At 44.4% G+C, this 144179-nt stretch overlaps 3 protein-coding genes across 7 annotated transcripts; 1 reads left to right on the plus strand and 2 right to left on the minus strand.

Moving 5' to 3' along the window:
- Window positions 1-16773: 16773 nt before the first annotated feature.
- sept12 (septin 12) lies at window positions 16774-69008 on the plus strand. Of its 4 annotated transcripts, XM_027002770.2 has the most exons (11): window positions 16774-17059; window positions 28668-29969; window positions 53025-53282; window positions 59286-59414; window positions 63141-63222; window positions 63676-63813; window positions 64384-64501; window positions 65544-65639; window positions 65809-65905; window positions 66076-66127; window positions 67540-69008. In XM_027002770.2, the coding sequence occupies exons 1-11, from the start codon at window positions 17005-17007 to the stop codon at window positions 67697-67699; spliced, it is 2487 nt and encodes an 828-aa protein (XP_026858571.2). In that variant the 5' UTR covers window positions 16774-17004; the 3' UTR covers window positions 67700-69008. The 4 variants fall into 4 exon arrangements, with proteins under 4 accessions (XP_026858571.2, XP_026858573.1, XP_026858574.1 ...); XM_027002772.2 differs by lacking the exons at window positions 16774-17059; window positions 28668-29969 and adding an exon at window positions 44239-44403; XM_027002773.2 differs by lacking the exons at window positions 16774-17059; window positions 28668-29969 and adding an exon at window positions 46925-47014.
- Window positions 69009-69719: 711 nt separating this feature from the next.
- fbxl16 (F-box and leucine-rich repeat protein 16) lies at window positions 69720-93698 on the minus strand. Of its 2 annotated transcripts, none has more exons than XM_027002774.2 (7): window positions 93676-93698; window positions 92710-92771; window positions 82783-83449; window positions 77976-78484; window positions 77059-77143; window positions 74795-74858; window positions 69720-74352 (listed from the first exon to the last, which is right to left on the minus strand). In XM_027002774.2, exons 3-7 carry the CDS (start codon window positions 83431-83433, stop codon window positions 74204-74206), a joined length of 1458 nt encoding a protein of 485 aa, XP_026858575.1. In that variant the 5' UTR covers window positions 83434-83449; window positions 92710-92771; window positions 93676-93698; the 3' UTR covers window positions 69720-74203. The 2 variants fall into 2 exon arrangements, with proteins under 2 accessions (XP_026858575.1, XP_035385880.1); XM_035529987.1 differs by lacking the exon at window positions 93676-93698 and adding an exon at window positions 92902-93050.
- Window positions 93699-110978: 17280 nt separating this feature from the next.
- gsg1l (gsg1-like) lies at window positions 110979-126373 on the minus strand. Its single transcript, XM_027002717.2, has 5 exons — window positions 125817-126373; window positions 121149-121196; window positions 118447-118599; window positions 116401-116512; window positions 110979-112145 (listed from the first exon to the last, which is right to left on the minus strand). Exons 1-5 carry the CDS (start codon window positions 126103-126105, stop codon window positions 111833-111835), a joined length of 915 nt encoding a protein of 304 aa, XP_026858518.1. The 5' UTR covers window positions 126106-126373; the 3' UTR covers window positions 110979-111832.
- Between the last annotated feature and the right edge of the window lie 17806 nt (window positions 126374-144179).

Below are 144179 nucleotides of genomic sequence, written 5' to 3' on the forward strand. Positions count from 1 at the left end.
AGTTTCAGCGAGTCCTTCATCAGCTGAGGAACCAACTTGGAGATTCAGACAGCTGAAAGTGTATATATATATATATATATATATATATATATATATATATATATATATATATATATATATATATATATATATATATATAATACTTTTAGTGGTAAAGAAAAACGGTAAAGAAAACCTCCACAATCATGTGTAGAAAGAAGTGGGAGGGGGACATTTCATTCTTAAAAGGGTTAAACTCCAAAAGCATTCACTCCTCTCAGGTGAAAAGAGAAAAGGTAAACTGCAGATCTAGAAGGAGAGCTGCTCCACTATGCTTCGCCAAGGTCAAACCTGGAGTCTCTAGCTCAATAATCTGTTGGCTGAGATATAATCAGAGAGAGACAAGTAGTTGTTAGGGGTCCCAGTGCACGGAGAGAATGAGTCAATCCATCTAGTGACAGTACAATTCCACAAGCCCCGATCAAGCCTCTTTGCCAAGCCCAGATGACCGGCACCTCCTCGTGATTGGCCATTGAGCAAGATAGGTCACCAGAGAGGTCACAGAGTGCAATAAACGCATGCGGAGAAATAAGTGCAATAAAGTATTTTTGAGATGAAATTTCTCGTAAAGTTGCAAAGAGAAATTTTCTGTAGCTTCTCATTTGTGATCATATCTGAACTGAAAGGAAAATATTATTTGCCCCAGTGCACCTGTGATGAAAAGGAAGAACACATTGTTTTGTTTGCTCATCCTCTCTGACCTACAGAGGGCAGAGCAAGACACCTTAAACCAAAATGCGAGTCACAAAACACTGATCCTAATCATTGAGTTGGAGACTGCAATATTTCAACAGTTCCTTCCTCTAAATGCGCTGTTTATTTAAAACACATCATGTGGAGTTTTCCTGGAAGTGACAAAGAGTGTGGGAAGCAGAATGCACAAAATATGCTTTCCAGCACTGTGAAGAGGACAATCCCCTGACCCTGACCCCCCCTCAAACCCCCTTCACATCTCCCAGAGCGCAGCGGTGAATGCTGGTAAAGACTTCTCCCTCCTGCCGCCCCCCAGTACTGCAGTTTCCTCTAGCAGCCCTGTGCTTGGTGTGGTGTGATCAAGGTGACTCTTTTCTACATATTCAGTGTCACAAGGCCGCCATTAAGGCCCCCCTCCCCCCGCCTGGCTCCCAACACGCGTACAATGACCCTGAGCGCCATGGTCACTGCGCAAGGCCAGAACCGCTTTGTTGACTTGGTGCTTTAGAAGTACTTAAATCACGCGGGGCTTGCGATGCCGGCCTCTTGCAGGATACAATTAGCCATGGAGACGCTGCCGTGGAGGCCCCCCGGAAAAAAGCAGACAGCGCCCTTCAGAACGCGAGGGGATGGGATGGGGGTGCCTATCAGGTGTGCCTGTAGGGCTCTGATAAGGGCAGTAAAGTCGGTGTGGCAAAGAGTGCTCCATTCATCCTGGGTAGGCTCCGAGCGAGCCTTTATCACTACCTTTACCGTCCCTCCGCTCTGTCAATATTCTCCCTTCACCGCCACTGTTTGACCACATAAAACAAATGATTGGCATCAAAGCCGAACGACAGTCAGGATGGAGTGAGTCAAAGGGTCCGGGTGCCGCCGCGGTGCAGAAACGGCAATGGATCTTCGTCGGGGAAGGAAGGAGGGAGATGCGAGAAAAGGAAGTGAGAGGAAAGCGAGAGAGAGAGAGAGAGAGAGAGAGAGAGAGAGATTCTTACCAGCGGAATACTGATGAGTTAGCGTGTGCTGTAGCCGTGATGTCACTGCAGACTGAAGCTCCCGCAGAAGGCTAGAAATGACAGCAGAAAGCTGACGGCCAACCCTGCCTGCCGGCTTAACTGTCTGCTGCAGCCTAGCTCTCCTGGCACATTAGCATATCAACAAAGAGGAGTTAACAAGAACTCAGGAGCTGCATGAAATGTCTCAACATCTGGGCCAAAACAGTGGAAGGGAAGCAGGGCTTTGCTCATTTCAGTGCATCCAAAAACCCAAGGGAAACGTCTGTGGTTTTGAAGACGACAGTGGATCTCATTGAGAAACACAAATGCCTCAGCGAGTTGAAAATGACTCTCTTTCGATGCACTCATTTGGTATTCCTCGGCATGTGCAGATTTTGAGGTGGCTGACAGGTGAAAGGTGAGAACAGATCACAGCATTTTAACCATGTGAAAAGATGAAGAGAGAAAAGCAAAACACAGACACGTTTATTCAACTCGATCATGCAAGGTGAGAAATTAACAACATTCAAATTGGTGGGCAAAAGAAAAACATTTTATTTCTGCAGATCCTCAACCCCCCACCCCACCCCCACCCCATCACTCCTCTTCTACCACCCACCCCCAAGTGCTCCTCTTCAACACTATCGCTCACACTGAAAGCCTCACAATGAAAGCTAAGAAATGTCACAGCCCTAATGGCCTTGGTAGAAACACATTAAATGAGAATGTGTTTTGCACGCTCCCAGCTCCGTTAGCGCACCTCTGTCGCTCCTCCGCTCGCAGGCCGCCTTCCCGTTTCATATCCGACCCTATCTGGGGGAGCCGCCTGCCCTGGAAACGACCTGGCCAGCAACCTCCGCCGGACCGTCTGCTTCGCCTTCGATGCCTTACTGCCCACCTGCAAGCACTGCGAGTCACCAAGCAACACCGCAGCTAGTCTCTCTCGTTTGCTATGAGTGGTAGTGGTAGTGCTGATGGCAGGGGGGGACAGTTGGTGTGAATGTCCACGGGATGGGCGCTTACCCCAGTGGCAGAACTCCAATCCTGGGGTGAGGAGTTCCAGGAGTGGAGGAACTCCTGCTGTAATGCCAGCCTCTCTGAGTCTTTACTCCTCCAGTGGACGGGCCAGAGCCGCATCTCCCGAAAACAAATCAGACATACAGATGAATCTCCAACTGAGATAACTGGGAGCGTGCGGACAGAACGAATGACATCTATTATGTATGACAGACTCGCAAGCTTGGCCCAAGTTCACCCCATTTCCACTGGATGGCAGTATCAGTTCAATGAATGGTGAACAGATGGCTCCATAATCAATCCTACCCTTATGTCCCACTTAGTGCAGCCTAATTTCTGTGTACGTAGTCCTCCTGCTACGTCGGACATTCGACGGAGAGTGCAAAGTCTTACTGGCTCTGATAAGCTGATTATGTCTCCTGGCATTTGTGGCTACTTCCATCTGAGCTTCAAATGTTCACACGTCTTCTACAGTCTTGGCTGGAAAGAAATACATACATATCGGTTATTAGACAGCAGGATTAGGATAAACACAGTCAGTCATTGGAAGTCAAATGCAGAACATTAAATAAATAAATGCATGTGTTTTGTTGAATACAATTAAGAGGCAAAGCCTAAATGACTGTTGGCAGTTTAAGGAAACAATATTTTAGTGCTGTTTCAATAGATTGAAAAAAGTATTATTGGGAAAATCCTACATGTACATATATACGTGTCTGTACTATCGCTCCGTGCCATTGCTTTTGGTGGTAGTCATAATCATGTCCAAGTCTCTTCCCAGCCGGAGCCAGAGCCAAACAGCTTTGCGCTCATTATTTTTCGACTTACTAAATCAATCCATCGGTTTACGTGAGTGTCTTGCTGCACTTTAAACTTGCTTTCAACTTGCATGCAAAACCCATCACATGACCAGACTGAGATATTAGAGCCCAGTCAAGGGTTAAAGACAGTATCACAGAGCACAGCCAGGAAGGTAGGGGAGGGGGAGTGTGACAGTCACACAGACTTACCCGTCACACGGAGTTACCCGTCACACGGAGTTACCCGTCACACGGAGTTACCCGTCACACATTTACAGGGTTGCTTCCATTCCCCCGCGCTTTTGCGGCTATTCTGAAGCGGCCTGACCTATATCCTGCCTTCAGCCGGCAGCGGCCTCTCGGCTGGCGAAGTGCTCGGAAATGTCTGGTGACAGGCCCAAAACAAGCACACAACTCATGTCCTGCATCGCTACAGTGGAGTATTTTGGGTACTCGAGGCACACTCGGTGTTCCTTCTCCTATCTTGCACAGGTCTGATCACTGGGGAACACACAAAAACACACATACTAGTAAATCACTGCATTTTTGAGCTGCACTCAAAGCCCAAACTGTGCAATCACGGGATATGAAAGAAACGAGCCATTCATCCATGGGGACAACACTTTACACTCACATTTTGGACCAAAGCTGTGCGCTATGTGCGCTGCACATAGGACAAAAACCCACTGCTCTCTGGTGATACGAGGCAGAATTCACAGGTGCTCTCATGACTCAGTGAGCTGTGGAATAAAAAAAAAAAAAAAACAACCCCTCTACATCATCCAGCTTGCTTCAAGCCCAGACAGATCCCCCCCTAACACTCAAGCAGCAGAAACAGCAGGGTGCGGTGTGAGTCAAAGAGAAATGCTAACGGTTTAGCAGGGGACAGGAGCGCCTCTCGGAGAAGCCAAGCGCTGGATCATGCAGCACAACAGCCAGCCTGTGTGATTTCAACAGAACAGCATGAAAACACGCTCAGGCAGCCTCTAAACCTGATGCCCCAGTTGACAGCAAAACAAACCGTATCTTAATCCACCCCCACCACCCACCCTCCACCACACTCCTCCATTCCCGACTGATGAAAAATTCCACTTTAACACCGCACGCACGTCGCTCCTACTGCGACCAGATGTGGAGCTGCAAAAAAAAAAAAAAGCTGCCGTCTAAAAGCACTAGAAATATCTGCCTCGTCCACCTGACTAATCTGGAAAGAGGCAGTACCAACCAATCTTACCTCATACTGCACAAATAAACATATACAAGTAAATGCCATCACAAAAGGCAGGATGGCAGCAGAGGGCGTCATGTTGTGACTAACCGTGTATTACAGTAGCAGGGCATCCGCCTGTACCAAGGCCAACTGCAGACCCACCAACAGCACGTCCCTTGTGACCTGAGAAAAGGAACAGCTTAGCTTGCCGTCCCATCCATAAGCCTATTTTATATGTTCCCTTTTTTCGCAATGATCCCATGCGGGGTAAACTGTCAAGACAAAACAATTAGCCTGACGCCGCAGCGCAGCTACGGCCGGGGGCCTTCAAACAGCTGATCACAATGCTCTGGGTGGCGAGGCAATTCTCAGGGGTCACTGCCTCTCTGAGTTCCAGACAGGCCCGACCCGCTTCAAGCGGTTGATCCAAACTCCCTCGCTTGAGGAACTCGCAGGCCATTTCAAAGGCGGCATTTAAATGCCGCGAACGCAGGCGCGGCTCGGGAAAAAAAACGAACGGGTGGTCATCAATCACTCTGGCTGGGAGGTGCAGGGGAGTCTGCATAGGAGCGGCACTTCCACCTCCGTCGCCAGCCCATTCTGCATCTCTGTGCCTGGCTGGTGGCGGCAGGTGGGCAGGGATTAGGCACACGGACGCTCGGAAATAAACTCTGCCATCCTGCAAAGTGGTGGCGTGAAAAGCAGCCTGCCCAAGGGAAACGTTTAGCGCGAGCGCATGCAGATCTCCCCTCTGGCTCTTTGAACATCTCCCAAAATGCCATTTAGTCAGGGGATGTTATGAAACTCGTCCCCCTTTCATGTCACAGCTGCAATAAACAGACAATATTTTTGTAAATATTCCATCTCCAAGCATTAAATGTGGGAAAAACTCAGGGAGGTGTAGATAGTTCTGAAGAAGATAACTATGTGGTTAAGTTCATTTAGTAAATTGGCAGATGGGCTTATTCAAAGCAGCTCACTAAAACATACAAGCAGAAAAAAACAATGCGATAGAAAAAGAAGTGGAGAGGATTCATAGCCTAACCCAACCTTTATTCTGGCTGCCACAGAGGACATCATGTAAGATAACAGGGGGATTTAGGCCAGTGGAGCGGCTGAGTTTGGGATGCCACTGGTTCCCAGCGGCATATGCACACAGCTGACTTGCGGCTCATCCTCCAGATCACTTCGAGGAGTGTTCCTCCTGTCTTCACTTAGGACAGGCGCTTCCGATCCCATAGAGAAAAGCTGGAGATGGTTTTGCAACCCCTTGAGCATGTCATCGGTCTTCTAGTCATAACGTACTAAGAGTGCTAGTGGACAGGTTCAGATAAAAGATAAAACCCATTATAGCACAACTCTCACACTGAACACAGACATTTTTTTTCTGGGGGGTTGTGCGTATTTTTGTGTGTGTGTGTTTGGCACATCAAAGTGAGCCAGCCCTGTTATCTGGGATTCTAACCCACGATGCATCACATAACTGTTATGCAGCGATACAAATGACATCTTAAACAGATGCTTCAGCTTAGTGTTAGCAAAATCAACACACATTTCAATTTCAATCTTTCAAATTACCAAACACTCCCATCGGCATGGCCCTGCCTCTCAGGTATGGCACAAGGGGACTCTGACTGCAGGTTCAAAAATCAGGCCTGTGGATGGACAGACTGCGCTTCCAAAGAACACAGACGTGAAACGGGCACGCTCCATAGGGTACTCCTCATGGGTAGCCCCAAGCGCCTAGAGTTCCTCCAACCCAACAAGCTCAACTATCAAACCCTGCGTACTGCAACAGGGAAAACCCAACAGTGTAGTGGATTCAGTTTCAGTAATGGGTCATCATTAGATCCTAGGGGAAGGAGTCAGAGGTTCAGTTTTGTGCTTTCACTGCTGAGAATGTCAGCCAGTAAAGGTAAAGCAAAGAGGTGAAGGTGAAGGTAATTGATGTGGGTTGTTCCAGCGCAAGGGTAAAAATAAGAATTGATCATTTCAATCTACTTTGACCTTCTGGAAAACAAGCAAAGTCAAATTAGCAAAATTGCTGGGCACCTATTTAGATTCCGTAGTGCGTATGTGTGTCGTATTGTTGTATTGACCTCTTTGACAGCTGTTGCTTATATGCTGATTATTTGCCTTTGTAAGATGCAAGGCAAGGCAAAAGTGAACTATAAAATTTACTATAAAATTTGTTGGTATCATTACATTATTTCCAGATGTCTAATAGAAACTGACTGACTGTCTTAATAATTTTGAATTCAGCTGTCATACATTTGTGAAGGCATTATTTAAGTGGACAGGATTCAGTGGAATGTAGCTGCTTGTTGATGCACACTATGATCAACATACAGCTAAATCCAAACAATGTTTGAATGTGGAATTGACAGTGCAGAACAAATATGACTGCGTGTTTACCTACGGTGCTGGCTGAAAACAGTGGCATAAACAGCCTCCTGCGCTACTGAAGAGCTCTTCACTCCGCACCTGCAGAGGAACACGACTGTTTGGCCTGCATGCATGTCTTGTACAAATTCACTACAAATTCGCTGCATTTTCACAAGGTCTGCTGCAAGCTTTTCTCAAACAGGAATCTTTAGTGACACTCATATAATGTTTCCAGTTGACACTTAAATGTGAAAATCTTACATGGCTGTTTCCTAAACTACATATTTGGGTTTAAAATTACTTAGTGAGTAGGGCTGTTCATGAAGCAAGACCGTTCCAACAGCAGTCACAGGATGTACCCAAAAAATTCTTCGGTTAAAAAAAACCCAAAAAAACCTGCTCTTGTAAGATGACATAAATGGACCGGTTTTATCTACACCAACAGTTTATGGTTTACTCTGGCATGGAACTCTGCATGCTTACCTGTTACGGTGCAAGGGTAGCCATTCCTGTCTTTTCTTGTGATGTAGAAAAAACAAAACAAAACATGGGGTGAAAGAACAAGCTCAGCACGCCTTCTTATCTACCGCCTCCTGAAAGCAACACCTCAGCAGTGCTCTGCCCAAACCAGCGAATCCCTGGCACACATCGCTGGAATGCCAGTCTCACTCAGATACCTGTTCATTTATAGAACTCACAGTGGGGGGAGTTGTAATAAGGCTGCCGAGGTTAAGAGCGTCTGAATAAAGCGACCCCGGTCCAGCAGGTCCGGACGGCAGGGTTCCCCCTCCGCAGGGAACCCCTGGTTTTGGAGCTGTGGTTGCAGGTGACACACAAAAGACTCATCACCGGCAGCAAAGTTTCTGTGGAGGCGAGAGAGAAATCCAATTATGCTCCTTGCGGTGGCCACCTCGACGCCTTCCGGCCAGTCAGCTGGATGATGAGCAATGACAGTGACTCCAACAGCCTGAACCACCTCTGCAGGAGAGAGCCATGAACAAGCACACAGCCTACACTAATCGACCAAACTTACCTTCAATTAACGCATGACAAAAACCCTCTTGTGAGACCCCACAGACCCGTCCCCTATTAGAGCGGGCCGGTGGGTTCCAGACAGCAGTGTTGAAGCCACTATTTAGAAACCCTGGGGCAGGTATTTGACAGCGTTATGTGCCCTCTCTGTTGCGTCTCACACAATTGCGTAACCAGGGGAACTGCCACTAAGGCTGGCGTGCATACATCCCACACTTTGTGTGCATGGATGGGGTCATGAGATCAGTGCAGAGGCCTCATCTGATATGCAGTCTCAGGAGGCCTGACACTGACCCACTTCTAAAATATAATGTTGTTCGGTTCACTGTTTCAGTATCAGACTGGAGGGTTGAGCAGCAATAACTCACTCTCTCTCTCACACACACACACACGTCTCTCCTGTGATACAAAAATAATATTTATACACAGAATCCAGAAATTCATACTGCAGGTTTTGCTTCTCACCATCTTGCTGTTACCAAGATCTAAGCAGACAGCCCAGAAATGCATAATTTATGAGTGATGAGGAACACGCCATGACTAATTCACCGCTTGCAAGATTGAAATATCTCGTTGTCCCTGTCAGTCTTCGCTAAATAATGTTGCTCTTCCTCAATGAGCACTGAGACGGCAGCCCTTTATTAACAGTACAGTTTGTTACACAGTGCATACACTCGCCGGGCAAAAATAGCTCGCTTTCGGATTTGGTTAGTAAGCTTTCACAGCTCATGAACATTACTAAAACAAAATGTCCAGCAGGTTGCCTGGCAACAGAGGCTAAATGATTCAAAATTTTGAATACTTAGAGAAAGAGTTGAGTAGGTGGAGTTAAAAAAATAAATCTCCTAGTGATTGTTTCAGTCAATGGCAAGGAGATATACAAATAGGTGTTTTTATACAAAAAACTTCTTTTTGCAAATTAAACTTGTTATTATGGTTCTTTTTAAGGACCTGTGAAAACATTACTGGTTTCTGACAAATTCCTGTGACTCTTGGAAGAGGTCAATTTGCTGCAGTAGCAGAGCTAAACAGATTTAGTGCCTCACAGGAACTTTCCTTTGGAAGTAGACTTTATTCGCTACTTGCTAAGGCCTTTCCTATAATCCTGCTTATCATAACCCCATAACTATCACATTCTGCATATGCTGTTATAACATACTCTGACCTTTCAAACTGAACAGCACTCAGGGGGCATTTGTCTCCTGTCATGTCACACTATAAAGGTAGGAGGCACCCCCTTTGCCCCCGAGAGATGGCGGCCAGTACCTTGCCAGCCGGAGCCTCTTCTTAGTGAACTGGCACTGCCCGTATTCAAGGTCACAGGGGGTCATGCCCCAGCACTCGTTCTCCAGAAGCTTCTCCTGTTCACTATGCTTGCTGACTGTGTACAAGTGCCCCGTTTTATATTGCGGGTGACAAACATGAACACACACATTCATGTGACATGCTGCAGTGTGTAAGAGGTTATCCTGAAACTTTGAACATTTCAGGGCTGTATAGGCATTGGACGTTTTTGATTTGTTTTGTTTTGTTTTCTACCGTTAGAAGCATTGGTGTGTTCTAAATAGCCTACTACATACTACTACATACTACCACATACTACTACATTCTACTCATTGGGCCCTAAATCAATATGCTGTATGCAGTATGCAACCAAACTCTTTTTGGTAGGCGAAAGATACCCAGATAATGTACTACTTCCACCAAATATTAACGTACACGAACGTGGTGTACTGCATCCCGTCATGCAACGGCGGCGGAAAATCTTTCCCAAGTGGGCGGAATCTTCAGATGTTCACGGGACCTCGTAGTATGGTTTGCATGTGTGGTATACTGGATACTATACTGCATACTACTACTGGGACCAGTATCCAGTATCCAGTACATACTGAATGCAGTATGCAGTAGGCTATTTTGAACAGAGCCATGTATGTGCGATATACTTTCAGAAACCTGCCGTCTTTCCTTGTGAATGTGAATCAAAAATTCATGAGAAATAGGTCCTCTGTGCTGTTTACTTGGAAAAATCAATACAAATAATCAAGGGAAAAATCGTGAGAAATGATGTTCCGCAGACTGCCTACTGACATGTCCTTTCTCCTCAAAATACAAATCTCACTTCCCGAGCTCTATGGGATAAAGAGTCATTAATAATCAGACACATCAAAACGGCAAAGTTCCACTGAGCTTCCAATGAAGCTCGATTTGAAATAGGTGGTTGAGCAGGTGTTTAAAGCTATAAACACATTTAAGCTGATTATTAGTCAGACCTAATTAACTAATAAATGCAAAGATATGCTGTCTTTATAAATAACAGACACATGATGTAAATAGCTACTCATGCAAAAGTTTTCAAACCACGTGCCTCACTGTTCTTTATGTAAACGATATGATTATTGACATAGATGTTTAACCTGACATATGAAGTACAAGTCTTAGTTTACCAAATATTGTTTGGTATTTGGTAAACTCTGGACACCCATTTCCCACTGAATTGTCTCACGAATTTCTGATCAACTGACCTCTAGAGGCGATGCTGTTTTCTTTCAATAGAACAAGAACTCTGATAAGCAAGCAACCAGTCTCTATGGTCCCAATTTAGGCTGGTGTGTGCTTTTTAGCAACTATACTCAAGCGTTACGGCTAAATTGTCACAGCATCACGAGAAATCAGCTTCATCGTCGCAGAATAGGGCAGGAGGAAAATATTTTTTCTCACAAGTAACATTTTTAGTCACATTATTATTACTGTGTGTACATATTGAGGATGGTTTCTGACTCGATGCCCACCACCCTGGTCAGTTTCCTTGATCGGCTGTCGGTGTTTTCTGCAACCTTTGGTGGTGAGCCGGCGGACTGATGTGTATTCTTCGGATTGCAATCCCACTGACATGACATGGCATTTAATTAAAATGGGCGGTGTTGTGTGGCTGGCAAGGCGGCTGCCTCTTCTCCTCTGGTCTTGTTTACATTGGGACATTGTCACACTGCATCATAACAGGCTTATAGGCAAATGGTGAGCAAATATTTTAATACGCTGTCACAAATGTGCATCTATTATTAAACCTGCAAGAAGTTACTTGTTTTTGTAAATGTAGCTAATATTACCATCACACTCTCTCTCATACACAGACATTCTGATAGAACGTATTGCTAACAATAGAGAGAGAGAGAGTTTCTCACACACACACACACACACACACACACACACACACCACATATATACATACAAACAATACCTTATGCTAAACGTTCTTAAAATTAATGCAAAAAGCAGTAGTTGACCCAAAAGCTGGCTACACTTAAGCATCAAAACAGAAACGTCATGCTTAAACAACTAGCAATATAACCAGGATACTACAATAACCAAAGCAGCCTAGCAAATACCAGCTATGCAAATATCAGCTATTATTATTATTATTATTATTGTTAATAATAATAATAATAATAATAATAATAATAACTATTATTATTATTATTATTGCAGGTCTACCTGTGAAGTGGTTGTTGTGCATGTTCTGTGTGACTCACTTCTCTCACCTGTTGCCTATGTTATTTTTGTTTAAGGCACCATGACAATTTGCCTAGCTGGCTAACAAAATGGAGGCTCATTGAGTACAGAGAAAAAAGAATCACAATGAGTCACAATGACAGGATGTAGAAAACAGCTCTTCAGCTAAAACATTGGTGGTTAGGCATGTATCAGGGTTTGGTCCAACAATTCATCTAATTTTGGTCATGCGTTAGCTGCCTGTATGGACTAACGATTGCATGTTTCCTTGCTATTAATTTGTGTAATTTGTGTATTTATTTACCAGTGCTGTTGTCAAAGTTGTTTGTTTTGGACTTGCAGATTATTGCACCCACAGAAGTATTTTCTTTTAAAGCCACTTCACATTCTTATCACATTGCAGATTAAGTCACACTGCACTACAAAATGCATTGCTTTGTATTTACCAACAGGTAGGTTTTGTTTTCCTTTTGGCTGTAGCTGAAGGATATTCCTCAGCTTCCTCTCCTGTATACACCTCACTCTCTTTCTCTCTCCCTCCAGAGAAATCCCCCCACCCCACCCCACCCCACCCCCGCATGCTCTCTACTCAAGCCTTGCGTGCTACTCATCTATCAACCTGTCTGCCTGTGCACTGGACCCGGTTAGAGTGAAATACCTTTCCTCTCTCTCTCTCCATCTCTCTCTCTCTCTCTTTCTCCCTCTGTCGTTTCTCACTCTCTCACTCACTTTGTCTCCCTGTTGCACACGCACACACGAACATGTACATACACACCAAAACAAATAGTACAACAGATATCAGTAGGTGGCAGCAAGGAGCTACACCATGTTCACTCCTCCTCACACTGGGGTGTCCTCCAATAATGTTGCTTTATTCATACTACATGTGCATAGATAAGATTTTCCATTCTAGAGTATGTAGACATGATCAGCTTGAGCATTCCACATTTTTATGAAGTTGTTTTAATGTCAGATTTTACTAGCAACATTTCTATTGGCCTGATCTTTGAAGATTAGTAATTGTCTTTTTTGTAATGTTACTGTCAAAATGACTAGAAACAACACCTGCCACACAGACTGAGCAAGTCACAATGTCAGATTTCACGTTGAATAAGACAGATGTGAAAAAGTAATGGAAACTTACATTGCAGTGAACTGTGCGAGAACCCAGCATCAGCTTTTCAGTATGCTAGCACTGCACTGTCCTCAGGGGAGAGGAGCTCAGTAGAGCTGACAGTTGCTTTGTACAACACTCCTCGTTGTTTTGTACAACACTGACTCGACTTCTCACATCTGTCATGGTTGGCTTCGGGCCGCAACGTGCTAAGTGCCTCTTGGCCGTGGTGTGTTAGCCAATCGCACCTTCACGTGTTCAATGGCTTGTGGCCTTGATTTTCTCCGGTCGGAGAAATGGTTCGGCTCAACTCATTTTAGCTCAACGCAACGCTTCTGTCTTGTTAGAGTATGACAAAATGTAGCCACTAAACTGTGGGCAATGGATGGTTAATAGTTGCTTTTTAAAATTATGTATTCTCAACTTTTAAAATATCTTGCTTATACAACATTTAGAAATACTGCATATCAGAGACATTTCTTTTCCTAGTTCATATCAGACGTATGTGGATATTTGATACAAAACCCATACATAATGTTCTGGTAAACAACCCCGTCACACCTAATCGGAGCCGTAATAAATGTGGGTATGGATGAGTTCCCCCTGTTTGCACCTGGCTAGCAGTAGCTGAATGTGGGCTTAAAAGAAATCCCACATCTGCACAGCGACGCCATGGCTCTGGTGCTCTCTCGCTCGCTGGATTTGTCAAGGTTCACCGTGCGTGTGCAATGCAGGAGATGGTGATGATAATTAGGAGATCAGTAGTGTGGGCTCTGACGGGGGGGGGGGGGGGTAGCTAAAGGACCAGAGGGCAGCTTTCAGCTCTTCACCACTCCCTCTGCTTCTCTACACCAGAGACCAGGTTTGATGACTTGCCGCATGTCACCTCTGCCTCGGAAGAAGCTCTCAAGAGAACTGATCAGTTAGAAGCAGCAGGTTACACCACAAAAGCCTAAACACGAACAGAGATGTTAACATTTGTGCAACACCTCTCTTATAACTAAGAAGTGTTTCACAGGCCCCTCTGTATGTCAGGTGGAGCTGCGTCTCAGCAGAGGATGTAATTGGATCTTGGGAAAATCCGGCGGTTTTGCCGTACTTCACCTGAATCCGTACTGGCCCGAGGCGGCCGGGAGCCGGAGAATGATTTGGAAAGAGTGCGTGCAGGATGGCACATTGCCACTATGGGAATAAACCTCTCTCTCTGACTCTATCTCTCTCCCGCGCACACTTTCCCTCTCACACACACACACACACACACACACACACACACAGACACAAACTCCTATGTTCTTTGATCAGGTTCCATTTGCCGCTCTGGTCAGCGGCACGCTACCAGGGAGCGTGACAAATATTAATCTCCCATTCCAGTCAGACTCCAGCTCCCGTAGCACTGCTGAATAATTCAACAGCGCCAATACAATGATGGCAACAGAATCATGGGGCAGAAAAGGTTGCTCCTGGCGATAGCCTAGGGAGTGAGAAGAAAGTGTATTTCCTTGCACACTGACTTTGGCACCGGTGACAGCATGCTCATCAAGCAAGGCGTGCTTGGTGTACGCAACTGCCAAGATGTTTTCAACCTTATCTCTCCTCCAGTTTAAACAGCCCACTCTGTGCTCCTTAAAGCCCGATTATGGAGCAGGCTACATGGTCAGACTGTGACGTGCTCATACCTGGGTGAGAACGCTCTATCTGCGACCCAAGGCAGGAGAGGCCACAGGTCAGGGGTCAACTATTGTCTGGCTCATGAGCCAGCATGGCTCTCCATTTAATTGCCCACTTTAGTGATTGGCTGGGGGGCTGGGGGGCAGCGGGGGATGATGAGCCCAGATCAGTGAGACATACCTAGCCTTTTCCTGAAGTTGTCACGCCATACTTCCAGCTTCCAGATACCTTCACAACAATCTGTCATTTCACGTCCTCTACTTCTGTCTGCATGACCTGAAGGGGAAAGCTGTCATTCTGTGGTTCATATCGCTGCCTGGAATTTATCAATGTAAAATAGCTGCTCAGTTGTCTGTTTACATGTCTAAGTAATGAAAATTTCATATAAAATATACTTGGGTGGCAAGTGCTAAGAATTATTATTATTATTACATTAGCATTTTTTCATATTATATAGGTTTATAGGCCTCAGCTGTTAATAAATTCAACTTTAATTATTTGTAAGCTTTTCAATTGCTTCAGATGAATGTGGGAGTAGGCAATATTAAGGGACCCTGATTTTGACCTGTGAGATGATGCTCATTTGCTTGATTTGGGAAATGAAGGCTGAGCTGTATTAAAGTCCCATCCAAACAATTGTAGATTTGTTTAAGTCAGATGCAGCACACAGGAAATTGAGTGTTTTAGTCTGTAGCAGCTGTGTTTGCATCAATGACATTAACTGATTGTAATGGGTGCATGCTACTTCACACTAAGTGTGACATCCTAGATGTTTTGCTGTATACTGCAATGACTTCCAAGGTGTAGCCTGACAGCATGGTGTGATATATTGGATCAAATTGCCCATATTTATTCATACATCAACATGAACAAGGCATTAATACATCATACAAATAAAGAACTATCAAAATCTGTAAGGGTACAGTAAACTGGTCATTCTCTATAATTTTGCCCTTTCTAATCTATCTCCACTCCAGCCCCCTACAGTGGTCAGTCTCCACTGAGGAGTGTTCACTAGTGCTAATGTCAAAATCGATGTCCAAATCCAGGCCTTGTGAACAGGAGGAACTGAGCTTTTTGACTTCCACAATTAGTGAAAGTTACATGAACAGAATACAGTTTCACAATCTTGACGAGACCACACTGACAGCTTTCAGAAGGGGCCTGAAAGCTTGTGTCTCTTCAAGAATGAAAACCATGACACTAATTCCCACCAGAGCACTCTGCTGTGGCTAATGGGAGCCGCTTAGGATTGCAGCCAGCCGCTCGGCATGAACAGAGGTGGAGTGTGGGAATCCGGTCACAAGGCCACTCTGTGTCTCCGTTTGCTTTTAATTGCGCCATGTTTATTTCATTGGGGATGTTTGGAAGCATACAGCAGAGATAGCATGAGGGAGGGAGAGGGAGAGGGAGAGAGAGGAAGAGAGAGAGAGAGAGAGAGAGAGAGAGAGAGATTGAGAGGAATAGATAGTAACTGATCAAAGGAGTTTGTCTTTTGTTTTTAGAGGAAACATATGTTTATAGTGGACAAAGCTTGTGTACTGCTTTGCATGAGCGGTTTGTCTTGACCTAAGAAGATGATGTGTTGCACTGTACAGGACTATACGTCTATTAAAACAAGTAACAAGGTAATTATTTGGGTAATTAATAATTAAAAAAGCAATAACTGATAAGTGTATGTAACAGGTCAACACTGCTCACACTGACCCTTCACACCTAAATTCATATATGTCAACACTCTCTTTTGGCGTAGCAATCAAAATTTGAGGTCGTGCCATACTCTAAGAAACATTTTACGGACTACTACCGCGTTGTTAAGAACTGGGTCCATATACAGTGGGCTGAAATGCGTCATTTATAGTGCTGATCTGCGCTTGGGTGTTTGCCATTTAACCATTTAAGAACTGACTGTGATTTAGATGATAGCTAAAACTTTATACTTAATTTATTTCTGTTGTAACATGATTAGAGTTTAAGTATTGCTACGCGACTGCAGAAGGCTAGTTTACTGTTTACTAGTTTACTGTATCCCGTGATAATCCACACAGAAGCTCTGCTCCATGTCTGATCGGGCTTCAGGAAGCACAACAAAATAAATGACGCGGTTTGGACTCGGAGGAACACAAGCCACAAGACTTGTTGCGTTCGGGGATCATGTATCTTCGGCCCTGCTGTTAGGGGACGGAACCAGCCAAGAGGAGGGCACGTTGGGCTACTTCAGGTGTAGCTGCGGGCTGAGGTAAAGCCTCGCTATCCGGGGGGAGGGCTGTGGTAGGGAGCGAACACGGGGGGTGGAGGCTTATCGGACGCTTTGCTGGAACAGCGTGTAGATTGATAGGGAGCCGTGCGCGCGCAGATGTGAGGTAAATTCTGTGAAGATCGCAATTTTTATTTGTTGCATCAAAATTCGAGGTTTTGGTGGTGGGATAAACCTTGGTCGAGTCAGTCATTAAAGGAACCGACTTTTAGTTCTTCGACTGTATTTTTTTTTTTTTTTTTGCGAGTGCCTCGGAGGCCGGAACTTTTTGTGGACGTAAAGTCAAGATGTCAGATATTTCTGTGAATGACCATCTTGAGGGGATATTGTCAGATTTTGAGGGTGAGTGTCTGTTTCGCGTTATATATCTTAATTATGAAACTGTTAAACACAATTCTGAGAGAATCAATGACTTAAATACTTCCAAATGTAACAATTCATTCTGTTAGTTACCTGGTCTAAAATACTTACAAGACGAGTAATAAAGAACCTGGTACAAAACTCGACTTGCATTTAAAACGTATATATGTAATAGAAAGGAAATGAAAACCTTAACAATCATCAGTAGTGTAAATACAGTGCAAACACTTATTTTACCTCAGTGATTGTCTTCACTTACCTCTCAGAAGTGCGCTCAACGTGCTTACGCGGGCACAACTTCGTCGTCAAAAGTTTGGCAGTTTATTTTCTTTTATTAGACTAATTGCTGTTAATTGTAGGCAGCAGACATTACTTTTTTGTAATGTGATTGGTTGGCTTATGACGACGGTAATATGTTATAATGACTGTTTTTTTTTTTTTAGATGCGTCACACACTGAAAGCGCTTACAATTAATTTCTTATTTTCAGGGCTACAGAAGCTTTTGAGTGACATTCTGTTAGGTAGCTAACATTTTTCACTACTGATAACATCTGTTATCTTTGGAGCTTTTAAATGAATGCACGTTTCTTTTTGTTGCTTTTCATGAAGCACTGATGTTAACTTTCCAAAAGTGTGAAAGCAAATGAAGTTTCTGTAGCTCCGTGTAGCTTCGCGGCTCCAAAAACCCCACATTCCACTAGAATGGGACCGTCATTTGCTGCCGAGCTCATAAACTCGCCTTCTTCTTTGCACAGTAAAGCCTTCCTGGCCCCCTCCGCCAATGCGTCCTCTATTGGATTTGACACACATTTCTCTGGAAGAAATTCGTCATGGACAGACACACAGCAGGATCCACAGAACAATGGCCTCTCTCTCTCTCTCTCTCTCTCTCTCTCTCTCTCTCTCTCTCTCTCTCACTCTCTCACTCACAGCATCTTAGTGTTTGGACAGGTGCTGATCTGAGGAGGGAAACAAATTACTTTAGCCCTCTTAATAAGGGACTGTTTTTATTACATTTAAGTGCTTGTTGTGGCAGTTAAACAGCACTGCAGTGCCCAGGGTCCATTAGCTTGGCTTGAGAGGAATATAGTGGTGTTGCTATTAGCTGGTCTAGCTTGAATTCACTCCAACTTTCACAATTATTCATTTTAATATGCATCCCTTCTGTTCGGTATAGCTTGTTTTATGCATTTTAGCTTATTCACTTCAACCCATAAGGCATCCAAATTGGTCTTAGAGGAAAGTCGCAGCCAAATCAAAAGAGGTTTACCCATTTAAGCAACTCTGCAGAACAAACAAATATATCAGATCAGCTCTCATACCCCCTAGAGTTTTAATAACATTAAGGAATGCCACTAGCACCACTGGAGACATGGCGTCTGTGATACCGCAGGCTGATAGTTACAGTCTGCATTAATCCTCGCTCCTCTGCTGAGCAGATGTGCTTAACCTCAAGATACTTTGCATGCAAATAATTAAGGGGGGAAAAAAAATCCCTAGAATTTTCTCACAATCTTGTACCTCTGTTACACTGCTGATGCCAAGAAGCATGACAAGTGCAAATTAGATTTTGTCAAAGGGTGCACTTTAGCAGCCCAGGCTCCGGTGTGTGTGTGTGTGTGTTGAGAGGCAAAGTGTGCTGCTTCGGTATTTCTCAGTCAGGCTCGTACTCTAGGCATGGCAAAAGATGCCACTACAGAGGCATTCTTTTGGGTGTCACCTTGAACAGGGTCTACTGGGGTCACATCTGCACAAGCTTGGGGTGGGGGTTGTGGCCCCTGTGCATTAGCAAGGTCTGACAGTGTTCCAGTTCACACTGGGCAGACTGCCCACCTCCTGTACGCTGGCCTGGAAGGCCTCGGGACGTGAGATGAGTTGGCCACTCTCTTCACATGGACGTTAGAGGGTCCATGCTGTCCAAATGTGACTGCCCACATCGAGAGGTAAACCACCGTCCTACTGAAAGCTGTGGAGATTCATAGACGTGGCTTACTTGTGGACAGAGATGGCTGTAAAGTGCTAAATAGTATGCTCACACACCCCCAGTCCTAATACCCTGCAGTTGGAAAAGGCTGTGACTTTTTTGTTTGTTTGTTTGTGTGTGCATGTGTGTGTGTGTGTGTTTTTATGCATGTGTGTGACCAGCTAGTTTATGACTACACTATTGCGGAGGTAATTACAGTAACTTTGCCTCTCTTCACCACTGTAGAATAGACATGTTGATTTCTAGCCTCTTCCCAGCAATCTACTGTGTGGTCTCCATAAAAAAAGGTCACTGGGGAAAACGTGATTGGATAAAAGCTTTTTGGATGTGATTCAATGAAAGTGATTTATGAACACTTCCTCCTTTTCCGAATCAGTCGTTTGGTTATCTTACCTTGGACATATAGCACATCCATCCTAAATTGAAGTTGTCTGCCGTGGCCTTTAGCTGTAATCTGCTCAATACTTAAAATGAGTGCTAACCTCTGAACTCCTTACTCCTCTGATCCAGCTTAGAGTCTTACTGTACATGTAAACAGAGCTGTCGCACTGTAAACAGAGCTGTTATATTGCAACATTAAAAACCTTACAGGAATTTGGTGGTGGTTTCCAGCCTACAGCTTCGACATGTCACCGTACAATCGCCTGACATTATCCTACTAATGAACGCTGAGAGGTTTCACCTGAGGAATGTGCTTTCTTGTTCTTGCCTTTTTCATTTTGCATTTTCTTTTTCCTTTCCATGGAATCAGTGATTTTTTTTATGTGTAAAATGTATTTCGGCACCAAAGCGCCATTGTTATTTCCATATAAACAATGGAGGGGTGAAGGGTGGCATAATGGAAATATACCAGTGGACTCGAAATCTGTAAAAGTGAAAGTTTTTGCAGTCATGGCAGGGCAAGGGGGTTGGGGGCAGTGAATGCAAGATCTCGTTTGCTTTACCATGGAGCTGCAAACAGCTCGGAATTCAGCTTCCAGATGTGCCGGAACGGAGGTGGTCTCCTTAGGTAGATGGCTCCGACGTTTGCCGAGGGGTCATCAGAAAATACCTGCAAGGAATGCGTATGGGATTGGGGGGTGGGCGGGAGTGGAGGGCTGTGTGGCAGGCTCAGACCTGCCCCTCCATGCCTGGCCGACACTCCAATCTCCCAAAACCTTCACACCTCGGGCTCTTCCCATGCTGCGAGTCACTGCTGCTCACTTACGTAAACGTACCGCATGGTGGCGGCTATGAATGTTGCTTGCCCAAAAGGTGTTTCCTGGGGAATGAAAATTCATTTTCTAAACTCTTGCTCGAGTTTCCCTGTAGGCTCCCTGCCCCAGCTTGCCCGGGGGGCTATCATTAACTATGCAGAGGGGCACTCCCCTGCAAACATCTTAGCCAGATCCCTGAAACAGCACGTATCATATTGTAGTACCTGTATGATTTTCCATCCAATGCTAGGGAATTTCTTTGATTTTCTCTTTGTACCACCCCTCATTGCAGCTTTGTGTGATACCAAGCCATTGCACATAACACTTCGCTATGCCGGTTTGCCAACATATTAACATTTAAAACATCAAAAAGGATGTTTTGAGGATTTGCTGCAAATCCTCAAACGGCTGAACACACAGCGGGGATTGGCCGTGTTTGCGGGCAAAGTGATGGGAATTTGCTTTTCCGCAGAGTTTAACCCAGTGTAGCGCAGCCTCACCACTGGGATGGAGCACACTTCAAATGGCATGTCATGATTCTTCAGCGTTTGCTATTGCTGGTTTTAAGGTGGTTAAAAAAGAGCCCCATAATGACCATAACATTAACAGATTTGTGCCACAGGAAGGTGACCATTAACACCCATTTTTCACAATGCCTTGGCAGACAGCAGTTGGTCCATGTACACAAGAGGGCCTTCAGTCGGCCAGGCCAGGCCCTGCTGGGAAGCAAGAAGTAAGTGGGGACCTCTTGGCCATCCGCCTTTTTATCAGATCCAAGGAACGTTGTCTCTCTTCATGTGTACGTGGAGAGGATTAAGCTCCTGCAAAACTGCAAGAAAGTGCGCAGGGCAGAGCGAAGCCTGCACGCTCGGCCGCCCGCATAATTATTTCCTGAGTGTTTGACAGGGTGCCAGTAATTACCTGATACCAGCTCCTCTTTAACTCAGTCAAAGGGGAATGCAAGTTTACACTTGCATGTGCTGTTTTGCAAAGAGGGCTGTTAGGCTTTGTGCCATTCAGATCTCTCTCTCTCTCTCTCGCTCTCTCTGTCATGCTCTCTCTTTCTCTCTCTCTCTCACTCACTCTAAGAGCAGTTATTTAAAGTAGTATGCACTTCTCCATCACATTGAGTACTGTTGCCTGGTCAGCTACTCTCTCTGGCTTCTCTGTTGCATCAAACGGCCCTCTAATGGTGCCCTTCTCATGATAGATCTCCTCCGTATCCCAGAATAAAATAACAGCATATAAAGCTGCTCTGTCTGCCACACAAAAGCATCTCACTGCTGGAATCCGATTAGCCCCGAAACTCTCGCGGTCGAGTCGAAACAAAGGACCTGCGGTCCCCTTGCCGTACAGGAGGAGGCTGGGAAATTGGACGTGATTTAGTGCTTGAGACGTCTCTGGCTCTAATTGCCAGCGTTCTCCATGGGGAGAAGTACCACCTCAGCTCTGGCAAGCAGTGATAAAAATCGGCCCTGCTCCTTGAGATGGTGAGATAAGGCCTCACTGACAGCAGAACATTTACACAGCGCAGGGCAAACGCACCCCAAAGACCCGGAGAACTCCCCGACCACAGTCGCGCCTGCTGCCTCTACCAGCCAGCCCTCCGCCGTTCTTGTTTCGATGCCCCGCAGCCGAAGTGTGAGAGAGACGCTGAGTGGTACGAGAACACCAGACTGCAGCCATCAGAGCGTCCCCCTCTGCTCTCATGTCATGCATAGCACCGCAGCCCACGCTAAATATTTGCAACTGCCTCTTCGGCCCGCGTCGTTCCACGGAGCCCACAGGGCAGCTCCTTTTTCCTCCGGAGGAATTCTGGATGGTGGTGGAAGGCCGCTGTAACCCAAGCCCTTGGCCCCCTGACACGACGCCGGTGAATCGGCTTCTTTGTGCCGCAGGAAGACCTGCTGGCTCACGCGAAGAGGCGAAGGTGGAAAGCAGTGTTTGCCGCAGGCTTTGTGTCGCGGGCTGCGGGAAAAAAGGGATTACACAGCGCCATTACGATTTGCATGCTCCAGGTGTAGTTCATACCCACAGGGGCCTTTTCCAATGACAGCTTGTACCTGACATTTCCTTTGCAGCATTTTAGCCAACCTTTGTGGCTGCGTTTACCCCCAAGGCAGCCCTGCTTTGTTTGCTGCATGTACATGCCGTTCTTTGTGTTGCTCGGATTGCGTAAATGTGCTGCATATTACTCAAAATGAATAATTCTATCAACATTTGGGCTGGTAGTTCCTTTTATTGAATGCTTCGTTCAGATGCTTACTGCCCCAGTGAGGAACAGCCAAAACAGTTCCACCACTAGCCCAGGATCAGCTCTGAGTTTACTATTAAGAGCACAGAATACATACTGTTAATACTCCAGAGTCTTTCCTGCTGTAAGTAAATAGTGGTCTAAACACTTGTTCTGCTTACATGGTTTACAGTGAGTCTGGGGAGGCAAGCGCTTGCAAGACATAACCTGGCCAGAGGAATGAATCATATCTTTACACGGTGATGTCATGACAGCTTCAAAGCAAAAATCAAACAGAACCCGCCTGTAATTATGGCCTGGCCTTTAACAATGTGTCTAACAGGGGGCTATTCAGAGAGGCATCCAGGCAGTCTATATACACAACTCTATGCTTTCATGCTTTTAGTGCCTCTATAAAACCAATCTAGGAAACGACGGTTAGAGTTGGCTGAGTGTTGTCGCTGTACTGGCTAACTAGAAGGACTTTGTTGTACACAGAAATACAGTTAAAACGCAATTTTTGCAACACCAGTTATGTAAGATAGATTTTTTTGCTCTTGTATATTTGATGTGTATATACAGTCAACAGGGTCAGAAGGCACTTGTCATGCTGTCAATAATACAGAGAATTTAAGAGTGTTGACAGTTCTGTAACCATATAAAAATTTGGTGTAGCTGCAAATTCGTAAAGCAAATTCAAAGAAGTACATCTCATTGATGATATAGAAGTAATGACACATATATATATATATATATATATATATTGTTAGGTGGTGATCAAAATCAGACACTTGTGGAAATTAAGTAGTAGGTGTCTTTATTCTTAATCCAGTTGGATTCCAAGTAGTTCTAATCCAAGAGTAGAAGAATCCAGAATTATTAGCAAATGAAAATGTAATGGGAGAATACAAATCATAAAGAATCAACAGTTAGAATCAAAAAACCAGAAGAACATACACAAACAATTTGGGCAGAATATCCAAAAAAAGGGGGCAGGCAAAAATACAATATCAAGGTACGGTACACAATAATCCAGTCAATGCTCGGTATGCTTTCAGAAAATTTATGGCAATACTTTGCAGTGAGTGGTAGTTCTCAACAGTCTTATATACACTTATACTAATGATGTACAGGTGAGTTCAATACTCTGTTGATGCTGATCTGATTAAGTGTCTCTAATTGGTGGAGTTATTGCTATGGAGAAGAACGGGTTGCTGGGTGTTGTAGTCTGGCGTTATGACAGTACCCTCCCCCAAAGAGTCCGGAATGGCCGAGGCACGTGTACAGCCGCGACGACCTCTTGTCGGTGCTGTGGAGTCTGGCCTATTATGAGTTCCCACCATCAGAACGTGGCAGGGACGCCCGCAAGAATGAAAGTCCACTTCCCAGTCCACCAGGTATTGTATTGAACCTCCCCTCCTCCTGGAATCCAGAATGCGGCACACTGCGTATATTGGCGTGCCATCATAGTCTATGGGTTGCGAAGGGGTATTGTCTGGGGAGACCTCATCCAAAGGACCTGAAACAACAGGCTTGAGCAGAGAGACATGGAAGGACCTTGAAACACGTAAATGTGCAGGTAAGTTCAATCGATAGGTCACCTCATTAACCCATTTATGGACCTCGAAGGGACCTATATACTTGGGACGCAGCTTGCTGCAGGAGCCCAGCTTGCAGAAATCTCGAGTGGAAAGCCAAACTTGGTCACCTGGTTGATAGTTAGGGGTTGCCCCTCTTTGTCTGTCAGCCGTTTCTTTATAACGTTGTATTGCCTGTTCATTGTGTTGGTGAGTCTGCTCCCATACCTTCTCGCTATGTTGCATCCAATTGTCCACCGCTGGGATATCAGCAGTGACAGAAGTCCATGGAGCCATAGGAGGTTGATAGCCTAGAATACACTCAAACGGGGTTAATCCTGTAGACGAGCTAGTGAGCGAATTCTGTGCCATCTCCGCCGAAGGTAACCAGTCCGAAGGATTATTCATACAAAAACTTCTCAGAAATTTACTAAGTTCCTGATTCGGATGTTCACACTGTCCATTAGATTGCGGATGATACCCAGAAGTGAGGCTAACGGTTACCCCAATGGGTTCCAGAAACTTGAGATGTGAATTGTGGACCCCTATCTCATAATATATCCTCGGGGATGCCAAATATGCAGAATACGTGGGTGAATAATGTTTCAGCAGTCTGGAAGGCAGTGGGTAGGCACAGGAAGGCAATGAAGCTTACACCTCTTGAAAATTTATCCACGACAGTAAGTACTGTAGTATTTCCTTCGGAACATGGAAGATCCGTGACGAAATCCAGTGTGATGTGCGACCAACGTCTTTCAGGCACAGGAAGCAGCAGGAGTTTTCCTGCAGGGGGAGTTTTGGGTGTCTTGCTCTGACTGCAGACGGAACAAGTGGACACATGGCGGTGAACTTCGCTGGTCATATGCACCCACCAGTACCAGTTAGCCAGGAGCTGACGTGTAAGTGTCTCCCCAGGGTGACCTCTAGCGAGGGAGGAATGGGCCCTGGCTAACAAACGTTCTCGACAAGATTCAGGTACGTAGCATTTGTCACTCGGACATTCTATTGGGGTGACCATTCCTCGTGTGACCTGTTCTATTTCTTCGTCAATCTCCCATCTGATGGACATCAGGTGAGCCCAGGTAGGTAATATGGTTTCCTTTTCATCTGTTCTCTCCTCATTTTCCTCTTGATGGACACAGGAAAGTACATTTGTTTTAGTATTGCGATTTCCTGGACGATACATAATTTTGAAGTTAAATATAGAAAAGAACAAGGACCAACAGGCTTGACGGGGGTTCAGTTGTCTTGCCGTATGCATATACTCTAGATTACAATGATCTGTGATTACTAAAAAAGGATGATTAGCCAATGTCTCTAGCCAATGCCTCTAGCCAATGTCTTCATTCCTCCAAGGCCAACTTGATGGTCAACAATTCACACTCTCCAATGCCATAATTTTGTTCTGCTCGTGATAATTTCCTTGAAAAATACACCATGGGATGCAGTTTCTCCCTGTCTTTGAGAAAGAACACCTCCAATACCAATGTTATAAGCGTCAGCTTCTACCATAAAGGGGATGGTAGGGTCCAGGTGTCTCAGGATGGGAGCTGTCGTGAAAGCCTCCTTTAATCTGTTGAATGCACTCTCAGCCGTTCGAGTCCAGTTAAGGTGTTTAGAAGATCCTTTGAGGAGAGCTGTGAGGGGAGCCGCTATACTACTGAAATTTCTGATGAAATGTCGATAAAAATTTGCGAAACCTAGGAAACTTTGGAGCCTTTTGATGGTAGTCGGTACTGGCCAATGCAGGATAGCTTCTATTTTCTTGTCATCCATAGTCACTCCCCCATGACTTACTGCATACCCCAGAAATGTGGTAGTGGTTGTATGAAATTCACATTTCCCCCTTTTCACATACAGACCATTATCCAGGAGAATTTTCAATACAGATCTAACATGTTGAATGTGTGTCTGAAGATCGGGTGTGTAAATAAGGATGTCATCTATATATACGATAACATACCTCCTTATGACTGCTCGAAGAACATCGTTAATGAAAGCCTGGAACACAGATGGTGCGATGCTGAGACCGAATGGCATCACCTTGTATTCATAGTGTTCCTTGGTGGTGACAAAGACGGTCTTCCACTCATCTCCCTTCTTGATCCTTATAACGTTATAAGCGCTAAGAAGGTCTAATTTCGTGAAAAATTTTCCCTCTCTTAGTTGTTCCAGGGCGACGGGGATGAGCGGTAATGGGTAAGCATATTTTTTGGAGATCTGGTTTAGATTACGGTAATCAATGCAATGCATGGACAAAGACCACCGTCCTTCTTTACAAAAAAGAAGCCTGATGCCAGAGGGGAGGTGGAGGACTAGATGAAGCCTTGTTTAAGTGCCTCTTCTATATACTGATCCATAGCGCTCTCTTCCTCATGAGAGAGGGGGCATGTATGTGCATTGGGCAAGGTGGCACTCTCCAGGAGTTCTCTAGTGCAATTGTAGTAACAGTGAGGGGGTAACTGGGTTGCTTTCTGTTTGCTAAATACACTGGCTAAGTCCTGGTATTCTTTAGGAAGGAAAAAATGTTGGTCGTCAGCAGTACTCTATAGTCATGGAACAGAGTGTAAGTGTGGGTAAGGACAAACAGGTCTTGTGACAATAATCTGACCACTATCTCCCTCTGAGGCCAGGCTATACTTGGGTTATGCTGCTCCAGCCAAGGAAGGCCTAGAATGCCGGTAGGACCGGGAATGAGATGAGTTCTAAGTGGAGTGCACTGGTGGTGAGTTTTATCAGTGTGGCACGGAGAGATATGGTCCCAGCTCCTACGGGTGATCCGTCCAAAGTGGCCAATTGAAGGGGCTTGGGTAATGGTTCTAGCAGGATGTGTAAGTCCTCTATCACATGAGCATGAAGGAAGTTGTCCTCTGTCCCGCAATCAACTGGGGCTGTGAAAATAGAAGAGGGAGTTTAAGAGCCAATATAAACTGGTAACATAAAAGATTTTGTAACCGAGTTTATGCAAGGTCCCTACCTGGACTTGTCTAGTGGAAATTTTGCTCACTCTCTGTTTTCGGGACACGTTGCGATGTGGTTTGAGATGACAATCCCTTATTATACGGCTTACTGATCCACAGTACAGACATAGACATTCTTGGAACCGATGCCTCCGTTCCTGCTCAGATAAGCAGGATGAATCACATTGCATGTACTCCACTATGGGTTCTCATCTGAATTCATATCGTGGACTGGGGTGGGGGTATGTGGAGTGAGAATTACCGGCTATCCGTGGTCTCCGTTCCTGAAGATAATTATCCAGGCTTATAGCTAAAGCCATAAGTTGATCTAACTTGAGCTCATCATCCCGGCAAGCCAGCTCATGCAATACATCAGAATTCAGGCCATTTCTAAACTGCACAATCAATGCAGCCTCGTTCAATCCACTACCCGCAACTATGGTGCGGAACTCGCGAGCATAATCTGCTACCGTTCGGTTGCCTTATCATATGAGTAATTCTCCACTTGCTCTCCCTTTGTGGGGGTGGCCGAAGACTGCTCTAAACAGAACGATAAACTCCTCATATGTGGAGGTTTATATACTCTCCCAAACAGTGGTAGCGCAATGTAGTGCTTTATCTGAAAGACACGAGGTAAGTAATGTAATTTTCTCTTGGTTAGAACATTGGGGGGGGGGGGGGGGGGGGGGGGGAGACCACTACTATTGAAGTATATGGAATATTGTAATATAAAACCTCAAAACTTCTCAGGGGATCCGTCATATTTCTCAGGTTTACTTACTGGAAAGGTGGGTTGAGAACTAGTAACCAGGGTAGCTGAAACAGGTGTAGATTGAACTGGGTCAAAGGAACCATCATCTGTAGCTTGGACGTAAGCTCTCTAAGACTTAGTTCGGACATTTGTGTTTGTTGGTCCACCTGTTTCGCGATCGTGTCCATAGATCACGTAACACCCTCTAGCACCTGCTGGTGCTGATTGAGTAGTTGACCTTGACTGGTAAGGGCTTCCTTAATTGCTTCAGAATCTGCCATCTGCATATGGATGAAGTATTTTGTTAGGTGGTGATCGAAATCAGTCGCTTGCAGAAATGAAATAGTAGGTGTCTTTATTCTTAATCCAAGAGTAGAAGAATCCAGAATTATGAGCAAATAAGAAAGTAATGGGAGAATCCAAATCAAAAAGAATCAACAGTCGGAGTCAAAAAAACAAAAGAACATACACAAACAATCCAGGCAGAATATCCAAAAAAGGGGGCAGGCAAAAATACAATATCGGAAAAACAAAATCAAGGTCTGGTACGCAATAATCCAATCAAGAAATGACGCTCTGTATGCTTTCAGAAAACTTATAGCATTACTTGGCAGTGAGTGGTAGTTCACAACAGTCTTATATACACTGATATTAATGATGTACAGGTGAGTTCATTACTCTAGTGATGCTGATCTGATTAAGCGTCTGATTGGTGGAGTTGTTGCCATGGAGAACGGGTTGCTGGGTGTTGTAGTCTGCTAGGGAATCTGGCATTATGACATATATATATATAAAACGGTTTACATAGTCACTCTGTTTTTCATGTCCTCATTATACTGGACCTACTTATTCATTTATCTCTGATAGTTTTGTTTTTCTTCTCCATAGCGTTGAAGAGGTCCTTTGATATCGACGATGTGGATGAAATGCCCACGTTCTCGCCAGGCACCTCTGTCACATCTCCCATCGGGCCGAGCTCTGTCCTCAGCAAGCCTGGTGAGGTGCGGACTCCGAGCCACCACGTGGCCCCCACCTACCGCTCACGCATCAGCCTCAGCTCCAGCCCCGCACAGAGTCCCGCCATAAAGGGCAGGATGGTCTCCAGTCTGTCCTTCAACCGGGGCACCATGGGAAAGCCCACTATCAGCTCTAACATGGGGATCAATCGCGCTGCCTCCTTCCAGAACAAATTCAACCCCAATGGCTTTGGCTCTTCATCAGGGCTTGGCAGCGACAATGACAGCCTTCACAGCTCCTCTTCCAGCTTGGAGTACCAGGCCTCATCCAAAGCAAGCTCCTACACCAGCCCTCCACAGAGCCCCATGGACGTGGGCGAGTACAAAGCCCAGCGCCTGGGCAGTCCTGCCTTAAAGAAGTTCTCCTCCCACGGGAACGTGTTCCACTCAGCGCTCGAGGGCCCACTGGTGAACCCCACAGAGCCGTTGGGCATCAGCCACGGCTCCATGCCCTCTCTGGACCTCCAGATGGCTGAAAGCGGAGGAACCAGGCGGGTGGTGTCGCCAGGGTCAAGATTCCCTACATCCGCAGTTTCATGGAATGCACACAGGCTCCTGAACAGCAGCCCCGTCGGAAAGGAGTCACCTGTTAACCACCAGTCCCCTAAAGCCAAGGAACCTGCTCGCCTCAACAAGTTCCCCCTTGACCTCGATAACCTCGTAGCCAAAGCACAGACAGAGGGGACTGTGGCACCGAGACCTCCACTACGACTTCACCCGGTGTCCCCCAGCCCCACTGCCTCAGCCAGCCCTTCTCCTTCCGTTAGCAGCTTAAACAGCACTGACCTTCCAGCTGTCCACAACCATGCTGCAGAGAAACGAGAGCCTGCCAGCCCTCCAGGGGCCATTCCTGTGCCTACTATCAGCCAGTCCCCTGTCCAGCTGTCCCCAGCCCAGATCCCCTGCCTGAACCTGCTTTCTCAGCCACAGGTGGTCCACGTTGTTCCTGTGCCCGTGATTCCTCCGTCCGCCCGGGTGAACATCGTCAGCAGCGTCACACAGAATGAGTCTCAGGTCAAGGAGAGTGTGGGTTCCATCCTCCAGAGGATTGCCTCCTTCTCCAGAGCAGAGGCCAGGGCACCAAAGCCTGGCCTGAACCCTGCCGCCCTGCTGAGCAACGGCATCAAGAGGGAGCCCCCATCTGTACAGCACGAGGAGCCCACGCAGTCAGAAGGTATGCTTAATTGTGTGTGCGCGCTTTATTGAAATATAAAAGGAGTCGGGATAACATTGCCAGCGTCAAGTGAACACCAAACCACCAAGCAGCGTTATGCAATCAGCATCAGGCTGGTTGAGCTGTTCCATTCACTCATAGGCATATGTCCTGTACCTTACAGCTGAAATTATAGGAGTACTTCACCCCAACATGAAGTTAAAGCTGCTGGGAATCAGCTCAATATCATGACCTCGTAACATAATGTTCAATTACATAAAACATTCATTGTTAACAGTGTAAGGGAATGTATTTTTGTATGATGCAGTCTTTGAATTTTTCTTCATAGTACTCATGTTGTTCTTGGCAGTTGCACTGTGTGTTTTTCCCCCCCACTGAGCGTGTAGTGATGGTGAGATTCCTTGTGTAAGGAATACCATTAGTTAAATAAACAGACCTGTACAGGTGTGCATGCCACTGCAGTTGTCTGTGCACCTCTCTTCAGCACAAACCAGGGAAGAAAAAAGGAGGTTTTGGCAAGAAAAGAAAAGGAAAAAAAAGAGGAATCTGTAGCATATCCACAAACAGCCAAGTGTGAACAGTGATAGCAGTGCACGGAGGCCTGTCATCACTGCCGGTCCGCTTACAGCAGAACAGAACCCCGCCAGAGGCTGTTGTGTCAGGCCTCTTCCCAGCACAGCTACACAGGTGTGCGTCCCCAGACGTCACGCTAGCCCAGATGCCCCCCCGTCCCGGTCCCCTGTGCTTGCTGTGGGTCAGTGAAAATCGCGAACTCCGGTCAGAAGCGTTGACACTGTAATTTGATGGCTGCGTGGCCTGAGCGACAAATGTGTTACGTGCTCGGGGCCAAGGCCTCGACCCGAGGCACATCAAAGGAAGCGGAGTAGAGCGTTTTGGTCCACGGTGTACATCGGGGTGTGAAAATCACCTGGGCCCCTGGGCCGGGGCATCTGGGTCATCAAATAAGCTGCCCAATAACAGTGAGGCAAGAGCAGCAAAGTCCCACACCACAATACAACAGCGTAGGAAATAACCACAAGACAAAGCCCAAGCCGACATGGGCTCACTGGAGTTAACTAGGAGGTTCAGTAGCGGGTCTGGTTTCCTTATTTAAAAACATGAAACGGCCACAAGAGAATATTTAGAGCTGGAGATATGGTGCTGTGACCCAACACGCAGTAATGCACATGGAATAGAGTTAATTGAAGCAGTACCTCCTTCCGAGGAGACTGCGATGAGACTAGGAGAAATGCCACATGTGTGAGTAGTCAGACCTCTGCTATATCAAAGGCATTCCATCTGATTTACAGGAATGTATTTCAAGCCGCAATGATCTGACGTCCTTTTTCAAGGATAGCAAAGCGACCGGAGCAGGGGAGGGGAGTTTGCCATTTGGACTTCGCCGGAAATACGTCGCTCTCTCTCTCTCTCTTTTCCCCCATGTTGTATGTTTACCTTTCTCTTTTTGTTTGCTCCTTCCCTCCTTGCTTCCTGGGGTCATGGATTGGGTGGGTCGGCGAGCTTTTCCTGACCAAAGAAAACACAGAGGAGTGAACTGCAGGGGCCCCTCAAGTGCCTGGCACTATTTGCCTGAACACTATCCATGGGTGCTCTGTCCAGCAGCACCGCTCTGGGGTATCTCATGGGGTCAGTGTAAGCTAACCTCAAGGTGGGTGTTTTGTTTTTTTTTCTCCTCTCTTTTCATCATTGACACACGTGCACCCCAGGCAGCTGGGCTACAGACAACCCCCGCACCACCGTGTTTCCCTTCGTACGTAAACATGCCGTCATTTACACTGGATGATTTATAAATTCCAACGGAAGTCAGGGGGGCTGGGGTAATTTTGGGGCATCGGGGGTGGCTGTTGCCGGGAAAAGGGGGATGGTATGTTCTGCCTGGAGCCTAGCATGCCCGGCTGGGCTCTGCTGGCTTCTCAGGAAGGAGGTACGTTACGAATGGACTCGCTGACAGCTCGGGTCGGGCCCTGCTCCTCTTCCGGGGGGTGCTTCGCCTGCATGTCGGTCGCAGCGTTCCGTGGATGTCGCCGTGATGTGTTGCATGTCGGTAGTCACGTTTATTGTGTTCTTTTACGCTCTGTGACATCGTGCTGCTCTTTGCTTTCATGATTCTCCCCAGATCTGTGTGTACACAGCGCAGACAGATGTTCCGACGCAGGCGAGCCGGCGGGAAACGAGGGCTCATGTTTTTGACATGTTCTGCGCACTTTGTGACTCGTTATTTTTCATGAAACGGGTATTTTTAGACACAGCAGCTCATGCCTGTTGTTCAGCCAAATGTAGGGCTGACTCTGTACTTCCTGTGATAACACAGGAAAAGATCATTCATACAGGCTGCTGGAACTACCCCTGACACCATCCAGTGTGTGAGGGGTTGCAGTCAGCCCAGTACTTTGAACGTTTTGTTATTCTGGTTTGGAAAGAGTTAACTCCTATTACAATTTGTCACATTGTATTTTGAACATAGTATTTTGCAATCCCATCTTTTTTGAAAATGTCCTGTTTCTGGCAGTCATGCCATATGTTTACAGAGTGACACTGAAGCACTCTACGGCAACTGTTCAACTGAGCATGATGGTCATGGACCAGATTGTTTTGCATGTAAAAACAGTCAGCTTGTGTAACCGGGTTTTCCAAACTCCAGTTCTCATCCTAGGAAATGAATTAAAGGAAAGATTCTGCTGGCCTTTGATGTAACCAGTCTGTACTCAAATCTTTTGTAAATTGCATTTCATTTACCTCAACTAAGATTTCATGTGACTCAGATCAAAGAGAATGCCCTTTCAACATTTCAAAGGCCAGGGAAGAGCACTCAACCACCTTTTAGCTTGGCTTGTCTACCTGCATTTATGGAGCCACATTGCTGATGCAGACGTGGCTTGTAAATATATGCCAGTCACGAATGACTGTAAAGATGAAGCATGCTCTGCTAATTCGTGTTCGGTACGTAAATTGTTGTTTTTTGCTTTGACTCCCTTTAACTCAAAGATGTTTTGCTTGCCTATAAAATTTATGAAAACAAAATCTAGCCGAAGGGCGTTCCTCCCCTCCCGTCCATTAAAGGGGGAGACACCGACAAAGACAGAGAGTCGTGACAGCAGTTGTGACGAAAACACTTACATGGCAAAATGCACGCCTAATGTTTCTTGATGACCAAACAGCCACGGGCTGCGTTTCTTTTTGTCATGATGACCGCAGAATTGCTGCTTCCAGATATCTCATGGCACGTGCGTTTACAGACAGCTAAGCGCCCATTACCTCTGCAGCCTACAGAATACTGATTCACACTGAGCTCTGAGCCAGGGCCCAGCACACCAGATCTTAATACTTCAGGTAAAGAGTCATTTAAGGAACTCCTGTAAATTCCCTGCTCCCTTTCTCTTTCTCTCTCCATCTCGCTCTCCACCTCTCTCTAAACCTCTCTGTAGCGTGTCCCCACTTGTCTGACAGCTTTTTGCCGCACAATTTATACAGCAATAGTTATTGTGCATTTAATGACAGTGATTAAGGAATAAATTCTTCTCCAGCAGATGTTGTAGGCCAGCCAACTGTTATCCTGCACAGCCTAGTTTAGAGGAGGCTGCTGTCTGTGGGAGAAAAGAGAGAATTCCAATTGCTGTACTTTTGATTTAATAATCGAATTATAGGGACTTGCAGTTAGAGCTGAAAGCTGGTGCTTTTGCTAATACGGTGCTAGTGCAGTGCAATATTTAAACAGCATGTTTGCCTGTTAGCATTAAGTAAGTTATTCTTACAATGTGTTTGGTTAGGCTTGAGTCTTAGACACGGCTTGGTGCCATTTCTGTCTCAGTCTGCTTTTGTTCTGGGATCGCAATGTGTTTCCTCAGCAGATAAGACAACATTAGCGACAGTACTCTTTATCACTGGTCCATGGAGGTGGATCAGGAATGGGACGTGCTGCCTTGTTTACCGGGCTGTTCCCTTGTGCGAGGACGGTGGTTTCTCCCATGAGAAAGGACTCCTCGATAGTTGAGCCCAGTCCCTACTCTCTGGCTGTGTTACCCAAGGCTACAGCCTTGGACAGTAAAAAGGTGAATGGGGATAACTCATGTGGAAAGGGAATGTAGGTGTGGTGGAACAACTGACATTTTTTTTTTTTGACTTACCAGAGCTAACCGGGTTGAGGATTTTGTATGGAGCAACGCTTTCTGTTTGTTTTGTGACTGCCACTCAAGATATGGAGTCAATGTGGAGTTGTTTTTGAGCGAGGATTATTGTAACCTCTTTCGGTGACATTTTCCACACCCACTGAGGGAGAGAAAGAGAAGGAGCGAGAGCGAGTCCGGAAAAGAGGGAAGTGTATCCCTGTGGGTCACATTTGACCTCTTTTAATCCTCCCTGCTTGCAGAATCATTGTTGATAGCTGGAGGACAAGCCTTTCATAGCTGCGCTCAGTGTCTTTCCTCTACACCCAGCCTCTGCTAGGATGCCAGAAACCCCTCGGGCCAATCTTTAAGCCATCCTTGCGCAAAAGAGACTGGTTTTAAATGTAAAATAAGGCTTTTTTTAGTGGAGGACACAGAGGGAAAATTCCCTTACTGTCATTGTTCCTACCAGTAAACAGCTCGGGAAAGGAGCTTGGAAAAAGCGCTTCATGTTTTGGCAACCTTTTCTTTGCTGTCTTGGTTACGGGTCAGAAATGCGGCATGGTCGATTTCACGCGCCCGCGGTCGGAACAGGGGAAGTGGCTGAAACCAAAGGCACTCCTGCAAGGGCTACACAAGCAGAATCTTGTGTCCATACGTGTGGGTTCGGCAGGCAGTTACGAAAGGGGTTTGTGTTCAGACATATTTCCTCCAAAGATGAATGGCAGCACAGTTCTTCGACCTTCTGCAGGGTTTGTGGAAAGCCACCGCCTCAGTGTCTCCCAGCATAACAGCCTTCATCTCAAAAGACCTCTTCTTTGAGAAGGATGCTAAAATTATTAACCATGTACATTCAGACTCTATATTTTAGGGGCACAGTTTTCTCATGCATACTTTGATACATGGCAGCAGATGTATGTTGCCGGCCATCCCGGACATGCAGGACATGTGGCGCTTTCGCCGCATTAGAAGCAGCGTTCCATGTGCGACGTGGTGCTCCCTGACGTGGACGCACGGCATACAGCCTGAGACAATGCCAAGGTCCTTAACTGCACACCAGCTTCCTCAGGCCCTGAATTCTTACATCCATCCAAGATCTTTGAAGTGGGTGCCAGAGGAGGGGGTTGATGGAATTAATTAATTCTTGGTAGAAAAGTATTTCCTGCCCGAGGGTGACTGTGTACAGATCAGGAAGAGGATGCGCAGCCGTGTTGACAGCCATCGCGGGGGAAGGTGGAGGGCAGGGTGTTGGGTAAGGGGCAGGCGGGGTGGGTGGGGCTGGAAGGCGTTCCTTGACCTGCCACTACCACGTCAATGTGCTGCCGTCAACATCAGCAGGCAGGCTTTTATGCTGGGGCCATCGTTCTCATCGTCGTCATCATCACTGAGACTCATGTGCTGCCCCCTCTGACTGGCAGCACTGCCGGAACCGGAGACGTCTCCTAGTCTGACATGCACGTCAGGTTAAGAGTGTTTAAGGGCACCCAAGCCGCAGGGAGGGGCACGGTCCGGAGACCCATTGGGAATCGCATAATTTGACGTTGCTGTGGGAGGAGAGAAGAATGCATTCTGTAGTACTTTGTTGAGCAAACAGCTTTTCTGTTCTGAGTTCTGCTGCAGCTCCGATCATTGCGGAGAACAATAGGTTGGTTGTGAAAGTCGCAGTCCTACCACAGACATCTGCTGCTGAGCGCACATGAATGAGAGCACGTGATTCCAGCATAGGTCTGCATTAGTGACAAGCCACCGTGGGCGACGCAGCACGCGTGACATGGCCCAATCATCTAATGAGTCACTCCAGACCCCTGACAGCGGGAGAGTCCATCACTGAGGTGGACAGAGAGAGCTGCCGAGTCCCCGCCGGCGGGGGGAGCCGGCGCCTGTCGAAGATTTAACCCCCGGCTACTTCCCCGAACCCCTTCACAAGCAAAGTTGGAATCACTCAAGGCGTATCAGTAGTTTGACAGCCGTGATCAATAGATTTTATTGGAACAAGCCCTTAAATATTCTTGTTTTTAAAAGGATCCATGGCACATTGTAGTTTCAGGTCATGCATTTATGAGCAGGCCTCATACCTTGGTAAAAGTTTGGAATGTTACCTCACGTAAAACGAGAAGAATTATGTTTGTAGAAAAAACAAACCCAACCCGAAGTTGTAATACATGAAGCCCTTTAATAGGGTTCTGTAAGTTAGGAGGGAAAACTTTCTGCAAGGCAAGTATTCTTGCCACTTAGAAGGAGCACAGCCGGTAGTGTATAAACAGTTATGCTCTGTATTCTTGGATTTCACTCCAGCATATCCAGCTTGCTGTAACTGAAACATGTACTGTTGTAGGATCCTTTAATCAAAGAGACATTTACACTGTAGTGTTTCCTATCCTGTGCTCAATTTCCCATTACCTTTGTGACACAAAGATCAATGCGAAATGGTACACTGTGTATCGCTTTGAACTCTCTAGTTCTGTTTTTTTTTAAACTTTTATACTTTTGAAAAACTGGGCTCTCAATCAGTCCTCAGTGGTCTTCCCTTCAAAGCAGCCCTAGTCTTTCAGCATGTTGAGGCGAAACTCTAAATTCGTTCACCAAGCAAGAAGACTTCACAAAGTTGAGTCTGAGAGCAAGCTAAGTTTGTTCAGGGACGAGAACCACACAGAGGCTCTTGAGAAGGTGTTCACGTGGGCGGGAATGGTCCCGACGGGTAGTCGTGGACAGTACCACATGGCTACAGGAATCACCCGCTGCTCACCTTCTGCAGCGCCTGCCATCACTCTGCATGTTCCGTCTCGTTGTGGTCACCAGCGCACGTGACGTTCATGTACGTGGAATCCATGGTTCGCCAAGGGCCGGCCTTGGTGTGGCACGGCAGGGACTGTCATTCACCGAGGCCGTTGACAGCTCCTGCAGCCCTGCTAGTCTGACTTTGATCTGAAAAGGGCAGGAGCATATGCTATCGATCGGATTTTGTTTGCAATTTACCTTCTCACTCGAGGGCGCGCTTCCCTCTCGGTCAGCGATCCAGTTCTCTGCATCCACGATTGGCCCACCCGTAGCAGCAGGGGGACACGCTGGTTGGAGTCCTTCATTTAATCTTTATTCATAATCCTTCAGCTCGCTTTCTCTGCAATTGAGGAGCAGAAGATTGGTCTTTTGAGGAGGCTCTGAGCGTGGCCCGTTGAGTAGGTCGGCATTTGCATTCATGGGCATGCGCTTGACGCTTCAGTGACCTTTGTGGAAAAAAGAAGGTTATCTCAATAATTGCAACGCACAGCGCTTGTGAGGTTGATAAATGAAGCCGCACGGCGTTTAGATTTCTGTTAACGTAAAAGTCTAAACAAAATGGCGTTCACAAGGTGAGGGTTAAACTCGGTGGGCAGACTGTTTATCCTCCAGTGCTAAAAAACGAAGGCCTTGCTTATTTTTCAGCACCCATCGTTTGAACTGTTTGACATTCTCCCTGAGTCCCTATCAGCCTCCGTGGCACGGCATCTTAATAAACAGGAAACGATAAAGTCTGAAGTGCCTTTACGTGCCGACTGTTTTAGAGTGAATCATGGGTAATAAGAGAGGCCCGATACCTTGTTTGACGGGCGCTACAGTACACGTCCACACTCTAATGCAGGAAATGTGTTTGTCACAGACAGTTCTGCCCAAAAGACACTTGTCCTCCTGAGCGTTGCGATATCATGTCCCCTGATGTAATAACCAAGGGCTGAGCCTCCTGAAAAGCCTCTAAGACAGAGATCACTCTGAGGTGGTAGAACGAGCATCACTGGAAGCACTCTTTCTAATACTCTTAACACGTGCGACGATCTCGGTTGTCGGCAATGAGAAACTGCGCCCAGACTGAGCACCACAGATTTGACCAGATTTAGCATAGACCAGGGCACTACCTCTGATATGACCCTGTTTCTGCCAGCGGCCAAGACATAAAATGAGAGTTTAAGTGATTCTAACAGATATATTGAGTTGCACTGAAGCCTACAGTTCCTCTAGTTCCCACCTAAGTCCAGCTGTCACATACGCACACAAACATGGTATTGTGCTACGCGGGGAAAAAAAAAAGAAGCGGTTTCCCCGAGGCCAACTGAAATTTGAAATCACATTACGGAAGACGTTTTTTTTTATGGCTTTTGTCTCCAACAAGTGCCCCTTTGTGTGTCCAGTCCTCGCATTTGTTTTGAGCCAGTAAGACAGCGCCACCCGACACTGTCACACCAGATGACAGCCCCGACATTTGGACTCTCAGAACAGACAGCAGCATCATTTAGAACGCACCACCTCAGTCCATTTGGGTCATCAGCGCGGGGCTTGTGACGGCGCTTGTGTGTTTTGTGACATCCCTGACTTGGCTGGCAGGGACGTGGCAGACCCCCTGTGACGGAGGCCAGGCTGTGTATCTTCTGTGTCCACAGACTGACAGCAGGAGGGTGGCGAGAGCACAGTTCAGGGCGGATACGATGAAGGCTGTTTGGTTTTCTGCCTTTTTTTTATGTTCTCGTTTTTTGGGGGTTTTTTTTCCCCAGCAGCACAGAGTAAACTTGTTGGTAGGTAGGAAATGCCAACTGCAAAACGAGGACTTGTGTTTCCCTCTCAAAAGCCATAATAAACTCATCTGATTGCGTAAACAATGGAGACTCAGCTTAGACGATTTTCTTAACATTCAGCCTTTGGCCATAAACAGCTGATGCGTGTGGCAGCTCTGCCCGAGCGCTTGTTGACACTCCCGTTCAGCATGTAGAACGCTGGAACGACCATCTGCCCCACCACAGCCTGTAACATTCCACGTCCGTGAACAAACCGACACGACCAAGCAATGAGCTCCTCAGTAAAGATAAATGATTAAACTTTAAAAGCTAATATGCATAACGCTATAACCCTTTCAAGTTTCAAGTTTCAAGTTTGGTTTATTCGTCACATACATAGTCATACACAGTATAACTCGCAGTGAAATGGTGGAGAGTGCTCTGTCCAAACAGGAAAAGAAAACAGGGGTGCATAGAGAAATATAGATATTCTCTATATGTGAAACTTTCCGTACCTAGTGAAGTGCTCCCTGATTGAGACATGTTAGTAAATCCTTAAAGACATCTCAACATAAGTACAAAAGTCCTGTATCCATGCTGATGGTATTCATAACGTGTACAGGTATTTGGTATTATTTGCTGGCTGAGAGAGGCAGGTTCGTGACCCATTTGATCGTCTTTGACCCTGGCCTGGAAGCATTCCAGCCTCTGTAACATGCTTTATTAATAGGAGCCGAACCCGCCGTGCTAACTACGTTACACGGGTGTAAATGATTTCTAATTAGATGAGCACTCAATTACAGTGATTGCTCTCTCAAGGTAAAAAGTAAGTTAGCGAAGAGATGAGGCTAATGCTCATTTCACATGAAGATTAATTACCCCCCCCACACACACACACACACACACACACTCCCCGCATTCATGTGCCCTCCTGCCTGCAGATAAGGACTGCAGACACCTCACTGATGAAAGGGAGAGAGGGGGAGAGAGAAAGAAAAGAAAGGATGAGGGGGAGCAGAGCCATGTGATAAGATAAGGGATCAGCCCATGGCAGTTGATGGGGGTTTTATTTTCTCCTGTTTTCTAAAGGGAGGTGGGGTTGGGGTGGGGAAGTGGAGGGTGTGGCATGAGCTGGGAGTCAGGGAGCCGACACGAGCCTTACACTAGAGATAGGGGGGGGGGAGCAGAACGTACATCTGGTGCTGGAATCCTGTTATTGTTTTTACAGAAGAAAGATCCAGCTCCATGGGTCCTTGACCAATTAGTCACTGCTGCACACACGCACCATGGAAACGGAACAAGGATGAGGCTGTTTTGTCCCGTTCAGGGGAAATCTGCTCTGAGTAGGAAACAGTTACAGCCCGTGTGGGAGTGTCGAAATGATCGGAGCGGCCCTCCAAGCCAGTGCTATTAATGTCATTCATTATTAACTTAATCCCGATCAGATTACCTAATCAGATTAGCTATAAATGAATAGCCTACAACATGCATCTTTCTTTTCCACTTAAGACTTGTCCTCCACCCCTTGTCCTCCACCTGAATGACTGTTCATTCACTAGGCTGTATTTTGCCAATATTCTGTTTTTTACTAGGACTAAGTACGTGTTTTGAGTTCAAATCCAACCTATTGTCCAGTCACAGTAGTTGAATGCCCATGCACTACAGTTTCTTTCTCTAACAACCCATTTTATCTTGTGGATATCTTGATGAATAGCTAATGAATATGCTGCCTGTGCTAGAGGAGGGGAGGTGTGAGTTTGTGCAGCGAAGGGCTCATCCAGGACCAGCGTTGTGAAACACTGGAAACCACAGAGAAAGATTAAACGCATAGACCCACCGGCCACGGAGAACCACCTTGTGCAAACACGGCCGGTGTGGAACTGTGCACCACACTCCAGTGCTGCCTGGGAGTAGCGCGTTGGGCCACACTGCTCTTCTCCAACCCTGAAGCAGCACACATCCATGTTTACCCTGTTCTGATCAATTCTTTGCCTAAATGTCAAAGCCTCCATGAGTTGAATCAGGGCTGTTACACTATGTAGCACTGTAGTTCAGGGCCGCTGATGTAGAGGGTCCCGGAGAGAGGTTTCAGGGGTCAGGGCGCGGCGGAGGATCAGGGCGCGGTGCAGGGCCCGGAGAGATGCAGCCAGCCGTCAGGCCCGAGCAGGTGGAGTGAGGCTGGACTGAAGTTGGTGGCCAGGCCTGAGAGTCACGGCTGGAAGGAGGGCTGGGGTTGTGGATGAGTGCTTTTGCAGCTGAAAGGAAAAGCATGCGTGCAGTTCAACATACATTTGCTCAGTCCTGTACACACAGACACACCCACACACATCCCTTTCCTTCTAACAAAAGTGCACACATACACACACATACACACACACACAGCCCCCATCTCTCTCCCCCATACAACTACATACAATTTCATCTGGTATCTACAGTTACTATTATTATTGTACTTAATACATAGCCATTACACACAGTATGAAATATTCTGTATTAATTACTATAGTATTACATGTTTTTTCATGTCTTATATCGCCGTGGTATAATTTTTTCTTTTAAATGCACCTACTCACACACACACACACACACACACACACACATGCAAAATGAACATACTGTGTCTGTCACCCTTGTGATCTTCCTAGTGGCTGACATAAACCTCAGGAAATGCAGGTCACCCAGCAGATGTGCTTCCATCCCGAGGATAAAACGCAGTCTCCTCACAGCGCGGCAGGATCAAAGGGATCGATCCGGGGGAGCCAGAGTCGGCTTGCAAAGCCTAGCTAGCCGTGGAGCTCGCAGGGAAAGGCGAGAGTGGTTATGTCCCTGCCCAAGCACACACGTGCATACGCGAGAGTGTGTGAGAGAGAGACTTGGAGAGAGTCGGAAACAGAATGAGGGCGTGCGAGAAAGGGGGGAATACATTGAGAAAGCAGGAACTTGGCATGGTCCAGGAGAACTTTGGTGTCACTCTCCTGGACGGTAGCTGAAGGAGAGCGAAGTCTCCAGCTTCGACTCCCCGCCTCTCCACCCCACGATCCTGCAGGTCTCCACCTGCACCTCCGCACTCCTGTCCCTCCTACCGCAGGTGGACCTCCACCTTTTCTGCACCCTCATAATTGACCTAGAGTGTACTCACTGGAGGGGTAACAAGTAACAGTAATACTGCTTAGCGTAGCTGTTGTAGTTACATTCTCAGACACAGCTTGTATGCTCAATGGCTGCTTTTATTTTATTTTTATTTTTTTTAAACTCACCACTAGGTGGCAGCATGGGATTCATGTCAGCTGGAACTAAATGAATACTATGCTTCATTAAAGATTCATTAGCAAATTTTAAAAGGGACAATGTTTTCTCACATTCCTTTTTCAGGACTACAGAGGCTTGTTATCTCCATTCTGAAATTGAATGTATTGCTCTGTGTATCTACTTTTGCATGACGTTGAATAATGTGATTAATTTTACACACAGACTTGTGACAAAAAAGGGAGGAGTAGGAGAGAGAGAGAGAGAGAGAACAAAGCAATCATTTTATCTGGTTGAGAGGAACCTTCTCAGCGTTTTGTGGGGTGGGGCACCCAGCGGACCTTGAGGTTCAGAGGAAACAGCAGCTTATAGTCAGGCTGGTGTGAAGAACCGTGTTGGTCAAATCCCCTTTGATCCCTCCCAGACGCTTGATCTCAAGCGACCCTTACACAGATCCCACTCCACATCATGGGACAAGCTGTGGAATAGTGAAATGCCGATCTGGCAATCCGGCTTGTCCCGGAATGCCTTTCTGTGCATCCAGAACTGCTGGCAAACGAGCATGCTGACTTACACATTAGCATGGATTAGGGCTACAAATGAGACCTTGTGTTGTTAATGGGGGTCAAAGTAGGGGGATATTTGAGACAGGCCAAAACACCCAGGGGTTCAGACGCTCGCCGAAAACAGAGGCGCCGTTCTCTCGGAGCTCATTGCAGCTTTTAAATGCACAATTCCCTGCAGACGGTTTGGGCCCTTGGCTATCTGAATCGCACACATAGTGGTGCTTTTGTCATGAGTTTATTCTTGCGGTCCCCTTGAAACCGGGGTCATTTCGAGTAGAAAAGGCCACTAAAGAAAAAGCAGCCTACGAGCAGGTCTGAGGCTATATGAACTTACATTTGTTTTTACTTCTTCATTTATGCTTGGCTGGTGGGGCAACCGCTGCCAGTAAGGTCACTCCTCAGGAAGCTGTGCTTGTCAAGGCGAGAGAGGGAAGGATTAGGAAAGATGTTGCTACAGTTGCCCGTAAATCATCATTTCCTGCCTTGGGCATAGGTGGTGCTGCCTCATCCTTGGGAGGTTCAGTCAGGGTTTCTTGTTCTGGAGCTCGGTGGTGCGCCCTGCCACACGCGCCCCGACCTGCTAGACTATGTTTACGCGTTGACACACACTGAGGTGACGTTACACGTTCCCAGCAGCCTTCCCTACCATAGTGGGAAGAGGAAGAAGAAGAACAAGGCTTCTGTGACTCTAGCTCACACTCCTGCGGCATTCCGAGGTCTGAACAGGTTGGAGAGCTCTTATCTTAATTAGGAACATCCTCTCAGGAATGTCGGATGGAAAGGCTGCCGTTGGTGGAGAAGCCTCAGAAAATGAGGCCCGTGGGCCGCTATGGTACCTTCACATGAGAGATAATGTCTGCGCAGACCCCTCTAGGCTTACGGTGACTTTTCCGTTGTAGAGAGCATGTGACCTACACACCTGAGGGCGATGGGGAGGGGCGCAATCAACTCGTTCCTGTTCCTGTTCTTCACTGACATTTTTTGGAGCAGCATGTTGCTGCTTGTAGCTCTGGGGAAATATATATGAGGCTGTGATGCTGGAGCGCAATCCTGTAGCTCCGTGCTGGGGGGTGAGAGGTCAGGGGGTGGGGGTTTGGGGTTGGGATGGGGTGCTCCGGGGCTGCCGTCCGCCCTGCACCACAACTCTGGATGCACAGCCACCGAGGCCGGGTCAGAGGTCATTGCTCCTCAGTACAATGAGACAGTTTCCCTCAGGGCTTCCTGGAAGACCTGTTGTCCTGCACAGCTGATCATACGCACACGAGACAAAGCTGCAGGACGCGGAAGGCCGATGGCGCCACGCGGCCATCAGGAAGGTGTGTTATGGTGTCACGGCACCCAGTTCAGCATGCTAAGGTGAGGCATGAGGAACTGCATGGTTATAAAGTGAAGTGCAGCAGTAAGAAATGCTGTTCCACTAAATCTGATGGTTTGGGTGGTGTTTCTGTGGAGTTGGTTCAGTGCCATTGCAGAGTTTTCAGGAATGCCAAAGCTCTGCTCCTCGGAGTAGGGGAGTGCAGGGAACACAGACTAGTGCTGTTGAGCCACCTAAAGAGGCAATAAGTGTGTGTGTGTGTGTGTTTTTGTGTGTGTGGAAAGGGAGGCAGTTTGTATTGTGTGTGTGTGTGTGTGTGTCCTTTACTGTGCCTCACTTCCTCTCCTGACATAACGCATTACTCATCTGAAACACACACACACACACACACACACACACACACACACACACACACACACACACACACACATTTACTTTAAAAAGGAAGAATGAGGCAGAGAAGGATCCACCCCTTAGAAAAGCAAAATAGAAATCAAAAACTGAATACGTGTGTGTGCCAGCATATGCACAAGCGTACATTTGTGTAACGGGTGTGTTCAGTGGGTGTGCACGCGTGCAAGAACCTTTTTACTGCTGGACGTTGTACCTGTGAGGAGCAGCAGGAAGGGAAGAACAGTCTTTCTTCCTTTAGTGGTCAGGGTAAGTCCTTCTCTGTGTGTCCTCGCACTTGCTCAGCCACACTGCAGCATTGGCAGGGCTTGGGGTGGCTTCAGCATTGCGGCAGCCAGCGGCTAGATGTGACCCGGCCCCATGCTGGACGAAAGCATGGGACCTTTTGATATAACTGCTTGTGTGGATTCCTCTCCCCACGTACAGCGCACGCTCCTGAGCAGGGAGCAGCATTTTTGCAGATCCGCTTAAAGGTTGATACTTGCACGTGTGCCTAAAGCCGTTTGGTCTTGTGCTCAGCACGGAGCCTTCTAATATCACACTACCATGTGAAGGAGGGCTCTCTCTCTCTCTTTCTCTCTCTCTCTCTCTCTCTCTCTCTCTCTTTTTAATACTTTTTTTCATGATCTCTCCCTCTCTGTTTCAGCTTTTCAGGCCCTTTATTTTTCCCTTTCTCTCTCTCTCTCTGGCTCTTTCTATCTCACACACACACACACACACACACACACACACACACACACACACACACACACAGACACACACACACACACAAACGTACGTGGATGTGAAGTCAGACCACATTAGAAGTGGTCTAATGTGGCTCTCCCCAGGTTTGTGACTTCTTGGCTGCTGCGTTTGTATTCCAAGTGTGGGGATTAAAGAGGAGCTCAGAACGCTTCAGTCTTATCCCTTCAAGTCCGGCCGCTGTACGCCGCCAGGAGTGGGCTGCAGCGCTGCATGCGCGTGGTGCGCCATCCCCAAGGTAACCTGACACTCCCCCGCTCTTCTGGGAGGTTTCCTTGGCAACCATGCAAAGGAATCGCCAGCAACTGTGCTTGCATATGTTTTGAATTGAAGAGAAGAGGTAATGGAGACGTTTAGCGGTAATTCAGTGTCCCTCGTGACGAAGCAAGCATGTACCACGCTCCCCCCACCAATCCAAACACACGGGCTGGCAGGCGTTTCCCACAGCTTCTCTCTCCCTCCACCGTTTGTTAGCAAAGGCAACACCTGAGTTCAAGGAGCGCCCTGCGTTTCCGCTCCTTCACAATCTAGGAGGGGTGGCACGCAATAGCGTCTGACCTTTGATTCCTTCAGGACACGCCAGAGACATTCACAGTGGGGCCATTCGCACGGCGGGGCATTTGCGGGGCATTTGTAGATGATGTACAGACTGGTCCCACAGCTGAGTGGGCGGTATCTCCACTTCTGTATTTAACATGATCTTGCTAGTTACCGCGCAGGGTGCTTGTTCCATAAATGGTAAAGTTGTACCAAGTTTAGCGTGTCTTTCTTGTCGGTTTTTGACAGTGACCGTAATGGCAGCCACGTAGCAAATACTTGCAGGGGCCCAGGAGGAAGCGTGAGCGCATTGAGGCTACAGAAGCTGCATCAGTCCCTGGGTTAACTTGATAAAGACTATGAAGGCAGGACTGTGGTGAAGCGCGTGCTGTAGGAAGGCCAGCGCTGCTCTGACAAAAGCGACGGATCCCTGTCGCCGGGCTCGTTTTTCTAACGTATTAAGTGATTAAATATCGAATGTGAAGCAGACGGCTCCCGCCGCACGTTAAGGTCACTGCGTGAATGCCGCGTTAATCAAACTGCTTCCCCGCCCCCTCTTTCTCCATCACCACCGCTGTGGCTCGGCGCCAAGGCGAGGCGATGGGTGAAAGGAAGGCTTCCTTAAACCCGTTTTGCAGAAGGTGCGGCGGCCTCGCTAACGGGCTTGTTCAACTCAGCGCGGCTCTGTGAGTCATGACATTATGACAAAACCTGCAGCCATCTCACTTTTGTGTCGATGCAAGCCTGACCAGCGTGCAGCACAGCGCATGGAAGCCAGCAGCGGTTGGCCCGCGCAACAAGTCCAATCCAACAAGCTTAGTCGCGTCTCTGCACATGCAGGGTTTGGGCAATACACACATCAGGTGTGAAACAGCAAGCGTTCCTGGAACTGCTACCAGCTGCCGCACTCACCGCACTGGCTGCACCGCGTCTGGTGTAAAATGGCATTTAGCCTACACGCAAACCTTGCTAACCCAGAGCCCGGACGTGCAGTGGGGGTTTCCGTCTGGCTGTGTGTTGGTTGTCCTCCTTGAGTATCTGCCTGCGGCTGTTCAGACGCCCCCCACACACCACTTGCTACTTTTTGCCGTCAGTTCTATTGACTGACTGATGGCTACTTTTCACTCAGAAGAGAAGTACCACACCGCCAGTGTGGTAGTGGCAGTGGGTAACCAACACGGGTTTCTCAAACGCGTGCTTTCCCTCAGAGCAACATTGTCATACTAGCTGACGGAGACTTTCCAACCACCATCACTGTTAATTTGACTTGTTTATAGATGTCAGCCTAGACGCATTACATTCAAACCAATCGGCGCTGAATGGGATCGTGTGTATAGCGGTGCGCCCTTGACTCTGAACTGGTTAAAAACAACCGGGAAAAGAGAGAGAGAGAGAAATAGACCCACAGGCACGGAAATAAGAGTGCTGTGTGTGGTCAGCTGACGCGCCCATTTTCACATCTCACACACAAATACACGAACACGACTTCTGTTGTTACTGACATCCTGAACACATCTCCGTCCTCTGGCTGACGTCCTGCGCTACCTGCTCACCGCTCCTCTCTTGCACACCAGCTGAGGTAAAGGAGACACCCATCTCCCTCCACTCTCTTTCTCTCTCTCAGCTCCTTTTTGTGAGATACCAGTTTAAATACACTTTCAAGTCCTGCCTCCAAACTGGGGATGTCCTTTGTGCTGGAAGGCTGCCTGGCTTTGGTTGATGAATGGGCTGTGTATTTGCATGGCCATGTGTCTTTGTGTGTGTGCGCGGCTGCGTGCGTTTCTGTACGCGGCTGGGTTTTTTTTTTGTGCTTGCCGTTCCTGAAAGCTGCCGTCAGTGGCAGGCCGGCGGGAGGGAGGCGAGTGAGGCGTGCGAGTTAGCCGTGTCCTGCGCCCCGTGCTCCGTGCGGGAAGGCCCCAGTGCCGTACCCATTACTATGCAGCAGGCATCTACTGAGTGTGGGGGAAGGGCCTGTATTGTGACTCTGACAATGAAAACCATCCTTTCTGCATCTCGGCATGGGGCAGTGGCTCCTTCTCTCTCACTCTCTCTATCTCTCCCTCTCTTTGTCTCACTCTCTCTCTCTCCATCACGCACACACACCCATGTGCACATGGGCCCCTCTCTGGAGTCCTAGAAGAGGCCGGTCTCCTTAACATGGGGTGAATCCAGCATCCATACATGGCCGTATTAGAGCTACACTCTGTCCTTTAGCACATATAAGGAGAGTGTAACCATAGAGAGCACACGGCCGCCTCTGTACCGAGGTAAAACTTCAGTTTCCTTTGTGAAACTGTGCAGAGGCCGGGCCAGTTTTGTCTCACGCCTTGACATTTAAACAGTCCAGGGAGAGGGCCATTTATTTTCCCCCAACTCTCCGCCGCATAAATCCCCATATCGGGTACCTTCACCTAGTAGCCGAGTCTCACCGTGTCCCTAAAGTAATGAATATAATGTTACAGTAATAAAAGAGAACATCTCTTCTGAGGAGGGCTCCGATGGATTTAGCGCGTGTTCAGACAAGCTCCGGCTGGGTTGCAAGGATCTCTGGTTCAAAGGCATGCTCGCCCGAGTCACAGCAGCGTGCCAACAGCTTCACACTAGCGTTGAGGACCTGCGTGTCAGAGTGGATGTGACTCTTGCGTGTGCTAGTATACGTGAAGTGCATTGGCATGTTTCTATCAACAGCCTAATAAGCACAGTATGGCCCATTACCTTGCCATTATTACCACTGGGACTGTTTTTAATCGTAATACGAACCTAAGTAGCAGTTTAAAATGTGGGGGTGGGGTTGTTTTTTGTTTCGTGTTCTCGTGGCAGGGGTCGAGAATATATTCCACTCTTCTAAGAATGATGGCATTTTCAACTAATTGCGTAAGTCATCTACTTCTTTTCCTCGTTCTGTGGTCAGTAGGGGGCCCCGGCCAGGCCCATCCATGTCAGCTTAAGTGGTCTGCAACCAAATGTAGGAGAGGAGGAAGTGGAGAGCAAAGAGGGGAGAAGGAGAAAGGAGGGGGGAGAGGAGGATAGAGAGAGCAGTGGGGGGAGGAGAGGAGAGAAGTCCACTTTTGGATTAGTGTGAGCTTCTTGGCAATCTGCATGTGAATGACTGAGAAAAGCTTTAGCCGTTAACCCCCCCACCCAACACACATACCCCTGTCTGTCCCTCTCTCTCTCTCTCTCTCTCTCTCTCTCTCTCTCTCACACACACGCACACACACACACACACACACACACACACACACACACACACACTCATAGTCAGAGACGGAGAGGGAGGTTCATTAGCACTAACTCCCTCCTGCACATCTCAAGGCAGAAGGCTAAAGTTTTCATGGTGCAGTGCTCCTCCGAGCACGGTACCGAGAGAAAGAGAGGGAGAGAGAGAGACAGAGGGTGCATGGTGCGGGCCTCTTCTGACACGCAGCGCGGCGAGCTTCAGGAGAAGTGGATTTGCCTGGGTTGTACACAGAGATTTGTGAATGAGAGAAGGTAAGACTCCTACATCCTCCCGGCTATCCGTGGAGCTGCACTGAGCCGCTGTGCCAATAACAATGCGACTGGAGACACGCTGGGGGAGGGGAGGGGGAATATGGGGTAGCTCTGCTCCACAGAGAGCAGTTCTTTTTTCTTTTTCTTTTTTTTAAGTTATTTTTCTTGTTAGTGGTGTGGTGTGATGTGGTCGCCTTTTGAAGAAGTGCATCTGTGCCCTGGTCACTTGGTGTTCCTGTTATATTGACTGTTCCTGTAAACCCGGGTACTTGGGTACTCCATGCATCGAAGATCGTGCTGGGTGTGCTAGAAATTCTCGGTTTTAATTCATTTGTTGGAAATAAGCAAGTGGTCAGCAAGCTGATGCGATAACAGAATGGGACCGGGTATGGTGGGGTACGGAACACATCGACATGCTTTTTTCGACGACGCTGGTTACTGCATGACCCCAAAGCTCCTTTACCGACGCGTCATGGCAAACTGCAGTGCTTAAATGTTTATTTTGCGTTAACCAGAAATGAAATGGGGGGGGGGGGGGGGCGCAGGGTTTGTGGGCACAGCGTAGCCGTAGTCTTGGCTTAGATTCCGCTGTCAGCGGGAATTTTCCTTTTTACATTTCCACTAGGCCTAGCCTGTGATCTGTGGTCAGCCATACTCAGCGAGGTGTTCGTACAGACCGTCGGTTGCTCACACACGCCATGCCGAATTACCTTGACAGACACGGCCTAGTTCTTAATTGCCATTAAACAAGTAGGACGCACCAAGACTTGGCGCTAAAATACGAAAGGTTGTTTCACCAGTAAAGAACTAGCAGGGAACAATAGGCAGTGCAGGAGCAGTAATTACACCTGCACAGCTGCTATTGTTTCTGCTCAGGGGTCTGTGGCCAAATATCCCTCTGGCAGATGCGGCGGTGCTGTGTCAGTGCTAATGTTTCACCAGGTTCCCTGGATGGAGAAGACAAAGAGCTGCTTCAAAACACGTGCATCCTGCTGTAGCTCAGATGGGGAGTTCAGATGGTGGCGCTGGGCCAACGAGGGCTGACCGTAGCGGAGGGGTAACCCTGTGCTGCATGCGGCGTCGCCTGTCTCCCGGCTTGCGAACGTTAAATGCATTTAAACCTGATAAGGCTTCGTTTTAAGGGCTCAGTCTTTGAGGGAAGATGCAGTGGGGGGGGGGGGGGTTGTTTTTCCTTCCCTGGCTTTGTGATCATGGTGTCATTCATGTCAGCTGTACAGACCTTGTCTGTGAGAGGTCTTCGTGAGCAGGAGGCACAGGCAGATGACTAAAAGCAGAGGCGGCCCTGCTCTCTCCTGGCTCCAGGGCTCACTTCTCTATTTAATTGCGCAAACCCGGACTGTTTTTTTTTCCACTCGCTCTTCTGGAACACTCTCTGTCATTCTGTTTGCCTTTCTCATGCGTCTGGAAGACAGCGGGTCCACCTCTCTTCCCACAAACGCATCTGCCCGAGACGGCCTGTGTTTGCCTGCTTCCGAGAGCACAGTCTCTCTCTCTCTCTCTCTCTCTCTCTCTCTCTCTCTCTCTCTCTCTCTCTCTCTCTCTCCCTCTCTCTCTTTCTCTTTTGTCTCCCATGCCTATCTCTTTACAACTCTTTCTACTTCCCTCTGTCTGTTATTCACCAATTCTATTTCTCAGTCTGTCCCTCTGCCTTTTATCCTCTTTCACTCTCCCTCTCTCTCGCCTCTCCCCTCTCTCACCCTGTCTCTCTCTCTTTCTCTCTCTTGCTCTCTCTCTCTCTCACACAAATGACTCTGCCCCCCCCCCACTGATCTGCAGACTCATTTATCTGTTCCTCTGTCATGCCTGAGTCAGTGCTTGATGGATGGCTTTACTCTCTGACAGCTGGAGCGTAAGGGGTAGATGGGAAAGGTCTCTGGTCCAGGCAAACGCGCACTTATTTTCTTCATGCTTCAGGTTTAGTACCATGCAACAGCTGAAGGAGACCGGTGTGTGTGCATTGTAACACTTGAGCTGGACTGTTGTGATGTGAAGCCAGATACCCAATATGATTTTACAGGATTAGTCCTGTTTTGGTAGGTGGAACAGGTACCATTTATTTACAGTAAATTACATCACCCTGACTAGGGGATTTAGCTACCAGAACCTAGTGAGGCTGTGCCTTTTATCAGATCGACTGCAGCATGATCCCTTGCAACCAGCCTTTGATATCAAAAAACAACTGAAAAGGATTCATTGTTGTCATTGTTGTTGTTTCAGCCAACAAAAAGTGTACCGTTTCTCACATATCCTGTTACTGTAACATGCAGCACTGGCTATGCAATTGGAAAAAAAACTCAGTGCTTATTATTAGTAGAAAACACTGGAGCATAGTGTAGCATGCAGGGCTGATCAACGTGAGGCTGATCTGGGTCCTTTGTCCCCTTTGAGACCTATTCTTTACATAGACATATTATTAATATGTTTGTGTATAAACAGGTATTGACTGGCAGTTTATTTTGACCAAGTACTTTTTGCATAAAGCACCTACTTTCAGTGAACCCCTCACTAATGCAGCCCACGCAGGCCCCCATCCTGGAGTACGTGACACTGCAGCATACGCTGCATGTCACACGTGAGTTAGCCACTGCAGGCTGAGTCAGGGCTACTGAGTCAACCTCAGGCTGCCTACGGTGGAGCACACGTGAACGAGCACGTGTGTAGGGGGAGGGTTTGTGTGAGCAGGCCCACCTGGCATGGTGGAGCCGCCAGTAGCTGCAGTGGATCGTTCTACGAGGCAATCTCGAGACACCCCCTCCTCACCCCCGAACATGTCAACTCTCATCCGCCACGGTGCCTGAGAGACAGGGATGCAGGCCGACCGTTTAAAGAGCCAGGGGGATTTCGCCCCGAGGTGGACAATTATCAGACTGCAGATGTCACTGAGCAGTTAGACCTACCCATTGCTTTAGATGACTCAGGTTAAAGATACCCTTGCGGGGGGGGGGGGGGGGGGGATGCTTTTAAGATGTTTACTGGCAGTAGATTGTTATGAAGTTTCATGTGCTCTCTGACTGAATGTGATGCTATCAGCTGTGGATCACTGGTGGGCTGGTGATTGACTGGAACCTACTGCTGTGAACAGCAGACATTTTTGATGAGGGCATGGAGCCGTGTTAACAGCAGGCTTTTCCTGGAAGCTCATCAGATCATCCTATGCTCCCGCCTGTGTTTATGCGCTAGTGATCCAGCACACGCACACACATGCACATACACCATGTTTGTGGGTTAAAGATTTACCTTGATCTGGTGTCACACTGCCCACGTTTCAGATCAAAGTTTTCTGTGCAACTGTGGATGCTTGTCTGTCCGCATGACATCTTGTCTACTGCATACTTATTCTCTCTTGATCTTAAATGTGTAAATTAATAAATAAATTTGTAAATTAATAATAGTTATTTATGTAAAGTTATGCATCTAGCTGTTAAGGTAATATGACTGGGGCAGGGCTTGGGAAGGGGCTTCCCTGGTGTAGCTTCAACAGGCTTAACCTTATGTGACCCTCCAGGGGGGTCCTCATACAGGGGAGGTGTTTGAAGCTTTGCTGTGTAAGTTCTCATGTTGCAGGTGCTTTCTATGCATGCCCAGAGGCCTTTGGGAAGTGTAAGGCATGAGGGTGCAAAAGGAGTCTCTATTATGAAATAGATTATTCCCATAGTTCAGCCGTCCTGCAGCGCCAGACGGGCGCACACTGGGGCACGTCTCCATTCTCCAACCTTCGTCTTCCTCATCGCAATACCCCATCTGAGTCAGCCTCTGCATCGCCTGCATTTGCCTGCCGTCAGTCATCACGATATCCATTAATCTTCACCAGTCTGTACTGCGCTCAGTATGTTCAAAATGCACAGTATGAGGTAGACATGCAGATTTGAGCAAACACAGCTCTGTAACCCACACTGTGGGACTGCTGTGTGCTTTCAGTACTTATAGCCTGAAAAGTTCTCGCCTCTTCCACAAATCCTTCGGTTTTATCAGAGTTTGGGCTTGTTAATTCACAGCCAGCTCGCTTCATGTTTCCCGGATAATCTTACCGTGCTGCCTTTCACATCTCTCTCTCTCTTTCTCGCCTGCCACCGCAGACACGGCACAGGAGCTGGACTCGGAGCTGGAGCCAGCCATCCGCATGGAGGAGGAGAGGGAGGTGGAGCTTCAAGTGGAGGAGGACTCGGAAGCGGGGCGTGAGACGGAGATCCCGCCCCCTCAGCTTGCCGAGCCCGGCACCCAGGGCATCATCAGGGGCCGCGACCTATTTGGCTACGTGGGCATTGAGGCCGTGCTCGATCAGATGCGGCGTAAAACCATGAAGGCGGGCTTCGAGTTCAATATCATGGTGGTCGGTGAGTGCCGTGCGCGCCAGCTGGTGTCCAAACGCCGACACCCATCAAGCAGACCGATTCCGTAACCCCAACCTAGGCGTGTCCCCGATGCCTTTGTCGGTCCAAGATTTCATCTTCAGCTTCCTTGGTAGCTGGTTTCATATGAACGCTAGTGCTAGCTGGCACTACCATGCAGTACCATGGACGGGTTCGCATGTCGTTACCAAAGCTGTGTCGTCTCTGTGTCATTCAGTATATCTGCATAGGCCTGCATGTGATGAGTCATAGCTGGCACGTACAGAAGAATGAGATGAAGCATAATTTAAAAAAAGGTGAAAGATTTCCCCAGTGGTACTAAGTCAACTATCAGCACGTAGTCAGTATGCGCTAAACAGGCATAAGGTTTAAGATGTGAGTGATTGGGAATACAGCATGTGAAAGCTCTTTTAAGATTTATTGCTTAATTGAGTAATAAAGTGTATTATAGAAACAGGAAAGCAATGTGCATGTAATAATTGTGTTCATATATGGTGTGTGCATATAGTACAAGTAAGCACTCATTCATGCATGGGAATGAATCGCGGAGAGTTCCCAGCTCCCGCTGACCCCCAGCAAGGTGTGACTGCTCAGATGAAAACTGGGCTGGGGGAAATGGATTTGGGCCGCAAGAGTTTTGGGCCATCGGCGCCAACACGGGAGAGCAAAATAGCCACCCATGCACCAGACTGGCCCATGGAGGTATGGCGAGGGCATGTGTGTGTGTGTGTGTGTGTCAGAGAGAGGTGTGAATTGGTGTGTGTTTACTATTGGTAAAAGGCAGGTAAACACATCTATGCGGTGCGGCTGTAGCCGAGCAGAACGTGCAAGAAGGCTTGTAGCCCGTGGCAGAGGAAACAGCAACAGGTGCAGCGGAAACACTGGCGTCGTGCACACAGCGCGCCGGCCCGTAGTCTTTGTAAACAACGAAAATGAGAGTTTATTAGACTGAAAGCCCCTAAGCAGCAAAGACCCTGATGCTTTAGCTTGGCTGGAAAGACGCTTTTCTTTTCTTTTTTGTCCACCAGATGCTGTAACAGACTGATTATTTAGATGCTCTCGTAATTTAGTTCCTTGTGTGCTTTAGCGTGGTGAAGAATAAGACATTTAATCCAGGCTCGTCAAGGAGGCAAACGAATCACTTTGCTTTCATCAAAACCTTTGAGAAATGTGCAAGGGCACAGCAATTTGGATAAACAATGGGAGCCATTTTGGCTCCTCCTGAGCCAAGCGCTCTCTCTTAGTCGACCCGCTGGGCCAGTGAGCACAGTGTCCAGCCAGAGCAGCTCCTGGCTCTAACGAAGGGCATTTTACTGGACGCCTGCCCGTTTCAAACCGGCCACCCTATTCACCCAGAACCAATCAGAATGCAGCACACCTCCCCTTTCCCCAGGCTCCCAGAGAGAGTGAGGAGAAGCATGCAGGAGAAGTGGCGAGGTAGACGGGGACAGCGGCGGGGGAGTGCCGGCCAAACCTAATTAAATAGTACCGGGTATTGTTGTGCTGTCTGTGGTCTGGGAGGTGGGGCCAGCCTGAAGCCCTGTGGGCCCCCCAGACTGAGGATTTATGATTGGCTTGGAATTACACATTCAAGGCCGTCTTGCTCCCTATTCTCTCTCTCTCTCTCTCTCTCTCTCTCTCTCTCTCTCTCTCTCTCTCTCTCTCTCTCTCTCCCTCTCTCACCCATCTCGCTCTCTCTTTCCTTTCCTCTTTTAAAATTTTATTTTTTTTTGCTTGTGCTTTTTATTCTCCTGGTGCTCCTCCACTGTGAAAATAAGACAGACGTTTTGTCAAACCCTTCAAAGGGCACAGGCGCCAGGAGAGGCCCATCGTTTAACTCAGCGTCAGCGAAACAACTACAACACAGCCTGTAGTTAAATGAGCACATTTCTCTCTGGGTGCTCTGGGAGAGTTCGTGCATGCGCCCGCAGCGTTCTGGCGAACTGTTCATTTCTTCCTCTCACCGCCGAATCAAACCCCCCCGTGTTCCCTGCTCAGCGTGAAGGCAGCTGATTAGATGGAGAAGGGATGTTAGGGGGCTTGCTGCAGCACACTGGGTGGGTGGGTGGCGGCGCATCCTACAGCCCTCGCCCACGGCATGGATCCTCCCTACCAGCTGTTCGCTGCCGAGGATCAGCCCTCATGCGCTCTGCTGAAGTGCGAGAGCTACAGCAATAGCTGCATGTTGGTGTGGTAGTGCACTCCACGCCTGCTGCTCTGGACAAACATCAAAGGGCCTCATTTCTCTCTCTCGCTGTCTCGCTCCCTCGCTCTCCCTCTCTCCTGCTCTCTTCAGATGCAGGTGAAGCCTGTGACTCACACTGCCTTTCATTCGAAACAGTGGTTAAACGGTGAGTCATGTCAGAGAGCTGGCTGTTGGCGATCCAGCCATGATCAACGGCTGTATTCCAGGCCTCATTTGTAAAGGAAGTGAGATTGCTACTTTTTACACAAATATCAGTATTTTCCATTTGCACACAGTGATGAGCCATTAACCATAATGACTAACTAAAACTCGTAGTTGTTCATAGTCGTGAATGTGTTACTTTCTTGGTGAAAAAAAAAAATACTGGAATGCCATGCAGTACTTCAGGGTGCTCAAAGGTTGCTAAGCGACTGCGTCGACATGTGAGCTCTCTGTGCATCATTTCCACTTAAACTCAACCCTACAATTCAAATGAAACAGTAAGTAGAGTCTTTAAGTGGCCTTTAATACATATACGCATGTCCGAATTAGTGCAATAAAGCGCCAATCTCACTGGCTGCATTTAGAGCAGCTATTTTAATTGAACGTCTGAATGAAGCATTTCAGTGCATTTTATAAATTGTGATTCAGTCGATTATCCAAGAGGAGCACTTTGGGAAGTGGCCCGTGTCTGTGACCAGCCTGCTAGTGCTGCAGTCCAGTCTGAAAGAACTTTCTTTTGTAAGTTTCAAATTAGCATAATGCAAATGAAATCATTTAGCCGTCTCCACCAGGTTTTCTGTCTTTGTAAGCCACATTAGCGCTACGGAGTGAAGTGGCGATTTCCCCTTGGCTAAGGTAAACCTCTCTCAGGCATTCTTTATTTAGTGATGTGTTAGCATAATGCAAATGAAATCATTTAGCAGTTTTCACTTGCCCAGAATCCCTGTTAGTCATGTGCACATTAGAGGGTGTCACGTTTCCTGGCTGAGACGTATTCCCTTGTCTAGCTTTTTGTTATTTAGAATTGTGCTGGAGTGTCCAGCCCTTGTATTTCACAGGTTTGTAGATGCACATAATAAGCAAAATCATTAATTCCATGGATGACACCCCCTCCCCCCGATTCTCCTCACACGCAGGTGGGATTTATCAAGCAGGGAGGTCAGCAGCACTCTGATCAGCAGCAGCAGCAGATTTTCATGTGACTTTTGTTTCACACTTCAGTATCTACTGTCATTTAATGGTGTTTCCTGGTTGATCTCGGTGCCTGTTGTCAGTCACAGCGATGGGCGAGCCATACATGCTGTTTCTCTCTCCTTGCCTGCATTTTTTGGAGGCAGCGACTCGTCTTTGGGACATGTTTCGTCTTTGGGACATGTTCGACACGTGTTGCCGTGGGCTCCGTGCCGAGCAACAGACTGTGGGACGCTTGGAAGAACACGGCAAGGGGTGGCGAGCATTAAATGGCATCTGAAGGGAGCCTTGTCAAGACACACACACACACACACACACACACACACAGACACACATACAAACACAAACACACGCATGCATACATACACCCACAGGATGAGCTCTCATTGTGTGGGTGTGGATAGGGAAGCTGTGTTGTCTACAGGAAGTAGGTTTTGCATTAGACCTGCCCTGTTCTCATTTTCCTGTCTTAGTCTCCTCTTATCTGAGATATGCACACACACACACACACACACACACACACACACACACACACACACACACACACACACACACACACATAACTCAAGACAGAGGGTGTCTGTAGATTGCTCCAAAAGCAGAGGGCAGGACCTTCGTATAGCCTCAGGCTTAGAACCACTGAGGCTCCTCTGGTTTCCCACAATCCCACAGTCTCCTTCCACCTCGTCACACAAGCTGTACACTTCGGGCCATGTGGAACTTATTTCCACACCACAGTCTCTGCCTGCTGCCGAAGCATCTATCGTGATACATGAAATATGTCTTAACACCTCAGCATTATGCATTCAGGTTAACCTCCACATCACAAATGTATATTCTGACGTTGTCAGTTCAAAAACACCCCCACCCCCCTCCTCCACACACACACACACACACACACACACTCAGTCATGTTTTTTTTTGATGTGATGGAGCCCTTTATAGATATTGTGTTCCAGCCAGTGAAAAACAGTGAAAGAGGAACAAGGCTCGTGCTCTTTGAAAGCTTTTCAGGTGTCCCAGGATCAGTCAGAGCTCAAACGTACACGCAGAGGCAGTGAATTTATGGCTGACCTTTCACGACCTTTTCACGACACCCGAATAAATGACAGGCTGGTGCAACACAGCAGCTCTGAAACAGCCCTGTGACTCGAGTCGTGACTAGCCTGCATCGCCCTGGGCCCACCACAACCTCACAGACCACTGACTTGGGACTGGCGGCCGGGATACAGGACAGCGGCGGGCGACTCAAGGCGGTGGTGGCAGAGGTGCTGGCGTCAGCCCCCCCCCCCTCCCCCCACCTCCCCAAGATTCCCCAAGAAACGTCCCAAGGGGGGAGGGGGGCATGCGGGCCCTTGCTCGTCTTCTGCGTCATCATCAGAGGTGACTGATGAGGGGTAGGGGGTCGGGGGTCGCCATGATCGCCTGCACTGCCGTCAGTCTCTGTCAAACCGTTATGCTTGCCGACAGCTCCCCGTTGTGGTGGGGTTCTGCTCTCGGAGCGGGGCGGTATCACTCAGCCTCTACGGTGGCCTCCTACGTCCATAGCGAGGCTCCAGACCCCACAGCCAGCTCCACCCCCCCCGCGTCCTCTCCTCGGCTGCCGAGGGAGTGACGGAGGACCGGATACAGTGGGTTTCACCAAAGAGCGAGAGGGGGTCTTGATAAGAATCGCTCCTTGGAAATAGACCCCCCGCCTCCACCTTCCTTCTGTCCGTGCGCGGCAGTGTGAGAGAGCCATTAAGAGCAAGAGCCCCTAGCGGCCTTGCGCTGGAGCTGTGCTTGGCCAGCTTCCAGATAAGACAGCCAGGCACTTCACCCGGACCCGACCCTGCTGCGTTATGTCAACGCTGACTGGTGGGTTTATGTAAGCAGCTCATCATCGCTGGGCCCTGCGTCGCCGTGCCTTCATTACGCACCCTCCATGACCTCCATTTCGCCCGTGTCACCGCAGCCGCGAGGAAGAAAGAATCTTATTTCGTTATTATTGACTGTCTGCACAGACGCACAAACTTTTTGTCTGTTGCAGTACAGAGTGAGGTCAAAGGGCACCCAGAAAACGAGCGTTCGGGTGTCGCGCCACGTTCATCCACTCTAAAACTTAGACAACATTTATCAAGAGTCTCAAGGTAAAAAAAAAAATCAGCACCTCAGGATGTGCTGGTAATGTCCTGTGCGACTGCTGACAGCCTCGCTGATAATCTGCCACTGATAATCTGCACAAACGCAGAACACTGAAATGAGTTTGCAGGCTGTAATGCTTTCACACCCTAGACTCCAACTGCTCCACATCCTTCCCTCTCTGAAGCACATTTATTTATACACATTCGAACCTAAACTAGAGGGCATCTGAAGAGGTCTCTCCAGAACCTTATGTTTGGATTATCCCCATCTCTCACATCAGATTATTGCATTTATGATAGTACTGTCTGAGTTTTTGTACTGTCATACACCATATGGTATAATATGTGAACTGACAAATTTTAAGCAGTGTGCTACTACAAGGGCATGTTGTATTACATGTTTTTCTACCTGGATCTGTGTTTATGCGTGTTTATGGCCCGTTCCACCTAGAGCCAGACTGTGTGACTGTCTGTCCCCTCTGTCAGGTCAGAGCGGCCTGGGCAAGTCGACGCTGGTGAACACACTCTTCAAGTCCAAGGTCAGCCGAAAGTCCTGCACCCCCAGTTATGAGGAGAAGATCTCCAGGACGGTCCACCTGAAATCAGTCAGCCACAGTGAGTACTTCACACACAGACACACACACACACACACACACACACACACACACACTAATCTGATATAGGGGCTTTTCCCAGTGCATGGAAGTCCACCGAGCCAGGCCAGGCGCCGTTCTGGTTCCTGAGTGGACTGCACGTGTGGGGCAAGAACAAAGGCACCAGAGGTAGCAATTAACGGTTTGACTTGGAGCTGAGCCAGCTGCAGAGGACCCGGTGTATGGGTGTGAGCAGGAGACGGAAGAGGAATTAAGATGCCTGCGACAGGGATGGATTAAGAAGGATCACTCACTTTTCAGCGCAGAAAGTAAAAGAGAGAGAGAGAGAGAGAGAGAGAGAGAGCAAGAGAGAGAGAGATCCGGCCACAGCCATCATTAAGAGCTCCGTGTCAGGGCGGCAGAGGGAGAGAGAGCTGGCAAGGCCATTCATCACGCCATGGGTCAGAGGACAGCTCTCGTTCCATCAGAGGCCACCATTTATCCAAGATGTGTGACAGCCAAGTGCCTGAGGAGGCTTGGTGAGGCGGTCCTCTTTGTATGTTCCCCCTGCGGCAACATACAGCATCTTGGTGGTCTCGTGTAAACGCGCCCCGGTACACCTGAAAATGATCTGGCTTACCGTCTTGTTTGATCAAAAGCCATTTTTTGTTTTCAGATTCTAGAGCCTTCAAGACAATGAGCTTCTGGGTTCCTATGCGTTTTGATGTTTCGTAACTGCTAATAACCACCTTAAGTCGCAGCCACACCACAGGCTGCACAGGATGTCTCGGGAGGGATCAAGCTTATGAAAGGAGCCTTGTTTTGTTATCAGGAGGCGGCGTTTCCGGCACAGGGCACCTCAACGCGGCGCCGCCTCACAGAATCGTAAAGCAGCAGTGTTGCCCTTCAACCAGTGTTAGGAAGACAGCTGCTATCCCAGGTGGAGTGGTCAGAAGGGGCCAGCACGGGAATGTCGTGCGCAACCAGCCGGGGCCCGGGAGAGCCACGTGAACCGGGAGCCGAGCCTGTGCGGGAGGCCATATGCCAAGCCTCCCGCATACACCGGCGGGAAGGCAATGAATCTCTGTCGTGATGGTGGAGGCGCCACCATGCTCAGAGGCGTGAAATGCAAATGGAGTAGCCCCCGCATCCTGCACTTTGAATGGAAGTTTTGTGTGTGCGTGTGTGTGTGTATGACAGTGAGAGATAAAGTGTACAAATATGTGTGTTATATTCTCAGTAATTAGCAGTCATGCTCAGCCATCTATCTTTATATCATTATCACCTTGTAAATTTGTCAAGAAGATGATTAAATAACAGACGTACTAAGCTCCTTTACCAGGCTCCTCTGGCCATTTGGGTTAGAAACCCGATGGCCAAGCACATGGCAGGGTCCAGGAATAAGCCCACCTCAGGCCGGGCCTTGCCTGCTGTTGTCTGGACCTACACCGAACAGCAAAATGGCCAGGAAGGAGGGCCAGTACGGACGATCTCCCAGTGCGCAAGAAAAAAGACCAGATGTCATGTTGAGAGGAATAACAATGTTTACTTTTCACACTTTGCTGAACCCTGCTTCCCCACACCTGAACGCAGACGTAAAAACGTCCAATTCCAAAACACCACATCAGACCTCGCCATATTCTACACTGTCCTCCCATGGGGGTCTAGACAGACCTCTGCACCGAAAGCTCCTGTTCCCAGCTCACCACTCGTCACTCGAGTTGTTTTTCTTGCAAAATGTGGAGCCATATCCTCTCACAAATTCTTCTTCCTTTTCTTACTTCCCCCTCGAAGGACAACCCCCACCCAACCCCACACGATGCAGTCTGAGTATGTGTTACCGAATAGAGCTGCTTAACTACCTCTACAATTTCACTCCATCTGACTTCCAAACCACATGTGTGCTGTAGCTCTGACCTACACGCACTCATGCCACTCAGAGCAGAGACATTAGAGCACTGAGCAGTGAGCCACCTTCACTAAAGCACTTGGACATTACATTGCAGTGTCATAGCGAAAGCAAAGATTATACACATATATCTGAAGTTCGTATATATGACTGTAAACCTAGCAATTAGTTTAGTGTTTAATATATTTAGTAAGTGTTTAAGATGTTCTTGTCAGGGACAACAGGAATGTGACTGTCTGCATTGAAAATTGCTGAAATCCTCACCGCTCAATCAAAGCTCTAAACTCGAAATTCAGTGCCTCCAAAGAATGCGTGTGTGTGTGCGTGCGTACGTGCATGAGTCAGTGTTTGTGTTAGTGTGTGTGCGTGTGTGTGTGTGCAATCTGTCTATGCCCTTACATGCTCAGGTGTGTGTTAAATATGAACTCGGCTTGGCTGCTGACCTCCTGAGACCTCTGCCTTGTTCCCGGATACACCCCTCACTGGCTTCTCAGTCAAGCAAGTGTGTAGGGGGAAAAGCCTGCTTCTCTGTGTCCTTTTTGCTTTTTTATTTTTTACTTTTGAGCCTTTAGCAATCAAAAGCAGCCCATCCTGACATCTGATGTAAATATTTACTTACTTTTTCCTCCATGGCCTGTCTCAGAGAACGCCCATGTCATAAAAACATCATTTGTCATGTGACACCCAGCGATAACAGAGGCAGAGGGAAGTGAATATGCCATCATCTTTCCCGCCATGTTCTTTATGTAAAAGTGTATGTTATTTTTATGTTGTCACTGAACACGCTTCTGCCACAACGCGGCATTGTTGTTCCCACATCGTAATGCCCCGCAGGTTCTGAGCTTGCAGGAATATTTGGCCATTTTGGTTGTATCTGCTGTTTATGTAAGTTCCGGTGCTCTATCACACGGCCAGCGCAAAAGCATGTTTGAATTTCTATCAGCGTAGGGCAGGAGCTCTCTGGCTGGAGAGCCAGGTTGGTCTGCCTGTGATGTGGCCCGTCGAACTAATGATCTGCTGCCTGTGGGAGGCGCAGCTTCTCTCGGCTCTCCGGCTGGAATCCATACCTGGTCCAGCACCTTAACCCAGCAGATGGGTCTGCCTGTCCCCCACCTCACTGGACCGGGGCAAGCGCGGCGCGGGACCTGTTTTAGAGATAGGGCCGAGTCCTGCAGAACAAAGAGGACCAGAAGCGGGAGGAGCTCGACACCCAAGCGTCACACACGACTACCCAACCCCCACCTCCGTGTCTCCCAAAGAAGGGGATGGTACCTCCGCTTTAAAGGACAGAGGCGTGACACAGTCCCCCTCTTCGGCTCTCAAAGACTGCACACAGAAGTGAGAGGGTGCCTTCTCAAAGCCGCCTTTCAGCTCCACCCCCGCCCCCACCCCAGGGTCGGAGGACGAAGGCGGGCCTGCTCGAACGGGCCTCCGTGGGTGCGCTTGTTTCCGCTCTTGTTTCCGCTCTGGTGAAGCAGGGCACAGACGCACGCTGTGACACGCTCAAAAGATGGACGGCTGTCGTCTCTGGCCAAGTGCTAACACCCCTTTCTCCTTGTAGCTGTAGCCTGGACTCCCCCCTCTGCCTTGCTGTAAAGCTGCAAAGCTTTTTCTTGTTTTATATATATGTGTGTGTGTGTGTGTGTGTGTGTGTGTGTGTGTGTGTGTGTGTGTGTGTGTATAAACTCAGGTGGTGACATCCCACCTTCATAAACATCTTCAGAAGTAGGAGAGGAGGAGAGGCGCATTGCCCAAGACTGACTGGGCCTGTTTTGGAAGCCAGACTGGAAAGTACGTCATGGAACATTTCTTAAATGGCTTTTCTCGCTCTGTTTCCAGTCATCGAGGAGAAGGGGGTGAAGATGAGGCTCACGGTGATTGATACGCCTGGGTTTGGGGACCAGATCAACAATGAGAACTGGTGAGAGAAGATGCACATTGCCTTTACATTCATTTCACTTTTGCTGATTACAGTGTGTGGCTGATTCACATTTGCGTAATCAGGGCTAGGCTTCTCAGATGCTTTCAAGTGTCAAACATAGGCATTGTCAGACGGCGGACTCCAACAGGGAAAGGGCATCACGTCCTCTTTCCAGACCTTTCCACCGACTTGATTTGCTTCTTTAAACTGTCCGACTCGTGTCTTTAGACATGCTAGAGTTATATGATCCCTCGAAGAAATTACTGTGCGAATATAGTCCCGACTGTATGCGTACAGTCCCAAAAGAACGGTCAGGACACCATGATAGTTGCTTAGACTGGGAATGATTGCATCTGATTAAAGATCAACTTTGACTGCCTGTATGAAAGCAGCCAGTGTGTTGTTAGTGTTATGAGCAGCATTAGAAAGCCTGTACTGTGGTCCCCTCCCCAGCTGGGACCCCATTGTGAAGTACATAAACGAACAGTACGAGAAGTACCTGACGGAGGAGCTGCACATCACCAGGAAGCGGAGAATCCCCGACACCCGCGTCCACTGCTGCGTCTACTTCCTGCCGGCCACGGGCCACCGGTGTGTGTCACTTCCTGCGCGCTTCCATTCTTTGACAGCCAGTCACATTACAGCACTAACTCAGGCTCTGTGGGGCTGTCACTGCCCCAACGTCCCGGCCGTGACGCCAGCTCTAGTTCATGGATTAGGCAGCTCGTAGGAGACTGCAGTGCAATAGATTGAAAGTCTGACCCACTGACCTTGCGGTAAACCTAAGATTCATTCACTTCCTCCCAGCACTGAGTAGGATTCTCCTAGGAAAACAGGCCCAGGGCCCGGCGAGTCCTAACCTCCACAATCCATGGACATTTACAGAGGCTCACTGATTTGTTTAGTAAGATAGTTCCAGAAAATGTCCACCTACATACACACAGCACACAAGTTTAGATGGAAAAAAGTACCGATCTACTGACATCATACAGCGCCCTTACAATGAGAACCTGACTTGCAGGTAGAATTGTTCAGGTCTGGCAATGGACAAATTCTGATCTGGGATCAGTGAAATGGCCCTAACAATTTTGCTCCAATGCGAGTGGCAAACACAGGCAGCTCAGCTGTTCGGTGAGCCCTGACGGCGCGGCTCTTCCACAGGTTACGGCCCATTGATGTGGAGTTCATGAAGAGGCTGGGAAAGATTGTGAGCATCGTGCCCGTGATCGCCAAAGCCGACACACTCACCATGGACGAGAGGCTGGATTTCAAGCAGAGGGTGAGTGGGGCGGTCTGTGCCAGTTATATGTCAATAATAAGTAGATAGAACTGCTTATGTGTGCATACAGACACTCCGCACTCGTTGTAAAGCCTTTTTCTTTATCCCCAGCTAAATAAATAATCAGCTAGTGTTTTAAAACATTTATGAAGTACAGTTTAGCCCAAAACAAATGCCTGGGGTGGAAAATTCTGTGTTGAATTCTGGATTGAAAAAAGGGAAACTTACACACATGGACACACATACACACACAAATAAACACATATTGAAAATAAATGGGCCGCATGGAGATTATAGGCATCTTCTTTGGGAGATGCTCTCTCCCCCCGAGTGACGTATGGCGCCTGCCACTGCAGCCTGGGCTTCTTGCCACGGACTGTCCCAGCGGAGCGTTTTCAGGGGGTGGGTGAGTTGGACGCATCTCTGGTTCCCAGCAGGCACATGGCTGCCTGCACTCTGCGTGTGTCCTGCTGATACAGCCCGAGCAACATTCCCGATGATATAGTCTGTCATTCCAAGCTGCTATCCGGGGCCTTCCCGGTCGCAGCCCGATGGATCCAGCAGAGTGGTGCACAGAGTGGGGCTTGGAGCCTCCCCGCTCATCAGACAGCCAGTGTTGATGGCATCTTGATGTATTACATGCCTTTCCACGTACACACACATGCACATGCACACACACACACACACACACACACACACACACACTCATACACATACATTCACACAAATACACATTCTCTCATACATGCCACTACATGTGTACACTCGTGTGCTTAGTTGAGCGTAAGCGAATGACAATCTGGCAACGGGCAGCTTGAGTCTCGAGTCTGTGCTGTTGCAAAAAGCCACAGAATTTCCTTGCCCTTATCCTGGCCTCAGATAACAGGCTACAGACCCATAAAACATGGCGATAGAGCGAGTAGAGCATGAGGTGTGTGTGTGTGTGTGTGTGTGTGTGTGTGTGTGATTGACTGACTGAGTGTGGGTTTGTATGTGAGTGAAAGCATGTAATCTACCTGACCAGGAGTCTCTCTCTTTCCAGATAAGACAGGACCTGCAGGCCAGCGGGATCAGAGTGTACCCGCAGAAGGAATATGACGAGGACGTTGAGGACCGGATACGCAACGACAAGATCAGGGTAGGAGGCCAAGACAGGGGGACTCCGCTCTAATGGCAGCCCATTCAAACCATGCAGAATTGATTCCTCACCTAACAGCTGACATTCCCTCAACATATTGGCAAGGCTTTGCGTTAAAGGCCGGTTGGTCCGAATGTGTAACCCGCTGTGCTGTGGGTGGTTCTTCCAGGAAAACATCCCTTTTGCTGTGGTAGGAACAGACAAGGAGCACCAGGTGAATGGGAACAAAGTATTGGGCCGCAAAACCAAATGGGGAATCATAGAAGGTGAGCGAGACTGCGCAGCCACAGTTGGTAGTACAGCTCTGAGATTCATATGCCGCAAAAACTGGTGTATGTTCTGCTTTATTCAAGACTGCCATCTAGTGTTGGCATCAAGGAACATATCAAAATTCTCCAGCATCACAAGAGATCTAAAATCTTTTTTTTTTTTTCAGTTGAAAATGTTGCGCACTGTGAATTTGCCAATTTGAGAGACCTACTTGTTAGGTAAGTGCTGTTTTTTATTTTAATTATTAATTTTTTTTATTGCTCTGGTAGCAATTAAATAAATGTTTATTTATTGAAAAGCCCTGCCATATTAATGAAAAGCCAGTCATTCAAAAATATTACACTTTGGATTAACATGTGTTTTCTGTGTGGATTGACCTCTGCCTCAGATATGTTTAAAGGTTTTTAACTATTATGGGCACACCTTCCATAATTTAAAATACAAACAAATAACAAAACAAAAACCCTTGGTGGAAGAAAATGAAAAATACATGTAGAGTAATTAGACTTTTACATAAGTAAGTTGTATGACAATAACTTGAAATGATAGAAATGAAAGCTAAAAATACTAATAATATTCAAAAAATTTAAAAAAACTATTAAAAGTAGTAAAAAGTAATGGTCAACACAAACAATCGAAAATGTTCAATCTAGATTATTATTAAGTACTATTTGGAATGTATTCCAAAATATATATTATTAAATTATTAGTACTTGTAGTTCATGAAGTACCATAACGTCCTCTCACGTAGTCAAGAGCTAATTCTAGGATGAGTGATAGTAATCGCTCAGGAAGAAGATCCAGACGGGCTTGAACAGGTTTGTTAGGGCTCTGGATTTGGAGACATGTGTATGGCAAGGTGTGGCTGAGTAGCTTCACACACCTGAGGTGGGACAGCATAATGAATGCCTCAGACAGCTCTAACTTCCTCACACTGACCCATGCTGTTCAGACAAGATGGCTGCCAGCAGACAGATGGCGAGAGATAGGTGGCAGAGAGGGGCGTCAGTAACGAGAGAAACCACGGGAGATCACACCCACCACCAAAACTTCTACTCATAAAGAAGGGGTTTTTTCTCTTCACGCTCCAGAAGTGTTAGCTTCGCATTTCCTCTTTAGAAAACAGTACATTTCGGAGGCCAACCAATGTATCTCACTAGCAATCATGAAACTCTGTAGAGAGCAGGCTTAACTGCGCAACCATACCATACGTACCATACCATAGTTCAACCATACGTTTACCAGTGCTGAAATCCTTCACTTGTTTCAGGTAGAAGGACGGGCAACACTTAATTTAACATGGCGTACTGTGCATGTGCTGGCCTACACAGATAAAAGCAGACAGATGAAATATCAAAATCATCATCTCTGGACTGAAGAAGCCTCGCAGCAGAATAACAAAACATCTCGCAGATTACGCTACACGTCTTAGACTTTTCAGTGATGGATGACTGAAAGAAACTCAGTTAGGAGTCAAGATTTGTGAATAACATTTAATTTTAACCATTTTTATAATGAAAAAGAATAACATGAAAAAAAAATTTATGTATTGATTAATTTTGCTACTGAAAAAAATCATTGTAAATCAGTTCTATGTAATGGGAATGGGACCTTTTTTAATTTCCTGAAGGTCCCATCTGCAAGATCTGAAGGACGTCACCCACTACATCCACTATGAAACGTACAGGGTAAGGAGACTGAACGAGAGCAACGCCAGTGTCTCAGGGCTCTCCGCTCTGCCCCTGGAGAATGGCATTACGGAGAAGTACGAGGCCCAGAGCCAACTCTAAAGGGGGCAGGAGGTGGTCTAAGGCACAGACACGCCCCCTGCCCCTCCCCCATCGGCCCATCGTATGTCCTCCCTGCCAATGTGACAAGTATCCTCATCAGCCCCTGGGCCCCAGTGCCAGAGAACATTTCAGAACAAGAAATGTCCAGACAGCCATCATGTAGAACCTAAAAGTTTGACTAAAGACATTTCCGCTGAGAATGGCATTTAAACTTCATATGAGTCTATTTTTAAATGAATCTATATTATGTTGTTTTTTTTTTTGGGGGGGGGGGGGGGGGGGAGACCTGAGTTGGTTGACCTGAGTAGGAAAGTTGATGATAAGTGAAGTATGTAGAGATGAGATGTGTGTAGAAGGGGAGAAAGGAAGAATATTCAACAAGTTGTCCATTGCATCGTTCTCTCTCTCTCTCTCTCTCTCTCTCTCTCTCTCTCTCTCTCTCTCTCTCTCTCTCTCTCTCTCTGTGAGTTGTGCTTAATGGCAGGACTGCTGGCATGGGCAGGAGCCTGAGTTTGTCTGTAACTCTGGCAGGGAAAAGCAAGGCCAGTCAGTGTTGCCTCCTCCACTGGACCTCTGACTGAGCCCTGAGCCCACACTGTGTGCTGCAGAAGGCTGGCTGGTCTTCCAAAAGCAGTTCCTTTACTTCACCTTCTCACCAAGGCCTTTTTTTTAAAAAAAAGAGAACCTTTTCAGAGTCATATTAAAACATTTTATTTTTGTTACCACGCTGGCTTTTGGAGAACACCATGTTTCTAAAAGAGATCTTTTTTAACCGCTTTTGAGGAAAAATTGTGATATGTTTAGAAATGTAATTGAGAAGAATATTACCAAAAATGCTTTTATGTTGAGGTAACTGTTAATTTAGCTGTGTTTTTACTGATACAGACAGCCAAGAAGTGAGATAATATTTCTTTATTGACAGCAGTTTCTTTAGCAGCTATATTTTCTGTCTGATGGCTTCAGTGGGAATGAATCAACCCAAGCTTTGTGAAAAAGTGTCCTGAGGTAGCAACAGGGAAACAATTTGATTGTGCAACCATAGAATTTGTTCTGAATTTACTGTCAAATGTCTTTTCTAAAAGGTACACATTTATATATTTACTGTCCATCATTGAAATTGTGAATAACTTAGACTTACTGGGATTCTGACTCTTCTCTCCATATGAAAGCTACTGTACATACCCAAGTTGTTTTCTTTATTTCTACATCTCTTTTTTATACATGTACTAACATCTCCCTCACGTCCTCACTATGAATATTAATATCCATGTAAACGGCATTGATTTATGATTAAATGATTGTCACTGTTTATGGGGGGCTCTTGACTGTGCATTGTTCTGTATGGTATCTCAAGGTGAATTGCAGTTCGGAGACCCCACTCAAAACAACACACAGGGCAAAGGCCTTTGAAAACAAAACATTTTATTGACTGTTTTCACTTTCATATATCAAGCTGCACCTGACCCAATCCCAAACCACAGTGATCCTTCCTACGCAAAGCCACCCTGCACACGTGTAATCCCACAGCCTGCCTCACATGAGCACCCTTGTGCTGACTAATCGGTTTCATTCAGGTGCTGAGTCCAGCTAACAGAAGCCAGAATAAGACCGTCCTGTACTGCCAGCCTCTGTAATGCGTGTCATACAGCACACTTAAGATGCAGCTGGTCATCGTTTAACTAAGGTAATACAGTGGTGTTGCATTGTGGGATTGAGAGCTGTAAGGCACTCTGCCTTGCAGGATTTTAAATATTTAATTAGACCTGAAGGCTGATCCGGCACCCGTTGTGTTGTCTTTAGAGCCTAAATTGCCAACCAAATGGCTTAACTGGACATGGCAGAAAGATATAAGACTACCCAAAATCTGTGCTGGACAACAAGTTTTTGTTGAACTAGGTAACACTTTTTTGTTATTAATTTGTGTCTGTGTTGGTGTGTGCGAGCACAGATCTTGATCAGCATCACATGACTTTAGGTAGTACAGATGAATACAGACAGTGCTATCCATGAGACAGACCAGTTTTACCTTTTGTAGAACTTTTACTAAAACGGTGCAGACAGGAACCGAACCATTTCAAAACAACAACGCATGTCTTCCAAGGCACTGCAGCCGTGAGATGAAGTCGCCGAAACCTTTTTACCTTTCCTGTTAAATCAATCACCACAGCATTATTTACAGAAAAACAACAAAGCCTAAAGAAAAGGTTTCATGGTCACGACTGAGAAAAGATACCGAGTTTGATGACAAATATTTGGGAGACAGACTGTGAGGCAGAAAGACTGATCATCATTCATTAGCCTGCCAAAGTCAGTCATTCACTTAGGCCTTTTATCCATGATAAAAAGGCAGTGTTATTACAGACCCTGTGCGGACGTCAGACCATCACAAAATGTGATTTAGTAATACATGTACAATTACATACATAGTAGACAGAAGCAGATCTCTCATTACTGCTTGAATATGTAAATGGTCCACTTAACAGCAGACATCCCTCAGCTGTTTGAAAGTGAATGCTGGAGTTGGGGGAGAGTCGTGGTTCTGTCTAGTCCTGGATTTCTTCTACTATGTGGCCACTGTTTAGAGTTTCATGTGCACGCAGTCTGAAGGGCAGAAACTGCAGGATCCACCATAAGGAATGTGGTGACCTCAAGGGGCCTTCAGAATGGACCTAAACATAAACATACAGTTTAAGTCAAATGCACAGTTCCTGTACATGGAACAGATTTGGGAATTTCTGTCATGTCCATAGAACTGATACAGCAGAGACAATGTTTTGCTGTTAAAATTTGACTTGGTCACATAAATTAGGCAGCAGGTATTTACACACGGTTCATTATTTTTCTAAACATACTAAACACGTGATGCTGTTCCGCCATGCAGCCGACATTGACATGTCTTTGATACTAGGTCACTATATCCAGTACAACTAGCATAATTTTGGTAGTCTGGATTCTATTTTTCACTGCTGATGTAATTCATCGCTAAAAGACAAAAGATTTTGCATATCACGACCACTCCCCAGGATAAACAAACATTTATTCTGCGTTTTGTCGACTCTGTGGCATGTTTCTGATGGTATTGACGAGTGCACAAACACGTCTACACAAATATCTGATTCCTGATAAACCTCATGTCATTCTTTATATACAGATTAGAGTCAGTTAGTCTAGAACTTGCAAAAAGCAATATTCAGGGTTCTGATAAAAGTGACATAGCACGACGCTCGACACTGGTAAACTCATTTCACACAGAGGAAAGGCTTGGTTTTCAGTGAAAATGACAATGATTTTTTTACAACAGTAATACAACATCTCCAAAGTTTTATAGAATTATATTATTAATAAGTATATTAATAAGTATATTCTCTCTTTATTTCCATCTTCATTTTCATTGGTTCTTGGTGATTATGTGAGTGGAGGGATGAGCAAATGGAACGAGGACGGCCTGTGTTAGTTCAGGCTTCAGTTAATGATGGGAACCCGTTCTCCTCCATGGAGAGATCTGGTGAGTGTATAAATACTGCAACATAGTTCCTTGTGGTTGAAAAAAAAGCACCTGCTAAGCTGAGACAGGATCTCTGTCTAGCAGGGCTCAGACCAACCTCAGCCATTTCAATTGGCACAGTGTGTTCGACATCCAAGCTCTGGAACACCGCCAGGAGCACCTTTCAGTGTTTTGCTGCTAGGCTAGCTGTCACCACAGAGACGTAAAAGCATGCCCAGAGAAATGGTACAGGACGGGCAAGGCGGGTCACGCTGAGGTCAGACAAGCCTCGCTTTCCCCTGTCTGCCGGCTGTGCATAACCCTGGTGCCACCCAAAAATGGGTGCCGCAAGGGCTGCCGTTGTGGCAAACCTTGTGGCTCCAGCTGAAAGGAAACAGACTGGGCCAATTCATCCAACAGCAAACAAACAAACAAACGAACAAACAAAAACAGAAGGACAGACATACCCTGCCGTTCAGAAGCAATCTGGTGTTCCCTGCTCTTTCCTGTTTGATTTTATTCAAACATCCCACACAAACAAAACCATGGCCTCATAGACAGCCCTCTTGCTTTTAATAAATAAATAAATATGTGCATCAACTCAATAAATTAACCCCAATACCCACAAGTAGTAAAAGCAAAATAAATAAGGAATCGCAAACCTCACTGAGGATCACAAGATAAATGGCGTCATGTGTAAAGCAGGCGAGAACATCCTGTGATCTGGCTTCACTAAGAAGCAACACTAATGCGGGCCACAATAGACATGAGGTGTAAGAACAGGCTTTTCTGCAGGGAGCACGCTTCAGTCTGAAAAGACATAATGAAGTCTCTGACCTCTAGAGGCTTAGGGTTCAGGGTGAACCGTGTCCTGGTTTATAATCGGGGGGGCCTGCAGCACTTTTGTTTGTTGTTGACTTTGTCAACACTTTGCTGGGGTGGGGTGGGGGGGGGAGGTCAGCAGTGGCCATACAGGCCCCATGTTGTCCCTCTATGTCATTAGCAGGTGCCACCAGTGGAATCACTCTCAGAGGTAATCAGCCTTCACCAGCTGCCAAGTCACACAAACGCCCAAGGCCACATTATGTGAACCAAAGCCTAGTCCAAAAAAATGTCCTCCTATGAGGACGAGGTGTCTTGTGAGTTTTTTTTTTTTTTAAACTAAGAAATAAAAAGAAAAACAAAAACCGTCAAACACCCCAAATAGTTTCTTGTACCTTCCAATAGTTTTCTTGTACCTAGATTTAATGAAGACATGTTTTGCACTTTCTGGAAGTCCAAATGGTGTCAAACCTCAGATGCCATTGCCTGGAATAAAAGTCCTCTGGTAAGTGCTAGAACACTGTACATGACCATAAACAACGGCACAGTCCAATTAGAGATGCTTGGAGCCCCGTGAGAGGATTGGGCGGACTAGGCTTGTGGGTGGAAGAGAGCGGCTGGCTGGGGGAGTTGGGGAGCGGAGGCCCATGTGCTGGCTGCAGAATATTTCTGCAGTTCCCCAGAGGGCATAAAACGCATCTGTGCTCCGCATCCTCCATGGTGCCTGTAAACTGTAAACACTCTCCAAGAGAGAGGGAACTGAGACCTGGATGCTTATCTGTAGTGACTGGGGGAGGTGGGGGGGTTTGGGGTTTGGGGGGTGGCTTATACACCTGCCTCCAATCAGGTTGAGCCCTAATCAAATGATACATTTGAATGCAAATGTAATGTCTTGCACTGGGCTAAAAGATTCAGTGTGCCTACTGATGGAAACCCATTGTCCCATGCACTCCGCCATTGGAGGGATTCGGCCGGACGGCAAACGGGCATCGCTGCACAGTTTGTTTCCTTCACTGGGTTCCAGAGTAGCAGTGGCACTATCCACGATTTCATGTAGCACTAAAGTCGAAGCCTGCACACAAGTCAGTAATATCAGTTGACACCAAAATGGAATGAAAAATTAAAAAGATTTATAAAAAGGCCAAGCTCAATGGAATATCTACTGTATATACAGCCAAATCCCTTTGTACCTCAAAAATGCAACTTAAACAATCTTTTATCTGCAGAAACCCTGAACTGTAATCATCTGCAAATGTCCGTAAAAGATCCACTTTCTGAACCAATGTTCATAGTCCTTCTTCGTGATAACCTTCTGTGCCATTTCTTCATCGTACCTGGTTTCCTAATTTATTCACAAAATAGTCACAAAACCTCAGTCATTCTCCATAAATGCTTCACAGTAATCCTCATCATCAAAAAATAATACTTAAAAAAATAAGATTTTGAAAAAAGGAAAACGAGAGAACCGCATGACAATAAGCGAGTAAGCGTGCAGCTTTGATGCGAAGACCCTACGCGGCTGGTCATCTAAAATCTTTGATTTGATTATTTTTTTTCTTTTTCTTGGTAAGACATAGATTCAGAGTGGCGACTTCAATGATGGGGGGGGGGTGTGGATTCGGATGCTGCTGTACAATAGCAAAGAAACCCTGTATCAGTAGCTGTCTTCCATCTTTCTGTCTTTCTCCTCTCTCTCTCTCTCTCTCTCTCTCTCTCTCTCTCTCGCTCTCTCTCTTCAGCTCGGAGGGCTAGCTTAAGGAGGCGCCATGTGCCTTTCTGCTCCAAGAAATAAAAACGTCAGGAGGAGGAAACGCGGAAGCGAGGCTTCACAGCTCAGTTTTTGGGTGGAGGTGATGGGTCTTGACGGGTGAAGCCTGATGACTGTGTCATGTGGTCTAATGAAACTTTGCTGCCTCTGTTCCCCATCACACTTCTCCACGTCCCCCCGCCCTACGCCACAGCCGAGGTCTGGTCCCGTCACACTCTCCACCTCCGGCTCCGTGCATCCATTCGTCAGTTTCCTCTTGCATCGCTCCATCACCGACACTCTTTTCTGTCAATCCCTCCATTTTCCCTTTGTCCATTCCCCATTGCGGGTTCAAGATGAGGTGGGGTTAATCAACAGTCTGGTGCGTTCGTCTGAAGGAGAAGGTTTTGGTGATGAGGAGGGGGCGGGGCCCGCGGCCCCCACAGAGGCCCTACTCGATGACCATGCAGTGTGGCAGGTGCTGGGAGTAGTACTTGAAGAGCTCAGCCGTGGCCCCCGGGCAGTTGGTGAGCTCCAGCTCCTCCAGCTCCTGTAGCTGTATCAGGCCTGAAAGACCGGTGGTGGTCAGCAGGGGGCAGCCTGGCACAGAGAGAAAGGCAAGCAGACAGGCTGAGACCTGCTTCCTGCTCCTAATAGCCATGTCACAAAATTCTAAGGATAACACACTACAGCCAATCGCACTACATCTTTATTAGAAGGTCTTTTTGCAACATGTCAAGCCTAAAACAGTGAAATTTGTCATGTCAAGTGTTGTGCCCATTAAAATGTCATGATTAAGAGTTTAGATTTCACCTATTATGGTTTGCTAATGCATTTGTCATGACCCTCATGTTCATTTTTGAGCTTGTTGTGTGGTTGACTGCTGTCTTCAAACCAAATTTCCCTTCAGGGATCAATAAAGATAATCTATATTACCAATATCTGATTAAATCTGATCAGGAGTATCTTCCATTAAATCATCACAGAATCCACCAACAATCTTTAGCAGTAAAGCTGTGTTGCACAGGGAAGATGCACATACCGGCTAGTGAGAGCAAACGCAGACTCCTCATACCGAACAGGTGCTGCAAGCCAAAGTCCTGCACCTGCAAAAAACAACACACATGTGGCCCTGCCTGGACTGCACTGAAACACACCACAATCAACAAGCAATGAAAATGTTGATAGCAACAACAAATATAGCTGCTAGCGGCAATAAAAGGGTCCAAGCATGACTCTACACGCGTTCTCCCTTCGTCAGCTGACTTGATGGCTGCAGGTTCACCATTCATATTTTACACAATACTGCAGGGCCCAAAGCACTGCCCAAATGCCGATTCAAACCAAATGTAACATGCATCAGCATGTATGTACATACCATTCACATTCTGTGACAATCTAACACCCGTTTCCCAGTTTTAGCCAACTGATTACTTAAAGGCCTGAGTTTGGAGACTGACTGACTGAAGGCCTAACCCCAATTTATACACAATGAGATTGACTGATTTAACAGACATATATGTTATAGTGCTCACATTGGTGAAAATGCACCACAATCAACAAGATACCACAAAGCTAAATGTCCCTTTCAGGTTTCACAAGATCTACTGAATTACAGAATTACTTTAGAAATATTGATTGACGTGCATCACATATTGTGTACAAATGTCTCTGTTTTTGACTTGATTGACTTGCAGTGTCTTGCTAGCATTATGATATCATATAGAGTATTCTGCAAAACTACTAGGGCTAGTTTGAAAGTGCATGTTTCAATCAATTAGCAACAGCAGCAAAGATGTAATATTTTTTAAATGGCTTGTACTGGCAAAGTTGTCAGGCTTACTGAATTGCGTAAAATTAATGCAGACTTTTCTCCATAGGTTCATGATGTGAAGAGATATTTGAGTAAAAACTTATTTTTACAATAATGGCCACTGTGGTGTATGCCTGAGGACAATTCCTTCCATATTCTGCAAACATCTTTGGAATGGGATGTTATAAATATAAATATAAATATCTGTCAACATTTTTGAGAACAGGCCTGTGATTTTATGTTTTTACTGTAGTACTACAGCCATACTGTCCAAAAAACATGTTTCGGAGAGATTTTGAGAGATAGCCTCTGCTGATTCTTTTAAAATCAGTTTTTAGATGATAAGGTGGATCAGGATCATTACACAAAGAATGTTTTTAGATGATCAGCAAGAACAAAAAAAACTTAGCATGACTGCTGTAAGCACTTGCAATAGCAAAGTCTCTACTAGCTACAGGATCACAGCACTATTATATATGCCTATGGTGGCAGTGTAAGAAAGTAAGATAGTGCCCACCCCCCCCATTGGACAATTGCTATGAAACTTTATATGCTTGTAGAAAGTCCTTCCTTTTACAGACCTTTCAAGATTTGTGTGAATGTTAAGCCCATCAACTGTACGCTGAAATCTGATTGGCTAATGCCAGTCATGTTTTTTCAGTTATTGAGTCATCCTTAGGAATTCTTCAATCAGTTTGGTCTCTGAGAAACATCTATTTGCAAGTTATTGCACCCCTATTGACAACTGCATAAAATGTGGTCAACTGATATTAAGTAAATAAAGATCCACCCCAGGACTGTTGATTGACGTGCTACAGCCATACCATTTGCAAACGTCAAAATGTTTTGGATAGCACTGAAAGGTCCTGTTCTCGCAAATATATTGAAACATTATCCATGTAGATGGGGCAAAAATGTAAGTAAAATGCAAAAGAAGGTTTTGCATATTATGGCGGAAATTCATGTGAGGCCCATTTCATGGGAGATTCTTTGGGAGGCAGATTTCAGCCTATGACCTATGGTTCAGAAGATACAGACCAAAATGCTTAAAGCTGTCCTATAGCACCCCCTTTAGGTTGTTCAAGGTCATCTCACTTACCTGAGTAGCGGGAGAGACTACTACCTATTGAGTTTCATGTCTCTAGGTCTTATGGTTTGGTCTGCACAATGTATTTTAGTGGAGAAAAAGAACAATAAAAAACCTCAATTACAATAATAACAACAACAAGAACAATTTTTATTATTGTTGTTGTTATTTTTATTATTATAGCGCCATCCATTCATTTGAAATGCAGGATGAAGCGTTTAACCCCTTACAGTTACCACTGGGTCAGACTCACATTCTTTACTTTCTAACAACACACCTTTCCCATAAGTCTCAGTGTGGTGCTGGAATAATTCACAGTAGTTACAGAATAATATGCCTTAGTAACTAAATATACTTAATAACTCAATAATAAGCCTGGAGCTGACGTGTTTAACTCTATAATTACCTGACAGCACCAGCGTAGGTAGAGGCTCCGCAGGGAGGACATGGTGGAGAGGTAGCCAAGGCCTGTGTCGGTGATCCGCACACACCTGAGTGCAGGGACACAACAGACGGACTCACACAGTCACCTCAGAACTTCACATCCAGCCTCGAGTGGAATTTGCTTGTTGAGCTTTCAACTTGCTTTTAACTTAGGACCCAGAGAGAGGCCTCTTTTCCAGTAGTAGTGACAATAAGGCTGGATTACAGCCATCGTATCACATTCGTGGCTTTTAGACCCATGGTTTTCAAATGGCTTACTGTGGCTTCATTACTGAAACCAGGTGAAATTACTAATACTCTGGCAGAGAATGAATGGATTCCACCAGTTCAAGCCCTCGCAGTAAATAAAAAGTAATCACAGTCATTTTTCGTGATTAGTAGCTTTAGCTGTGATGAGAGAAATAAATCTATGAGAATTTAACAGGACAATGATTATCAAATACATGAATTAGTTAAAGACGAAGCCAATTACATATATCACTACTTTAGGTGTTGTCATAGAAGCAGCTTAAAGAGAAGTAGACCATGGTTACTGTTTAGAAGTGTGTATACTGGGGGGCCCAGCTCCACTACCAGATGACCACACCAGGGCAGTTCAGTGGTTTCCCTGATCTAACACATCTGATTGAACTCATAAAGTGTGTAAATAAACATCTGAGGAGCCAAATAAGGTAGCCCCGATTTTAAATGTAATAAATGTTTAATAGACATGTATTCTGAAATGCAAACACACATAAAAACTTGTATGCCTTTAAGAGACTGTAAATGAAATCTTTGTGTTCATATACCACCGAACTGTACATCTGCCCCACCCTCCGAGACCAGAGACCACCCCTGTCTTAAGCCTTCCCGCCCCTGGCCTGCCTTCGCCACACCCACCGGTCTAGCACGAGCTCCTCCAGCTTGTGCAGGTCGCAGGCGATGTACTCCAGGGCGACATCGGTGATGCGTGGGCACCAAGACAGGTCCAGGCTGCGCAGCTTGCGCAGGTTCTCTGCCACCAGCTCCACACCGTCGTCTGTGATCTTGGAGCAGCCGGAAAGGCTGAGCGCTGTGAGGTTGGGCAGGCTGTGCACCATATTCACCACGCCATGGTTGGTGATCTCCCAGCACGAGTGCAGGCGCAGCGTGTGCGTGGTGTAGCCCTGTTTAGCTGTGAAGTAGGCCATGGCCGTGTCGGTCACGTGGTACGCCTGCAGGCTCAGCTCGGACAGGTTGGGGAGGAGCTGGGAGATGGCAGCGATGGCGTCGTCTGCCACGTTGATGCAGTCGCTCACGCTGAGTGAGGTGAGCCGTGCGTTCAGACTTGACCACAGGCCTGCCTCCGTGAAGTCGTTGCAGCCAGACAGCTCCAGGTGCATGAGGCCCTGCATCTGCTCCAGCATCACCTGCACAGGGGGTTCCCAAGCAGTATGGTTAGCCATGAATGCTGCATCCACACCCATAGCTGCAGACTGCATCTCGAAAACGAGGACACAGAGCTCTTCATTACTTCCCCAGAATACAAAAGGTGTTTCCCTAACAGTATTTGTATGTTCATTTAATTAATTAATTAATTCAAAATTTAACATAACTTACTCCAGTCCATAATTTACTACACTATAATGCCTACTGCATACATCCAAAAATGTCAAATTCAACATATCTGCCAGTAAACAATTCAACATGACTGAAATTATTTAATCTCACATAGCGAGCTTGCGATTCCGGCAGCGTGACTGCATGACCTCCAGAGTCCCGCGATGCACCCTGCTGCGACTCAGTAATGACAACCCAAGCACGATGGTATGGACTGTTTGGGCTCTAGCTAAACTCATGACTGCTTTTAAGTAAACATATTAATCTACACTTTTCACTAAAATCCGTTTGAAATTACTGCTATATAGATACTAGATTCTGGGAGCTTATTCATAGCCTCTCTGTTGCTTACTAACGAATTAAGAAAATGCGAAAAATACTTTTAAAAAGTCATTTCTGTCTTCTTCTTCATAATATTTACATTTATAGCATTTAGCAGATGGTCTAATCCAGAGAGATTTACAAAGTGCTTTGTCATTTACTCATAGAATACATCCTAGCCAGTACAGTATTTTAGAGTCCAATATACCAATGATCTACAATACTGTAGAAATACAGGGATCAATGCTTATGCCTAGAAGTACAAAATACATAAGGTCTATAATATCCTTCCACCTCCCTACAGTAGAAGGATGAGGTAATACAACATCACCTTGCTTTATTGTTTTGCTATGCTCCAACATTTGCTGCTAGCGAGCATAGTATTCAGCCTGCTGAACAACAAGATACATGCTAAATCAAGAGATAACACAGGAAGTGCTTTTCCAAAATGATTATAAGAACAGGGGATGAAGTTGAATGCAGAATTTGGTATGGAAATATAATGTGTATAATGCACTAAACTGTGAATAACAGACTTGACATAAATGGAGTAGCTAGGTAAATTTGCATCACTCCGCGAGCTACTTTACTAGTAATATTTTGGTTGAACCAACTTCAGAAATATAATGCTAGGTTACATAAATTCCCTTGAATTTAGATGCTAACTAGCTAACAGATTATAACTGATAAACTCATGGGAGCTCATTACAAAGAAATATTGGACAATAAAACAATCGACAATTCTTGACTATCAAGAAGCTACGCTTTGCAATGCGCAACCCCACATATCAGGGTAAAAAGTGTAAAAACACAATTACACCCCACAGACACAAGATTTCGATAGCTGCTCTGTCCAAACCCCACCGCTATTCTAAGAAGAATGTATAGAGCACATAAGTAACATAAGACTCCGAAAAAAATGAAATGCGTTGATATGTCATCTCAATTTGCCAAATAGAATAAATAAATTCTACGGGGGAGAGTAGCATTGTAGTTGGCCCTCTCCTGATGCGTATCATTTATCTAGGCTTCTGCATATAAGCACTTCCACCCTAAGCTAATAGCTAGCTACAGTGTTCACTTTTGCTAATAACTTGTTAAATAACGTATTATTAACATCTTAGGTCATCAATTGAAAGTCGTGGTCATGATTGGGTCATGATCAAAGTCATGGGTAATGCTCGAAAACTGGAACTGAACTCCTCTGGCCATTGTAAGAGGCATCTTTGAGGCAGGAATGGAAGGCTGATCCAAAGAGTAAAAAAAAAAAAGTTACACTATTTTTGAGTTAACCTGCTTAACCACAAGAGGTGGTGTTTCTTGAATCTGGACTAATGCACCTTTAAAATGCATTTGGATAAACATAGTACAAACTACCATGACATATCATAGCAACTATGTTATTCTACTCTCTCAAAGTGACTGCAAGAAACAATAGACTCACTTCACTATGTGAAAATAAAACGACTTAGAGCACACCATTTATCAACAAACAAATTCAGGTAAGGCTACCTTGCCAAGGTCGTTACCAAGGCACAGATTGAATCAGTGAAGTCACTCAAATTCTTTTATCGTTAAATTCTGATGAGTCTGCCGACTCATCACAAACATGTTTTGCGTGTTATTTACGGTTTTATGTCTGAGAAGGATGAAGATGTAAACCTTAAAACAATTTAGCTTTATAAGCTATGTATGATACGTACTTACTTCTGCAGTTAAAAAGTGTTGTTTAATAACTAGGGATAAATGTCAAAAATAGCACTACTCTTGTAAAATATGTGAAATGTGTGTTTTTGGAAACACTGAGTCTGTGAAAGCAAATTTTCCTATGAACTTGGAAGTGCTCTAAGTATGGATAACAGTTGCATGATGTTCAATTTGAGACACTGCCATAGTACAACACTAAGATCATTATTAATGTTCCACTTAGCTTCACACTTCTAAGATCCCACACAATATCTAATTTCCAGAAAATTATGTTACTTTCATAAAAGATGTTTTATGAAAGTATCCTTCCAACATTTGTCTGCACATTTTAAATGCTATAATGAAAGAATTAAGCTTGCCAGTGTTTACAGAAAGCCCTTTTTAATCCATTATTAAAATTATTGTCAGCAGAAATTTGCTGACTTGCAAATTACACAAGTTTTTAATTGCATGAAGTGTGCTGTGGCTTAAAACTTGTAGTCCCACAATGCACAGGTATTCATGCCTATGACCTTCCTGTCACCTGACACTACACCACACCCATCGAGTTCTAGCCAGTGTGGCACTGTGGCACATCTTAACTTCAATCAATTGTTACGAAGTAAGAAGCCAATATGAAGTAATCTATATGGACTAAAGTGACCAGCATCTATAGTCCACACCACACTAGAGATGTCTGCAGCGCAGAGATCACACGCACCACTACACAAAAGGAGTAAACTGCACAGAGCTTGTGAGCAGCTTTCATGGTCCTGGGCTCCTACAGAGAGCTTGGGTACAGTCCAAGCCCTGCATAGTCCTATCTTGAGCTGCCCTATATAATGCCTGCACGGCCGTGAGTGGCGATGCCCACTGCCGGTCAGAAAGAGTGCCCAGAAGCCGTGTCAGAGCAGACATGTTCGACAGAACATGGCACAGATAGCATCACTAACTATTTGAGTGCTCACCATGGCAACAGCAGGCCAGTCCCAGAATAGCAACAGCTCTGAGGCAAGTACAATGAGTGTATTCGTAAAAGAGGATGATTGTTATTGCGCAATCCCCACTTGTTCTGTGTTATATTCTGGAAAGCATCTTTATATTCTGCAACAAACAGGAGAAATGTTTAAGGAGCAGCTCTTCAGTAGAGGCTAATTGTTAAATAAATGGCAGTGACTTTAGTTTAGTGCTCCATCCTAAGGAGCATAGCACCAAATATACAAAACAGGGTAATGTTTTTATAATACAAAGTGTATTGTCTTCCATCTCTAGCACCACCACACACACACGTCAGAAGGGCGTGTCTGACAGGAGGTCCAATCCACAAAACAGGTGGTCAAAGTGGAATATAATTCAAGGGTGTGGTGGATAATTAGTATCTTTGCAGCCAATCATATTAGTCGTCTTTTAAACAGCTTTGCTAGGCAAAGTGGCTAAACATGGAACTGGAGCAGTCAAGGTAGTGCTTAAATGTTTCATTCAAATGAAGGATGAGCTGGTTGTGCATGAGATGCAAACCTGAGCATATATTTGCAACCACAATAAAGTATTTCATTACTTTGTTCAACTGCAGCATACTGGGTGGAGACGATGTTTAGTAAGAAGTAGCAGCTAAAATTAAGAATATGTAGTGTGGTTTAAGACAAGAGAATTGGCAGCTCTATGCTGTTGTACACAGATCTGTAGTATAGAAATCTATGATGCATCAGGTTTGAGTATTAAGATTTGCACCTCCCTTACCCCACCCTGTGTACAACAGAACACACACACTAGAACAGAGTTACAGAATACCACTGCGGAACAACAGGGAAGAAGGAGCTAATTAATTCATGACCTACCAGCATCCAGTTATTTCGTTTGCTGAGCTGTATCATAAAGGACGTCTATTTGCTAACTGTGCATTTATTGCTATGCAGTATCAATGTTTATCAGGAACATTAGTCCATGGTGCACTCTTAATTGCCACACATATTGAACATGCATTTTGTTTGCATTAAACTCCCAGGGCTTTCATCATAACAGCAGACTGTGCCAGCTTTTGATGTCATGCTGAATATATAATAAACAGACCTCAACAGGAAACAGCATGCCACAGAATTACCTCAAGCCCTGCGTCCGTAATGGTGGACCGTTTCAGGCTGACTGACTTCACCCCCTTTTTTGACAGCGGGTAGTTGTCGATGAACTCGCAAATGTCCAAGTCAGAGACGCCCACCAAACAGAAGGACTGGAAGCCCCGCAGGGCGAAGGCCTGCAGGCTGACGAACTCCTTCTCGCCACTGGGCAGCGCGTTGTAGAGCTCCTTGGCATGCAGGATGGGCGTCACGCCCTCCCAGAACTTTGGCTGGTATAGCACCTTGCGCCATGTCTTGCACACCTGCGCCAGCACGCACTTCTCTGCCGTGGTGAAGTACCAGAGCAGGCGGTTCAGCAGCTTCTCGTCCAGCACAAGCTGCCTCTCAAGCAGCACCGGCTTTGGGTACGGCCGGAGTGGGGGCTTGACGCCGGACAGGGGGCTAGTGTCCAGGTCGGGGCCCAGAAGCGAGGCCGCTGTGGGCAGGGGCTTGAGGTGGTAGGGGAGGCCCGGGGGAGGAAGGATGGTGGGCACAGAGGACGACTGGCACAGGCGGTTCTTGGCCGCTGGTGTGCCCTTCGTGATGCTGGCCGAGCCGAGGCCATTGGGCTGGGGAGGGAGCTTGACCATGCCGTTCCGTGTCACACAGGGGGACTTGAGGTCACTTGGAGTGGACATGTTCAGCTTTGAGAGCCTGAGAGATGAAAGCAGAAACAAACACGGTTTGTTAAAAGTATACAGGCTGAACAGATTGTAGCAGATACACTTTACAAAGTGCATTTTTAACATTTTTTAATCTCTACAGTGTTGCATGGTAATACTGCATGCATTACTGAATGAGATAATAAATCTATCACCTTAAAAGAATATATACTATACATATAGTGTAACAGACAGATTACTGGGTTTTCTTCATTTATTTTCTACTCAGAGCCTCTTGTATGTCAATATTGTCAATTCATGCTTTTTTTTTTTTGGTACCAAAATGTGCCATTTTATAAGTTAAAAATGATTCATGTTTTTCTAACACCTTCACAATACACTTCCTGTTAAGATTCTTGGTTTGATTTTTGGTTTGAGGCAAATGAGTGCAGTAGTAAAGAGTAGTTTTTATCAGTTTAGGAGAATTGCCAAACTGAAGCTTGTTCTTTCGTTCCATGATTTGGAGAAAGTTTTACATGCTTTTATAACCACATGCCTGGATTATTGTAATTTCTTGTATAAAGGTATTAGTCATTCCTCATTAGTTCGGTTGCAACTTGTCCAACATGCTGCTGCCATGCTGGGCATGTGGGTCCCTTACATGCTGGAACAAATTACTGGCTACAGTTTTGAGGTCAAGGGAGACCCCAGATTGTGGAATAATGTACAAAGTAATGTGAAGGCTGCTTCTACCATCACAGTTTAAATCTAGTCTGAAAGTTTCTCTTTTCCTTGTCTTATAAGTGTGGCTGATTTACGAATTTGTGTCTAAAATTCAATAGTTGATTTGTATTTGTGTTCTTGCTTGTGTTGTATTTTATAGTTTTTAGTGCTGTGTTTTATGGTTTCTAATTCTCAGTTTTGATTGTTTGGTCAAACTTTATTCTACTATCAAATATTTTTTTTTATTCTCATATCTTTGTAGAGCACGTTGGTCAGCTTTGGCTGTATTTAAATGTGCATTATAGTTAAATAAACTTGACTGGACTTGACACATACATATCTTTGTAAATATTTGGTCTTCTCCCTAAACGAGGACATTCAAATCAGTTCAGTGGCCACCACAGGTCAAGCACTGAGTTTACATAGATCCTGCCACACCATAATTGTACAATTTAGTGGTTGCATTTACACAGCATTGTGATTGTTATATGTGTAATACAAGCCAGCTGCTTTGGAGTTTTGCAAATTTCATGCTATATGCATTTCTCTTCTTCTACAGGCCTGTCAGGAATCTTGTTAGCACACACCATATGCAGTATACAACACGGTTGCATCACACATAAACAGAGCAGCAATTTATACAACAGATGTACTTATTCTTGCCTAAGTGCAGTATCTCATAAATACATGTTAAATGTTAAAATAAACCTTTAGGATTAAAGGTAAAGATGTCCAACATTTAAAATAGCTTAGAGCTCCTGTGTATGGTACAAAAAATGCATGAATGTTTTTTTTTTCAGACAAATAACTTTTTTACACAGTTGTTTAAAATCACGTTAAAGATGAGCCAGAGGAAAGAGGGTAATGTCCCAGTTCAACTGACTCTGAATACCAACAAACATCAAGTGCAGTCTCATCAAACAAAAGCATTTATCTACGGATGATTAGCCTGTAACAGGGTTTTCACTTCAGTATGCAAAAGGCAGAGACACACTGAAATAACTATTTAAATATTACTGTTAACAATCAATTATATTTACACCTTATATTTAGAATGTGAAAACACAATTTGTCTAGTTATTATTATAATCATGAACACATACAAAACAAAAGCGGCATTCGAGGGAACCACAGAGAAGCCTTTAGCATTTATCCATTAGCTGTGTAAGAGAGTATAATGTGCACCAACATAACCATTGGTTACCAGCATTTGTTTCTGTGGTCTAGAAGGCACCTCCTCCCATCCTTCCATACATCCATATATCCATTCATCCACCCATCTGTGCATCCATCTGTGCATCTACAGCCATCTATCTATAGTAGGCCCATTTGCCACACTGCCTCTAAGCCAAGGATCTGCTTAATCCATTTGACTGTGTATTTGACATTTTACTTTGTTTCACTGTTTACTTTGCTTCATTGTGTATTAGCCTATTTACTTTATTCGACTGTAATTTATTTACATTTAGATTTCCTTCAGGTACCTAGGCAAAAACCAGAAACAGGACAGTCAAGAAGGTCTTAAACTACCCAGCTATGTTATATAACACTATATTTAAAAAAAAGACTCTAAATTAAAAATAAATGAAACCCATTCAAAACCCACTTTAAGCAACACATGGACCTTTTTATAACTTATAAACAAATCATTATTAATTCAGAAATAAACAAGCATTTTATATAGATGAACAGAAATGTAAACATTCTCTGTGTCAGAATGCATTATGGTGAACACTGGTATGCAGTGGTTCACTAAGGCTAGCATCCACAATATGACATCATGCAGCTAACTTCCCAGTCCACCTTAAAACTTCCACGCAGGTGTGCGTGCTCTGCGCACTAATGCTGTCACTGTAAAATGTCAATGAGTGTCGCTTGCTTTCATCCGTATTCCTGAATAAGACCTCACAGGGGCTATCACCCCAATAGAAAACACTCCACATGGTGGCGGAGAGCAGCTATACCCTGAGGAACATGCTAATTTTAGATACGGAAGTCTTCAAATTAGCCTAATTTAACCAAAGGGAAAAACATTAATTTCATATCAACCTTAGCAGAGTATATAACAGGTTAAAAATCCCAGCAGACAAATTAAATATTTTGCACTGGACAGCAATATATATCAATGTCTCTTTGGCTCCTCTCTCTCTCTCTCTCTCTCTCTCTCTCTCTCTCTCTCTCGCTCTCTCTCTCTCTCTCTCTATATATATATATATATATATATATATATATATATATATATATGTACACACACACACACACACACACACACACCTCTCTCTCATATATATTATATATTTATATATAAATTTATATGTACCTCTCGTCAACTGCACACATGCTAATGCAGAACATGTCCAAACAACAGGGAAAACTGGGCACTAGAAGCAAACACAAAATAATCTTGCCTACCCAAGAGACGCAGCCAACACCTGTTACATCCGTGCATGATGGAAAATCCAGTGATTAAAAACACAGCTGCTTTTGAAAGAGCAGACAAGCACACAATGAAGCGAACAGGCCAAGATGAAAACCCAAATCAGTTAAAGAGGCCATGACAGGCGGGCCTGGTAGGTTATAAGCGCCGAGCCTCCGGGTGTCTCAATATGCATGTGCAGGTTTGCACGATTAGAAACGTGTTTTTTTCATACATGAAGCCATGAGGAACAGCTTTGTATCTATGATCTGGGCACATGAGAACAATGAGTGGGAATGCTGAGCAGTGCTCTCAGAAAGAGAGAAACGAAATGGGGTCTGTGAGCTACACCAAAAAGTACCGCAGCTCCAGTGAGGATTTAACCATCCAGTGCTCCTGGACTGTACTGTGTGATGCAACATAGTCATGCCATATAAAGGCATACACAAATGGGCAGTGAAAGGTAGAAACACTGCAGCCCAGAGAGCCGAGCGTGACAGAGATAAAAGAGGAGGAAGTAAGAATGCTGGCGTTGGTGGTTTTGGTGGAGGTGGAGGAGGTCAGAGACAAACAGGGCAAGTTCAGCACCATGGAGAGCAGCCAAGAGTACTTCTCCACTGACTGTGGATCCACAGAGCAGCAAAAGAGGGCATTCAGCACACTTCAACCTACTGTGGGCTTCAGCGCTAAAGAACCATGCTGTGTGGATGACCGAGTGAGCACTGGGACATATTCAAATCTCCAGTCGAAAAATGCCGTACCTTTATTTTAACTCCTGTTATATGGAAGGTCACGTTTCTCTGTGACCTTGAAAGATGGAGCCAGACAACAGCGATGAAGGAAACCATCCAAGGAACAAGTGACATGACATCCTGCTGAGCACATGTTTTAGGGATAAGGAAAGGACTCTGTTTTTTGCTTTTTTCTTTTTACGCGCATGTCGTCGGCTGCAGCAAACGTGGTAGCGTTAGTCTCGGCGCGTGTCGGGAGGAACTCTTTGTCCCCGGAAATGGGCCAAGAAGAGAGGCGTGGCAGGATGCCAGCGCCCGATCCATATGCCACCCTTGCCGTGCATGTTGGCATGGAGCTGAGGCGTCTCACTTGCATTAAGTAAGGCACATGCACCACAGCACTTCACTGAACGCTCCACTACTTTATGACAGCCTATCATTTAATGAGACTGTGCATCTAAACCAGGGCTGGAAAGCTAGTGAATGACAGGGGTCTTCATAAGGACAAGGAACGAGATAAAGGACTACCTCTTTCTCCATGCCTCCCCTCTAAATCTATAATGTTACTTGTACTGGTGATTCTAAAATAAATCTGCTGATCTTTTACATGCTGGATAGAATTCTAGGGGGCTGTGTCTGTTTCCAGGGCCTTGTTATTCAGTCCTGAGAGAAATGATCACACAGTAGAAATATGTAACAGAATAGCATACCAACACATAATCCTGTAATATAAAAACACAACTTTGCTCTTTTATTTCAGTGATCAAAGTACCAAAGAACGTTCAAGAAATGAAAGATGCCAATCCAAACCTACATGGGGGAAAAATTAACCAGTCCCTCAGTGGCCACTGGAATAGATCACTTTGCGTCATCTTTGTGAGGCATTTTGAAATGGAAAATGTGTTTGGCAGACATTAGCTGGGTGAATTTCAGGTATAAGACCAAAGAAAGACTGCCATCCAGATGGGCCAAAGTGAGATCAAATACACCAAAATGGAAAATCAACTCTCTTAAATAACTGGATGTGAGTCAAAGAGTGCGTAAACTGCATCTGCATGCAACTATCTTTCTACTTTTTCAAATAAAGGTTTTCAAAGCTTTTGTGACTCCACTGCTGGAGCATTTCTGGTGTTTTCAATCCTGCTGTTGTTCTTTTGGTAGTACATAAATATCTGCTGAAAATATTCAAATATGTAGAATCCTATAGAACCCTTGACAGTCCGAAGAAGCTCTGGCTGTCAAGGGGGTGAAAAGGAAGAGCGAAAAAGAAGAATAAGGCTTATGCTGGCCCTGCAAAAGAGCCTTCCAATTGAGAAGCCTATACAACCCATTATTCATGTCTAAAGATCAGGAAAACACAAGAATGGCAATGATGAAATATGTCTTGATACTCTACTGCTCCTCAAATGTAACATAAAATACAGAAAAATAAAACAATATCATGGCAAAAGGACAACCTGAACCTCCTGAAATTGTATTGGACAGGCTCATTGCCCTAGTTATTTGGAATATTCCTGATATTCATTTGAGGGAAATGAGCAAATGGGCCTCTTTTAAAGAAAAAATACTTTTCAAAATTTGAATTTAAAACTCCATAATAGTTTATAAACTGTTCCGCCCACAGTGAAATGAAACAATATTTACAGAAACCCTAATGCAGTTGTCCATCAGCCAGTACAGCCTGTCTATTCTAAAGCAATTATCAGCTGAAAGAGCTGAGATTGGTTCAACAAGGTAACAGGGGCCAGAGGTGTATCTGACTTTTTAGTTGTTGTGAACAATGTTTTACTTGGTTCTAAACATATCTGTTACACAAGGTATTAATGGCATTTCAGTCTCCTTAACCTTATAACTTGTAAGATATCAAATTATTTCTCATGAATGTTCTGCATGCTGCAAGGGTGAACTACAGATTAATTATTCAAAAGGTGGAGGATGCAAGACAGCACATACTGCATTGTACAGCACAGCCACATATATTATAGAGATCACTGATTAAATAGTGCTGCCAAAGCAAATGTACATCTATACCAGCTGGTCCCATATACAAATAATCATAAAATTTTATTTCACATGATCTCAAAGGGGTCCTGATGGACAGTGTGGAAGTGGATAAGTCAGGGTACAGGATTACAAACAGAGGAAAAGGTGCTTCTCTGCTTCATTTTGCAGGGTGATAAATCCAAAACTTATATGTAAATCCAAAACTGAAAAGAAAATTATGTTAAACAATGAAGTGAAAGGACAGCTGACATGAAGTCTTGCTATAGGCATGAAGAACTGCCATTTTAAAGGTACTCCAGTGTACACAGACTTCTGGTAAGCAGCACAGTCATACTAGAGTCCTTACAGATGAAATGTACACCTTGGGAAAGGATTTTCCTCAAATAGCCTGGTCAGACAGGCCTATTGGTATCTTAATATAACTTTTAATGCACCGCAAGCTTCTTCAGGATCACCGGGAAGCAGCCCTCATTAAGACCCCCCCCAGCCGGGATGCAACTCTCTCCAGTGAGGTGTTTCAGTGGCTCTGCCGCGTGCCTTTGTGTGCTGCTTCTCTAAAAGTGAACTCACAAAGCAGCTGTAACATCTACTTCCTAATTTGAGTTTCTGAAGAGCTGAGTGCTTTTATGATGCTTCTCAGCTTCTCTTGTGTTGGAGTGAAATGCCACACATTGCAGGAAGTGGACGGGCTCTGCCCAAAGGGCTTTCAGAATGCAGATGTGCCATGATAGATCGTCTTATCTTGCTCTGCGTTTTTTTTTTTTCTAAAACAGGCTGACTCGACCACACCAGCTGCATAGCCTAACGGGCATTAATTAAGTGTTCCTTGAATGGCTGGTGGGCAAAGGCAGGCAGGCCTGTTTGCCCATAAGTGGTAAAAAGATGTCCTCTCCCCTTTCTCTCTGCCACTGCCCAATCATTTTCCAACCCCCCCCTCTCCTCGGAACTGGCCTACTTAACGACGTCCGCTGGATTTATGGCCCTATGACAAAAAATCGAGGGGAGAATGGAGTGTCAGGGGCTCCCATGTTGTTGCCATGGACAGATGTTCTCCACTTGCTTTGGTCAGGGGGTGTGGAAAGAGAGGACAGAGCATGGAAGAATGCAATAAAGGGCCCTTCCCCAAGATATTCAGCTAAGTCTTATTCTCAGAGCTAGAAGGGCCTTAAACGAAGTTTTGAAAGGCTCTCGTCTAAGACTGAACTGACATGTAAACCCGCCTCCCAAAAAGTTATTTAGCAAGTGGAGCAGCTTAAGAAAGTTGCTTTCACTGAGGTGCAGTTAAACACCAAATGATAAAACAAGGGAAATTAGTAAAGACTTACACACAATGTCAAAACTACTGTTCCTATCCTTTTGGAAATGTTATTATTTGTTAGACAGCAGAGAACTGGAAAATCTGACATTGTTGTCCCTTGATTTCTCTAGGCAGCAGTTCTAACTGCATATATGTTATGCAGCAGTAGCACAAAGACAAAGGTGATAAATAAGGCAGAAGCTAGGTGCCAAAGAAGTGTCTAAATTTGTCTTCTAAAACCTGGTCTGAGTACATAAGCTGGGCCACATAGAGAACAGTCTTTCAGAGCTTTTCTGCTGAGGGGGGATTGAATGAAGAAATCGGGCAGAGTTCTCCCAGGACGGTCAGGCAGCAGGCTGGCTAAAGGAACAGACTTTTAAATAAACCACCACAAAGGAAGGAGGGGGAAGGGGGTGAAACAGACACTATCAGTGAGGGCACAGCGCACTCATCGGTCCACAATAGATGGGCCTCGACATCGCCCTCAGCTACACCCATGATATCCGATCAAACTGCCACTTTGGTGGCAAGCAAAATGGCTCAGGCGGCCTAGAATGGACATGGACATCACTAAGTTAAGCACTGAATAGCCAAAGCAGCTAAACATGGCTCCCGCTCAAGTGCTGTGCTATAAGGCTTATGCTAGGGTTATAAACTTCAAGCTTGCTGTGATACAATACCAGTTTCACAATTTCCAAAGAGTTTCAATATTTGGTGACATTTCAAATGTGATCTTGATCTAAGTCCTGTCAGTAATATAGCCTACTATATATGTAACTACTATATCCAGCAAATATATACATTTCTGTTTTAACTCACAAAAAATGCATAAAAATCAAGTTTGTTATACAATGTTTGAATGAAAACAATAATCTTTCAAATGTCATATTTCACCCTAGACCACAAAACAATAGGGAAAAAAGCATTTTGATAAACTCACTAATATTGTATTGACTACATAGATTCACTGCAAAAACTGGTGCATGTATTCTGGAATTTAATTACAATGATATAAAGTTTAACTTTAGTCTTTACAATCAATACCCCTATCAAAATTATTAGCTATATTGTTACACTGCTGTCTCACACAGAAAGATATGATATTGATATTACCACCCTCCAGACTACATCTGTTGACATGAACACCTGTTTCCATGTTCATTGGTTTAAAAGAAAGGCAGCTCACAGGCTCATGTGGGTCCTGCTCCTGTTTACCCCAACACATCAATGAGTACCATGGCCTTCATCCAATGCCAAACATTTTTTATCAAGTTTACAAAGCCTGAAAGCTTTAAGTAAACTACAACAGCCCAGAACAGAACAGTAGATTACATGTAGCAGATATAGTATCTGATTGCCATTGATTCAGTGTTTAGGCCTACAACAGCCAGTGATTAGCTGTAGAATTCATCCTCCCAAAACCTCACCTTCATCATCTGAACAAAGTTCACATTCAGTAGGCCACAGCGGTTACTCGACTTCCACTGTCCTCCACAGTGGCTGAAGTAGGACGAAAGGTGTTTTTTTAAGTATTGGATAAACCCACCCCTCGCATCGTGTAAACGAGATCTGCATTCTTTAAACTTAAATGATCAGTTTCCAATGCAACAGTCAAAAGTCTGAGCGTTCTTTAATGCCAATTATTAGACATTATTAGACTCCTTTAGACTATCAGAATGTGACCGAATCTTTGCGGTTCCTTTTGCGCGCTAGTTGCAGGCACCCGGGGATTGCGTCATTATAAAGACTGTTTTGCACCCTTTGGCGATTTGCTCGTGCAGCGATGAAGGAAGCCTGCTCACAGTGACAGGCGAGACAAAGACACGCACCGAACGCCAAAACGCAGACGTTTGCAAACACTCTCGTTTACTTTTCTTCTCATCGACGTTATTGTTCTTCTTCTTATTGCTCGGTTCCGGGGCAACGCTGTTGGGCTATTACCAGTAAATGCAGTAGCCTCTGTTCCGTAACCCAACCAGATGTTTTCGTGAATCTTTGGGTCTCACGTAATCTGGCAGGACATTGCAGGTCGATGACGGTGAGCTATGCTAAGACAAATCCTGCAATCGCATCCACTTATCGAACATGTTTCGCTGGCATTTACAAATACGCGAGGCCCAAACATTTCTTTATTCACTTACCTTGCTATGTAGTCCACATGAGCATTAATCCATGATCGGTCAAATGTTACAGCCGGGCTCGACTATGTTTCCCACAACGTTGTAGGATGCATGAGGAAAAAGAAAGAAATATATATCAGCAGCTCTGCCCGTGGTTTCTCAGTTACAGAGAGGATAATGGGATATGCCGATGTTGCCATAGAGGTGTAAAACCTTCTTTTTGTCACAGTCGGAAAAGGTCGCTTCACGTACGAACGGACAGAATAACACTAACAATGTAACGTATCTTAAAATAACGGCATCTAATATCTCTTCATTCTGTTCCTCCACACAAAGCTTGCCTCCCACTCTCCCTTTCTCTCCCTCGCTCGCTCACATGCACACGCGCACAAACCAGACCGATCCCATTTAAAGAGATACGAACGATAATCTCAATAATGCATTGCTTTGGAGTGCTAAGCATTGAATTGCGATCTTTTAAAGCATTGGATATAAGTCTATAGTAAGAAAAGACTGGTGGCATTATTTTATTATATAAAATTATGTACAATGTAACCTGTGTGTGTGTGTGTGTGTGTGTGTGTGTGTGTGTGTGTGTGTGTGTGTGTGTGTGTGTATGTGTGTGTGTGTGTGTGTGTGTGTGTGTGTGTGTGTGTGTGTTTTCTGGAGCCATGACGCTTTCCATACATCTAAACAAACAGGTTATTTAAGGCACTCATTGTGATTATATTTGATTTTAAAATAGAGCATAAGAAGCATAACATTGGACTGCAATTGAAGAAGAATGAAAACTATTATGTAAATGAGGAGTGATGTACGCTATCTATTTTGTTCAGTATTAGCTAAATCTGTTCAGGGCTCATTTGTTTCTCACTGTTTTCAACACTGCTAACAGAAGCAAACTGATCGGTCATTCCAGGACTGCCTCTTTAGACATGGGATGCAACAGACGCCCATTTTAGCTCCCATTACATAACTCGTTCCTACCCGCCTCAGTTTACATCCAAGGAGCCTGCATCATCTTCCACGGCTTAGGCGGCAGGGGTGGAAATGCACCCAGAGTGCGCTACCCTGCGCCAGACTCCCAACAACGGGAGCGAGCGAAAAGGGGGCTTTTCCCCTCCCGCGCCCACACCACAAGCCCCCTCCCACCTCGCTCTACCAAATGGCTGCCGGTGCGCGTTTCCTTTATCTTATGCGGCCGATCGCGGAAGCGAGACTTGGAATTCGTCGGTGCCACCTTTACTCGTTAAGCATGCAGAGCGCATCCTCTCACGGCCTCCACAAAGAGCGCGAGAGCTAGAGAGCGTTCTATTTATAGCATGCGCGGTCTACTCGTCAACACCCACCCACTCGAGCCGCCCTCATTGGAAGGAGCCTGTACAACAAACGAAGAAATCCTATATGTCTATTAGAACGCTGCTCGGTCCCTCGCCATAAATTATAAAGGGATTTTAGTGGTGGTGGGGGAGGGATGTGGCCCTTTAATAATGCAGGAAGTCCGTTGCGACCGCGTCTCACATTGCTAGGGGGCTGGGGGCTGTTTTATTACAGTATTGAATCATGCATTTACTGGTACTGTACTCGTTACTGCCCTTAGAACCCTATAAGGTTTAGCCTCCTTAAAGTTTACACTATAGTTCGTATAATTCTATATATACTAGCTCAACGGCTATGAGTCGAAAGTGATTTTCTAGTGATTTTATTTTTATTTAGGGTATAACTAGCGTTACCATTGACATCACTCTCCCCAGTCGCATGTGTGTGTCATATGGGTTCCGTGAAACTGGCGGCGACCATCTCCGAGACTGGCACCGCGCTCACTTGCAGAAGCTGCGCACCACACAATGGGCCCCTTATTACCACCGTCTCCGCGTATCTCAGCTCACCATCACCGACGCGGCAGCGCGCTATTTAACAGCAGGCCTGGGGAATCTCATAAAGACGCACTTACACCGGATTAGGGCACACAGTGGAGCGAAGAGGCAGACGTTTATGGCTTTATGTCATGTCAATAAAACGGATGCAGAAGCCCAGACAGTAATATCCAAAATACAGTTTTTCTACTTTCTGTTTGTGTATTGTGTTGGATACAGTTTGCAAAGCATTAAAAAGGTGTTAAATTTTTTTGTTTATTTCATTAATTTTCAGTGCAAAACTACGGGTCTGACCTATCATAAAACAAAAGTGTTTAAAGTAGGCTAAGAAACAAAAAATAAGTGATAAGGCAAAAAAGAAGTGTAATTAGAACAGCATGGCATTAAGTATTTGGCAATGAATGCATTATTTCATCCCACCATGGAACCACCCATATTATCATATGATGGGGGTGTTCAGTCTAGGGTGGAGAGGCGCATGGACTGGCCTGGACAAGCAGAAAGGTGGAGGTGTTCAGTCTAGGGTGGAGAGGCACAGGCACTTGGCGCCACACTCCTGAGTTTGGCAGTCAAATCAATCCACGAATGATGAATTGCAGCTAGTGAAGCAGGTGGGCACACAGAGGATGTGGGAGGCTGAAGTAAGAGCTATAGAGTTTTACATGCATCTTTTGAGTACTGCAGCCTACACAGTTTAACGCTAATCCCTCACAATGTTTTTCACCATGCAACTCTTTTTCATTGCTGTTTAACGTTGTGAAATATATGGGCTAGGCCTTCTTTTAAATCAGTACTTCCTAACTCCATACAAAATAATCCCATAATTAATTCCTTGTTCCTAGTCAGGGATTAACAAAATGAACTGGCTTCTTGACCGAATTGCAGGCGGCAGCATTTTTGCTTGTTATGGATTACATTCCACAGAAAGTATTGAGTTGTCAGTCTCTGCTAAAAATATATATGTGGTCAGGATAGAAACAGAAGTCATAATTTACAGTCTTTACAAACAGGCTATATTAAGTGATCATAAGGATTATAAGCGCTTCCAAGCATATTCCAAACACAGCTGTAAACAGTCTGCCCTGACTCCCTCATGTTGTTCAGTGTCATTAGAAGTGGTGCGTACAGTGCCGGTAAGCCCCGGACGTCCTCCCGCGCCATGCGCAGCTACTGAACCTTGCAGAGTGACTTCAGAACTAAACAGCAGGCCTATCCAACGACATGCTGCACTGCGGATGACTCAGCCCCAGCCGTTGCCATGGAAACCAGCCTCCTTTGCAATCAGTCTCTTAGTAACAGTGTTGTTGCCAAGTAACTGTGTGTGTCGGTATTGAGTTACATTCAGATCTATGACTATATACGATCATGACTTTAACTGCTTTGATCATTTCTCTTACCTCATACCTCATATATTCATTAATCACAGTGCAGTAGAGGAATTATAATGAAGATATAAGTGTTTCCAAAGTTACAAATATGCTATTATCTATTTAGTAATAGAGGGAGCTAATTTCATTCCCTGTATAATAATGCTTTAATAAAACAAAAGCATTTAAAACAAATGAGACCTTTTGAATAGTTTTGTTCTATTCAGTGTAGCTAATTCAATTATGACTGTTTTGATTGCAGAATTATTAAGTTAACAGAAGTTACTAATCAAATCAGTTTATTAATCTCAAGTGATTATGTAAAAATCTAAATGTAAAAGACCAAACACACACACACACACACACACACACACACACACACACACACACACACACACACACACACACACACACACACACACCTTCTCACAAGACAGTAACATCACAACCGTCCATGCGTGTGTGACCTACAGGAGGAAAATGGCCTGAACGATGTGTTATTAGAGAAACAGGTGGCACACGGACGCTGGCAGGGAGGCTGGCCCTTCCCGCCGGACAATGCCCATCTCTCGGCTTGTTCATTCATAGCCGCAGCTTGCCCACGAGCCGCTCCACCCACACCAGGAGCCCCTCTCTCCGGCTTGGCTGACGTCAGTGCTGACGCACGGGGCCCGGAGTGGCCCGCAGATCAAAGGCAGCCACGCGTACCACTGAAAAGGAAGTATTTTTAGCCGCCGCTTGGAGGAACGGTGGTGGGGGGGTGGGTGTGGGGGTAGGGGGCGGGGGCGGGGGCGGTCGACGCTAAGGCGAGAGGGAGGCGGCTGCGCTTTGTCGAGCCCCTTCAGACAGCATATGTAGTGCTGCCTGTGGAGAAGGGCTCCTCTTTCCTGTCCCTCTACCCTCCGTGCTCCCTCTGCCCACCTCTTTGTATCACCAATGCATCTGCTTGAGCGCTGGGTTGGATTAGCGTGAGTTGGGCTGAGATCTCCAAGGCCGGTTTTCTTCTTTCCTCGGCATGCATTTTCAGCACTGCCATGCTACCAGGAAAATGTGATCTCTCACCCCCCCCCCCACACAGCATAATTTATCCCCGGATAGGCAATTTGGTGTGTGTGGATGCATCATTGAGGGAATTCAAAGCGATCTACAGGCTGTTGTTTTTCTTCACTGACTGGAAAGAGAAAGGGGGCTTGGTGAGGTGGTTCATTGTGTGAAACAGCATCAGCCTATTAAACAAGCACATTCTTACCATACATTCTTACAATTGTGTACCATGCTGTTTACTCCAAACTGCACAAATGTGTGATCCTACAGCAAAAGTACTTCAGTAATATTACAGGCCTCTTAAAGAAGCATGTGGCATGGGTACTTTTCCTATATGTGTACTCTCACCACTCTCACCTTTCCTCTTATAATTACTTAAGTACTGCTGGGGTTTTTTTTTTTAGCATCTTTATACATTATCTTATCATTATCATATAACAATTGACAAACTAGCATATTAATCTATGCAATGTTTCCATGCTATTTGCACAGTAATATTTTTGGCGGGTTTAATATTTTGGCAATTTATGTTTTCTTATTTAAATGTGAGATGTAAGGAAAGCTCAAGGATTAGTTAAGCGCATTTTTAATGTGAACAGAAAAAAAGAAGTTTGCATACGCGCATAAATAAGGTTATTGAAATGACAAAAGACTAGCAACATTACACAGGTCACTGATTTGTCTGAAATCAAAGGAGAGGTATTGAAAGAGCAATATTTACAGCACCTTAGGATCTACTACATCACATTTATATTTAGCAACCAACTCGTATCAGAGAGAAAAAGAAACACCACTAGAGAAAACAAAATTTATAACCAGCTGAGTCCTCCTTGTGGCTGCAATGGTGCGTAGCAAGGTAAAACAGCAAGTGCTTTGCAGACTTCTCTGATTTAGGTCTGGTTTTATCGCTGTCACCATTCTCTCGCTGCTAGTCTTCTTGCATCTATCTGGCATGTAGGCTTATTTAATATGATAATTTAAAGAAATGTACTATAAATATATAATTCATTTATAAATATTTAATTAATATCAGAAATAATTAAATTACTGCTAAGCTACCCAAAGTGTCGCATGTTTATTTGTATTCTCTGTCACAAGTCCACCTGTGGCATAATATCATTTTATTATATTTTGCGTTTGACAGCTCTTTACGGCATGTATAAATTGATCTAGCTAACGTGCTTCCGTGACGTCTTACGGCAATACGGCTTTGATGTTGTAAGCTTGATGCACCAGCAGCTTCAAATAATGACGTCATGGTCTTACATGCAGTCTTGCAGCTCTACCACTAGATGGCAGCAAATACAAATTTGTCCATTGCCGTCCCATTCAACCCCCCCTCCCCCCCGCACTTGCCCATTGAAGTTTTCATTGAGGCATCAATTTATATTGAATAAGTCTATGCTACCTCATTAAGTGCGCATGCTCGTACAGACTGTCTGATAGCAGTCTAGCTGGTGTCCTTGCCAAATTGCTCTGTGCCAGACATTAAGGAGAGTAATGCGAACAGACGGAAGCAGCTTGAGAGGACAGATCTTGTGCCCTTAGAAGTTTTGAAATGGGTCCAGATTAGCCTACTGTCTGACTCAGCCTCGATGTCCATAAAGGCACAGCTGCACTGTACCCTGCTACTAAGATAACAGCTTGAGATGCATCTGCAAATTTCGACTCCATAAAAGAAAGGCTGAGGTATAATTGTTGCCCTTACAAGAAATTCTCTCATGAAGTTTCTCTAGAGGGCAGCATAGAAATTCATCTATTGAACCATGCAGTCTGCGAATATAGATTCTGTGCTGTCATTTGCTGTAGCCTAACAGTTGGTTTGACCCAAGGCTCAGTAAATGGTCCAGGCTTTAGGAAAGGCATTTTAAATCTACCAACCCTGCAAAACAGTGCAGAGCAACTGGCACATGTTCTCACACTGTCAGATGTTTTTCCAAATAGGTGTAGCAGGGAAGAGCTGTTGGGGGGGCTTAACACACCTTTCCCCCGAAGCAACCACAGGTATTAAACAAAGTTTATTTTTAGGAATGGAGATAATGTTGTTAATGCCATTGTGACTTGGGTGAACTTTTCTGCTTTACCAAAAACCCCATGTCCTTGAGGGTATTTTTACTTAATGGGTACATATTTACTAAATGGGTTTTCCATCCAGGTGAGTCTCCACACTGATAGCTCTAATGCGCTCTAAACAGTAAAAGAACCAGCCCTCTGATGCTGTAAATACAGAGTGCTAAATGACTGAGACTGATTGAATGGGAACATAATATTGGCGCCATATGGATAATGGCAGTAAGAGATTACCCTTGCCGATAAGATCCCCACACCTGAAATGAATAGTATTCATTAGGCTACCCAGCTGTTGGAGAACTGCTTAAATAATCATTATGACATTAGTTGGAGCTAAGGGGATATTATTTTGAACATTGCCTGTTGCCTGAAGTGCGTAGAATACTTTGGAAATAGTCCATTGTTTCTTTATGAAGCCTTTTTTAGAGTCACAGCAGCACCACAGTGCTAAAATTGAGTTTGTGAAGGGGCAGGAAGGTTCCCTGAAAGCCCCATCAGCAGATGGTATGGAATTTTTTAAATGTCTCTTCTTTTTCCAGCATAGCATTACACTGGCCACATTGTCATCAATATATCATGACCGAGCTGTTAAAATGATGTGGAGACAGACAGACAAGTTTCCTTGAAACCTCCCTTAAAGAGCGGAGATGGGTAAAAGCATTGAATTATATCTTACAAAAAGTGAGCTTGGGAGCTCACATTGTGAAGCTAAAGGGCAGAGCTGACGTTGCCCATTTGGGAAATTTACAACAGGGCATAATATGTGCAAAACCTCCCAGTGGCCCTGCAGAGAGCCATGGTGGGAGAATAATGCATATATAATGCATATATGCACAGCAAAGAAATCGATCTATTATGTCTATGTGAAAGTGATGAACAGTAAAAAAAATTTTTTACAATTATAAAATGAATCCATACATAGAAAATCCAGGTCAGAAGAAGCCTTTCTCTGCTTTTATAAAACTTGGCAGTTGTAGAGTTCCTGTAGTCCAACTGGTAGAATAGGTAGTGCACGATATTAGTAATGCCAAGGTCATGGGTTCAATTCTGAGGGAGGACCATACTGATAAATAGGTAATTCACAATGAATAAGAGTGTCTGCCAAATGTGAATGAAGCCTCTGGGAAACAGTCAGATTGACAAATATGACTGTAGAGTGTGTCTGTAAAAATAATGTGCTAACATGAATGGACACACAATGTAGAGTGTTTGTGAGCTGTAGGTCCTTTTCAAATATCCTCCCAATTCCCAGCAACCATACAGATCAAGTCGTTGATGAGATTTTAGTAGACTGCACCTCAGATTCCTGCTCAATATCTACTGATTCAAAGTCAATATGTGGTCAGATCTCATACCAGGGGTTCTGTCAAACTCCTTGGCGGTGCCGAGTGTCCAGGGCCAGGTCTGCGGTTTACTTAAACACATGGGTGAGAGATCTGATGTTTTGGCCAGGGAACCTGAACAGTAATTGAGGTGGGCAGTTAATAGTATAGACCTGGCCACAGCTGGCACTCTGTGTCGTTACTTGGTGCAATATGGCACTGCAGCTGTTCCCTGATATTACTGCTTACATTTCACAATTACTGCCCTTGTACAGGCCAGCAAGAGCTGTGAACACCTCATATCTGCAACAAGTTTGGTTAGCTGTTTTTAGAGCACCCCTTAGCTTAGAGCCACAAAATGTAATAGGAATTGACCTGGTGTGCATTGATTAATTTCCTTCTTAAGGACGCTGTTTCATTTATCAGGCATTAATAAGACCATGTGCTGAATTTGATTAGCACTAATAAAACAAGAGAAGGTTTTATATTATTCAAACCAGAGAATTGTAATCAAGACACACTAGGGAAATCAATATTATGCCTTGGAGAAAGAGTTGTTCAGAGAACTTAAACAACCTATAATGCAGCAGTTTTGCAAAACATCAAAGCACATTTGTGATAACAGTATCTACTATTAAAGGAAAAAGACATTTACCATCCAAATGATTTGAAATGTTTGTAAATATGCAAAGCACTGCTAGAAGATATGGCTTTATGCAATCGAGTGCAAAATGTAGAATGCAATTCAAGCTATCTTACAATAAGAGCATCATAAAAGATTGGAAGCATCTCCTGTAAATGCAGACAAAATGAACTTTCCCCCTAGCATAAAATAAACACAGAATAAAAACATCCAGACAATGCAAGCACAGCATATTACCCGGTCATGAACACAGCTAATCTCTCACTTTATGAAAGGAATGGAATTTAGTAAGAAGAGTGGAAGAGTGGTTCTGAGTGCACCACCGAATACACTCTTGCCAGCTGTAAACACTGCCATGTGAGGTGAATGTTAAAGTGATGTACTGCTCATCATGGGGCACCAGCAAGGTCACGTCCCTGAGCAAGTTTGATCTGTCTGTAGCAGAGCGCTACCATGGCACCCTTAAAACGAAGATTTGTAGGTGTCCTGCTGTGAGTGACACGGGAACAAAATGCTGTAAGGTGAAGCGCTGCCTGCTTGCATAATATCTGCCTATATTTCAGCTGGATGATTGCAGTAGTGTGATCCCACACAGCAGAATAAAGGATACACAGCAGAATACCTGTGAGTGTTTGCTCCATTTATGTATTTATATATCTACTTACTTGTAATTTATATAAATAATATATTTATATATACACATACATATATGTGTCTGTGTGTGTGTGTGTGTGTGTATATATATATATATACACACACACACACACACACATTTTATATATATATATAAAATACATATATAAAATATACACACACACACACACACATATAATTTTATATATATATATAAAATACATATATAAAATACATATACACACACACACACACATAATTTTATATATATATATAAAATACATATATAAAATACATACACACACACACACAATTTTATATATATATATAAAATACATATATAAAATACATATACACACACACACACACACACAATTTTATATATATATATAAAATACATATATAAAATACATATACACACACACACACACACATATAATTTTATATATATATATAAAATACATATATAAAATACATATACACACACACACACACACATATTTTATATATATATATATAAAATACATATATAAAATACATACACACACACACATATTTTATATATATATATAAGATACATATATAAAATACATATACACACACACACTTTCTTTGTTTATATATTTATATATAGGTAGGTGATGTATAAAGTAACCACTTATCTATGTTTGTCCCAGTGGTAGCCATCTCTGCAGGATCTGTTGCTCTGTAGACATTCATTCCAACTTTAATTTAACACACCTGAACCAGCTCATCAACAGTTTCAAGAGCATCAGGAAATTTGAGCCAGGTGTGTTAGATTAGGTTTGGTACTGTCCTGTGCAGACCACACAGACCTCTGGCAGAAGGCTTGGACACCCCTGGTACATCCAATTTGTCTTTTCTGAAACAAGCAATGAACAAAGCCATGGCTAAGACAGCCTGAGCTTTTACAGGAAACCAAGTGCTCAGGACTGATTGGAGAAATTTTACGGTTTTATGAAACCTCCAGATAGAGAAAAGGGTTCCAGAACCTAATTTACTTTCCTGTATCTTTTGAACACAATTGTGTGCTCAGTTTTGCACAATGATATGCAACTGTTTTGTTTTGTTTGACAGTAACGAGGTATATCCTAGCTGAAACGTCTAGGTGTTAGGGGAAAATTGTATTGCATAGACCAGCATAAGTGATGAAGATATGCACAACCAACTTTATGAACTTACTTAATGCTGAAACAGCCTGCTTTGTTAGAGGTTTGCCATTCGGCTAGAATTACATGTGGTTAAAGTAATAAATGTACTACATAGATTGGAGCCCATTTGTTATAAATTATAATTGGTTAGATACTGTAATGAGGCAATACATATCATACTATAAATAACAGAGATGCAGCATAGAAAATACTACCTGTTACCTATAGATGGATAGAGAGAGAAAACCCACAGGAGATGTTTATCGAAACCTAACTCCACTCTCTAGTCCACTCCAACTCTTCTCCAAAAACCCTCTAGCCCCCAGACTTTCTTCACTCTTATCTTGGTCAAGAACAGTTTGTCACCACTGACTCTAAACACATACTGGTATCACCCCACCCACAAGAGCTACAGGAACTCACAGCTGGTACAATGTAGATTCACATTCATGACTAACTATCAACCATTTGTGGTCGGGCAGGGCCAAAGTGACCATTGGGATTTGATCACCCTGATCTCTGAGAGATCACAGATGTTCACAGACCACACAGAGCATATTTCGGCATACATGGTATGGTGTTTGGATGATCTTGGTACATTTTAAATAGAATTTCATAGGAACAATGAAAGCACAGTTAACAGTTAATTAGCTTAATCAGAATATATGTTCCTTTCAGTAATTCAGTAACATTTGTTCCTTTCAGTAATTCAGTAACATTATTTTCAAATTGTCTCACCTTCATTGCAGTGTAACATCTCTGAGACATAGGCTATAGACAGGCCATTTAGTAAAATAGTTTCCTTTGTTTTACTTTAATTATTGAAAATGTCAATGTAGAACTTTTATAAGAAGTACCAAGAAAGCACAGCAGATCAATAAAGCTTTCTTCTTGGGTAAAGCAACAGGTGTTTTAAACAAGAACTGTAATCAAATTACTAGAATGCTGGCTTAACACTTATGAATATTTTCACCTTGTTATCATGGTATCTCTCAAGGGTAATTCATACATTCAATTGCTTGATGCAATCTGAAATATATCCTCAGGCCTTCATCTTCCTCTGTCTGAATGGGCCTGCAAACTGTTGCAATCCACTTTCCTATCACTTTTGTTAGTTTGCTGCTCCTTGATTTATCCATAATTCTCCCATGAGCACAGTCTAGAGTAGTCTACTGAAGATGTCCTCCAATGCTCTTACTGATTTTACTGGCATTGCCAGCATCAGTGGTTTTGCTTGAAAATGATACTTCAGACTCAATGTACTTTGGTGATAAACAAATTCACCACAGCAGCAGCTACAGATATTTTTGGTTTTATCAAAGGAGCCATCTGGAAGGCAATTGTAATGGAATTTTCCATTTAAAAGATCAGCGGCCCCCTTCATCATTGTTAAAGACTTAAGCTTCAGTGGCTGGGCTTCAGGTAGCCTGAAACGAATGATGCATGGCCCACAGTGACAAATTTTAAAAAAAGTGTCCAAAAAAATTATAATTGTGCCATAAACCTGTGTAAATCAGGCCAGCATAAGTAGTGAGAATTACTGGGTTTTCGAAGTCTTACTCTGAGTGGGCACTGACAAAAGTTGGAACATATCCACCATTTCTCTGTGGGATCCTTTGTAAAACCCTATTAATATAAGCCTCTGTGTCAGCAGAAAGATTTTAGGATGTTTGGCTTTATCTTGAAATTTACTTTCCAAAGAATATAGGAGTTTTTAGTACAGAGAGACCACATGAGGCACATTTATGATTTTTTCTCTGAAGAAAAGCCAGCACTCCTAGTCTTTAACAGCTGAGCAGATTGTATTTTATAGGGTATGGGGTATGTTTGTCCAATTTGCCAAGCAAGCCAGCTAAGTGTAAGCTGAAGATATTCTAGAAACTCAGGTTTGGTTATCCTTTAGCCACTGTAGAATAGTGTACATAGGATGATCATTTGGTGAGGAGGTCCAGATGGACCTTGGATCTGACATGATCAAGCAGCTGAGTTGCAGATTGAGAAACTCAGACTGTAACTTTGCAATGGAGAGTTATTTTGTGGCTTTTTTGGTTGTTGTTTGTTGTTTCATTGCCTCTTCCTGAAGATCTACTTGGACTATGCCAAAACAAGCCTGACACACCTACCTCGATATCGACTTCCAAGCCTTATGATGCATACAGCACTGTCTGGCTTCCAAAAGAATGCCACCAAAGTCGGATATGCTCCCAAATAATAGTCATAGCATTGCAGCCTGCTAAGCAGCATGTATCACGAAGCAGCAATAAACTAAAGCCAACAATTATCAAACATTATAATGAGACCAATGCAATACAGACATAAGGTGATTAGCAGCCATGCCTGCAAAAGCAGCACGTGCCACAAGTATGGTTTGGTACTGTTCACATATGAACCGATTCCAGTTCCTGTCATTTTTAATGAGTAAAGATAGAATGGCTGACGAGCTAATAACAACAATAATTATTATATTAAAAAAATATACTACCTTATACTACTTAAGTTATATAGAAGCGTTATTAACATTATGCTTCACGTTATGGCAGAGCTGCCTTGGGCTGCCAGCCACTGATGTCGCCACTACCGCAGTGCTTGTATACTGTAATATTAAGCCGTACTAGTTTCATACTAAGACTTCAGCCATACTTTAAAAATCTCATGTAGCGTTACTGTTCATTTACCGTACCTATAGCATGATGGTAAGGAATTCCGACTCAGGCTAGCTAGTAAAATAATAAATAAGCGTCAACTAACACAGCAAAAAAAAAGCCTCGTTTTCTCCAACAATTTATCCAATTAGCTAGATAATTAATTGCCTGAAGATGTCGATGAAGTTGCCAATTATTCACTTAAATGTTCGTCATCGATGGATGGTTCCGTTTCTTCGGCAAAGACTGCAGACGTGGTGCTAATGTTAACTGCATTGGTGGCGGGGGACTTGGCTATCAGGTTACCAAATAACGTACAATCTTCAGCTGTTAGATACAATTTGAGTTTAACCAGCTGTTTCCTCGGGTTAGACGTGTTTCCATGGCCAGCTTTGCATTTCGCCTAACTAATACTTAAGTTCTGAAAAATGTAACCTCACTTGAGGGCGTTTTGGGCTCGCCATTGCCCTGACCGTGGGTGCGTCTCAATAAAAGAATCATTGCTAGGTAGGTTTTGCCTGTTCAGTCGTTCATAACATCCCTTATTGGTAATTTATTGGTCATTTATAATCTCGTTTGCTAGCCCGCTTGCCTGGCTCTGTTCCATCGTTGCGACTAAAGACTCTTGCAAAATGAAAGGCTAAGGCGGACACGCTGGTGCGTCCTCAGAATGGACTTCTGTCTCAGCCGTATGACGGCCGAGAAATGAAACTGTCCAAGGTGGCGGCCTCGTTACTCTTGAGCCGAAACTTTGGCACCGATTGATTTGACGTGAATCGGTACTTGGTAGTACCAAAATAATTCGGTCGGTACTCTTAAAAGCACCCAACCCTAGCCAGTGTTCATCATGTGCAATGTAGTTGATATCTGGGTTTAGAGAGCAGAGGCACAGCCTTTTGGGGTGAGAACTGCAGGGCGCAAAATCATTGGGAGTGGAAAGCCAGGCCATTCCATCGGGGCGTGTCCTTTTAATTTAGACAAGCCTACCTGAGCAGACTGTAACTGCTTGCGATCGATCGATCCATCCCCTGGCCTAAGCGAATTTCAGAGCAGCAGGGTGTCAGGAAGGCTATTTAAGCAGACTATGTGCCCTAATTAACAAATGACAAATGCAGTGGGAAGTCATCAGTTACTATTAAGTGGACGGAGCCAAATTGATCACTCCATGTGGCTGTGTATCACAGGCCACTGAATCTATGGGGGGTGGGAAGTCCAATTCATGTTAATAAAGCTATTGAATGTATTCCTCCATAATTGGAAATGAGAACTTATTATAGGACGCCCTTACACACTCATTCATGCAAAAATGCAATTCCCTTTACTGAATGTAGTTCTATTTTATTCTTTTAGTGTCTTTTGTGTTATTACTGCAGTCTTTGTATTACTCTTTTCTCCATGCATTGGGAGATGAGAACACAGGGTGATAAACAGATCGAGTGGGGACAGTGGGCGTTAGCTCCTCATCTATGTGATCAGAGCAGATTGAATGTCTTCATGACGAAGGTGCCTCAGACTGGTCTGAGTCAGCATTTGGCAGTGAATGGAAAGAGATAGATGCAGCTGTGGAGGGTAGCATGACCTTTCCCTTTATTAAGCTAATGTGAAATGCTTCTGACAACATTGTTTAGGTCAGTGAAAACCTCTCTGAATGCCTGTAGTCTAAGAGAACAGACAAAAGGCCCTTTCCAGTGATACTACAGCATAGAATGGTTTAAACTACATACCCCCTGTAAAGCCAGAAAGATCTGGCATGTATTTCATTCCAGGTATAACCCAACAAATAATAAAGTCCACTTATTTTTTACCCAAAGGGGACCTGTGTACAGGGACTCATAACATTGCTTGAATCTGCATTTAGTCAAATGGAGCAGCCATAACAAAAAAGCAGACAATGGCAGGGCATGTTGTGGTTCCAATGGAATAGAAATGGAATGGATAATAAAGGAATTTAATGAAAGAGGCTTGGGCTCTGCAGTGGCCGGGTGTTGCAACCCGAGCCTCTTCCATTCAATGCCTTTGCCATTTTCCATACCCCTCGACTCAGATGATATAGAGATTCAAGTATCAATCTCCTGTGTCCATTAGCAACAGTCAGTGATGCAGCACGGGCCTAAGCGATGCTGCTGATCCTCCAGGGAGCGGCACCGTACATAGAATGTGTACGTGACCTGGTGGAACAAATCCACCCGCCCCCCATGTGGACTTTGGAGACACAGGCTTTTCGATGGGTTTCAGAGTCTGCACCTTAGGGGTAACTGCACAGTAAATGATAGAAAAATTCATTTCACAGAATTTTCACCTTACATTAGCTTTGCCATTAGAAAAGAATAAGACATGAAGAGAAATTACAGAAGGAGAGAAGAAGAAAAACTGGTTGTGTGACACCAGAAGAAAGCAAAGTTGCATGTGTTCTGGGGGTATGTGTTCAAAGCCATGTTTGTGTTCTGGGGGTCTGTGTACAGTCAGGTTTTCAAGACCTTTGATTATACATGAACAAGGATATAAAGGTTGTCTGGATTCAGTTAAACAAATGTTCCACCACCCTACACACACACACCAAAAAAGAAATATTTGTGATATTAAGCTGTTATTGCCCAGTCGTCTCCCATTCAATTGAAGATTGTACTGCACAGTGTATTAAACAGCGAACCAGAACACAGGTGTGGTCCTGTCCCAGTCACCCTCCTGGGCTTGACTGAACAGTGGTAGGTAAAGATGAGCAGGCAACTTCATCAGAACACAGCTAACAGCTAAGCACAGCTTCACGCAGGCCTGGCAGCAGGAACACAGCTGGGTCACCTCCATGTATGCCAGTAACCGCCCACCTAAATGCACTTGTTAAAGATCTCGTGAGGCAAAGGGCAGCACTTTGCCCTGATTGTATCGATACTTATGGCCTATTTTAAGCGGGCCCATGTGAAATGCGATGGGGCGGGTTGAGCCCTGTTATGTCCAAACAGAATCAGCATGAGGTAGGCAATAGCATGCTGAGGTTACAGAGTAATCATTTAGAGTGCAGATCAGCAGTGGATACATCAGCACTAAATCTAAAGTAGACACTGAATCAAGTGTGCAAGTTTGGCATGTGGTCAGTCTAGGTTGTTGGTGCAGCAATAGTCATGTTGTCCCCGCATACTCTTAGAAAGCAATTTCATGTCTGCTGTTGCACAAAAAATACATTATGAAGTTAATTGATGAGCAGCTAAAAAATAATGTCTTACAACAATTATTTTCCCATATATGAGTAATAAGAATAAATCTCGTCATGTTTTGAACCAAAAAGGCAGAAGTCAATTCACTTATTAGGCCTATAATGTAAACTGGAAATTAAAAGTAGAAAAGTAAGAAAGCATATATTAAAGTAAGTATATATAAAGTATATAAAAGTGACTGAATGTGTGCTGGAAAACTTCTAGGAAGGCATTCCGAAATTTTTTGTTGTTATTGTTATTCTAGTACATTAAGTTTATCATGTGTCTTGGTAAATGCTGCTTAGCCATGGGTTCAGGTGAACTTTAATTAATGAAGTCAGCTTCTAGATGTATCACCTAATGCAGCCATGATGAATATCTCCTTCCCTCATTAACACTTTGACTACTGCTTTAAATGCCATCCCATTAGGCTTCATCACCAGGACTGAAATCGAGCCACCGAAACCGCCGCCATGCCATTAGGGCTAATGAAAATGGGTGGTGAAACTGGACAAGGAAGAATGAAGTGGGGAGAAGTCCCCCATCATTGATGTCGCATGGCAGTTTTTCTAGGAATGGCTCCCTGGCCTGCTGTAAACCTTACATTGGAGGTGTCCTCCTTGTCAAATGGAAAGAATTGTGGTTGTGCTTCACTTTAAGGAGGAGATAATGTATTTCCGATACCTTAGGGTTCATGTACAGGTCACAGGTGTGGTGAACGGACAGCATGACAGGGCTGGGGGAAAGAGTCGGGGGCCTGGTGACTTACCCCTCACCTGCAGATCGAGCACAGTGAGCAGGTGGCATGGCTGAGATGACAGAGCGTGGATGAGGACAGGACGGCTGACAACCCAGATGGAGAAACGGGTATGGGGCGGGCCTAGCCGGCAAGCATTTCAGGTTCGGCCCGGATCCTCGGGCCAGATCCTTGGGTAGGAACCAGTGGTACTGCCAGACAGAGGGCGTTGTGCTCTTGCACGGCCTCCAGCTCTGGGGAGCTTTTCCCCAGCCCCGCGTAGCCACGAAGCACAGACCTGCTGTTGGCCCTCGGGAAGCCAATTCTATCTGAATGATTCCACAGGCTGTACATGCCTGTGCGTGCCACAGTATCGACTGCAGTTTGCCGGAGCCACTGATGAAGGGAGAGGAAATTAAATCAACATTTAATTTACAGTCTTACTGCGCATGAATCAATCTGGCAGTCACTTGGCCGGTCCAGTCTGTGGCCCGAGCTGTGGCCCGGTTTGGTCACGGCGGCACAGACTGCGTCACCGTCTGTGTCACAGGTCTGGTAAGCATTGCTCATTTTGGCAGTCATCAGAACCTTTTTGTTCTGGGCAACATTGAAACCTGATGCAATCAGCCTCTTAAGCCAAGATGGTGCATTCATTTATCTCTCAGCAGAGGCCCCAGAGGAAATCAGCTATTATAATATCTAAATCATAAATATAAAAATGTTCTCGTGTGGGAGCTGCATGGCAGGATTTGTAATGTTACATTTTGTATTTCCATTTAATTACATTCTATATAATCCACATTTTTTTGAAGATTTAAATATTTTCCTTTGTCTAAATTCTACTACATTTGTAGATAAAATAATAGATTTGTAGATAAAATAATAGTTTTCATTGTATGTTTCTGAAACAAATGATAAGGAATCAAGTTATTTTCAGCAATTCAGTTTGATTGTTTGTTACCGAATGCTGGTTCTTTTATTCAGAGCTTAGGATACTATTCAGTCAGGATTTCAAAAATGCAGCTTGCCGCTTTGTTATTCCAGGCTGTGACTAAGCTGGAGATCAATCCATTTGAACAGAAGTAGCATTTTTTTTCTGCTGGCCAGGCTGAGTATAGGTTCCTAACCACACAGCCATTCACCACAACAAGCAGTTTAATGACGTCCAGTAAACACCGTCTAAATTCAGCACCCAAGTGCTATAAATCCTGCACGTGCCAGGAATGATGTCAGTGACACCTCTACATACAGCTTGGCTGCAGATGTCATGGAGGAGTAATGATGTTTCTCACAGCATTGAAACAGAAATCTATCCTTTGTTTAAAATATCCATGTTTGCTTCTCCTGTACAGAAGTGCCAGGGTAAATCTCAAAGGAAATTAGCAAAATCTGATCCAGAGATGCTCTTTGCATTTTGTCTAGATGCAGTATAGCCTGTCATGGCAATTGGTTTTGTATGAAGTGTCTTGGCATTGTTTTCAAAGGTCTAATTTAACACTGTAAGAGATTAATTTTAATATTTTGTAGCTTTCAGAGAAAACACAAAGGGACTACAAGGTAAGTTTTTTTTATTTCAAATGAAAAATACAAGGGTTTTAATGCATACATAGATAAATATATTTTGTACATTCAAAAACTGAATAATACTTTAGTTAATACCTTACCAGTAAAATCTTAAAAATCATCAAAAAAAGGTGAAGGTGGGAAGGTCTTGCCACTGACGGTTACTCAACAATTCATTACTGTATATGAAACATACACACGTATGCACGCGCACACACATGCACACGCACACGCTCTCACACACATACACACACACACATACAAAAAAAAAACGCCACAAAAAACAACAAAAAACCAAGAACAGGCAGAGTCTAAGCTTGTGGCAATAACCTTTTAGAATTCTTTTAGTGGCTCAAGCCTTTGATTCTTCAGGCTGACAAACACCGTGCTGCACTGTGCTTCTCTGTGTTATCGGGTGCAGTACGGTGGGACTTAAGCGCTCATCTGAGCTACAGTTTTTCACATAAAGGCGTATTCATGCTGGCCATATTGACAACAGAGGATGCTGTACTTATACGTCTCAAAAAACGCGCTGCTATCTAATCCATGCTGATCTGCGGACACACAGCCCTTGGTGCAGATGGCAGTGTTAGTGCATGTCCTCTGACCCAGACCCCCACCCCCCCCAAAAAAAGACGGCTACAATAGAAAACCACCCTGCCCACAAGACTACATTGACAATCGGAAATCTCTACGCCAACACACGGCTTGCATATCACAGTTTCAGTTTATTTCTCATCACATTATGTCCACTCTTTCTCATGTACGAGGAACACATTTGATCCTATTCATATATAAACTATAGATTTTTTTAACCACTCCTCTGCCAGTCCCTCAGAGTTCCTGGCCCAGGGTGGAGCCTACCACTGAGGGCCACCTCCTGCTCAGCACTGTTCCTCGCCCAGAGACTCCGCATTGTCACCCAGGTCCACGGAGGCAGAGGGCACACGCAGTTTCCCACGGCCACCAGTGTGCCCTCCGCCATGGCCTGGGTAGGTGTCCACTGAGCCGGACACAGACTGCACAGACCTGTCTCGGAAGTAGTGGAAGGCCTCCTCGTCCAGGAAGGCTTGCTCCTCCCGGAGGCCCTGCTCGAAGAGCTTGCGTTTGTGCCGGAACTCGATCACCGTCTTCGTGTAGGAGTTGAGCGTGGTGACGGAGGCGGCCATGCAGCAGGTGAAGGAGCCCCAGGCCAAACTGAGACAGAAGTACACAGATCAAATATGAAGCTGCTGATGTTCTACAAACTTTCAGTTAATATGTTAAGCAGTACATGATTATAATTAGCCTAAGAACAGGACCGATGCAGTTGGTGCAGTTCGTCTTAATGTATTGCTTTTTTAACAAGTGTAACACAGCGTTACAGTGGTTACACCCTCAGCAAGGGTGCTAACCTCAAATAATTTCAGAAAACCCATATCTTCATCTGCACATAGGAAATCCCTTCCTATTTCCTCTGACTCACTGGGCAAAAGTGTTCATGATGATAAATTAACCCTGTATTCCATTTCAAGAGCCATGAAACTGATAGAATGGAAGAGAGCTGAGAAAATCAGTCCAGCAGAGCTGCTGAATCTCAGCAAATCTGAGCTTCAATTACTGCCTGCATTGCAGGTCCTTACCCTTTCCAAAGAGGTAGAGAAAGGAAGAGGAAGAGGTGCCAAAAAAACCAGACAGAAATTGGCCAGATGGCAAAAAACAAATGAAGCAATTTTAGCCTGGTCTAATGGAGGCCAGTAGAGCATCTGTGGTAATTCAGCCAATGTAAATACCACTTTCATGCCTGTCAGCGCCCAGTCTATATCTCAAGCACTCTTGCCCAAGCACCAAAAATCATTTGCTAGGAGTTGCACAATACAAATATCCCATTACCATAGGCTAAGGCATATGTCTAAGAGTGAGTTGAATGGGAATAATAAGATCAAAGATCATAAACGTATGTATGCCCTGTAAGTCGTCAGATACCCAGCAAACACAATAACATGAAAAGGGCCCTGAAAAGTATAAGTTTCACTATTCAGGATGAGACATGAAACATCCATGAATATGTCTACACAATGGCTGCCAAGGATGAGTTGATGGAAGAGTGTCAGATGTGTGGATGTGGTCACCATGGAAGCAGAGAAGGTCCATGGGATATACCACTGACAGACAGCAGAGATTGGCTGACACAATCCTACCAGTGGATGAAAAAGGAAAGCACAGAGGTATTAATCATGGCATCACAAGACCAAGCACTAGGTCAACTGGACAGGGGTGTATCATACCAGAGAAGACCAAAGATCCAGACATTGCAAAGGAGCCTCTGAGACAATCCAGCACCTATTGCAACATGCAAGATGCTGGCAGGAAAAGCAAACACTAAGAGACAGGGGTCACATACAAGGATCACATACATATGCAAGGCATATGAGCAGAACACCCCAAGTCCGAATGGGAGGCACCATAGAGAGTGGTGGAGAACAGCAAGGTTAAGATCCTGTGGCTCCTCAATATCCAGACAAAAGTAGACTTTGTGATAGTAGGCAATATGCAGAAAACAGCAGTGGTAATAAACGTGGCAGTCCCAATTGATAGAATTATAGAAAGGAAAGAATATGAGAAGATGGACAAATACCAAGGTTAACACCAAGATTGCCCGAGTAGTGATGGGGGAACTTGGAGCTATGACCCCTAAGATGGACGGTTGGCTCCAGTAGACCCCAGGAATGACATCAATCTCAGTCTGTAATAGCACACTAATCCTAGGAACAGTAAAAATACCGCATTGCACCCTGAAAACCCCCAGGTCTCTGGTAGAAGGCCCAAGTGTGAGGCACACATATATATGAGAAGAGGAGTAACTGCAGTGTACTGTATTTGGTTATATAGGATTAGTAAAAAATTGCAATGTAATACAAAACAGTGCTATCAAAGATAAGAAAAGCACTGATGAAGGACCTCTGCCCAAAATGTCCTGTTTCTCTCCAAACCTACACTGTAGTGCAATTTTATACCCCTATATAGTATTATCCCATAGTTTACTGCTGTTCAAAAATATATTTTTTTAAAAATTCCAGAAATAAAGTAAACAATAAATAGGTTAAACTGTGTATTGTTTTGATGTAGTGTGATGAAATTTCTTGCTCAGCTGAAAAGTTAATCATCCCTTGGTCTATGCTACAGTACCGTAAATATTTTAGAGGGGTTGAGAGAGAGATATAGAGACCGCATTCACATAACTTTTATTATAGTATATAGTTATAATCACAATGTTTTATTAGTAGTTATTGTTTTTAATGTCTTATTGTGTCTATACGTTTAACTTTATCAAAGGTATGTATGTATTGGGAGGGTGGGGCTTGAGGTGTTGTTGAAACCTATCCGCCCATGGATACGGGGGAACTACTGTATATATGTATTCTTTTCATTGAGTCACCAAGCTAGATACATGTCCTACCATTCAGTAAAAGGAGTGAACATTTGGTATAGAGCAAGAATTAAACACATTAAATCAAATGGTTAAGCCAAGACTGAAAAAAGGAAATTCTTGAGACAGAGTTATAGCCCATCTAGTTCCATGCACAGTTTATGTTAGCCATAAATGCTGCAGCTCTTCACTGGTTGCCAGATCTTGACTAGGAAGCCACGGTGCTATAGGCTGGATGTTTTAGAGTGGCGGGCCATTCTGGAGCCATCAGTAGCACAGATGTGTAAAAATCCTTGCAGTATTGCTGTGACTCAGCCTCCCACTATCATGTCACTACCATGTCAGTGTTGCAGGACAACCTTTTTATTATTTACTTTGGCTTTCTTGCCAGATCCACACACTCTAGGCCATGTCCTAGGCCCAAGGCAGGGAAAAGCGATGATGTGTAGAGAGGCAGCACCACCCACGGTGTTCAGTCAAGTGCAGGGTAGGAAAATAATAAAGATAAATGGTATGGCTTAAATGCATTTTGGCCCCTATCAGGTCTTTAAATGGAATTAATAGCCCCACTGTTGCTGAATATTACATTGTTGCATTATCATTAGAGATCTTGCTGGAAGTCTAAGGGAGGTCATTTTTGTGCTTCACTGTACTGTACCTCACACTGAAGCATTACTGACATGCTACTGCCGTGGTTCCAAGTATTAGGCCACCACAAGTTTATCAGGTACAGCAGTGGTGCTGGGTTTTTTAAAAATGACAATGTCACCACTGGGCTGAGAGTGGTCCGTCATCCAAAAATATCCAGCTAACAATTGGATCCTGTGGTCAGAAACTCTACACTGATGAAGGGCCAGACGATGGCCAAGACTGGGCATGGTGCATATACTTGCCTTCTGTCAGGTGCATTACTGACCACAAAATGAGCTCTGGACATTATGGCTGGCTATTATATTTAGGCTTCCTGTGCAGGCATGGACTGCAAGGTTAGTCTAACCTCAAAGGAAAGGGCTGTACTTGGAAGGCAGAATGTCTTTTACAAGCTCTTGCACCCAGTAACGTTCCCCCTCAAAGAGACAAGCTTAGGAACTCCGAAAAAATGTTCAAAAGCCTACAGTTTGGCACTTCGCATGCATCTCTGTCCAGTTTGTGAATTGTTTTGGCAAAGTGCCTCAGAGAATGAGGATGTTCAGAGCTTTGCCACATTCAGTGGGTCCTTCCTGATGTGTTTCTCTTTTGTCTAAGCAGTATATAAAGCGCACATTAATTAGAGTGGATTTCCAGAGATTGGAGTCCATTAGTGTAAGATGTGTGCATCTCAGAATCAGGGCCAAACACCCACACACTTATTCAATTGTTTCTCTGTATATAATCCTCAATTCAGCTGCCTGGAATTTACATAATATTTTGCCCAAAATGGCTTCTTCCCTACACTTGTCTTTGGAGGTAAAGACACTTGGGTCATAAAACCTCCAAACAGGAATAGAAGCAATGAAGATTAGAAGGCAAATAGAAACAAGCAAACAAGCACCCAAAAAACTGGCAAAATGTTCTATTGGTTCTTCTAAAAAATGTAAGGTTTATTAGAATTGTGAACTAAGTTAGTCATTGTAATTATACAGTTGTATAGGGCATTATTAAAACTGGTGACCTATGTCCTCTCAGGTTTCAGCCTGAGAAAATAAAAACAAGCATACAAGAAGTTTGTGAAGACATTTCTTGGTGAACCTTTCATTAAATCACTTCTTCCTGACAGAAGACAGTAAGCAACAGAAGCCTGTAAGCATTCAAATTGGCAGGGCATTGCAGTTTGCTGCATCAGAGTACCATCTCATAAGCCATCCACCTGTGTCTCCTTCAAAATATCTTTGCTTGGCAATGACACAGTCCTACAGATGGAATGGACCCCTAAGAATTCATTCAATAGGCAAAAAGGTTGTTTTTCTTTTTATAATTGACTGACTTTTGCATAAGACTGTGGGCCAATGCAGTGGCACACAGCTCCCTGCCCTGGCTAATGCAGAGAAGAGCCAGCGAACTTACCAGAAAGACCAGCCGTAGTCCCACGTGTGCGGTCTCCAATCCTCAGGCCCCAAGCTGACGGTGATCTGGAATACCTGCGTATACATCATGTGCGCCACCATCCCCAGGAGTCCTGGCAGGTAATGGACACACACAGCATGCGTCCACATGTGACTGATTCATACCATTCTGCTCAGCTGTTTCACAGTGAAATCCCCAGAGCTGATGCAATGCTTGCCGTGTACACTGAAGTCCAGTTGCATGGATATGAACATGGTGAAATTCAGTATAACACTGGGGATTTGGTTGTATATATAATGTATGTAGGTTTTCAGCACATGCTGTTTTATTAAAATAAATGCAATAATGTAATGTAGTAATGCAATTCTAACAAAGGAATTTGAAATTGGAAACATGCATACAGTTTTTGAACATTTGGATTCACGTGTGAATACTTGATGGGTATAGGTTTGTACTGATATAGAAATACAGTACAGACCAGAAACCCACACCAGGTGAAGAAGTATGGATCACTGTATAAATATTTATTTTCCTTTTACCTCAGGTATGTGTACCGAAAACCTGTTTACAATACCACAACTGGACCTGCTACTGAAGAAACACCTGACAATTACTGAAGAAACATCTGACTTCACTGAAATCCATTATGGTAAAATAAGAAAAAAAGGTCTGAAACCACATGACATTGACACCTGGATTAGAACAATTTTTCAAAAATAATGTTCATGCAGAACAAACTAGGCTTTGTCCTGAGACTGCGCTCTCAAATTACAGGCCAGTATTTAGATTTGTGTAAGCAGTCCCCTCACCAGTGCTTACATAAACATTTAACAACATCAGGCATCCAGCATCAATAAAACATGGATGTCTTGCTTTTTGTTACAGGAGCTACTGGTGAGGCATTGCACACCCGCTGACAGCATTTCCTCGGCCGGTGATTGATGAAGAGGAGCAGTCCTAGTACGAACTATTTTAACCAAGGCCAGCTGTCTGAGTTGAGGCCCATCTCTGGCTGTGAGATCTCTCCCAAAGCCCCTGCGCTGAACGGATGCCACGGCTGGAATTATCGAGAATCACAGGCCCCGAACGTACAGATCCAGGGGCCAGAGGGGCGAATCAAAGTCTCGATTCGGAAAAGTGGCAGCTGTGCCTGGCAATCTGGCAGCAGGGGTTTACCTCCCCGCTGCCATTGGACCTCAGGGTGAGACCCTCCCTCAGCATAGGCACGCCTGCAGACACTGCTCCCGGTCACATGGGGAAGCTGGCAGCTGTGGCTAAGGGGTGGAAGCACCTGCTACAGCTGCCATGAAAAAGCTAATTGACTTCACCTTTCTCCATTTTTGCCATTTGTTTGTTGCTAAACTGAAAGCTAGCATTCCCTTTCTGGCATTTTTGTCTCCTGGGGCTAAACAACTTGGAGTTTTACTTATTAATTTTGCTTGAATTTATTTATTTATTTACTTACTTATAATGATAAGTAAATGTTTTGAAGATAAAAGGTTCTTGGCAAGCATGCCCTGGGCAGTCTAGTTTTTTGAGCTTTAGCCAAGGGAACAACAGTGCTTAAAAAGCTGCTGCACTTCAGTACATGGGCTACATTCCCTGCTACCCTTATGCACTGAACTCCACCGCCCTCTGTTTGTCTGCATCTCTAACCAGAGAAACATCTGTCTACAGTATAGTATTGCATGCTATTTGCCATGCCATCACCCTGCCCTCATATAAACAAAGACTGATGTTGACAAGTCCACAAAGTAAATAGGTTTCGTTCTCAACTATAGTTAAATAAGAAAGGCAAACAACACCTGGACTCCATTTTACCTCATTAGGAGTAGAAATAAAGAGTGGAAGAATCAGGAAGTGTTGGAGCTATGTGTCTAACAGGGGGTTGCATCACTAGCCTGCATGAGAGTGGAGTGTGAACAGTGGGAGAGGCTAACCTGAGAGCACATGCCTGAGTCAGAGTGGCAAGTGGATGGGGGGAGGGGCTAACCTGAGAACACTGGCCTGTGTGAGAATGGCAAGCGGATGGGGGTAAGGGCTAACCTGAGAGCACGGTGAAGACAGCCGCGAAGGCGTTGAGCTTCAGCCCATCGATCACGTTACTGGAGTGAAAAAGCTCCAGGCACATTAGACTGAAGCCAACCACCAGGAGCATGATGTATAGCACCTCGGAGACCACTGACAGCCAAAGGACACCTGCAGACATATATATATATACACACACACATACACACACACACATATTGGTGAGCACTGCACCATTATGCCATAATTCAGTCTGTCAGTACTGCTCATGTACTTAGGTAAGAGTGCATTTGGTGATCCCTGCCTCAGCCTTCGTTATTAGCAGATGGAAACACATCTGACAGCTGTGGGCTCAGAAGGATTGAGCAATATTTGCCATGGATTTTGGACAGACTGTCCAAGAAGATGCCCTGGTGTTTCAGAATGGTGTCTGCCACTAATAGCTACACAGCATGGAAAACAGCTGGTGAAACCACAGTGAGAGTGACCAGGAAGCTGTGAAGTAGCTTGAAGCATGCAAGTCTTGATGATTGAGTGAATGACATTAATTACCTGCAGGGAATTCCCACACTAATCATCAATCCATTTGTTTGTTAACAGAATAGCTGTGTTCGGTTAATCAAGAACAAAGCTGAATGAGACCTGTGTGCAAATGTGTCACTTCACAATACCATGCTCCATGAGACATAGGCTCTGAAGACAATAGATAAATAGCAAACAGATAAACAGATGATGCGTGCTCTCACTAGGGCACTGCGCTCATTAGCGTCAGTTGCCATGACAGCAACAGCTGTGGCAGAGAGCTCAAAAGCCCTTCTGCTGGCTCATGGAGAAATCGACTTCTTCTTTGATCAGTCAGGGGAATTCTATCTATCAAACAGCCTCGAGGGTGCTTCCCCAGTATGCACCTGTGCTGCTCGCCTGACGAATTCGTCACTGCCTCAGGGAAGGGCTAAAGAGACAGTGTTGGGCTTGCATTGGGCTCTGACCCTATGCTATTGAGGCACATTCTGGAGCTTTTGCCAGACGTCTCGATGAACTTTGTCCTTGTTGGACATTGCTTGGGTTTACCTTTGAACACCAAAATAACTTTCTCCACAGATGCTCTGGGTTATCTGAGGGAAGGAGGGAGTGATGAGAAGAGCCAGATCTAAGGTGTGACAGTGACAGGAAATATTTATGTCTGTAGCATTTATCTTCCAGAGTTCAAATGCAGTGGAGTATCTTTGAGGGACTGTCATGTATTCCTCAAAGACTACCATAGACAATAGGCTTTCCTGGTACCTAGAAGAGCCTGCTTAATGCTCTTGACTCATACTAAGTTGGCTCAGGGATACAAGATGACTGATAACTCAGTACAACCTCAGTAAGACACATTTAACATCTGAAGATCAGACTACTCCTTTATTGCTTTCCATTTCTGCTGCTATAATTAATGGCACTATATGACAGCAGTTAACCACAAATCAGAATGGACTCATTTCAAGCTTTGGTGAATTTTTTCATAATTTCAGCATGTATGTAGCAAATGTGAGACCCTGAGTTTGAACTCTTCCTATTCGTAATTTAGCCTTCCTCATAAGGTCATGTAATTCTTTCACACATCTATTTCAGAGCAGCTATGAAAAGATCTAATTTGTGAACACAATTAATTTTCTTCTGTCTCTGTTAAGAATTAATTATAGATTTGCCAGTTGTATATTGTTTAGGGTAGAGTTATTAGCAGAGGTAGTTTGTGAAGAAATTAAATGTCATATCTCAAATGTGGTACTTCCCCAGTACAACTGAGCATCAACCTGAATAAATTCCACAAATTGGCAGGTGGCCTTTCTTTTGCATAGGTAATATTAAAGACCTTTCTAACAAGGGTGTACAACTCGTAATGGGCTGCACATTTGATCTCATATAAATACCAAACTATGACAAAAAGGACTTCATACACGAGCAATTTCTCTGTCAGTTTATTAATATTCTGTGTATTTCCATTTCTGTTATAGGGAATCTGACTATATGATTGGTTTTGGTACTAAATGCCCACTGAGACAGCAGGTTTGGTAGAATGTCATACTTCATCAATTTGTTTGTATTCCTGACAGGCCTGCTGTTCACGTGCTGTGGAGGAGATATGTTGAGTTACGGTTGGTTTTGCCTGCCTTAGATAAACCAATTTGTACTAAAAGCTGTGAATCATCAAGTCTAGCGTTTAGGTGCAAGTTTGAGGTGATAGCTGTTGTTACAACCATAAAGGCAATCCACCGTTCATGTGAAATCTGACAATCCATGAACAACATCCAGTAAAGTCAGTTTGACTTGTGACTCCTGATGACATGGACACCTGCAGTGCTGCTCTCATATGCATGGACTTTTCACTTCTGTTCACCTGTTAGACATCACCTCTTAAATAACAAGAAGTAGTAAAGTAGAAAAGAAAACAGTTTAATGCCATTTTGGATTTGGACTGACCCATTGAGATTGCTGTGACCATTGTTAAGAAATGAAATGGAAAATGGAGGTTTCTTAGGTTGATGTGGGTGTATATTACTCATCAGGACAACAACTGAGCTATCTGGATAAAATTACAGATATATAAACATAGTTAGACATATATAATTATAACCAAGGCCACCAAAGGGGCAGAGATAAGAGATGTGCTATTCATGGCTTGCGGTACATGCTGTCCGACAAGCCTCTAGGTTGGCCTAATGGCTGTCATTACTCACCTCTCTCCGAAGCTGGGGCCAGATCAATAAAGCTCCTGCATTTCTCACCTGGAAAAAGCAGAAGGAACTGCCACGTTAACATCTGTGCTCCGCCGGCTCTCGGAGCACCAATCATGCAGGCTCGAGCTAGGCCACTTCATCTTTAAAGCACTCATCCAGACCTTAAGGCTTCCCAAAACATGTCTCAGCCTGGTTGAAGTCTGTTATATGCAAGAAGGCTAAAGCTCTGGCATAGGTAAACAAATAGCCACTTTTAGTGCCTCTCCAACATCTTTGGAATAGCCCTAAATAAAAAATGTGTCATTTTAACTCAAAGGAGGAATTAACTCAACTGGAATTATAAATGTGATGTGAAATTGAAATTACTCTCCTCATGAACAGTATATTTTTTTTCCACAAAAAAATATTAAAATTAGCTGCAGCTACTATATTACACAACACATTCAGATAGTAATGTGAATTTAAAAATGGACACGACAACACAGTCCCAAGACTCCAGGCATAACTCTGATTGTAAGCATGTGGAGTCAGAAAGGTGAAGCAAACCTAAAACAAATGGGCATCCACATTAATTGCCTGCACACACCTTAAACTGTCTGTAGACCTCCAATTATATGTGAGAGCGCGGTGTAGCACACGCTGCCTGTTTCACAAGCCTTTTCTTCCTGACTTTAATGGAAAGAGGAGCAAGGTCAGGCGGTGAAGGGAAGCATACTGCTCCTTTCTCCCTGCTCCCTGCACAGTCTTCCTCTTCCCCACATGCCCCTGGTCCCAAGGGAATACATCTGGACGCTTAACTGTTGGCCTTTAGTCACGGATACGGGCCCGTAATGATTTTGAAAGCATCAACTTTGCAATGCATCTTGTAGAATTTTGTTGGTTTTTTAGTGTATTTAAAAAAAAAAAAAAAGAAATAAACCAACACAGTGTTGTGCGGGGGGGATTTAATTTACCGGTACTGGGGCAACTCCAGAGGCAAAACACACTTGTCATTTCAAATGTGTCATGCTTCAACTGCCTTTACTTGCAAGGTAAGCTTTTAAAAACCTTATGGGCTTTCTATGACATACACTTTGTTAAATTACTTTTAGGAAACTTTGGAAAGACACAAAATAATTTGTAAAATGGCACTGAGTACAAAATGAAGACAAGATCGCTAAAGGAAGTACAATGTGGCTTTCAGTGAAGTTTGAAATCAGAGTGGTAACAGAAAGTGAGTGATGGTTATCCAGGTCGTAGTGATGGTTCTCATATTAAAAAGACATTTAGACAGATTGTTACTATTTATTACACATTCAGTCAAGTCAGCACCTGATACAAAGAGTATTTCAATATTCTATGAGTTCCACTCATCTTTAAGGCCTCTAAGTGGTTCCCTGTCTAAAAGATAAGTGGCCTAAGATGAGGTTAACCTACCGTGAGTTATACGAGTGATATCTGCACTTAATCTGAACACGGGAATGGAAATTGCACATCCAGAAAATTCTCATTTACCCATTTAGGACATGTCTATCCTGGATTCCAAGCAGTAATTTAAAATGTTAAGGGGATTTTAGCCATGTTCAGTCTCATAGCATGAAATAAAATGTCGTTCAAAGCCTCAATACGTCATTAAAGATAAACTTTGATGATTTAGATATACAATTTGTTCAGTGTCTGATCATACCATTTTAATCAGGTGACAAGTATTTGAACTTTTCAATTCAGGCAAAATTTTATTTATCTAGGAAGAGCAAGGAAAAGATTAATGCCTCATTTGCAGGAGGTCTCTGATATAAAATAGCAAAAATATGTTAATAAAAATAGGTTTTTTTAAAATGCTGAATTTAAAAGAAATATTACAACTTACAACAAGCAACATTAAACAGAGTTATTTGTACAGCAGTCATGTAATGTAAAGCATTCACAGTTTTTATGAACATGTCAAATAGCTGGGTGAGAATTACTGATCACCAGGCTTCATTTCCCCCCTGGGCTTTTTTGTCAAACCAAACCCAAAAAGCCTTTTGGGAGTATCACTGGAACAATCTGTGTCCAAAACTGTCAACAGAGAAGAAATGTTGGGCCCGGATAGCATCATTTTGGCAGAGGGGACTTACACATGAATATCAGAAACACTGCTTTTCAGCTCATTGCTAGCGCCGGCCTGCTCATTTTCAAGTGCACTTCCCAGAGACGAAAGTGAAAGGAGTCGTGTAGCAGCAAATCTAAGAGCACCGCCGCCATTGAGAGTAGAGGCAGTTATTCAAGTAAATGACATCACATGATCCATGAAGCCAATGTTCATTTTTGAGGTAACCTTCCAAGCTCTATGAACCATTGTGAACATAAATAAAGTACAAAACCTGGTGTTTTATTTCATATTTAACAGTCTTTCGGAGTAAATTGGATAATTTGGTACAGTATGTGCTTTACTGTAAATCTGCATTATTCTGCTTCACAACTGCAACCACTGATGAATGAGGCTCTGCTAACCATTATGCTCTTTATGCCCTATTAGACAAAATATGGCTATTAAACAACCCAGAAATGTGAATAAATTCAAATGGTGACTGGGTCCTGCTTACCACAGCAGTGTTAAATCTGCTCCAGCTCTAGGGGGGTTCATTCGGTTGAGGTCTCTGAGGCATTATTAAACCCTGGCGATGCCTGGTCTGTTTACTATGTGTTTACTACCCCCCCCCCCCCCCCCCCATCATGTTGTCAGTGCATTGTTAAATATCCATTTACCAAACAATGCAGCAGTGTCATGGGCATATTTAGTCATCACATAATGAAAAGCTCTAATCATCCTAATGTTATTTACTGCCTGAATTCCTCACATTGAGAATTAATAGACTCCTGACCTTTGATCTGGTCAAAAAGTATTTCATCTGCTGTCAGGGGCTTAATAGAAGGGCTCTGTCTAAGCAGTTGTTTTTTTTTGTAGCATTGATTGGATGAAAAAAGGGTCCAGCAACTACTCACTAACTCCTAAACTAGTTTCACATCAGGGATACTGATTACCATCTCAACCACTGTGGGTTCGATCAAAGGTGAAAATACCTCAGAGCACTTCAGGCCTGCAGACCCAAGCTCCCTGTCCACTGAGCACGACGGCTGAGACGCCTGTACAACCGCATGTCACAGCATTCCTCTGCCTTTGGGTGTTACTTGTGTACCTTTTCTAAGAAAATAAAGGTTTACAATTCAGCTGTTCAGATTCTGAGGATGCATACCTACTATATATGCAAATTATTTATCAGGCATTATAAAGTTTGGTTGTATATCCTTTTATCATGTCTAACAGCAGCTGTAAAAGATTATTCTAGATTATTGTTGAAAAAAATATAGAAATATATATTTGCTAGAGCTTTTTAATGCCACATCCAGGTTAATCAGGAATCTATTTGTTATATCCAATGGAAAATGGTGTCAACAACCTTTTGTCAAATAAACTCATCCAGGCATACAACCTAATCCTTGTGAATGTGATCACTGCCAAATACATGTCTTTTTCTCTCCCTCCTCCCTTAAGCCGAATCGATTGGATTTATTACCGGTGCTGCACATCATTCCCAGTCAGACGTGTCTACTATTGGCTAAGACGCCGGTGTGAACACAGCTGAGATTGTCAAAGGCAATATCTTTGCAATCTGTGCACATAAAAACCTTCAAACGTACGTTTGTCACATCGTCACTTAGGTGGACAGTTGTTAATAGTTTTTAAAAAAAAAATTATTATTTTTTTATTTAAAAAAGAATATTGTCATATTTTCACATTCGCTGAAACCACCTCTTGCACACGAGCAGTGCAGACGTCATGCTGGACAGCTGTTTAACACTTCAAGAGAGTTTGAACACGAATTAAGTTTGAGGTAGACGAAGGCTAAGAATGCACTCTATCGCACAGAATAACGGACAATATGGTGCACTTTTTAAGAATTACTTAGTTTAACATTCTGATTTTAAAAGTAATTTTAAAAACTGTAAAGTCATAATACAATTTGAGAATTAATACTGTTTTGTTTCATTGTTTGTTTGTAGGTAGCATTTTGGGGTCTTCACACCAGGTGTTCTTCTCACAGATAAAAAGCTAAATAATACCTTTAATGGTATTCTTTAAAAATGCGTTAAATATGTTTTACTAATAAGTATAACTAATGCTATAATATAACAATCTGAGTTATTTCAGAAAGCCTAGACTGTTTCAGGTTGCACAAAAACTGGTCCTCGCGAGAAGAAGCTTGGGTAGAGCACGTATACCTGGATTCTGACTGACATTTATTGAGCTTAGTGTAAACATTCTTCCATATCGCTTTAGCCATTCAAACTACTTTACGCTCAACCTGTTGAAACGGTGCGATTTCATGTGCAAAAACATTAATGTCGCTATGAGCCTTATTAGAAAAATTCTATACAAATTATTTCCGTTTAAAGAGGCTTAATCTTCTCGAAACATGACTAGTCACACAGGCGCTATGACTAACTAATATACAACAAAATAATTTCACAAACGCACGAGACAGCATAATAATAATACAAACAAACGAAAAAAAATCAAATTAAATAGAAAAAGCAAGGAAGTTTATTGTACATCACTAGTACTATGAGAGCACTCCTTTTTACATACATGAAATAACGTTTCAAATAAACAAAACCATGGTGACGCCTGGACTAAACTCTTACCTCCACCGTGGAGATTCTCTTCGCAAGAGTACCAGATTCCTGTGTGGAAATGCCTAAAGAGAAAACGGTCATCGCCTGTCTCCCAGCTGTAGTGAACTTTGCTTGGGTCTGTCTCGTTTACCCCATAGTCAATGCAATTGTGCCGCCTCTCGTTGCTGCAGGTGGGTTTGGGAACCCTTTGAGTGCCTTCGCACCAGTAAGTGGTGATGAATGCCGTCGTTGAGAATAACAGAGCCAACAGATTCAGCCCAACGGACAACAGCGCACGACACTTCCGAGTAGTCTTCATGGTCCAGGAAGAAGTGTCCTAAAGATCTGAACAAGTTCATTCAAACGGGAACGGATATCTTAGAAGTGAAATCGATGAAAGAAAGTATCGGTGAAAGCTCAGTCCACGCACTCACTTCCTTCGCCGCCCTTAAACGAGAAGCCTGCGCGCGAGGCTGATCCCCAAGGGCACGAAAGGCGCGTGGCCTTTTTTAATGTGCTCGCGAAGACAGTGTTGCGATAGCGGACGCACGAGCGTGACCTGCTGCAGGACGTGGTTTCAGTCAGAACGTCCTCCGCTCTGAGGCATCTTCAGTGCGCGCATGGTGCGCACTCCCGCCCCCCACCGCCTCTCTCTCGCGCTGTCTCTCCTTAGAAAAGTCATATCGTGCTGCCTATGTTTGGAAATATTGATACTCTGTCTAGTAGTCATATTAACATGACTCATAAGTATTCTGTTATTTTATTATTTATTATATTTATTGATTCATGAATATTATAACAATCACAGTTATTAAATAGCTAAAAAAAGCTATTTGAAGAGCATTCATCCTGTATTCTTGCATGAGATTTTATGACACTGGAGCTTGTGGGCTGTGAGAAGGAAACAGTAGCCCTGCATGAATACTATAAACTCAGTTCAGGCATAATTTCCTTGAAGAGACGCAGGGGTTATTGATTAAAATAGGATCTCATGCATTCCAGCCACAGCAACAACTCATCACTTCACATTTTATAGCCTTTTCCTAATCAATAATATGCTCAGTTTACCATGTGCATTCCATGAAAAGATCATGTCTACCAGCCAATTTCACCCTTAAGGTTTCCAAAATGTATGATAAACATTTGGTGTATTCATAAGTTACCCTTATAAATCATTGGAAAGGGATGTCAATTTGATAGAAACCCTGTCATGATTGGAACATTTTTTCACCCTGCTGAGCACATATTGACTGATACACATTTGATCTATAATGCTTGAACTTCTAACTTCAGATTTATTGGGTTTCTTTTTATTTTCTTTTTGCACTTTCAGTTCACTGGCTCTGATGGGCGTCTCAGCTCACCACTCCCATATTCTCTCACGGTCGGCCTGCGGCGTGGACGCAAGCTCGTCACAGCTCACCTGCTGCTGGAGCACTGGCAGCTTGAGCCGATACTGTGAAGAGGGGCCTTTCACACCACTTGGCATGAAAATGCAGCTTTTATGAGACCTCTTGGTGTTAGAATGGCAACCCTGCAGACTTTGACACAGGGAAGGTGAGAAAAGCTATGACATGTCTTATGGTATATTCAGGTTTGCTGAGGTCACTGTCCAAAACTGTTCCAACACGAGTAAAATAGCCATTGTGGTTTTGATAGTGAGCTTGGTTTTATCTGTTAGAGGAGTAACACAAACACATCTGTAACCTCATGTTACATAACCTCTTGGAATATTAAGACAGGTGAAGTGATTCTCAAAATGTCTTAACTGCATGTACAAGTGAATGCAAGATATAAAGCTTTTGAGTCCTACAAAGCAAATGGTATATCATAACTGTCTAAAAAGTAGTTTGCTTGCAATGATGCTATATCTCCTATATCCTTCTAACTGAGATCCTGCAGCAAGACACTGCAAAATTTTGGTAACCTAAATTAATAGTAATCTGAATGGAACTTCACTGCAAATAGATTTTATTTTACTGAATTTCAGTTTTAAAAATCAGTTTGCCTCTCAAAACAAAGTACCTTGGTTTGTCCTTAAATACCTGGTTCCTGCAGAATATTGCTCAGGAGGAAAGTAGGTGCCAACCTTGATAAGGTATGGTAAATTGAACACGAAGGAGACACAAGGTCACTGTTATGTCTCTCACTCTCTCTCTCTCTCTCTCTCTCTCTCTCTCTCTCTCTCTCACACACACACACACACAAACACACGCACCCCCCCCTCCTCCCCGCACACACACATACTGTATACTAAGCTTGATAACCTGAACAGCATATGATAGGGGCTTACATTATTCTGCAAAGTCCAAATATCAACAGGTATGACCTTTTCTAAAAATCAATATGGTTAGCAGAGTTGTAGTATGCTTAATCAAAACTAACTGTGGCATTGTCAAATGTGTTTCCCTCCATCCATCCCTGTTGCTTTCTCCAACTCTCTCTCTCTCTCTCTCTGTTTCTCTCTCTTTCTCTGTTTCTACAACTTTCTCTCTTTCTGTCCCACACACTCTAGAAAATAGAAAACAAAATAAGGTTTATGGTGAGTGTAATCTAAAATCAATTCCATGGTCAGTAGTCATTCTCTATACAATTTTCACTGAAAGTGTGAATCTGGGGAAATCGGTTATTTTGACCAGTTAATGACATTTATGCAAATTGTGATGCAGTATTGCAGAGTTAATGATAAGAAGAGTTGTTTGACTTTGCCTATCCATTTCAGCATTTTTACAGTATTTTTGGGCCATATCCTGTATTTTACTATTGACAAATTGAATGTCATATTTTGTAGCATCGTGGTGGCAGAGATGGCAAACACGGGGCATCAGTGCTTTCCAGTACAGGTGTTTGTGCAGGTCTAGGGCAGTACACTGCGATCGCCTGCACTTTGTGTCAGCTATGGCGTAACAAGCAGAACAGACACCAGAACAGCGTCCCATGTAAACGTCTGGTTAATATCTCACGACAGTGTCGTAGCAGTTATCCTGCTGCTGAGTCACATGCGCTCTCTGTTTTGATACCTCCACCATGACCTCCAGTTTGCTATAAAAGTCAACAAGTTGGGTTTACTCATATGGTCTAAAGAGACCGATTGCTTTCATTTCCTCAAGGTTCTCTAACTCGCTGAAACAAGTCACACAAATAAGGCAGAGCAGGTCAAACGAGGCAGTCGGCTTATTGAAAGCATTAGTGCAACCTCACACTGTGCAAAATTGAAAGTGTTACCTTAATATCTACATTGCAGTTACATTGCCCTCAATGTAGATGTGCATGGTATATATTTATTTAACAGTGAGTTTGCTGTGAGGTGTGTCACTTACTATCACAGTGAAGATACTAATGTGAAGTATATAAAGGTGGTAAAAGGTAGTCAAAAGAAGAGAAACTTCCATTATCTCAGCATTACCAGAAGAGATGAAGAAGAATGCCAGCTGGCAAGTGGCCAACATCTATGGAGGAGAGCAAAAGAGAATAGAAAAGACAATGAGTATCACCTATGTCTGCTTGGCTCTATGGCAGCTAATGCGCTCTGGGAACAGCTTAAATGTACGTTTATGCATCTGACAAATACACTTATCAATAGCAAATTACAGGTTCTGTCGGGATCCAGAGGTAGCTGAATGTCGTGTTGAGAGTCCTGTCCAAGGACCCTGATTGGTAAGAGCATGGTACACTTGCCCAAATGGGAGATTGAATAGGGACGGCAACGTTGTTACCCACTACACTATACCATCCACCTTGTCTCCTCTCATAACCTCTGTGGAAGGGAAAGTGCTGACAGCTGGGTGTGTGTGTGTCTGTTTCTCTCTGGTAGTCCAAAGCTCGGAATAAATGCGGCCCTGGTGGGAGTCGCAGAGTGCCCGAAGAAGACACTCGCTCCACTGGTTGAGTCCGGCACTTGTCTGCCTTTTTTTGTTTCCCTGATTGCTACAGTTTGCCTGATTGCTTACTTCATGTCGTTCCATTCGTCAAAAATGTTTTTGGATTGCTGCCATGTAGTGGATAAAGCAGTTGTGTCATATTATCAGCGTCTGCTCAGATGGACCAGGAACTCATTGCTCTCAGTAGAGAACAACCTTTATGAGACAGCATTTTAGAATAGTTAGCTTACAACTGTTTGTGTAAATATGTATTGGTTATGGTTAAGCATTTAAGCATATTGCATTTCTTGACTATTATTAATAGGCTGAATTAAGATGGACAGATGTGCTATTAAGTGTTTAATTATGCAGGTTAAATCATGTAATGTCAGTTTTCCAGCTAATTTGCTGTTAGTTTACTTTTTCATGCTGGGTTCAATGAGAGCAGTATCTGATATGTAACTGATTTGTGTACTTAATGTGTGTAAAATGTGTATAGCTAAAGAGTGTATTTGTATGGCTGATTTGTATGGCTAATGTGTCTAGCTGATGTGTGTCTCTGATATGTGTACATGATGTGTGTCTTTATTTGGAGACAAACATGGCTCATCCATATCAGCACGTGATATAAGATGTCGTGTAAGTAATTGAATGACAGTGATGATGCTTTAGCTGGTGCTTAAGCAACTCTCATGTAATTTAATTTCCCTTATTTTCCTTTCCTACAGTGTAGATGGTCTACAGGGAGCTTTTCTACAGCTCCATTTCCACCGACAACCTCGGCCACACACACACACACACACACACACACACACACACACACACACACACACACACATACACATACACACACATACACACACACACACACACACACACACACACACACACACTCTCTCTCTCACATGTGTGCATGATGGCCTCTGCTCTTAGAGAACCAGCCAGGCCTCCACACTTTATGACCCTTCGTATCAGGCGCGGCATAAGAGAATGACCTGCCAGGGGCTCATATTTGTATCTGAAATAGGGGTTGGGGAGCAGCACGAACAAACATCCGTCAGCCCAGCGGACAGTCGGAGGAGAGCTGCTGTAAATCTCTTCCTCTTCTCCGGCCAGCCGAACAAGGCCCATTACAATACCGCCCGTTGATTGATGCAGCCAATCCGGGATTTTTTTAAAGTTTGGGGTGATGCATGGTGGTGAGGAAAAGATCTGTCCATCGTGCCTGGTCACCTTTATTATCATCTGCCACGATTTACCCCAAGATATTTGAACTGGAGAACTCTCTCCATTGATTCTGTATTAGTTTACGTGGTATGGGCGCAGGTGTGACTTGTGTCTACACGTGAATGGAACAAGTAAAAAAAAAAAGCAAGCAGTTTTTTGTTTTAACTTAAACATGAGAACCCCTTTGAGGCCTTGTATGCACATAAATATTTCAAAACAAATTCACCTGGTTCATGTTTCATTATTTACTATTATTTGATCTCGGGCTGGGTCTACAGGTACCCCATTATTTTTATCATCTTGCAGTGTCTCCACTATGAAGAAAAAAACCTTCAGAAAGCTAACTGACATTTTCAAAGAGACAGATGTGCCAATTACTTTCAAATTTTACTTTGTAATGAAAGTGCCTGGGCTATCAATCCAAATCCCACCCTGGGATCATGTATTAAATCCCCCTCACCAGCTTTATGCCCTAGACTAGTGGCAGTTCGCTTTGACTTTCATTCGCTCCAGTAAGCCATGTTTTATTCATCCAACAGTAGTAGGAGAGTTGGAGTGAGATTGTGTTCACTTCCTTTACTGTTGCTGTGGCTTTCATGTGGGTTCTTTATTTCTAAGTTGTTCAACCCTGGTGGGATGATATTTTGTTAGTTGAACCCCTCTCTCGTTTCAAAAAGGCACACTAGTCAGTGACATGCAAGGCTGTCCCACTGGAATGTTCTCCACTTTCTGTTTTAAGGAGTGCTCCTTTGCCTTCACACAGTCGTTAATAAAGTCCTTCTTCTCATGCTAGCATCTTTCTCTCTTATCAATCCCAAATAAAGTCTCTCCTGGCCTGGACAAGACTTTCGAAACAGAAATCTTTATGACCCTTCCGATGCCTCACCCAGAATGCTGAGTGGTGTCTCTCTCCTGGCTTGGCAGAGAGTGGGACTGTAAAAGACTGATGGATGGTTGTTGGGTACACCCGGATGCACCTATCCGTCTCACATGTGAAGGAGAAAAGGCGTGCATCTCTGGCTGTCCCAGAGTGACCCGGCACGACTTGGAAGCATCACACACCAAAGCCAGGCTGAGAATCAATATTTAATCTTTAATGCGCATCTCCACAAACCCTCAATTCTAAAATTTGTATACAGTATATCATCTTCTCAAAGCGCTTTTGTTGTACTCTGGAGAAATCGGTATTTGATATACAAATCATTACACACTTTATTTAGTGTGTAATGTATAAAGGTATGAAGATATGGATGAAGGTATGAAGATAGAAGGACAGGCGTGGACGTGGCAGTAGGCCTGCTAAACAGGTAGAAAAGATCTGTGAATCCGAGACTCTGGCAGCAATGATTAACAGCATACTTAAGAAATCTAACTCATCTGCCACTAGAGGCTCGTAAGACCTGCTCAGACAATTTAATCCAACAGTGTATTTTGCCAGCAGCATTGCTGGACACGTAACCTTTTAGAGTCTTTTTCATCACTATATTGAGTTGAGCCTGCGAATACACCATGGCACATCACCGTGGCAATGGAACACACTTCTGCATGTCTTTTTTATGCTGGAAGTTGATGGCTTGATCTTATGTGGGAACCTTATATCGCGCTGATACCAGGAGAAGAAACTTCCGGAAACTGTATGGAAAAAAAAGAACACATTTAAAGGCTGCAAGATGGGCTGATGAGAGAATCCCTGGGGGCTAAGGGATGGTGGTGAGTTCTTCAACTCTTCTCATCAGCACAACGCAGAACAGGCTGCCGCTGTACGATAACTCCACCTGTAATTGAGTGAGAGTCCCATGTGGATAGGCCAGACAAGTTTTTGACATGGCTCTTAGATTAGGGTCATTTTAGAGGGAGTCTATCAGGGTGTGACTCAGACACAGTTTTTTTTTCCTCACAAAAAAAGGAATGTAATTTTAAGGAAATCAATAATCTATTCGAATGCACTATGTCGTTAATTATTTTTAAGCTGGAGATGCCTTAGTGAGTGAGGACCTAAGAACATGTCACACTGGATGCTCAACTATCATGCTGCTAAAATATCTTATTAAAAGGTTTATGAAAGAAACTTATGAGATACTGACCCCAATTTCCCATAATCCATAAGGTTAAGGACAGGTCTTAATATGTTAGCTCAGTGTCTACATATTAGAAACTTCTAATTATAAAGTCTTTAGTAGAAGTTAAAAGAAACATTAAATAGCCACATTTGTATTTTGTATCTTGTCATTTCATTTTGGTCTTTTTCTCCCAGTGAGAATCGAGCCAATTACATTCTATTTGACAGTTTCATGAAATGGTCCCGTTATTGTGTTAAACTGATGAGTTGTCAATAGCTCTATGGAGGTCAGACCAGTACCCCTCCCTGTTCCACACACACACACACCCACAAACACACACCCATACACTTGACATTTTGGATTCTATATCAAAAGTATATTCACTGCATTTGTGACAGTTCTCCCTTGCCAGTGGCCTCCGCTTTGGTGGGTTATGTCTTTTGTGTGTTATGTCATTTGTGTGTTATGTCTTTGGTGTGAAATGTCTTTAGCGTGTTATGTCTTTGGTATGTAATGTTTGATGTATTATGTCTTTGGTGTGTTATGTCTTGGAATGTAATGTTTGGTGTAATATATATCTTTGGTGTGAAATGTCTTTGGTGTGTTATGTCGCTTGTGTGTTATGTCTTTGGTGTGAAATGTCTTTAGTGTGTTATGTCTTTGGTGTGTTATGTCTGGTATGTAATGTTTGGTGTATTATGTCTTTGGTGTGTTATGTCTTTGGTATGTAATGTTTGATGTATTATGTCTTTTGTGTGTTATGTCTTTGGTATGTAATGTTTGATGTATTATGTCTTTTGTGTGTTATGTCTTTGGTGTGTTATGTCTTTGGTATGTAATGTTTGATGTATTATGTCTTTTCTATGTTATGTCTTTGGTGTGTTATGTCTTTGGTATGTAATGTTTGGTGTATTATGTCTTTGGTGTGAAATGTCTTTCATGTGTTATGTCGTTTGTGTGTTATGTCTTTGGTGTGAAATGTCTTTAGTGTGTTATGTCTTTAGTGTGTTATGTCTTTGGTGTGTTATGTCTGGTATGTAATGTTTGCTGTATTATGTCTTTTGTGTGTTATGTCTTTGGTGTGTTATGTCTTTGGTATGTAATGTTTGATGTATTATATCTTTGGTGTGAAATGTCTTTGGTGTGTTATGTCTTTGGTATGTAATGTTTGGTGTATTATATCTTTGGTGTGAAATGTCTTTGGTGTGTTATGTCGTTTGTGTGTTATGTCTTTGGTGTGAAATGTCTTTAGTGTGTTATGTCTTTGGTGTGTTATGTCTGGTATGTAATGTTTGGTGTATTATGTCTTTGGTGTGTTATGTCTTTGGTATGTAATGTTTGATGTATTATGTCTTTTGTGTGTTATGTCTTTGGTGTGTTATGTCTTTGGTATGTAATGTTTGGTGTATTACGTCTTTTGTGTGTTATGTCTTTGGTGTGTTATGTCTTTTGTGTGTTATATCTTCAGTCTGTTATGTCTTTTGTTCCACATGTGTTCTGTTTTGGTTTTTGTGCCATGCTCTGCTGAGGTGGTGTGTGTTTCCACCTTATTTGCTGTGCCACCTGTGTGTCATTATGTCTTTATGTCTTTCCTTTAAAGCCAATTTCATTTTAACCACTGCATCAGCTATTGATGTTACTTTGGGTTTCTTTCCTTTTCGATTGTACATGGGTTTTCAGTTGCCCTTTGATCTATTCAAAGCCTTAGTTTGAAACTTGTGTTTGCTTTCCTTTTTTTGTATATTCTTTTTCCATGACAACATTAAACATGAAATCGCTTTAAATTCAGGCATTGAGAAATGGTCCTTAAAACAGTGTTTACATACTGGCAAACAAACTACAATAAAAACACTACAGAAATTTCAATGATATTTAATCAAGGTTACATTTGTTATATCAATCAAGTTGATTAAATTCTTGATTTAATCTTTAATGTGCTCATACTCAATCATGTGAGTCAGAAGACACAATCAAATCAACACAGAATGCCCTCTTTTACCCTGTCCTTTGTCTGTGTTTTTTCCATTGCTGCAAAACAGCTTGAATGTGACCCAGTCCATTTTCGGCCTTTTGGCATTCTAAATCAGTAAACTCACCTCCCTTTTCTTGTATTCTCCATACGCATTTCGCTTCTATTGTTGGGGCAGATGTCTAAATTTCAAGGACCTCTTTAGTTGCGAGAGGAGCATAGAATACTTACATTTATGATATTTAGCTGACACTTTTATCCAGAGCGACTTATTATGACTGAATACAACTTGAGCAATTGAGGGTTATGGTTATTGCTTAGGGGCACAACAGTGGCAAGTTGAAAGTGGTGGGGCTTGAACTGGCAACCTTCTGATTACTAGACAAGTACCTTAACCACTAAGGGATGCTTTTGAATTGACCTCAACTTTATCCTTGCAGTGGAACCATGGTGTTGCAGCTTTAATTAGATCTGCAGCCATTCCAGTTATTAATCTGCTCTGTACAGAATTTCTGTTCTTAAAGATTGTCTCTGGGATGCTCAAAAACTGTGAATTTGTTCAATATAACATTAGTGTTTGTGATTTAAAATTATGTGTATTTGAACTAAATTTTATAGTTTTATATTTAGCTTTAATCCTAAAAGTGTAGCATTACCATCCTCCAACCTCCATCAATGGTCAACCTCCAACCTCCACCAACCTCCATCAATGGTCAGTTTCTCAACAAAGGTGTCCTATTAGCTGGGTATGTTTTGGTGTCACACCACTCTCTACTCAGCAGTAACTTTCAAAACTCAAGCAACACTACTGTGCCTAACTCACTCAAACCACTGGAACACCTTCAGCCACACCAAAGTTGGACCTAAAAAAGTGACCAGCAGGTATGAGCATATGATACATGTTTGTAATAAAGTAGATGGCAGGTTCACTTCTACCTCCATGGTTGAGAGTCGAATCCCCCTGTCCCATGTGCCAGTGCTCTATTTTAAGCAAATGCAGAAATGTTCTTTGCTCCTACTGCTTTTCTCATGTTATTCCCAGGTTGGTGTTAGCAGTGACCCCTCCTTCCTCTGTCTTTGTCATCTGAGACTACTCTAACCTCTCACCATAGTTATATGAAATTAATTTTTTCATTGCAGATGAGGTTATTATTTTTGATGTCATGTAATATTGAGGCTCATGTCTTCTTTTCCTTTCTCTTTTGTTTTCGCTTCGGCGAGTGTGTGAACACTAATCCTCCCGTTCAATAAAGCGGCTGTGTTCTGGCACCATGTGCTGCTCTGCCGCTTAAGGGATTTGAGCCCCCTAAGTTACCTGAGCCTAGGCTGCTTCCCCTCCCACTCTAATCTCACACACATCTTTTCTTAACTGCCCTACATCTACAGCACTTTTAAAAAGGATGTTGTGCAAATCACAGTGGTTCCTGATTAAAGTCCTAGTCAGCTTGCCGGAGAGCTGGTGTCACAGGTCCTCCAGGCCCAGAGTAGGCTTACGGAAGCTGCAAACATGTGCACTGCACACTGTGTTTGCTGTTCATTTGCATTGCTGTTGCATGAAAAATCTCTTTTTTCAAGTTTTGCTTTGTCACAAACCGATAGGCCAGCTGCAATGATTTGTTCCTGGGACCGCTGTGGAAAGAGAAATCTGTTAAGCCAGTCTAGCGGTGCAGGAGGGTCCGCTGGTGCAATCCCAAATGAAGATCATATGGTAATGAGATTAAAGCTTTTGTATAAATTCTGTAACTAAGTTATGCAGAATAATGGCACTGACACAAGAAGTCATATTGGCCACTCTGCTAAAGGGCTGGCAGCCCTTTTAATGAATGGAGATCCTGCACCCAAATTTAATGCACTATGTATAACTAGTGGAATGAATACTTTGCATGCAAATAAGAGGACAGGTTTGTTCTGCTCTTCGTCTGCTTTTTTCACTTGTAATTGCTACGTGAAACTAAGCCTCGCTGACACATAAATGAAGCACACACACACACACCCCCCCTCCACTGCACATGTTCGACCCTGTGCAGACCACGGCAACTTATCAAGAGTCCAGCACATGTGCCCTCTTGGCTTAGAAGAGATCTAAAGCGAGGAACAGATGTTTGCACAGGCCGGGGCCGTCTGGGTGACGGGCCAGTTCAAAGCCTGTGGCGCGGCTCTTGCTCATCACCTCTGCCCATCGCCATGACATCCGACTTTCGGTTTTGCTCCAGGAGCTAAGGGGCTGTGAGCAGATGCCACAGAGCCAGAGAAAGCTGGACAGGGGCCCATTTTTTCAAACTTGTTAGAGTGAGAGTGAGCTCGGGCTGCCTTTAGCCCAATAACTGGGCAAAATGATATATAAAAAGAGGCATCCAGTTGTAGATGAGAGCTCTTCTGCTGAGAGCCTGGATAAACGGGGCCAGAGTATCTGAGGGGGAGCTCAGCGCCATAAAATCTCTCCTGCTTGATTTGAAAGAGCTGCTGCAAAGATGGCTGACAGATTGTTCAATTTGCTTGTTTAGATATTTGGTGGATTTTACTTTGACTGTGCACTGCTTGAATTCCCCCTGTCATTCTGCACACAGATACAACTACTTCTTTCTTTATATATATATATATAGTGAGTTGAGGTTTGAACGACAGCAGCAATTCCTGTTGCTATGTTGCTTTGTTCTTAGTATTCAGGATAGCAGGACAACTTTGCTGTGCAATTTCCCTAACACAAGCCAGTCATGTTCAGATTACTCTCATAGCAGATAGAGGAACAGGTGACTCAGCTCTGACTATTGGCACTGAAACTTAATGAAACACTCACCTTGACTCTGGCAAAGCTGACATCAACACCTAGCGTGTGTCATTCAGGGGAGATTATATCGCAGAGAATGTAATTATGGACAAACACATATCTGTAGACGCACCGCACTCACACATGCATGCCTACACACACACACACACACACACACACACACACACACGCACATGCATGCACACACATGTATGCACACACATATGCGCATGCATACATACTCCTCTTAGGGTCCCCTCGGCAGGTAGCATCTGGTTGGTGGAGAGTTGCAGGTGGCAGAGTGTGACACCTACCACCTGGCAGCCTCCTGATGGATTCCACACACCATGGTCACCATGCCGGCTCTCAATATTAACCACCTGCTTGATTGACTCGGTTGGAGAGTGGCCATCCCAGAACCAGAGACCGGTCAGACTCCAGCAAGACAACCATCTTAAATTGTGGCACGGGAGCCTTGTAAAAAAACACACGAGGTTTCATTCGGAGCGTGCAGGAGCTATTCCGTACACTTGCCAGCTGTCGCCGATGGCAGCGCCAGATCCATAGAGCGAGAGTTAGGTGAGGTCATGGGGTCACAAGTGCTGCGCATAGGTGGAGCAGATGGCCCCGCAGGCTATGAAATGGAAGTGCGGATGAGCACACACCCATGGACCGGAATCTCCTCAGGAAGTGAGCCGGCCTCCTGTGTACCCTCATACCCCTGCTTCAAAAGCATGTGTTCTGGATAGAGTGGCTAGAGATGGTACAGCAGGGGTGGGGGGCTTGGGGGGTGATTGGGAGAAGGGGTCTACCACACCTAGTGTAGTGTTGCTCTGACTGTAATAAGTCAAGTTGTTGCAGTGCTTCAGTACATTACCACTCATGGTGCATGCTAACACTCATATAGGCCCAAAAGCATTTTCCCAGTGTTACAATGTTACTCTGCCCATACTCTGTACTTATGCATTTATTCTGCATAAATGGATACTCCAGTATTAATACATTGCCATTCAGTATATCACACTGTAATTAATGGTTTTAGTTATACTATAATTTGTAATTTGGAAGTGTAATTGGCAACCACCTTTATTAATCAAAAGGTCAAGTTATCTTTAATGTGATTTTACCTCAACTGGCTATGAACAAATTTAATCAGTTCAAGTTAAGGGGGCCCAAAGGGCCTGCCCGGACACAGTGTAATGGGAAGAGTAAGGCACCCAATCCCCATAACAATTACACGGAGTTAATGCATTAGGACTTTAGGTGATGGGCAGCTGCTTTGAATATTGTTAGAATGCATTTGCCAGTGCTGGCTGAGGCTTGGCATGCTTCCTGAAGGAACCAGTAGCCCTTTCTGAACACATTGTTCTTGCCATTTCACTCAGGCACAATTCCGAGAACTAAGAGTTTCCCTTGATTAAATCCCCCCATGCGCTTCCATGCCAGAGCTGAGTCCACATCCGCTGCCCCTACACTCTCACCAGTATTTAATTGGCCTTAGCCGCGGTGTACGTAAAGAGGCCAGAGGAGGGCGAAAAGGCGAAGCGGCCTGCTCCCAGGCTCCAGCTTCCCTACTGCGCCGCACAGCAGCTGGGGAATTTGGCAAGAAAGGGTGGAGGTGCTAAAACAGTCCTGAGTGGAGGTGGGAGGAGGTGGGTGACCTTCTCTCTGGCTTGTTGCAGAGGACTCTGCTCCACTTCCATGGCCGGAATGTGGGGGGCGGGGGAGGGGCACTGTCCTGCAGTGCTGGGCGTCTGCTCCACCACGAGGGGGTGCCCACTGATGGACCGGTGTCCTTCGGCAAGGGCAGGGCAGGAGTCCTTCACTGAGTCAGATGCTATTTTCAGCCTCCTCCAAGCCCTGCGGGGAATCACACGAGACCTGTTGATTGAGCTCCTTAAGCATCCCCATGGCAAACCGCAGAAAAAAAAAAATCTCTGAATTCTGTTTTATGTATTTCTATAAAAATCTAAAAATCCTTTCCTGTTGTACCATTAACATGCATTTAATGTTGGTTGTAGCCTGAGTATGAACAAAAAAAAAAAATTCCTTTACCTACGTAAGATTTCCTGATATACTTAAATTCTTGATACCACTATCGCAAGTTTGCTATTTGATTTCGAAGCATGGGGATTACACCACATGACATGACTCTGCAGTTGTGTAGCTTGGGTTCATGGAGTCACATGTCTGACTCAGAATGAGCTCCCCTTAAACTCTAGGCTTAGAAGAGCGTCTCAGAGGAGTTTCTGAGCCTCCTGTTGTCACTGCTCAGGCTGCAAGTGCTTCCTCTCACGCAGTCTGCAGGCAACTGCATCTCGTTGTGATCCCCAGTTCCCAGAGAGCCTGCTGGCTTTGTGCCTGACAGCGTCTCATTCGCTCGCCCCCGGGTCCTGTCCACGGGACAACGGCTCTGCCGGGCTCCATGAGGCCGTTGCACAGGGATCGGCTGCCTATCCGGACGTGGGTGTGATTACGGCTGCTGCCAGCGCGTCCCCACAAATGGGAGGGTGGGTGCCTGACTCCATGGCAATAAAAACCACAGCAAGGAGCACAGTCAGGCATCCTCACAGTGACAGAACCATAAATCCCTGCCATCAGCCCGCACAGGGCGCCTTGGTGATGGGGTTCGATTGTGAGCTACTGCAATGGGTGTTATTTACATTTTTTTTCCTGGGATAAAGGTCAGAGGCAGAAGACCACTGCCAGAAGGGGGAGGATGAGGTAACAAAGAGTTGTGCTGGGCCTCGAGGTTCTGAGGTAGGGTTACAAGGTAGCTCAGGACCAACCTGTCTATAAACACCACTGGCTTCTAATGCATCACTTGATGTTTTATTTAATTAATTTACTTGTTCCATTTCATTTACTCTCTCTCTCTCTTACTCTCTCTTTCTCGTATGCAAGCCTTAGTAGGCAAGCTTTGAAGTGGTGTAAAACTCTGAAAAGTAAGATTGACAGAAACTAACTCTAAAAAACTTCGGCACCATTACAGATAACATCACCTCATCTCTCCTTTGGTGTGTTGTACAGCGAGGCTGATAAATCAAATTCACTATGGCCATGACTGACTCCCCATTATTGACATCCAGAATGGCATTTATTGATCTCAGCAGTATCCATACAACGGTTTGGTCAGGGGACCATAAGATTGTAAAGACCTAGCGGTGCCTTGCAACCTGCGTCAGTGTAATTACATTTCCATTACACTCAGCCTTTAGAAAGTGGGAAAATACAGATTGACTACTGCATTGTCATATTGCAAATCCAACATAAAAAGGAGCCCAGTCTTGATGTTTATGTCATTTTTATCTATAAATTTCTTTCTCTCCCCCAGTCTGCTAAGAACCAACAACTTTGATATTGTACCAATAAGGTGATTGATGACTGCATTTTGCACTGGCAGAAAAGGCACATTCAATCCCTCCCTCATGTCTACCCTTTTAAAGCTCATTACGAATACTAAAGAGTATGTAGAGAGTGAAATTTAGTAGTTCTGTAGCAGATTTATAGCAGATTCCCAAAACATCATTAATGTTTTCCTCTTGTGATCTTAATAATCAGATGTATGAGAATGCAGTTGATCATGCTTTTCTTCTCAGGAGCGAGCAGCCAAGAGCATCTTGCATAGGTTCAGTTTGTTTCCCTAAAACTCATTTCACGTGTGGCTAAAACAGCAAATGGAATTGGTCCACCATATAAAATGTGCCACCTCTTTTTATTCAATGGTGCTATCCAGAAACCTGATGGAATTTTAGCCCGCCCAGCCAACCCTTGTCATGGTGACCTAGCGCACCTGTCAATCATGACAGCTCATTTTAACTGCTGAAAGATCTCTGCGCCATCGTATAGAATGGTTCTCATGCATCAGCAGAAAAAATTCAGGACAGAGAGGGAGGAGAAAAAAAACAACTTTATTTCCAAAGTGGAGGAAGGTGGCTTGGTCGTATTTTTGATAATAGATCCGCCATCTCTCGTGGCAGACAAGTTTCCATCAGTGTGGAACGGAGTGCGGTGCGGTGCCGGAGTGACACGGTGGGTGCTGAGCCGCCTCCCTGCGCCTTGGGGGAGGCAATGTTCCCCGATGAGCCCGTGAAGGGGCGTCGGGAATACTGCGGAATGGTGGAGAGCAGGCTCTGCAGCCCACGGTTCTCGTGGCAGTATCCACGCCAGACAAAGTGTCCCTGGTTAAAAATGGTAAAGCGTGAGGCCAGATCTCTGGCCCTTCATCAGCGCTCATGTTGAGTTCGCAGGAGCGGCTGTACAGTAGACGGATGCCTTGGTGTGACCATGCTACTCTTACACAGCATGGCATGGACATCCTAGTTATTGGACGACTGGATTTGATGCACATTCAAAGTGCTGAAAGCTGGTGGATAAATGTCATGATGATTTTGAAGTGGCTATCAAACTGAAGAAAACAAAAAAAACTAGTATCTGATATTACATAAGCCAGTGTAAATGCACAGTACAATCACCAGTGCTGAATTAACCCTGAAAGCCTTGCTGGATGCCAGTGACCATTAACTCAGTATCGGTAGTTATGCAAGTGCTGTTAGTGCTTCGCATTGCCATGTGAGTAAGTAAGCATACATACACAGTGGAGGTGGGGTATTTTAAGCCCGGCATGCAGTGCCAAGACTCTGGCGATACTGTCCCACTTCCCTGACGAGAGCCTCCCTGCCAGCACTTCTCTGTCATCTGGCATTTCTTCAAGCTTTTTGTAAAGGTGTGTGTCACTTATGCTGAAATGTAAAGTCAAGAGGCTCAGAAGAAGAGAAAACTCAGTCAGAGTCTCACCAAGCCTGCCACCGTTTGAGACTGTCCTTGGCCGTGACCTGATGTAGTCATTTAAAACTCCAGATGGTGAAAGGTCCAGATAGTGAGTGCTAATAATCATTATATTTGTCATAGGAAAGGAGAGTCCTGCACACTGTATGCATGCTTAAACCACATGGATGTGGATAGGGAAGTCTCTCTCATGCTGCCTCTTGCCTTTGATATCAGAAGACCAGAGAGGGTCTACTAAGTGAGGCTGTTTCCCACCCATCTCAATCTCAGTTGTTTCTGTTAATGCACATGACACCTAACCTGCCATCCATCAGCATCATGTCAAATGGCGGTAATCTTTGGACAACACTGTACAGACATTCTTGAAATGGAGAGCTGTGATCAGTGGGACTGTCTACCTAATCTTTTTTCTATCTCCCTTTTATTTGATTAATCCCTGGCACAGCTGATTGAGACACAGTTTGGTTTGTGTGTGTGTGTGCGTGCGTGTGTGTGTGTGTGTGTGTGTGTGTGTGTGTGTGTGTGTGTGTGTGTGTGTATGTACCCTACTGTGTGCTGTAATCAAAAATTGTGGGTTAAACCCAATCCTCCTAGCCACAGAGGGGGCCGGTACACGATTTTGAAACTGCCAGCATTGTTTACTATGTTTATCTTTAAAGCACATGATTGGTCATGCTTTTCAAGCTACTGGAACATTTGGCTCCTGGAAAATAGGCCTTGTCAATTTGGAGAGAAACTTTCACTTTACTCTGTTTAGTAGGAGTTATATAATCATGCAGTTCCCTCTCTAAGGCATGATGCACCATCCTGTCTTTGACTACTATTGTATTCAGTCCAGCAGTTTTTCTGAACAATTTAATGGGCATCTGATATTCTGCTGAATATCTTCTAATAAACTTTATAACCCCCAGAGTTATATTTATGTATTCATATGTATGACATGCACATCCAGTTTAAATTATTTTTTAGTTGATCCAAAATATTGAAACAAAATCCAGTGTGAATGCAGAGTCTGTGAATAATTCATTGCTCCAAGTAGGTTTAATTGCTTTTTCTTAAAATTTGCTTACAAGTGATAGTACATGAGCAATTATATGGACGAGAGCTATCTTCTCAGCTAAATCAATTTGCATTAATCTCTTCCCCATTGGAATAAATCTATGCAAATTAATTACATTTTATTAAATGAATGTGCTTGAAATTACATAGCTCGTTAATAATAGATGAGCTCAATTTTAAATGTTGTGGATTAAATATTAGAATTCACTTTGTGCATGATATTACAACATAATCATAAACAGGTAATTATATAGTGAGATGAAAGTAGTGCCAGTTCACTTGAGTTATTTTGTTGCTCATGAAAATAAACCATTGATGCATACAATCTATTTACTTATCTGTGTTCTGAAGTGCAATATGTTTTTGCCTGCAGTCTTTTCTTCCTTCACATCTGATCAATGAAATGACGTCTCCTTTTAAAGCCTGTCCCAGATAGCCAAGAAGCGCCACTGAAACACAGTTTGAATGTACTGGACCAATGAATAATCCACATATCCAAATATTGAAATATACAGATTTTGGAGTCTACAAAATAATGCCCTACAGCCAAGTGGATTTATATTATTCAAATGTAATATTCCTGGTTTGAATTTTTTGTAGATCAAGGTCAATGTCAGTTTGTGATTTTACAGGCTTATCCTCCAAAATTAGTTCACATAATTC

The sequence above is a fragment of the Electrophorus electricus genome, chromosome 1, assembly GCF_013358815.1.
Source record: "Electrophorus electricus isolate fEleEle1 chromosome 1, fEleEle1.pri, whole genome shotgun sequence".
Taxonomy (NCBI): Eukaryota; Metazoa; Chordata; class Actinopteri; order Gymnotiformes; family Gymnotidae; genus Electrophorus; species Electrophorus electricus.

Excerpts from the sequence above, each read along its gene's own strand:
- sept12 (XM_027002770.2), top strand. The coding sequence starts at position 17,005 with ATGTCAGATATTTCTGTGAATGACCATCTTGAGGGGATATTGTCAGAT. Across the intron at positions 29,970-53,024 it reads GGAGCCCACGCAGTCAGAAG|ACACGGCACAGGAGCTGGAC; the intron begins GTATGCTTAATT and ends CTGCCACCGCAG. Across the intron at positions 66,128-67,539 it reads TTGAGAGACCTACTTGTTAG|GTCCCATCTGCAAGATCTGA; the intron begins GTAAGTGCTGTT and ends AATTTCCTGAAG.
- fbxl16 (XM_027002774.2), bottom strand. The coding sequence starts at position 83,433 with ATGTCCACTCCAAGTGACCTCAAGTCCCCCTGTGTGACACGGAACGGC. Across the intron at positions 78,485-82,782 it reads TTACGGACGCAGGGCTTGAG|GTGATGCTGGAGCAGATGCA; the intron begins GTAATTCTGTGG and ends CCCCCTGTGCAG. Across the intron at positions 77,144-77,975 it reads GAGGAGCTCGTGCTAGACCG|GTGTGTGCGGATCACCGACA; the intron begins GTGGGTGTGGCG and ends CCCTGCACTCAG.
- gsg1l (XM_027002717.2), bottom strand. The coding sequence starts at position 126,105 with ATGAAGACTACTCGGAAGTGTCGTGCGCTGTTGTCCGTTGGGCTGAAT. Across the intron at positions 118,600-121,148 it reads GGCCCCAGCTTCGGAGAGAG|GTGTCCTTTGGCTGTCAGTG; the intron begins GTGAGTAATGAC and ends ATATGTCTGCAG. Across the intron at positions 112,146-116,400 it reads GACTACGGCTGGTCTTTCTG|TTTGGCCTGGGGCTCCTTCA; the intron begins GTAAGTTCGCTG and ends CTTCTGTCTCAG.